Source organism: Nomia melanderi, chromosome 14 (genome assembly GCF_051020985.1).
Source record: "Nomia melanderi isolate GNS246 chromosome 14, iyNomMela1, whole genome shotgun sequence".
In the NCBI taxonomy this organism is placed as follows: Eukaryota; Metazoa; Arthropoda; class Insecta; order Hymenoptera; family Halictidae; genus Nomia; species Nomia melanderi.
In genome coordinates this window covers 13351572-13491647 of record NC_135012.1, presented here as the reverse complement: position 1 = coordinate 13491647, position 140076 = coordinate 13351572, and the positions used below count along the sequence as shown (strand labels likewise).

Here is a 140076-nt window from a genome sequence, read left to right as displayed (position 1 = left end):
AAGTTGATCGTGTAACGAAACGATGGACGAGAGAGGAAAGAATTGATACGGGGAGGGGAACACGGCGAATCGGTGGTCGTAATTGCGCAGAATCTGCGGTCAGTTGCATAATCGGCGACGCCGCGACGCCGCGACGCTGCGACGGCCGAAAAACGGCGAACGGAACGGGACACTGGTCGCAGCCTTCGAAAATCTAGCCTCGCGACGCTCGGCAAAAGTTCCCGCTAATTTGTCCCGGTAATTAGAAAACGATCTTGCAAGGCTGCCGATCGATCCTCGAGCCGATTTCGATTTAACCGCGATCTTCGCTCGAGATTCGAGTGCTCTCGCCAGCGGAGCAGTTGAACGAGCGTTCAACGAACATTAAACGAGCTGGGATTGTTAATAAAAGGACAAATCTAATAGCTACTTATGTGAACGGCGTTTAATGTCGGGGAAAGCCACTTCCGCGGTATTAATCGAGCTCGGAAAGATTTTCGCCCTCGCTTCTCACGGGAGCGCGCGCGGCGAACGGGTTTCGACATTCAGTGAAATAATTAACGATCACCGATGCACACACGCGGAGCGGGACCGCGTGGTAATTGCGAGAAACGTGTCTGCAACGTTATCAATCTTCCAGGAATATTTAATTAGCCCGTTCGCCGGGCGTTAAACGCTTTCATTTTGCATACGCAGTCGCGCAAACGATTCGTTGACTAATTGTCCGGCGCAATTAAACACGGCAACAACGGCGGTGCGTGAACCTGGACAGTGACAAATGATGATCCGCGGACGCGCGTAAGCAACAAATAAAAATGCTAAATTCGCCGGCCGACTTCCTCCCATTTGCGTCCGCAATTACGTCTACTGTCTACCGATCCCGCCACGATTCGAACTCCTTATCGCGCCGCGCCGCTATCTTTTCTTTCTATCGACCGGTGGATTCTTCGATTAACTACCCGCCAAAGGAAAGAATGCTAATTCTCGCGCGGGATTCGCGCGTTTCAAACTTCGCTGCGAACGGAAGGATACCGAAATTTACCAGCCAATAAGAAGGAGATGGCCGTGTCCGTTTCCAAGAGAGCCGCTCGTTCGGGTCTCCGAATTTTCCGACGCGCAACAGAGACAACGGGGAGCAAGTTTCACGATTGCACGCTGCTCGATTTTGTCGCGAAGAGAAGCAAACCTTCCAATCATCACCGATTAGTTACGATCAACTACTTTCGAATTCTTTCGTTTGCCAACGAATTCCGAACTAGACTGGGATGAAAGGTCCAGTGTATCGTTTCTTTCACCGTCGAAGACCACCCTTTCGACGTCTTACGCGAGAAAGCGAGAGTGGGAGTACTCAGGTAACCCCCCCAACTTTTTTGTCCCGGGCGAAAAAAATGGATGGCGCGGGCGTGCAAAGTCGAAAAGCAGGAGCACGAGTTTTCCAGAGCGACGGCGTGCCCCCCAAAAAATCCATTTCATTATTTATGGCCGTCATTAATGGTAATGTTCCGGTGTTGCAGGGTCAGGTAAGGTTATATATCAGTGGTCCGTTTAAAAGTCTCGAGGGTATTCTGTCGGTCGATTTTCCGAGACTTTCCCGCCACCGGGTCTAGCTGTAAAATCTCGACTCCGAATGGTCCTGGAATTTGCCAGAACCGACCAAAGAAAGTTCTCTACGCGTTCTCCAGATGCCAACTACTGTTCTCCGCCGTCGCGACAAGAAAAAGCTAGCCTGGTCCCTCTGAAGACGTTACGATTTACAGGGCTTCGACGATTCGCAATCGAACAAACTGAAACGTTATCTCTCGACTCGTCAGAGCTGACGGAAAGTGGCGATGAAAAACAATGCTGAAATACCTGACTGGGAGTGAGAATGTCTGTCCTCTTACCTTGGAAGGGGTATCCAGTGAAGCAGGGTCGCATCATCGAAAAGTTAGTGGTAACCGTCATTTCAGCGCGTCCGCGCTACCAGTGTTCCTCACAAAACGCCAAAGCGTAACAAAAAGCTGTCACCAACCACTGTGCTCCCCGGAGAAGCGTTCACCGATTAATAAATCACCAGCCCGATACACTCTCCTGGTACTCCGAGGAGTCGTTCGATGACTGAATCCGAATAACCGGCTCGAATGATGGGAGAACGGAGGACGGCAACGGATGATCCTCGATATTCGACAGAGAAATTCTCCGATTATCGAAACACAGCCAGGATATGTCGCACTGATCGGTATTCCTCGAGGATACGGCGAACTGTCACTGCTGGATCGGCGCACAGCGGTGTGTTCTGGCGAGGTGAGCTGCCTGCAGCCATGCGCGGTCCAGCCCCGTCGAGACTCGTCTCCTCTCCGTTCGGCGTGTCCTGAGACGGTGTGCGGTGGTCCCGGCGGCGAATACACCTGTGTCCTCGGGAACCGAGCCAGTCTCGTAACGACAACACTCTCGAGCTGGACCTCGACCGATCGGCTTCCTGATCCTGACTAGCCTCCTCGAGCAGTCGCCACCGGGGTAACTAACTCGCTTGGCCACTCCCATCCGAGCTGGCTTCTTCAGGGGATCTCAAATGGTGGGGAAACACGATGTTAGGTCTCGGTTAGGTGGCGAGGACAACGTGCTCGGCCCGCTTTCCGTACCTGTTTCCGCAGCTTCGCCGACCAATCCATGATTCGGAATGATCCCCTCGTCGCGCCCCCGAAGTCACGCCCAGCGGCGCATGACTGGAAGCTTGCGGGGGAGGCCAGCGGAGACCATGCTTGCCGGTGCTCCTTTTTCTGCACACTCTGGTGGGAGCAATTCGACAAAACACCGCTTTTTTCTACGGCATTTTGCGAGGCGCTCTTCTGTTTTCGAATCTCTCGAGATGGCTTTTTTAGCGATGCGAACAGTCCTCTCGGATTCGCCAGGTTTTTCCAGTCCGACGTTAATTTAACGAGCCTCTAGGTTCAATGACAGCAAAGAGACTTCTTGCGACGGTGTGCCATTTATCGGACAGCCGGTTACAACATTGTCTTTCACCTTTTCTTTCGGTCCATTTTGTTTCGTTTCCCTTCCAACGATTGTGTTTTCGCGCGCCGCGGTACCCCGGTTTTTGCGCGCTTTTCAAAATCGTGTTATTAATAAGGCTTTGCCGGATGAACGAGTCTCGGCCGTTCGTTTTTGGAGCGTTGTTGATAAACGCGAGAAACCTCTGGTAAAATCTGGCGAGTAAACAAGAAGTTACCGCGGAAAGGAGATTAATATTCCACGAGACCGCAGTGGAAAAAGTTCGAGAACGAAATTCCGTGAAAAATTCTGACGGCCCAAGAAAATTTAATTGGACACAGTTTTTCGGCCGATCGGAATTGTCGGAGCTCCGAATTATTGTTACTGGGAAAACGCGTGGCCCTCCGTTCTTCGATTATCGCGACAGAGGAGGAAGACCTCGGCGGATGAGTCGTCGATTAGAAATTTATGGCTGACGGATCCTCGCGGAAGTAAATCGTCGGACGACCGCCGCGAGAGCCGAACGACGCGCGACGGACCGGCAAACGGTTTGAGCAAGAGGCGGGCTCGAATAACGGCGACTCGCTTGAAATCGTTCTCCCGACAATTAACGCATGATCACTCCCAACTTTCGCTTTTTAGGATCGCCATTCTTTTCCCACCGAGGAAATGACGACGAAAAGACTCGAGCCGGACGTGACAGCCGACATCCGCGTAAAAAGGCTAATTGAATCAGAGGACTGGCATTTCCTTTTTTCTTTGGCGAGGCGCAACCATTTGAAAATTAGAGAACACCTCCCACCTTCGCTGTTCTCTTCCGGCCGCGAATCTAAGCAACAGATTAATTTGTCTTGAACCCCAACAGAACTAAAGGATAAGCTTAAACCCTCGCGAAACGACAACAAGCGACAACAAGCGACAACAAGAAAAGTCAATTAAACGTGAAAAGCTGCAGCGAAGAAAAGGAATCCTCCCCGGAGCTATCCTCTCCGGCAGGACCATAGCTATGCTCGGAATCGATTCGAGCCGCAGCCACGAAACTCACCCCCTAGATCACGGCGGTGGCACCGTACGATTTTCCGGGAGCGTAACTCGTCGAGTGAGCCGCGTCGATTCGTTCCGTCGCGAAAGCTCCGACGCGGGGAAAGCCCGGTAGGAGAGGGGAAAAAATCTGTAGGTGCCCGTGTCCTTAGAGAGGGCATTGTTCCAGCGTGGCGGGATGCAGCGCGGACCGCTGATGCCCCATCAATGTTTATTATCGTCCCTGTTTGTGCTGTGCCGTGAGTTCCGGAGCGCGAGAATGGCCAAACAGAAGGCCGGCCGTGGAGGGGGCGAGCATTCAGTCGCGGGAGCCGGCGGAAAAGCGGAAGGAAACCGGCGGAGGACCACCCGCCGCGTCGTCCTGGAGTAATACGGCGTTACTTTTAAACGGGGCTTGCCCCGGCCGACGGTGTCCCGCGGCGAGGACAAAACAAACTCCCTAATGTCTTCATGCTGCTCATCGGGGACCATCTTCGGAGCCGGGGGTGAGAGACGCTGCGAACAGACCGAGAGAGAGAGAGGCGACAGCTGAGAGACAGCTCAGCAGCCCCTTTGGCCGCCTCCTAGCCAGTTGGTAGCTCCTTCGAGGATCACCGCACGCCGGTACCAAGAGCCTCTTCCGTCAAGGTCGCGGCGAGATCGTCACGGTGTCGTCACAATATATCGCTGATTGTCGAGCGTGAAGCGGAGAATTTCGGATCACGGGCACGGGATGAAGACGTAATTGATTTACGGGAATTCTGCCCAGCCATTCCCAACCATTCCCAACCATTCCCAGCCATTGCCAGCCGGGAACCTCTGACCCCCACCCCATTTGCGTGTTTGTTTTCGGTGTGTCGTCGGTGGACGGAGAGGTGTCTACCCCGTGACGGCTTCGTTTACCGTCTGATCTCGGTAGAAGGCTGCGGAGAGGGAAGTATCGCGGAGGATCGTGGCGGTCGAGGCGTTGACGTTAATGGTGTAGGATCTTCCGTTAAGTACTCCATTCGTAGATAATCACGCGTAAAGGATGAGATTTCGAAAAGACAGACAGCTTTCCTACAGTTTCTGATCCGTATCGGTATCTTAATGTCATCGATCGAAAATTTCACCAATCTTATCTACGATCGATCTTCTAATTGCGAATCAATGAAAAACCAATTTCTCATCGAGTCGAAGAGAACACCGGCGCGAGTTAAAGCACAAGGGAAGCTTCGCACCCCATCGATCCCTATCACTGTCCTTTTAACGTAGCGAAAAAGGCGTCGGGAATCCCGTGACTCGGTAACCGATCCCGATATAATATCTCGCCGCAAAAACCAACAGGTCCGCGGCGTCGTCGGCGGCGCGAGTGTGAAACAGCATGTGGGCGATGCGTATCTCGCGTCTTGTGGGGAGCCATGAAAAGGGGGCGTTCTCGGGAACCCGCAAATAAATGCAAATTGCCGGCGGACCTGCGATCCGCCTACCTGACACAGCGGAGGAAGACAACACAGCCCCGGAACACCGTTACACCGTAAATAATCCACCCCCTTCGAGCATCCGACACCCCTTCCCTTCGATCTTCTCCCTCTCCCGGTGTTCCCGAACTTTTTCCCATTGAAAACGAGCCCACGGCGTCGATGTGTAAATAAGGGATCGTAAATATCCAGGCGGGCCGTATAATGGATCCACATGAAGATGCGGTTCGATGCTCGGACCGTAAATCATCTGTTGCCGTGGTCCCGTCGAATCGGCAGGGCCCGGCGACGATCGGAGAAATTGCGGTTTCTGGACGCTCAGTGGTTGCGGTCGGGTCGCTCATTGTTCACCGGCTTCGATTCCGTCGTCTCCGCTGGCTGTTGTTCCAGTACAATCGAGCGCTGCGATACTCGCGCTAATGGCGGACACGACGAAAGCGGAGAAGTCGGCAGAGTCGGAAATATTATGAGGCGGCTTTCGAGGAAAGTCAAGTCGACGTCTCTTTGTTCTTCACGAGAGGCAGAGACGAAACTGTCGGAAATATTATCAGGTAGTTTCGGGGGAAAACGAAGTTGATACTTTCGCGTCTTCTTCCGGAAGAAATTTAGCTGATAAGATGGATTCCATGGTAACTTCGATTATGGTTCGTAATCGAGGAAGAAAAACGTTCGGCTGTTCGCCGCCGAAATGTTGTCACGGGGGCGCAATGGGATCTATCTCGACACGGGGAGCCATACAGCGTTTCCGAAACAGTTCATTTTTTGCCAGCAAACAACTCAGCGGACGGGGGTTCTTTGCCGGTCTACAGGAAGCGACTTCGATACGACTTTGACGAGGATGTTGACAGACCCGCAGCGGCAAGACCGCGGGGGTTTCTCTCGTCCACGGAGTTTGGCTGTGTCTTTTGCGAGGAGATTAATGCTTTAAAAATAGAACCTGATAGTATCGTTGATTCAGCATCGTTTCCATAGATCGGTTATCTATTTCGAAGTTACGTATCGAGGAAAAACTAACGCATTGTTCGAAAACTCAGGATTACGAATATGTTTCTCTTCTCGCGACAGGCTAGAGACAGGAGTCGTGTCAACATCACAGCAGCAGCCCTTCACTTGTTGCCGTCCTCAACCCCCGCCAGCGCAGTCTGAAAGCAACCCCGTCAAGGATGTTGACGGGTGATCAGCGGGATGTCCTGTAAACCAGAAAACTTCCACCGTCCGGAACTGCGAAAAGCTCCTGGAAGTTGCGCGTCCGAGCCAGAAGGTAGTCCCGACCGCGTTAAAGCCTAACTTTTGGCCACTTCTCGTCACGGACCGCTGTAGTTATCGCACGGGGAATTATTCAGGCCTTCTTTTCATCTCGCAATGGCGTAACAAAATGGCTACGGGAGCTCGCCCCAATGGTGGAAGATAAATTTCGCAACCGTTTCAAAGGAACTGGACAATCCAACTTGTATTCCCGAAGAATCCTTTGATCTCTTACAATTCTCGCGCACCCTTTATCGTCTCGTCTTGCTCGTAAACAACCGTGGTCCCTCGACAAATGCGTCTCGAAACGAGACGTTCGAGTCGGTACAATGATAATTCACGTTAAGCAATAAAATATTAAATTGCTTGAATGGTTTCCAATGAAATGCGCGGATCGCGATTCTACTCGCAACTCGAAGCTGTTGTTTCCCAAGTATTTTGCACGTCTCCTCGTTTCATCGTTTCAGCGTGTAGCATCGGATTGGCACCGTCTAAGTTTACAAGATCTTTACGCCAGTGGGCTCCACATGGATTCCTCCCATGAACCAAGTAAGCAAAGGAAGAAAATGGAGACGGAAGGAAGGAAGTGCCGGAGAGTTCGTAAATGCTGCTCCGCAGGTCGGTTCCAGGTCCGATCGTAAATCTAACGCAGCTCGAATCGGGCATTGTTGCGACAATATTCCGCGCGAAAAAGGACGAAGGAAGGCATGATGGCTATACGAGGATGGCCGTAAACTCATCATTCCTGATATACGACTCCGGGATCCGGCCGATCATGCCAGTTCGAGATCCACGCCAGCTTTTAACGCGCTATTACGAGAAGAACGGCTCTCGCCTGTCCTCACCATGGTCTGGCTAACAATCGAGAACACCGGCGATTTATGAAATTCCTCGGGCTCCGACTTTGCGAAACTGGAAGAGTTACGACGCGCACAGCTTCGAAAGACTGCCCCCACGGCGTTTTTGATCGTTGATTTTAGACGTTAGACTCAACGGTTTGCTCGATTCAATTAATCCCCGAGAAATTTCTTTTCTTTGGACGTTAAGTGGAGCCGTTAGCCCCGTCGCGGAAATATTCGAAATGCAGTCGATTTTTTGGATTCGATTCGCATGGTCGATTCGGTGAAATCTTCCCACCGGAGTTGCTAGTTGGCCCGAAAAATAGCCGACTCCTTCCGGTTTCTGGTAGACCCGTGGTCGTCGAGCTCGTTAATCGCGATTTACACGATGACGTTCCTGTTCGGTTGTTTTCGGGGTTACCGGCTTCTTTTCGCAATCGCCGCGAACCCATTTATCGATCGATTCAACGGTAACGGATACCTCTTTCATCCATTCGTTTTACAAACACGAAACTATAGTATCGATTGAAAGCAAAATTGATAAAATAATGGAAATTTTTCTATCGATTATGATGTAATGAAATAAAGAAAATATTCTTAATGATCATGGTATTCCATTTAAGGTAACTTTTCGTTCCCGCAAACTTTCGTTCAAGAAAAACGTGGAGACGGTATGCAGTCCGGATGCACGTGACCACGTGACGGACGTCCCGTCAGGACACCGTCCTCCCTTAAAACGGGATAAGGTCCTTCGCGTGTAGACGGTAAAATGTCGGAGTCGTAAAGTCATCAGATCGTAAACTCATAAATATTCGTCATCATCGCTCATAATCCGCATTGTTGCCGATGAACTAGGCCCAGTTCAGGGATGAACAAAAAAAGGGCAGCCCTTTTCCGGTTGCTAGGCAGAAAAGTCTGTCAGACGGCCCCGAAACGCGTGGAAAAAAATTCCATGGTACCTGATCTGCTAACTACCTCCCTCTCTCTCTCTCTCTCTCTCTCTCTCTCTCTCTCTCTCTTTCTCTTCTGAGATCCCTTTTTGAAAATTTACGATTCTAATTTTTTGCTCGCGTGCTTGACTCCTGCGAGAAACGCTTCGTGTTCTCGCGATCATTTTTCCACGTCTTTGTACTTTTCAACCCTTTTAAGGCTCGCTCGACAGGAAGAGACCTCTCGAACACTGAATCGCTTAAAAGTTCCCTGCGACCTGCGAAACAACGAGCAAGTACGTTCACGGTCCATGAAAATGACGATTAGAAAAGCGAAGACACGAAAATTTCCGCTTGCAAGCTATTATTAGAAATCTCGTAAGACCCGAGAAACAATGACGAGTAATTCTAGATACGTTTATAGCCCAGAAAAAAGGAAAAGCGGAGGAATAAGTTAGTAGTTAACGGTACGATGATACGTTTGATTGGTTCGAGGAAGGTCCCGAGTCACGGTTTTATTTAATTCCTATCCGCGCGGACCTGTTGCTTCGTTATCACCTCTCGTTAATCAGCAATTACTCCGTGGCCTGTTGTCGCTGGCGGTGGTACGTGCGCGCGGGCGCGCGCGGATAATCGGCCGCAATCGACTATTCTTGATCACCGTGAAGGTAAAGAAGGAATTTTCCGTGGAAGGGCTCGGAACGATGGGCCATGGAAATCCGCTCGCGATCACGGCTAGAGGTTTTTGTGCCGTTTAATATCGCGCGGTTGTCCGCCGGATCGTTAAACGGAGCGTCAAGGCTGCACGAATCGGCTCGTTCGCCGCGAGATTGATCGTAGGCGTTGTACCGCGTCGATCCGTCGATCGCCGGTTTCCATGAAATCCACCGCACCGTCTCAAGGATTATCGTCGCGCGGCGGCGATCGTCTCTGGTCAATTGCCCGGCAAAACATCGTGAGAACGATTATCGCGATAACGAACGCGTTGCGACCGACGAATGCTCGCGACAAAGCTTTCCATTAAGGATTTCCATATTTTTCGATGTTTTCCGAGACCAGTGGGCAATCGAACGATCTCGGAACGCGGAACTACACGATCGGGAGACGAATTAATCGCGATCGATGCGAGGAGGTGGAAATTAATCCGAAGTGCTGGGCTGCGATGATAGGGATGACGGATCTTCGCTTCGCGCCAGGTTTAGATTGTTACGCATCGAAATGGATTTGCTGGTCGTTTCGTTGTCGATAGATTGGTACCGCGGAACACGATCGTTGGTAGGTGTACAATAATAAAATACAGAGATACCACGAATACCCGACGAGCCGTTAATTAATCGATAAGTGAATTTTTTCAGCAACCCGACCGATGTTAATCGACGTGGGCATTAATCGAGAATTAATATCCCCGACGGAAAGTGAATTCCACCGTGAGACTGAACGCCGACCACCGTCACCCTCGAGACGATTAAACATTATTTAAGCGGTTAACGTAGCAATTACTGTTTTTGCGCGGCTCACGGCGAGTTTTCGAGACACGTAGAGTCTTCAGCGCGTACTCGTGCGGTAATAATAACTTGCGGCCGCTCGAACTTTTTATTCAAATACGCGACACGAGTTCCAAGCGTCTTTCATGCGAAGCTGTCATTTAAATCCAATAACGTTATTTATTAGCGTAGGTTTAATCGAGGAAAAAGAGAGGATCCATCGATTCTCACGAGCCGCGGTTCCCTTCGGATTCTAATCGTGACCCGATTCGGTCACGCCTCTCTTTTTTCCTCCCACGCCGAGATGGTCGCGGTGCCGACGGTGTTGACGCTGTCAACGCGAGCCGCCCGACCATTTTTTATTCCCGGCGAAACGAAAATCCCGGAGCAGCGATGCCTGGAAACGGCCGGAGGAAGTTCACGGGTCATTCGGAGCGCGGCGTTGTGACTTTGATCCACATTCCGGCTTGGAAACTCTCGTCGGCCGCGACGTTGAGTAATCGCGTTGCGTCAGCCGAGGCGCGCGCGTCGCGAAATCGCGGACACGATCGATCTCGCTAATAATCGCTGGCAGCGCGGCGCTGCGCGGCGCTGCGCGGCGGTGCGCGGCGCGCGCCGAGCCGCGATCCTCGGGATATAAAGTCATTAGTCGGGAGCGCCTGATGAAATCGCGAGTCCTTTCCGCGTGACGTAAGATCCGAAGCTGTTATTATTCTATCCGCGATCGAAGGAAACCGCCGTTGACGATTGATCGAGCTTCTTCCCGACGACAGTCTCTCCCGCGACTTTATTCTCCAAGGTGTACCACTGAATCACTCCCCATGCATAGTCAATCCGCGGCCGTTACATGAATTTCAGCTGTACTTACACGATATTAATAAGCCTGGCCGACGCGACGCGACGCGACGCGTCAACCGCATATGCATCGAACGATTTTTCTTTTCGATGCTGGAAATATTCATCTTTGGGGGGCCGTTCGTTTGAATAATTTATTTCGGATATGGAACTCGCGGGGTGGTTGCGAGTCGAAACTTGTCGCCGTTCAGCTTACCAAACGGTTTCGTTCGATGTCGATCTTGCTACCGAAACTGCTGCCGAATAAATAATTTCGAAGCAGCAATGTCTGGCTACCACGCCGACCGACGCGTTACGCTTCGAGCAGGACCTGCTTAAACCGAAATTTGTTTAAAAAGATGACGTCGTTTCAGTTTAGGCGCACAGGTGTTGCGCGTTTGATAAGTATAGTTGCTGAATTAACACCCCGAAGAAAAAGAAGAGGAGGAAAAGGAGGAAGAGGAAGACGGAGAAGCGAGTAGATTCCCAATCCCGATATAACTCGGTAGCTCGAGGTGGCACTGCAACGCGTTGTAGCGTTGTAGCGTTGTAGCGTTGTAGCGTTGTAGCGTTGTAGCGGTGGCTGATGACTCGAATTACGCGTCCCCGCGGTACCAGCTGCCGGTGCTGTTGGTGCTGTCGGTGCCGCGTATCGTCCCATTTTTACGTAATTTCCCCGGCAATCTCGCGAGGCGAAACGCGTCGTCGGAAATTTCGTTTCTGCCACTCTCTTTCGCCGGGAAGAAAATTCCGGCTAATACGTAGGTACTCGCCGCGTCGCTCGGGAAGGCCGTGCCGACCAGACCGGACGATTCATCGGCTATTTCTGAACGCTTACGGCCGCGAGGAACGGTGCCTGGCTTGCCGGGAAAAAAGTGGTTTGCATATTTTTTCACTTAGGCGACTTCATCAACGACGGTCGTTAAGCTGTGCAATTTTACCGGGCGCCATGTGACCCGACACTCGAGACGACACGCGACGACACGCGACACGGGAAACCGCTGCTTCGCATCGACAGGCCGCGCTCCGTTTTTCCGATCCCGGAAAATCGATAAGCGAGACTAACCCGAAGGAATTCTTCTTACGAGCTCCCTTTTGTTTCGCGATATCGAGGAGCGTGGAATGAATCCTCCCGAGGACTTGAAATTATTACGATCTAGGGCGCTAATGTACGACATCCGGATCACAATCACGCCTTCCATCGCGAGTTTCTTCTTCGCGTCGGCTCTCACCGCGAGCAGTTCTTTTCAAATGGATCTATCAGACCTTAATAGGATCGAGAAAACTTCAAGAGAGAGATGCGACTACGGTCGAGATGTAATTTCGTGCGCGTATTGTAGCCTACGATGATAAAAGCTGATGAGTCCTTCCTCGAAAGGGGAACCGTAACATATTGGATTTTCTGTTTACTGGAATCACGCTGATCGATTCAGGAGAATTCATTCATTATTCAATCCGACGAATCCGAAGATACGCGAAGGCACTCCTAATAAGCGAGACAAGATGAAAAGCTCTTCCCTCGGCAGGTGGACCGAAAATGAAAGAACAAGTTCGGCGTCGATTTCCTATCGGATTCCTTTCGGAGGCAATGATCGAGCACGGTTGCGTCCGGGCGGAAAGCGGCGTCGGCAGAGGCGTAAGACGGTAGCGCCTCGGCGCGGTTCACCGTGACGGCCGCCATTGTCCGGTCGCACACGTGAAACCGGCTCGTGTTTTCCAGCGGGTGTTGCGCGCACTCGCGCACTCGCGCACTCACGCATTCACGCACGACACACCCGCGACCGGCAACCGGCAACCGGCCAGGTGAACGGGAGCGGCGTTCTTCGTCTCTGGATTGGAAGAGGAGACGGCGCGTGTGCGCGAGAGCGCGCGTTCGTTGCATGCGTGCGTGCATCGGGCCAGGCGGCCGCATGATAAATGCATCCGTGGCGGTCGACGTGCAGCAAATGAGGGGCAATACTCACATACGTACGCGTTCGTGAGCGCGTTAAAAGATCCGCCGACGGCCGCGCGGAATTATAATGCCGCCGCCGTGCCTCTCGGCCAGAAATCGATCTTTCTTCCATCGAGTGTCATCGGCTGCCCCGCCCGGAATCATTGTGACCCGACGCGACGCCCCCCGGCTATTTCCGATCGTTACCAACGCACGGGTTGCATGTTCGGTTTAGCTAAATTACCGCGCGACGAAACCTTAAACACCTTCTTTTTCCGATCGACTCCTCCTCCGCGCGTGTTTGAAATTCGGAAAGCTAATGTGCTTGCCGATAATGCACAGAACCGAGCGAATGTCGTCGGATTTACGAAACGCGAGAAGATTTTCTGTTTCACCGGGAAAATTACTCGGATCGCGTGATTAATTCGACGAGCGCCGATTTGGCAGTCGACGTGTTAATGTCGCGTTTGAATTACGAGGCGGTAATAAATAATACGAATTCCTTTGGAATCTCTGTATCCTCTAGAAGCCAAGTAAACACATTAACAATGGCCATTATTTATTCCCATTACACCCCATTAAACGCATTCCGCGTGGAATCGCGTAACGCGTTAACGATACTCGTTATTCGTTTCTAAGTCCGCAAAGTGTATCTTAGACGCGGAGAAAACTCAGGATTCGCAACTTCATTCTCGGAAACAAAGACGAACGCGTTCCGCGATTATAATATAATTGATAGGTGTACCGAATTTGAATAACGCGGCGCATGTCGCCGCTTACTCCGGGAATCGACTCGCACTCCGGCGACGCGTCGAAATCACGTGCGACCCGTACCAATTTATATGAAAGACCGAAGAGCAGTCCGTCGGTTTATTTTAGGGTAGCGATCCGTTCGTGGAACGTCGCGCGGAGGCTTCGATGAGGATCGATCGATCGTACGATCGAGATTACCGCGAAGGGGAAGACGATCGGATCGCGAGCAAGTCGGAGGAGGGAGAGACACAGAGAGGGGTTGATTTTTCTCATTGGCCGGGGGCGTGGGACGCCGAGGAACCGTGTACGAGCCAAGAACAAGCCGGCTTCTTCAAGTTTTTACCGGGGACCGCAGTGACTCAGCGGCTATTTCTCATTACCAGAGCGATATTTTTGTAAAATTGGATTTTCGTGTGAGAAAGCCTGCGACCCTGGCTACTCCTCCTCCGCCGCCACCGCCGCCACCGCCGCCGACACCATCTTTGAACACGCGGCATCTTTCAAACAGCTTTTGAAACAACTGTGAACGGGAGTTCGAGCGAACAGTTTCTCCGAGGACTGTTGTTCGTTTTCTGGTTTCGATCGAAATTCCCTGATACCCGACACTCGAATAAGGAAACGTAACAAGAAAAAGGTAACTGTTAAACGAGAGGTCCGGAATATTAATTCGTTGCTCCTCACGGTTCAGAAACTGTCCAATCTACCTTAACGAAGCAGCAGAGTTCTTTTCACAAAGTTTCACCACGAACTCTTCGAATCGAATTTTTCGACTGCGAACAGGAAGTCGGGGGGATTTCTTCGCCTCGGCTCGGTCGAAACTGCGATTGACATTTGAATAAAGGAAGAATAACAAGAAAGAGGGGATCGATAAACAAACTGCACAGACGTTTGCTCGTCGATTCTTTTCCCACGATTTAGAAACTGCCCGATCTACCTTAACGGGCAACGCCGAGAGTTCTTTCCGCGAAGTTTCGTGGCGAAACTTTGTCGTTTTTAGCGTGAAAGAGAAAACGTGGGGTACGGGGGTGGGAAAAAAGCGGTTCGCTGCGGCGAGACGAACGAGTCGAAATGGCGAGCCCGATCCCCCCTCCCTTTCGAATACGATTGAGAGAAACGAACTCGAAGAAACGGCTAGACAAGTAAGTATCGCGTCCAACTTTACGCAATTCGCTCGCCCGGTAGCCGTCGTTCCCTTTTTCTTCTTCGATTCCCGTTTTTCACTCCTCGATGATCGGCCCCGTCGCGAGGAATCGTTTGCGTGCCGCGAAATTTCCCGATGCAAATGGCTTGTAACTGACCCACCGCAGTGTCGGACCAATTTAAGGGATCATTTCCCGGCCCGGCCATACTTCACATCAGAGCGTTGCGACGAGGAGCGAGGCCTCGTGATGAATTGGGGGACCACACACGCTACACACGGTGCGCGTGCATCCTCCGGCTGCAATTTCAGATCGGCCGCTCTATTCGCTTTCGTGCGCCGCGTCGATTCGTCGCGATACTTTCCTGTATGGAACGGACATTCAAATTGTTTGCCTGGAAATCAACTTTTTGAAACTGAGCAATCTCGACTCGTTACACGATTCGCTCGGAAATTCAATCGACCTCGAGAAGAAGAATACAAGACTGAGCGATTTTCGAACTGAAACGAAATTCTGATCGATCCAAGAGCTACGCGCTTAATTGGGATTGTCAATTTTTCAGTTAACGAGGCGATGCGCGCAAAAACTGGCGTTTAAGACATTAGAAATAGACATTGGTCCAAATGGAAAAAACAACTGTCGGCGGTCGAAAGAAAATCGGCTAGGCCAGACGTGAATCGTGCGCGGCGATTAACTCGAAGGATGATTATAGAATTGGAGAATTTTTGTGGCGAGGTCGCTTCTTCGACACCCTCACGGGGGCCGGGCTCTCCACGGTCGATTTATGGGATTAGCCGCGGTTCGTACAGCCGGGCGTATCCCGCAATTGAAAATTCTACTTTGTCACGAGTATGACGAGGCCACGTGGGCGCCTGATTCCGGCTGATCAGCCTTAATTCGGGGAAACTTGATCATCTCGGATGCCGGCTGGCTGTCCGCTGCATCCACTGCATCCACTCTATCGAATGCACAGCAGCTCGTGCGAGCCGAGAGTTTCACTTTGACCGGTGCAAAACAAACGAAACGCCGCTTTCTCGCGGAATTAATCGCACAATGTAAACTGAAACGTGTTTGTCGCGGCCGGTAAAAAACGGCGCTGCCTTATTTGTTCGACATTCTCACGACGCGAGGGCCGTCGAAATGAAATCGTTGCTCGGCTGAAATGGCGGCGTTGCTCGGTACGCGGCTACCGTGACGAAAAACCGGCGAGAAATTCCGACGATCTAGCCCATCATCGTCCGACCGATCGTCTCCCGCGCCGGGCCGACGATTCGACCGAGCAGAAACTGTAAATCGACGGGCACGTACTTACCCCGTTTCATTCGGATCAACACTGTCCTCCAGCAGTTCACGGCGAGACAACTTTTTGCCGGGCTGCAGATCGCGTGGGAATCGTGCCGATATCCGTTACCAGCTCCGCTTTGTCTACTTTGCGCCAGGAACTCGGTGTTCCGGGGACGACGAACATCGGCGCTTCCTCCTTCGCCATTTCGATGAACCCTCTGCGCTTCGGAGGCGACTCGACGATCGGTAGGAAATAGCGAAATAAAATGGTCGAAAAGTAGACGACCCTCGGAGTCCTGGACTCGAGAATATCGTTGGTTGCTCGGACGAATCTCGAAAATCTGATGCGCGTTCGATCTTCGATACCGACGCGACACGCCCGCGGAGACATTTCGATCGAACGGGGTACGGAATCAAGATGCAATGTAATATTACTGGAAAGTGTACAACTGCGAAAACGCTGTCGCGAGTGTGCGTTCGCGAGGTTATCGCCGGTTTCCCTGGCGATTTCGCCACGCGAATGCGTTCGATCTTCCAGCGAGGAATGCAGATGGCACGCGCGAACATTCCAACGCACGGTAGCCTCATCTCGCCGCTTGATGCACTCCGACACGGCCCATTGAGCTCGCAGCGAGCGCAGGTGCACGCGCACACGGTGCGCGCGCTCGAATCGAAGTTAGAATCCACGAAAAAGGAAGAGAGCGTACGTTCCATCGCCTCGCGCGGCTAGAGGCTTCCGCGTTTTTCGTGCGCCAGCGTTAATCGCATTATTAGTTTAGTTTTCTTCAACAGCGGTGCCCGACGATCGTTTCAACCGTGCCTCTTACTTGGCGAGCGCGCGCGCGCGCGCGCGTTTTCCACCTTGATTACTCGGTGCCTCTGCCTCTTGTTCAACGCGCAAGAACGGCTGGGAGTGACTCCAGCTGCGCGCAAACGAGTCCGGTTGATTAACTTCGCCGGAGACTATTATCCGAGAATAGTCTTGGCGAGCGACGTCGCCGTAGGAGCGATCAGGATCGGCCAGGATCGTGATCCGAGGTTTCGGATTTCAGCGAGCCTCGATTGCTTCGATTAACGCGATACGAGTATAACTTGCGCTCTCGAATTCCCATTGAGAAATGAAACTTCTACTACACCAGTTTTTAATGTTCCAATTGGGAAAGTGGGTTACTTCGAATGGAAGTTGCAGGGTTCTCTAGAGACAACTTTGGAAAACGCGATTCTCGACTGTTCGAGTAACGCAAGCTCGCCACGTTGGCTGGACGTGTAAACACGAAACACTATTACCTTGCGATCTCGATTTCATACCGGATGGTTTTCGGGTTGCCAGCGACTACCGCGGGGGTGGAAGAAACGAGGGAGCCGAACCGGCTTTCGCAGCTCTCGCGTTACAAACGAAGCCGACACCCACCTGTGCCCGACACTCTCTCCCTCTTCCCTTCCTTCTTCCCTCGCTACCTGCCACCCTCTTCTTTGTACCGGCATCCGAATTCCTCGCGCTTTTATTTCTTTCGTTCCTTTTCGCGCGGAAACAACGTGTTAGGTTCGAACGTCGATTAGGTCGGATATATCTGTTGATTTCGATTCTGCGAACCTTGAAATAGATGATAAAAACCACCAAGTATAGAAATGTGAAGTGTATATTATAAATTTGTATTGGGCGTTGCAATGGTGCGAATGGCCAGGTCAGGGGAAGAGAACGAATAAGATTCGCGGTGCGAATTCGATCTGGCGAGCCGTCTTGATTTCAGGGGATTAAGGGAATCGGGGAAAGGAAACGAGTCGGCGCGGAGATTCGGTGGACCGTCCCGCGGAGAAGTCGCGGGTAATGTTGCACGGTTATTCGCGGGACGCGATGGCGTTGCATAGGGAGCATTAAAGCGAGCGCGTAGGGTTAGGCCGGGCGTCCGAACGCGAAATTACTGATTTTGTACGCCCCGGGGCATTCATTCCTCTCTAATGTCTCGCTTCCTCGTCTGTTTACACTAGGCTCCTGTTGCTCCGTCGCGGATGAAAGTGGACTAACGGACCGAAAAAAGGGAACGCGTATTACACACGTGTCCGCTCGCGCGTCCATCGCGGAATACCGTCTTATTTGATTTCCTCGGCCCGCTTATTTTCCCGGGAATGCGAAAACGACCAGTTACCTTGTGTCGTTTACGGCCTCGCCTCGCCTCGCCTCGCCTCGCCTCGCCTCGCCTCGCCTCGCCTCGCCTCGCCTCGCCACGTCTCATCTCGTCTTTTCGAGCGTGAGTCGAACATTCGAGTGAAAACATTTCGACGAAAGAGTCGATTCTACTTTTTCTTTTACGCGTCTATGTTAATCGGCCACGATTACCAAGTTACGAGTCGCAAAGTTGCGGAGAATATAATTGTCGTCCTTGTTCGAGTTGCTGCAACCGTAGAGAAATTGAGAAAAGGTATCGCCTCCAGAGGGAACGACGAAATTAATCGACAGGATTCGTTTCTCGCGTGCGCCGGTCCACGGTATTGCGCGTGTCGATCACGTCTCGCTCTCCTCCGGCATTATATGCACGAAAATGAGAGCGGTGCGTTGGCGCGCCGCGGGCGCGAAGCCTTGTTGTACGGTAAAACTAATCAAGCTTCTGGAATTAGCCTGTCGGCTCGACAGCGGAGGAGACGGGCGAGATCAGAGACGAAGAATGAGGAGGAAAAAAAGGAGGAAGGTCGGGAAGGATATGAAATTTTCCCTGGGGGCGCAGCGGGTCGCCGAAAAAACCGGGGGCCCACAATGCGCCCCAATTTTTATTCGAACCTCTCGTTGCTCGTCTCGCCGGCCCCACGACTTTGTTCCTTTTTGCCCGGGACGCGAGCACTCGGAATTCTTCGGGGCATGAATGAACCAGGACTCTGGCATCATTAATTAAACTTTCCTGCTACCGGGCTAGCGGTACTCAACTAGTTTTTTCTGCCCGATTCCTCCTCGCTCTTGACGCCTACTCTCGATCCAATTCGTATTACAGCTTTCTGAACAAACTCGGGGATTTATCTGCTGCATCTCTGGCCTTTGGAGTTCGTTCCGTCGACGGAATGCGGTAAATGCAACTCGGCAGCGAGTGGCGATCTTTGGAATTCTGGAAACTTTGGATCTCTGGCGTCCGACAAGAATACTCGCAGGATAATTACGCAACAATGTTCGATACGGAAGCGAAAGAGAAACAACGAGGCCGCGGGCTTCCGCAGACTCTTGTCGAAAGTTAGCAAAACCAATACCCATTCGCATCTATTTTAGTGTTCGACGAAAATACTAAGCTCGAAGGAACACGAGTCCGCCGAAAGATCTTCGGCCCACCGAACAAGAAACATTCGACTGACTCGAATCGAGTGGCAGGGAAAGTTGATCACCGTCGTTCGCGCAGACACCTGTAAGTCGACTGGCAGATGCGTACCGTGCTTCCCAGTGTCACTGACTTCTTACCGAAGAAACTTTCACGTACACCGAGGAACCGTCTTCCTCGATCTCTCGAAAATCGTCATTCGGCCGAAAATTGTCCAGCAGCGATCGATAGAGTTCGCTACCGTTAGGAAGGACAACTCGAGTGTATCCCCCGAGGAAAAAGGAGAGGCACGAGTAGCCGGGGAGAACGAAGAAGCAGAAGAAGAAGAAGAAGAAGAAGAAGAAGAAGACGAAGAAGAAGCAGAAGAAGAAGAAGAAGAAGCAGAAGAAGAAGAAGAAGAAGAGGAGGAGGAGGAGGAGGAGAAGTATCCGCGTCGGCTCGATCAAGCGTCGATGACTGGACAAGTTTCCGCGGATGGGTATCTGGTAGGGCCGAGAAATGGCGGCTGAGGCGACAGCTTCTCCCGCCCATCCTGTTCCCATCGCGGTGCGCCGCGCCGCTAGAAACCACCGTCGTCGGGGCAAATTAGGTAAAAACAAAAACACCTCACCCTCCTCTGGGGCCAGCATCGAAGGCGGCTGCGGATCGAAGAACGAGGCGAGAAGAGGTGTTGCGGGGCCCTCCGGCTTTATTGTGCGCAATAATGGGCCCCCAAGTAATTAACCGCGCTCTCCTCGGTCTAAGCAGTTCGAAGCATTCCCGGGTTGCACAACCGCGAAAAATCCGTTTGTACGACGCCACGCCGCCCGGACATCCACCGGCGACCGACATTTCCGCTGCCGTAGAGTCATCGGGCCGCGCGAGGCTCAATTTCGCACGCCTGCTTCCCCTGGGATTCCTATTTCCCTTGAATCTTCTTGGTTCTGGACGGTTCTTCTCTCTCCGAGTCCGGTAATTGCCACGAAGTTTGTAGTCATTTGTTTTTAGCGATCTGTCTCTTGTAGAAAAGCTCGCTTTGGATTTTTCACGGAGAAACGATGACTCTATTCGCAGCGGAAGGTAAAGTTGCCGATGATAGTGTAGCGGTTTTTCGTCGATCGGAGTCTTCGAGGGTGTAGAAAAAAACCAGCTCCCTGTTTCGATTTGTTTTTGCGATTGGACGATTCGGCTGTTCGAAAGAACGGCTCAACCGATCCCGAATTCGTCCTGTCTTTCAGCTCGCTCGTTCCTCTTTCCCGGCTGTTCTCCGTCTCCGTTCCTCTGGTGGCTGGCTCCGAGATTTCTTCGTATGTTAAATCCGGTAGCTGATTGCGATCCGACACGGCACGATCGTAACGGGCAGATAACTCTCCGTGCACGATCGCTAAACAAATGATCCCGATCTCTCCGAGCGATCGTTTTAATTAACCACCGGCCGGATGACGTGGGCCCATTACCGCTCACCTCGGAGACGTCATCGCGTTCGCTGTTAAATCGTCGCCTTTTTTTTCCGTCGACGAGCAGAGCAATCCATTCGCACGCCGATTTCACGTTTTCTTTTCACGATTAAACCCGGCACAGTGTACAGTGCGAACGAGTCTCTTTGTAGATTCTGTTGGCATCTCGTTTTGCTTTCTCGATTGTCGAGAGGTTCTCCTCTTCTCTTTTCTTCTCTTCTCGAATTCGAGCGAGGATGATACCGCGTCGACATCCGAACGTACGTTTTGATATTCAAAGTTGAATTTCGGAGGATTATCGAATTATACGGATCGAGGGAAGAGGCGTTTCGGCAGATAGGTGTTGCGCGAACGGATCAATCGTTATTCTAAGCAAAGAACACCGAAGACAACTATAAAGAAGGGAGAACAGTCGACAAACAAGGAACAATACGTCGCCGCAATGGCTCGAATTAAGATGAGGCGGGAGATAGCTACCTGAACTGTCACGCGCACAGTTACACCCCTCGCGTTGATGGACCGTCGAGAAAACAATGAACACCGGACCGGCTCGTTCTCGAGTGGCTTGATTAGTCATTATCTGGATAGGTGGTGCATCATCACGACCGGCCGTCCGGTCGGGCCGCGTTACAAGCGACGCGGTGAGATCGCGCCGGCCGGCCATTGTTGTGCCAGGAAAAACTCGAATCCACCTTGGCAGGAATGAAGGAAAAAAAGAGGAGAAAGACGGAGAGAAAAAGAGGTGGGAAGGAGAGAAGAGAAAAAGGAGAGGAGAAGGCCGGAGGAGCACTCGTTTGAGGTAGCCGCCGGCTCATTCACGTTTCGAAATGAGATCGTCGTCTATCCCTCTCCTTTGATCCACGCCTCCCTTCTCGCTCTCTCTCTCTCTCTCTCTCCCTCCTCGTTCTCTCTCCTCGGTCGCTCGATACCTCTTCTTCTTCTCTCTCTCTATCAGCCAGGTTTGATCGTAAACCCGAGCTCCTCCCTGGTATCGGTATCTCGAGGTTCTCTTTGCATATTAGAACGCACTTCGAACCCGCGTCTGTGCTCTGAAAAGCCGATGATTCTCGAAACGTTAGGTCACGATGTTATTAAGAAGCGACTAGGGAACAGATTGGAGTCTCGGTGGATGATTCCGGTTATTGAATTCCTACGGCGATCCATTGAGCGGATCCGATTTAGATTCTATACCGTTCGACGAGTGTAGCCGTAGCCCGAGGAATCTCGACTCGTTAGGTTTCGTTCTCACAGTGATTTTGGTGGAAATCGCGTTACTCGTTATTCATTATTCCAAGCAAAATTGGAGAGCGGAGAGGCTGGCTGGAAGAAAAAAGAATTCTATCACGTGTTCCTATAAGAAGATCGCTAATGCCACGGGAACAAAGAGCGCGGAACCCCCGTCGGCTCACCCGGTAGCATGTAATGGCGTCATTTCCTTGTCAGGCGTTTCCGGTGTAAATTAATTTATCAACGGCGAGAGCCACTCCTGCGAGACCGGGACCATTTCGTCCTCGCGGCCGCGTCGTTAGTGCCCCTGGACCAGCCACGAAATTACGCCGCTTTTTTGTTCGACGCCGCGTCCTTAAATTAGGAGCCAATTGGTCCGCGGCGGCGCGATCGGTGCCCCGCTGATCCCTCGCTATTCCCCGCCGAAGAAAATTGGATTTCGTGGCTGGATATGTCCGGCTCCGGGGACGAAATCGCGGCAAGATTGATCACCGTCGCCATAGGAACCCCTTCGGGAATTTTTTCGAACCGTTTCGCGGGACGACGCTTTCTTGCGGGTTCGCGGCCGAGTTTCGCCGTCTTTTCGCGCCGCACCACTCGCCTCTCATCTTCTTCTTGCCACCCGTCTTCTCTCGGCTTCCTTTTCTTCGATGACTCTCGGAAATTTCACAGGATACGCGGCGACATTCCAGGTTCGATCACTTATCGGCGCGAACGTGTCAACTACTGGTATTTGTCTTGACGAACGCCGCGATCTTTCAACAAATTTTCGCAATTCAAACTTTACATCTTTCCCCATTTCTCTATTCCAATATTTTCGCGTAAGCATTATTCGCAAAGCGCGAATCGACGGGCATTCCGAGGAAGGAAATATAAAACTGGCCGTCCATCTGTTCGATCGCTGTGGAACTTCAAAATCTTCTAGAAGGTTCAACTGGAATTCCAAAGTCCAAATAGAAGTAAACGCGAGCGTGTCGCGTTGCAACGTAACGCGGCGCTTAAGGCTTCTTTCGGTCAAAGTATGCGAACGGAGAAAGTAATAACGCGCGGCGAAACGAGGGAAGGAGAAGCTGCTATGCATCAGTCAAGCCTAGATCCAGCAGAAATGTCTCAATCCGCGGGTTTTCGGGCCTCGGCGGATGTTCCGCCGCTTTCACGGATGCCACCAGGTGTAAAGGCCGATCCGCGCGACTATAAATAAGCAAAACCACGCGTCGTCGCTGACGCGAGGCACACCTATTATTAGCGGCAATTAATGAGATACGGTTTCCGCGGGGAATGTATCCGTGGTAACGCGCGTTCGACTCGCCTATCCCGCCGTGGAAACTTCCTACCGGCGTAATTGCGACCGCTTATGCCCGTCAAAGTATTCTCGACTTCGCGCGGCCGTCTGACGCCTCTCCTCCTTCATCCCCTTTCGCGTCGCGAGATTAGGTGTCAAAGCGAATTTGTATTCCTCTGTCCGGCTTTCTCCGGAGTTCCCTCGGATTATGACCCACCGAGAGTGTTTGAAATACTAGACGCCGCTTCGCCAACCGCAACCTTCCATTCCGAACAATCGAATGCAACAACGATTATTCACTTTCTATTCGACGAAATCAAATGTTATTGACATTCGGAACGATTATTTCTCACTTGCTCGGAACAGGACTCGCCTCTTAAGCCACCCGAATGAAGCTGATCGATTAAAGGCACCAGTCGCCTGACAAAAGGTACCCCCACCTTCGACGAGTCAAGATTTCGCGGGTCGCCACCCTAATCCTGTTGTTACCAAAACATTTGCCCAATATGGGTGTAGGCGTCATTGAAGCCGACGACAGCATTAACCAGATTATCTTTAAAGTTTAGCCAATTCGCAGTGCGAACCGAGTGGCAACAGTCCGCCTAATCCAGCGCTAATATGCCTACCGTTGAATACACCCCGGGGTGTCCGGTTTTCGTCGTTAATCCCATAATCCCCATTGTCCGTCATATGACCGCTTGCGGTGGACGACTATTAACCGGTCCCACGGGGCCAATAGCGGGTTGAATGGCCGGGACGGGGAGAGTGGGCGGCGGCCAACAGGAAGTCCTCGTTGTTTAAACCTTCGTTTCTTCGGAGTATTGTAAAACACCGGAGCCGGACGTACACGCAACGATGCGGCTAATTTACAGCTAACAACGATCGTTGTAAATTCGTCAAAACCACCTCTGGAAGGACCACCACGCCCATCGAATGTCGCTAATCCTTTCCACCGGTTTTCTTCGCCGTGGATAATCGGATAATTGCTCCGTTCCTGTCTTCGATGATTTTTCGCATTGATTTCTTCTCGCTTTGCACGACGATCGGCGATTGCTACCTTTTCCCTGGTAATTCGTAGCAGCGACTACTTCCTTTAATATCTTTACCAATGAGAACAATCCGAATGAATGAAATTCCTTTCCATAGAAAACTGAATGATCGAAGTCCCTCGTCCCAGGACTCGTCACTCGAGTAATTGCATTTTCGTCAACTTTCAATTATGAATACCAAGAGCCGAGGTCACCGACGTCTCGATACATTGGTGCTCAAAGGAAAATGCTCCAATAATTCTCTCGTAGAATCCTCTTTGTCCCGAGGAAGGGAGCAACCTTCGAAAAGGGTTGGCGAGTCCAGGAAGAATAGTTTCCGTTTCCTTTAAGAAACACTCGGAATGCACCAGCCGTGACGGGGCATTAAACGAGGAACCGATACACACTGTCTCCGACAATTAGTCGTAATTTACGGTAAAATCGAGTCCCCGGCACACTAATAATCAGCTCCAGTTTCTGGTTGTTGCCCGGCGGACCGGTCGTATAACCATTACTTCGTCAACGGTTTTACGGTGTTTCCGAGGCGTTTAACTTTCCGGCGCGAAAGATTACGCGCGGGCCACCCTCTACCGAAGGCCGCCACGCGGACGAGCTATCGTAAATTTCCGGCCACTCGATTTCCGTCGGCCTTCGGGAAACGGGCCCGTCGCCGCTCACGCGTTTACAACGACGCCCGGTTTTATGCATTTATTGGGAGTCATCCTATTGCTCCTGCGACTGACGAATTTACGATTATCCCGTTAGCTTGCGCGCAAAACTTTCCCCCCTTTTTTATAGCGGCACGCGTGCTACCCGTACTCTCGTATAATAGGGGCTCGTGCTCCGAACAGGGGTTGTAATCCAATGGCGCCGTCATATTCCGGATACCTTGGCAGGGATAATTGAGGATGAAAAGGTTTTTCACGAAGGGAAGTCCAAGTCAATAATACGCGAGCCAAAAGTGAAATTAACGCTTCCGCTTACTTCATTAGCATTTGGTATTATCGTATATCGCATATTGCTAGTATTGTGCAAATAATATTTCAATCTTCCAGTTTACAATCGGCACAGTCGGAAGCACGTTTCTCATTTCCCAGCCGACCGAATGAAAAACGAGAAAATGCGAAATCGATGCTCCAATATAACAAACTTCACTCCCCTATCGTTCCATCGATAACTCGACGTCATGGATTCCTAAAAAGCAGTAACAAGCGCACCGACAAGCAAAACCAGCTACAAATATAGAGCACCATAGTCGTATAGTTAGCGCGAGAGAAAACTCGCGGGGCGTTCACGGCTCGCTTGTGCCAACCGTGAAAACTTGAACTTGATTTCGCGTATCGAACCGATCCTCGAGACTCCGCGATCGACGGAGACACCGACGAACCGCGGCCCTGCTGATTCGTTCGAGAATATCTGCTCCGGGACGTAGGGACGATACATGGATTTTCGTCGATGATCGATATCCCGCGGTTTATCGGCGATGATGTGTAAACCGCAGGACGAGAGGATTCGTCCGCGAGGGATTCGAGTCACTGACAATTATCCCCCACTTGTTCACTCCGGACGGGAACCCCCACCGTCGAGCGTCTCGTCCCGATCGCAATGAAGCGTGGGCGTTACGGAGGCCGGCCCAGCGATCCCACCACCCGACCAGCCCTCGACGTGGGTGTTTCGGTTCCCTGGAAATACACCTTTTGTCCCGACACTCGCAGCTCCCTGCCAACCGATCCCTCCCGTCTTTGTGAAGCCGCCGCAGGCATCTCTCGAACGCCGTTCTCTTTGGAATGATTAAAATTCTATTTCTATCGAATGCAATTGGTCGACGAACAAGACCTCCGATATTTCAAATATTTTAGGGGTAGCTCTGAGAATGACAGCGAACGTACAATCGAAGTTAACGATAAGTTCCTTTGTACAAAATTCTCCTATTGTACAAAGGAAGCACTCTATTGTACATACCTGGAAGCGACAAGTTCGGAGCAGTATATTAGCTCGCGGCTTGATTTATAGATTCGATAAACGTGTCGCGCGCCATAAGAACGGAAAATCTGGAGATTTATCGACTCGCGCCAACTCGCAACGCGGCCCTTTTTTTCTTCTTGTCCCGTGGCGTATGCGCCGTTTGGAAAGGGCGCGCGCTCGCGCTTTGTAAAACCAGACCGAGAACAGCGAGACGGGGAAACGAGGAAGTCGTATTTCGTCCCTTTGAGGGTGCCGCGATCGTACGTCGCGTTTGATCTCGGCTCCAATGACGTCCGCGTCACACGGTGGCGCACCTACTTACATAGCCAACTCTCACACCCTCGCCGCACCGTGGAAAACGAGCACCGAGGGAAACTCCGACGGTTTTCTTGAGAATTTTCTGCGCCACTAAAATTGGAACGCGATCGCGGAGATGTAACGAGCCGTGGCGAAGAACACGCGTTCGATTTTTCGGGTAACTCTAGAAACGTTTCAGAAATGACTCGCTTCGTTTCTTCCCCTAGATTTTCTTCGAGTAGTTTACGAATCTTTTAGTATACTTAATATTGAATCATGCCACCTCTGACGCATCTGTTCAAGACGAAGCAAGAAGCTTTGTTCGCGCGTTTTGCAATTCGTTTAAGATTCAGCTTGAAATCTTCGAATGCGGAGAGAAAATGGAAGCGAAAGGGCAGACGGAGAATTCTGTTAAGGGGAAAAGGAAGAGAAGCGTGCGCACTGCCAGGCCAAGAAAAATCACGTCCCTGGTGCCCTCGACCTTTCGTCGAATCCCAGCTCTTCGCGTGCACATTATTATGCATTATGATTTACGAGGTCGTCCGGTACGAGAATGCGAGCGAAAATCAAGTTTTACGATTTAATGAGTTTATGGGGGTACCCGATGGTACCCGATGGTGGCCGGCGTGTGGCCGTCGTTCGACCAGAGGAAATCGTCCGTGGATTCCACGATTTCGCTAGCTCCTCTCGTCAAAGGGCTCCATCTTCCTCCGCCGAGGCCACGACCTTTACGCTTTTTGATTTATTGTCGAGGCTCGAGACTTCTTTATTCACAGATTGCTTTTTCAATAATTCGACCTTTCAAATCAAATTGGTCAAACGACGTCGCGGAGATCGGAAGATTGAAAAGTTGGAAAAAATGAAATTTATAAACGAATTAGAAATTACGTTTACTTTAAAAGATGTTGGCGACTGAAATATGTTGAATGGAAAAGTTGACGCATGAACGTTATTTTGTAAGTTGATGTTGCAAAAAGTAACAACTCGAGTGAAAATTGCAAAAGAATTTAAAAGGAAATTTAGACAGTGAAAGAACAAGGGAACAGGCTCCGGCTGTGTCCCGAAGGACGCGCAATGGGACTTTACGATCGTATTTATGGCCAATTTTATAGCTAAGTCCCGTGAAATGTCCTTTTTGCATCTTCGTCTTTTCGCTTTCGAGGACAACGGTCCCGAAATGAACGCGAGCTTTCGAAAATTCTTCCCGGAGGCTTCGTTGTACCTCATTGGAGAAACTTTGTTGCAATTCGTACAAAGAATAGCTTTGTTCCCCTATCGATTTGCTATTACAAAGTGAAATGTTCTACAAATGATTTTTCAATTAATCGAACAAATATATTGTCGTGAAACGTTATGTTATTTCTTTCTAATCTCTACGTGGACCGACAAAGGATAGATTACTCGAAGACACATCGTTCCGTTCGAAGCCAGAAAATAAACGATCCGAGAGTTTGTTTCGATTTGGAAACCTGTTATCCCTCTGTCAGAAGACATTGTTAATCATGGCGTGTAGAAACGCAGATCACATCTCGAGACGTTGTATTAGCAATATTCCAATCATCTCGTCGATGCCAATTTAAGAAAAAAAGCTTAATAGTCGCTACCGGTGTTTCGGCATCCTCTAATCTCCCCTTCGCCCTTTCCCGGAACGTGACGTTGCAGGTTTCTCTTAACTATACGGGCACCTAATCATCTACTCTATATCACACAGTTGTTCCTCTTAATATCGAGAACATGGTACTCCAAAATTTCTTACCAATTACAATTCCGCAGAATTATTTAATTTCGTGTCTCGTCAAATTTATAACTATATTCTACGACTGTAACCGTTCAATGATCCACCAGACCGTTCTCCAAATTTTCCACCCTCTGTTAGAGCAACTGCTACCCAGCAGACTCAGCTTTCTCCTTTTTTTTCATTTTTTCCATCGATCCACCTATATAAATGGTAACAGTACCCACTGCCGGTGTTCCCGAAAGATGTCTCGTACACCTACTCCCAGACACTCGAGGCTTGATTTACACAGGGCCAATGAAAGAGGCCGAATCTCGATTTTCCGTTCACCTCAGGCTGTAATAAAACGTGGAAATCCGTGTTCCAGGCTGGCCACGAGATCCGGCTACCGTGTGGCCGTTTTCACGAAAAACCATCGGCTACCGCGCGCTAATAAAATTTACGAGACCTTGCGGTGCCCCTCTGCTCGCTTTCCGGTCGCTTCGGAAGCCTCTGCTGACCTACTGCCACCCTCATTGTCCTGCTGGAGCCTTGACTCGCAGGGTCGACTTTTACCCCACCTTCACGGGACCTTGGAAATTTCTCCAGGGTAATGTGGGTTACCGGGACATCATAATCTCGATACCTAGCCCTTCTCGAGTCCTTCCGGTTCCGTTCGGCTGGGAAAGAATGGAAATTGGAAAATCTGCGAGTTATTTTAGCCCTTGAACGATGGGAATCGCAAACGGGAAAGTTAAATGTGACGTTCGAATGAAATAAAAGCGTTTGTTACTGTTCCATTAACATTGTATATCCGACGGAGTTACGAATGTTCCCAAGGGTAGCTAGCATTTGGTCGAAGGAAGGTATGGACTCACCGGAAACAAATAATCGAGAAGACGATCGTGTCGGCGAAGAGGAAACAGAATGCACCGCTCACCGACTTTGGTACAGAATTGTTAGGGGGCTCGTATTAAAATTTGTCGCGGCGTTCACGGTTATCTTTCTCCCGTACAGCTGTTTAACCAGCTGTAACGCGTCACACCTCCCCTCGTGACGGTGTTCCGTGGTCCCGTGGCACCGTTGCCCACCGTCTACACGCCGGAATTTTTTCACAAAAGGCACGTGTGCATCGATAATGCGCTGGGTGTTGCGTGACCGCCGCTTCCGTCCGCCTAATCGACTGGATTTTTGCCTCTGCGCGCCGGAGAAAGTTCGCGGTTACTCGAAATTTGTGATGCTTGATCGGGAGATGAACACCGATGACAGCTTTCACGCTTTGTGGCTGCGCAGGGGTATCGGTGAACTCGCCGATTAACATTCAACTCGATTTCTCGGATTTTTCTTCCGTTTCTCTACATTCTTATTAACTACATTCCTACGCGTTGTACTTTGCTGCTCAATTGGGCGAGACGATTCGGTTATAATTTTACGTGTATCTAACAGACGCTCTGAAACAAGGAGAATAGATATATATATATATGTACGGATGTAAAAAGAAACTCGGAGTTCCGGCTGAAAAAAATGACGAATCACCCGAAGAAAATGGAGTTCCCGGCTGAATGCGACGACCTTGGGGAACACGGTCCACCGTCGAAGCAGAACGTCGTCCCTGAGATATTCGGGTCAGGAGTCCGTCGACGGGACGTTGAGCGAATATCGTCCGAGAATTTATGCGTTTATAACCCGTACGAACACCAGTAGCGATCAGCAAGGCTGGCTGAATGATTTCAGGCAGCTCGTGGCGGGGGACCATCTATTGTGCACGGCAGCCAGCCGTAAAACTGGAAAGTCTGGAAGAAAGGCTCTCGTGGCTGGCACAGTTTTCGAAAATTTAGGGCCAGTGGGTCTTTGGGCCAGATCGAGATTGCAGTTCTCGCTCTCGGCAACGCGAGAAAAAAGGAAGGACGGTCATCCCCGTCTCTCTTCTTCTAGGCGAACGAAATAAGTCCAGAGACGAGCGAGAGGAGGAAGAAGAGGATTCGAAAGGAATTTTCACCGAGATGCACGCTTTTCCCCGGGACGAGTAGAGAGAACACGTTCACCCCCATTGTGGCGGCTGATTTACGACCAGCTATCCGAGAAAACAGGCGACCGACTTCTGTTTGGCCACGCGACCCTCTGTCCACGGTGGAAAGGGAAATCTTCGTTCGCCACCCCCCGCAACACGCTTGACAAATAGCTTCTCGAGAGAGCGAGAACGACAGAGAGAGAGAGAGAGAGAGAAAGAGGGTGAGGACGGCTCGCCCTCCCGTGGTCCACTCGCGACGCGATTGAGATGTTTTCAAAATGTTTGGCACTGTTTGACACGGGGCGCGTGCCGAGCACCCTCTTTCGAAAGTTTCGAGTCTCATGGGTGCATCTCCCAGGTGAAATCTCCAAGATATTCTTCTCTCGTGCCGTGGCGTCTTCGTCACTTTCCTTTTCGATTTTGGGAACAGAAGGTGTACCGTTTGTAAGCAGAGACGAGAAGCTGCCGGTTAGGGAGCGGTGAAAAGTAAAACAAGGTGTCGAGAGCCACACGCCCGGTGTGTGCTCGTAAATTAGAAAGTCATTAGCGGGCCATCGGAACTCGATTAATCCACCCTGGCGAATAATACGCGGTACACCGGCGCGGCGCATCCATGGGAATATCTATACGGGTGTCAGTTGCTCCGTGAAATTCTCCATCAATCTACGAAACTATCCGACATATGGCTGCTGGAGAAACTCGTATGGTTTTTTTGTGGCGCGGCGCTGGATGCTTCCGGCCATTTGAATATTCGAACGCGTCTTTGTTCGTTTATTGGACGAGTTTGAAGCGTTAGAAAAATTAATGCGTGAAACAAGAGTTGTTTGTGTTTCATTCGCGAACATTTACGTATATATATATATATATATATATATATATATATATATATATATATATATACGTGTATACATATATAATAAAATCCACGCAACCCCTGAATTAGGCCATCGACCAAAGAAGAGAAATCAAGTTACTCGAAATACCAAATGAAAGAGAGCGAAGGAGCAGGCACTGAATTTAATTACTGGCCAGCCACCTTATCCAGTTAATAATATTCATCGAGCGTCCTCTGGCAGCAAGGACCGAAAATGGCCCGTCACAAGCGTATGGCGACCTGTAAGTTAGCGTGACCACCAGCGAACAGGGTCAGGGTCATTTGAGGAGCATTTAAAAGCGCGCAATTACAAATCGAATACGATCACGAATCCGCGTGTGTGGCGCTGGTTCAAAGTTCGTGGCACACGTACGAATTATAAATTCGGCGCAGCCGGATAGAACGCGGGGCCGGTGCATCATTATCCAGGGCAGCTTCTGTTACGATTCCATCTGGCGGTTGATCTCGCGGCGAAAGCCGTTCTGCCGTTGACGGGGAAAACGCACGGGCAACGCGGGCCGCGTCTCTGCCGGGCTAATTGAGAGGACGGATCGTTACGATCCACCCGGGGGGGTCTGTTTCTCGCTGGATATTCATCGGACGCTTCCATCGCGAGGATTTCTGCCGGTCCCCGTTTGATAGAGCAATTTTTCAACGGGAAAAAAGGCTCGGCATGTACCTATCTCTTGATGATACGGTTCTTGCGATACTGCGGCGAGTCACCGTCGGTTAAGAAGATTACACTGGTTTTTCCTTTCGCGAAGAGACAAATAAATTTCGAAAAAATGCCCTGCCATTTTTCCTCGCTCTTTTTTTTCTGGGTTCCGATGGTTCGAAGTCTCGCTGGAAAATCCGACGCGTTACGAAATGCCGAAAATGTGGGGAAAGGTGAAGAGAATTCTTTTAGGTTTCTTGAGTTCCTTTTCAGTGGGCTTTTCCTTTTTAGGGGACCGGGGAGAATGTTTTCGATGAGAAAACTCGGACCAGGCTTAATAGAGAGAGATTGCAAACTATACGAGGTAAAATTTCTGATTTACGAACGTTTCGATGATGATACATCGATTTCTGTGAATGCAAGGACTCTTGGTATGGATGAAGCGAGTCAAAAAGCGGGAGGATGCTGTGGGATTCGAGCAAGATGAGCAATATGACAAGAGGAAGGTTAGATTCCGATTTATCCTATAAATGATTAGAGATTTGATTACACGCTAATTTGTAAGTAGTCCGAAGTCGATGAAGAAGCGGGCAAGGGAAGAAAATCGAAAGAGTTGGAAGTCTCGACAAAGTCTGATACACGTGCAGGTAACATAAATGAATTATTTAATTAGTAATAAATCAATGAATATTCTTCCTTCGATGTAGGTTGCAGAGTTACAAAATTATCGAAGTTAAAAGCAATTCGTCAGAAAAATGTAGCAGAGGGAAGAGAAGCAATTTCACAGCAACGTAGAAAGGAGAAATATTTTGCTTCTCTGTTAAAACTGAGGGTAAAATATATTTTTACTGAATTAATGAACTGGGATAATTAATTTAAAAATGTTACAGACAAGCTTGTTGCATCAACAATGGAGACTCACGTGTCACTGGGAAGAAAGAGCGATTATGCGCAAGAATGCTCGTTTAAAGAATGTTATGAGGTACTTGAAAGATATTTCATGATAATGTTTTCATCTCATTACTAAAAATGAATTACTACGACCTGATTGTTTGCAGGATAATGTCGGAATTCGAAATTCCAGAAATTCTACCACTAGATTCCATGGTGTTCGATAAAGTCAGTTTCTCCGCGTACTAAAAATGCTTGATTCTCAGAGAAATAAAGTTAGTCTCATTTCTATTCAAATTGGGGTAATAGATTTTGAAATACAAACACGAGAAGAGGAAACAGATAAAACTTCGTAAGGAGAGAATGATTAAGATCATCGAGAAGATTAGTCGAGAAATGGAACCGAGGAAGGTGAAATGTTTGAAGAAAGTTTCAAAGGACAGCATCGGCGAGGAAAGTACTGTAAAGTTTCCTACAGAAGAAACATTAGCCGGTGAACGGAATTCGGAAAATCTTGAAACAGAACTTGAAGTGAAGGTAATGTTAACGTAACGTAATTAAAGGAAATAACAGAAATCATTTTTAGGAAGCCAAAGAAATATTAAAAGCTAAAGAAGGCACCGTGGAATTTACTGAAATAGAAAAGTTAAAAGATCTAAAAAAGATCGAGGATACTAATAGAGGGGAAAGAATGTCCTCGGATGATAATAACTTTGAGAAAGCCATATCGATCAAGAAAATCGAGTCTTCTATAATGGAATATTTCCCAAAAGACAACTGTTTTTTCTCCAATCCAAATCTGATCACATTCGACGTAATGAAAATTAATTTTCTCGTATTAAAAAGGAACATGGAAAAAATAATGAATATTATATGTTATTAGGACTTCAAAGTCGGCACGAAATATTCCAGAAAGGTTCTGATCGCTAACAAAACTTTCAAATGGGCGTACCTACGATTCAACAGAGTGTACACCGAAGTCTGGGAACCAGGGATCATCGAAGTATCTTAATTACGGATTTCAAAAGCGTCCTCGCGTTAAACAAATATTGTGGGAAACTTCTTAAATCAGATCGACATTATGGACGCCGCGAGAATCAAACCCGGAATGCACGCGACGATCAACGTGAAATTTTCTCCGGTCTACGACGAGAAAGTGACTGCGGAGATTTCTTTTCTCACATTGAATCCCGATAATACGAAAACTTTCCATGAATTCCGTATCCCGGTCGTTTGCAAACCTGAAACAGCTGAACCTGTTCTGGATCCTACGGAAATCAAGTGATAGAAACAAACATTTCGAAGCTTCTCGGCCACTTGGCTTGAAAATTGGATGGCAAAGGGTTTGAAATAGACACAGGAGAACAAGTGAAGAGGAGTAATTATACTTGCAGGTTCCCGGCAGCTCCAGCCTGGAGATTCAACGACCCGAAATTCGGCGAGAAGACGCTCAGCATCTCGAACGAAGGCCGAAAATCCTTTTCCGTGCTGATCGGGGAAAGAGACGACCGTAAAGATTGCTTTCTTTGGCAGTGCGACCAAACAGAAGTGCCGAGTGCGTCTCCTTCTGTTCTTCGCGTCGGTTCAAGTACCTGAAATCGTTCCGCCGAGTCAATAGCTGTGATAAACGGCTGTAGGATTCATTACGATTCGATACACCTTTTAGGCGACAACGAAAATAACGAGGATGCCGAGAATTCTGTAGATACGCCTCGTAAAACCTTCCAAATTGAACTACCGCCGAAATTCAAATGTCCTTTGAAGATTATCTTTCGGCCACGACACATTGGATTGCATCACGAAGTCGTGAAGATTCAGTTTTTTAACGACGACCGAATATTTGGCGCACAGGTTTCTCGTGAACTGATATTTTCAGTATTGGAAAAGACGTTTCATTTTATGCAATCGTTCATTTCATTAGGCGGTTCCAATTTGGGCGGAAGTGATTGGTTCGCAGATCCATCTGGATCCGCCCTGTATCGATCTTGGTATTGCCATGATCGATGCCGACGTTTGCCAACAGAATTTTAATGTTGTTAATAATGGTAATACTTGAGATGTTCTTTCAAAGTAATAGAAATAGATTAACGAGAATCGTAGGGCGCTCCAGTGTTCAGATTTCCATGAAAACTCCAAAAAGCCTGGGGGATCAGGTAACGGTTCAACCTAGATCGACGATCCTGCAACCCGAAGGATTTTCTACGATCAGCGTCAGGTTGATACCTGAATCCTCCATCCTGCACCTGTCTGGCCGGTAACAACGACTTTTTTACCATGCGAGAAACAATAAAGGCTTGCTACGAATAAAAATTCTTTCGCGATTAGCTACTTTGTTGCTATGAAACATTTTTCTGCAGTTACATAAGCGGAAATAATTTGTACTTGAAACGATTAGATCAAAGTTACCGAATAAGGTAGATGATTAGTAAAAAAGTAAAGAAATGGATTTCTTTCGGAAGTTTCTTACACACTTATTTATCGCGGCTGTAGAATATGAGAAAGGTGATGACGGGTTGAAATAAAATTTTCAGCTATTACGATCCTGTATCCAGCATGCTGGAATTTTCGTTGCAAGTGCAAGCCGTAACTCGAGAAGAGGAGAAACCGCCGCCATTGTGTTTGAAAGTCCTCGCCAGTTTGACCACTTGTCGTGGTTTGATTCTAGGTAGATTCTGACTGAATAAGAAACTAATCAGAAACTAAGCACACAGATACTGTTCCTTTAGAACCAGCAAGCATCGATCTTGGTATCGTTCACACGCACGAGTCGGTCCGCTCCGAATTAACGCTGACCAATGACTCCCTGTTAATTCAAGAGTACGCTTTTCTCTTCTCACCGGCGTTCATGGAGATCCAGCCGAACGACGGTTTCGGGGCAATATTACCTGGCGAAACTATCGAGCTCCACCTGATTTACTCAGCACGTTCATCCGACATCCCTGGGAATGAGATTGGAGCGAATGGGCTGGCCGGCGAGCGAAGGTTATTAAATTTTAATTAACTATACGGATTCGTATTGAACAGCCCCTTTCGCTGTTGACCGAAGGAAAAGTTCCCTACCCAGGTTTCAGGTGCGAGTCGTCACACTGGCAGAGCTTGCCTCGCATAAGAAATCAATGACAATTAGCGAACTAAGGGATCTTTACGATCTAGAGGAGCCAAGCTCGCGAAACAGAGGTCTTCCTCCGCCCGTTGATCTGAAATCAGTTGAAACGATGCCGAAGACGGACGATGAAGATGACAAGGATTCCAGTCATTTTGCTGATTCAGCGATCAGTGATCTTTCTGTGGTTGCGAAAGGTTTGGGTATACAATCTTCATAATCTCGAAGCGTATGGAAGATAGAAAACACAATATTCTATCATTCTAGACTAATTAAAAATAATATTATTTTTCAAAGACCGTTGCTCCACGGGCTGCTGTGTACATTATTTTAGATGTTGAAGAGACCGAGGAGCCAAGGAAATTACTCCAAAATGATAGGAGGATAGAGAAGAACGTGATCAACGTGCACGTTCGCATCGTGGACACGTTCTGCGAGATGAGCGAACAGATCCTCGAGTTTCCTGCAACACCTTGCGGCTCTTTTTCCATGGTAGGGGATCAAGTCGCATGTTCCAATGAGACAGACGCTTTGACAGTTTGAAAGACGTCGCGCCTAATGAATAATAAATTGACTCAGGTCTCCGTGCATCTTCGAGGCTACAACATGGCCTCGTACCCGCGCTGTACTTGTGGGATCCTGAAGAACCAGGAGAAGGAGTTCTCAGCTCGCTTCGAGTTCAAGAGTTCCTCCGATCGCGTGAGAATGACGCCGCAGCGTGGAGTTTTGCTCGGTAAACAGTCCGTCAAAGTTTACTTCGTGTTCGAGCCGAAGTTGTCGAGCAGCGATCCGAGGATCGAACAACCGGAGAAACCAGACGAATCAAAGGGAAAAGATCAATTGAAACGGAAGGAGGGAAAAAGTAAATACAAAGGGTTGAAGTTTTCTATTTTCAGGGCTGGATTTAAACATGACCTCCGCCCACAGGGAAAAAGAGGAAAGAGAAGAGAGAGAAGACCGATAAAAATGAGATCTCCGAGATCGATCATTTGCCAGACAAAGCAGCTTTATTCGAAATCTTCGAGCCCGGAATCTCCACGATTTTTGTGACATGTGAAATCGATGTGGAGATGAAAGATGGCACGAAGAGAAATGAATTATTGTTTCTGAAGCTAGTGTGCCCTGTCACGAGACCGGAAATCGTGATTTTGAACAGGGAACACGATATTTCATTCGGACCGACGGCGATTGGCACATCTTCGAGGAGAATTTTGATGGTTAAAAATATTTCGAATAAGTACGTACAAGTAATCGTGAATTAAAGACGAATGCACGAAACAACTTATATTTTATTCAGGAGTATCAAAGTAGATGTGAGCCTGCTAGATCCGCATGGATCTTTTTTCGCGCCTCCAGGGAAGACGATCGAAACTGGCTCGATTCTGAAAATTCCGGTTACCTACCGACCTCTCCGCGATCAGGAAGAACAAGTTAGTTTTCCTGAATATCATTTCCATTGTCGACAGTCTGAAAAGAGTCAGATAATTTCCAGGACTGATCTGAATATGATTATGTAGATACGTTAGATTAAAAACTCCTATAAGATCGCGTGATAAGAAAATTCGTTCTCGGCGCCTTGCTCTTGAACACCCAAGTCCAACCGTGTCCTCGTATCTTCTCTGTCTCTTTAATCCTGTATCTTCCTGGTCCAGGCTGAATTTCAAATGGAGGACCTGGCCTGACGAAGTCGACGTTGCTGTTAAATGGATAATTCTTCGCGTTCTTGGGTTTCCCAGGGGATTTTGGGTTGTAGTGGCCAGGTCCTGGGTGACTAGGGTCCTTATAGGACAACGCAAGATCTTGTAGCATCAACCTCAACCCTGATTTTTTAGGAAATCTATTGGGAAAAACGACTGAGTATGGAATAAAGTTGACGAGTCTGTTGCAATTACCTTGGACAAGTAGTCCAGCGTCCTTTAAAGTAGTTGGACTTTTGCAACAGTTTATCCAGCTCGCTTGGCAACGATTTAGGCCATTCGCCGCGATCTTCCAACTTTATAGACTTCTGATAGCCTATCAGCGTTCTCTCGTCCCTTGGACCTGGAACGAACGCGATTTATAGACGACTGCACCGCTTAATCTGCATTCTTAATCTCCGACACCTGTGAACAAATCGTAGGGTCCCCTCTTCCCGGTAACTTTCTTCAAGAATGCCTCAAGAGTTTCCGGATACTTCGCATTGTACCTAATTAGACGATATATTAAGTCTATCTACTTCCGAGCAACTACTGTCTTCTGAGAAATGACTTGGAAGATAGCGACTGCATACAAATTGCAGGGTAAACTCCAGGGCTTCAAAATGGTGGAGAATCTAGGTCGCAAGCCGTCGTACTCGAAAGAGGGTACACAGGAAAGTCCTCTTCGTTTATTTTCATCGAGATAGTGATAGGGATTTTTCTTCGTGTAGCCTACATCGATAAATCAACGTGTCAAAATATCCGTCGCGAGAGTGGTTATTTAAAATTGAAGAGAAAATGTAAATTTTCCAAGTTTTTAATTAGGTATAGCCTTCGTTACGATGTACACCTGGTCCAGGGGTAGCAGACTTTATATCAGGCTTGAACCGATGAACAGTTCCAAAATCCGCGTCCCTCCGAATAGTTTTACAAGATTTTTCCAGGATGTTCTCAGGCCATTGAGAGATCTCGTGGATCCCGGGCCCCAATCCAGTTTTCATTCGTTCTCTGTCGACCGTGTATTTTTCTACAAGTCGTCCTCCCATTGTAGCTGAAAATTCTGCAGTCTCTAACTCTTTCTTCCAGCTAATTATTACAAACGAATGTTTCAAATGAGGTAAACCTTTCGGCCCTTTGATACTCATTTTAGGGACAGTCGTAGAGAGAACGTACTTCCGGGCAGTAGATTTTGTACTCAACGCTGGGAGATCGTATGATCCTACACCAGGTGCATCAGATGCAGCCTGATAAAATTTTGGATGCATTCCAATGTTCGCGTCTCGTTTTAATCCGCTGTTGAATGGCGGCAAAGGCTTGCCTTGCCGAGGGACTAGACACTTGCATCGCCATTTCATACAGCAACGACAAATTTTGAAGGACTTTGTGGAGGAATTCCAGGGCATCGCAGTATCCTTCGATGACTTCTAACTCGGAGTGTTTAACTAATTCACGTTTCGAAGTCCGACAGAAAGATTATTCGAGCTTGAGGGCAATTTGAAAATTTCCGATACGATTCGATTTGACATCTATCGATGAGTGCATACAAATTCGGTTCGTGTCACTGAATCTTTTATTCCCACGACTAATTAAAGTTTTAATCGGTAAAGAAAATCGTGAAATTATTATGTAGAAAGAACGATTCGTGTAAAGTTAACAGCCCAATGCTTCAGTTGAAGATAAAATACGATCGAACAAATATCAGCGAACTTCTCTACAGTTTCACTTGGTTAATTGACAAAAAGTTTGATTAATTTGCCGGTTTCAATTTGATTCAGGAGTTTTTCGAGGTGTCCAGTTCGAGCACGAGGACAAGGTGGCGTGTGAAAGTCAGTGGCCGAGGAGTGGTGCCATCTTATGTTCTCCAGCCTCGTTTCAGAGTCGCTCGGATCGAAGTTACCGACGATAAGCCGGTGGAACTTGAGATATCTGTAAGTTCCCGTCACTCGATCAGTTATATATCGCATACATTGAAAAGCGAAAGCGTTCAGCTTTTTTAAAACAATCATTTCATCGAGAACACACACGTTGCTAATCGTGAACGAACATATCGGTAGTTGGTAGCGACTGCTTCGTTAGTAAGGGAGAACTCTTCAGGTACCTCTCGAGGATAAAACGATATTGATTGTATAAAATTCTAAATATAACTTTATAATCTATAAGTAGATTATAAATTTATTATCTTTAGAATATGAGCTTAATGGAATCGAAATCTGTTCGAATATTTCAATTTCGTATGGGTCATAAATACGAGAAGATCCGTTATATGTCAATTAATTTCGAAATTTAACGATAATTTTATTTAATTTCGACACACCAATAAATTACCGCGAATGAATGAACAGTGGCGGGAAAATTATCGACGAAAACGAGTTACAGGCAACTACATAATTACTGCAGAGCGTATTTAATCCCGAACATAGAAACGATAACACGCGCAAGTTAATCCGAAATTTGTAATCTCGATTGTGTAAGCTCGTGCAACGATCACCAAAAGATTAATACGCGAGGATAACCAGCTTGGCGCCGATTATTCATGATTATGTCATTCGACCATGAATTCATTAATTACCGCCCACGCTGTAATATCGTTTCTTCTCTAGAATTATAATTACGCCTGTCGGCTGCAAACCGAAGAGATTCAGACCACCCGATAATGTCATCTGATCCGATCGATCTTAATTAATTAAATCACTCGCTATTCTTCGCATTTGTCTCAATATATGTCCTTTGTCCCCTTACCATTTTACCGATAGACTTTCCCCACTTTAAGTAGTGAGACTTTAAGTAGATTCTAGATCATCTCCTAGATCATCTTCCATTAAATAACACTGGCCACCCCCTAGATTGATATACCAGTTTTCCACATACCTCGTTCGAAAGATAAAACACAAATACTGTATCGATGAATTGTAGAAAATGTTTGGTGATCTAGAATGCTACAATTGATAATACTGTCTGCCGAAAAAGCTAGCAAGATACGATGATCGTAGCGTCGGTCGCGTAGAAAAATATCGTTGGAAATCCGACAGATATTCGCCGGGGGCGAAAATCGAAAGTCGAAGAGAAAATGGGGCGTGAATGGCCGTCAGATACAACTTTATCTGGTTTCCCAGCGGCGGCGTAGATATCCCTATGCAAAACACCATGCTTCCGCTTCGGGAATCTCACAAAAGGATCTTGGGTTCCGATACGGCGCAAGTAAACGAGAGACGAAACAGAGTTTCATCTTCGTCAACGGCGACGCGAGATTACTTGGCAAACTATTTCCAGCATCTGTGAGCACGGCCACGGGACCGTGAAACTTTCAGGATCGGTTTCATCCGGGCTTCCCGAATTTTCTCTGGCGAGCGTCAGCTGCTCCCGAGAGACACCTTGTTCCTCCTGTCCCCATTTCCCGAGTTTTCATTATTTAGAATTTTATAACACTTAAGATTCCTTTCCATTGGTGTTTCCAAAACAGTTTCGAATTTATTTAACGATAGATGCTGTACCCAATCCGCGTGAAAAGAAAGGAAGATCGAGGTCCGGTAAGGGCGGCAATAGGCTTGCATTACAAATAAATTCCGCCGATTAGATCGGAATCCCCAAATCCGATCGTTCGGAGATCAAAGGGCAAACGTATGAGCTCGATCCATAGAACTTAGCCAACCTCTAACCACGATTAATTAATAAGGTTCGCCGGCTCGTATCGTTTCATTACACCCTATTTACCTTGCCGTATCCTCCAGGTAATTGAGTGAGGTCGGGCTTAATCGTTTTGCAACGGCGTTCTAGTCAGGACTCAGAGATCAACAAAGTTCAACTAAAATTTCTAAATGAAACTCGGCATTTTTGAATATCACAGGCTTGCTTCGAGCATAGCCTTTCACGTGGCATTACACGCTTTTCCTTTGACTCGGTCCTTTCTCTGTCGCGCTTCCTTTGTTTCGCGTCTACCGTTACGCTAGATACTTTTCCGGCGCTTACAATGTTACACAGCTTTTTGAATCCTGTGTCAGTCCACGGGAATTCTAATGTCAATAGCGGGATCTAGCGTAGAGTTCTCTGTGCTGCGTCCGCCAGGCGAAGTTTGCAAGAATTTCTGACAGCATTGAAATATTCACCGAAAATAGCAGTACTAGGGACACTTTCGCGGAAACTGTGACAGAATTTAGTTTACGTTAGTAACGTGGATCTGACGAGGAACGAATTTAAAGAGATGGACGTTCTAACGCGTAGCAACTTTGTAATAATACAATCGCTTTCGATTGTGAATAATAACGGAAATTTCTGTAATGATCCGTATTAACGATATATTCCCCATAATCGTCTCAAGTTTCCGCGTGCTCGCGCACCAGCGCGGGACGCTGAATAAACCAGAAACTTCGTCTCTCGATTCCGCTTGGGTTTCTAAATCATTCACCGGCGACGGGTAATAAAGTTTCCATCGAATTAAAGCTGAATCGTCGACGACGAGCTTCGGTATCGGCGCACCGGCGATCGTTGCCCACCTACCTGTTTTCTCATGGTTTTTCCCGCGGGGAAACCCGTTCCAGATCCAGAACATGGGACTCTGTCCGCTGACTTTTCGGATTCGAGCGAGGGTCACGCTCGAAGGTAATATTCCAGCGACGAGGAACGAGTCACCGGAGAAAAAGAAAGGGAAAGGAAAAATCGACTGGAAAAGCGAGGAAAAATCACCGAGGAAGCTGGAATTCGACGACGATTTCCGACCAGAGGAAGAATCAGCGATATTCGCCGGAGGATTAGAGGAATCTATGAACCCCGGCTGTTTTTCGTTTCGTAATCTCGACGAGAATATGCAGTTGCTGGTGCCAGAGGGGAAAAAGGTATGTTTTGCAGTATCTGCGGAAGCAAGAGAAGATTTTCCGATAGATAAAACTGCCGCTCATAATTGGAAATTCGGGCGCAACTGAAATGAGTTCAAAAATACATGCGACCTCGAGATTTGGAAAAACTAAAGTCTTCGCTGGTTCGACGCCAAGACAAAATCCCGAATGAAGATTACTAAAGAACTTAGTTTATTCTTGTCATACGAAAACCAATAGCAGAGAAATTTCGACCCTGTTCAATTCTGAATCTCGTTGAATAACACGCGAATGAATACACAGTTCGCTAATTATCGCGCCGCGATGAACCGAAATTCTCGAATTCCCTCGTTTTCCTGAAAAGCTCGAGTTTTCAATTGCACGTACGAACCGCTGACTTTCGTTCCGCGATTCATTGCGAAACATCGAGTGCAGTTTTTCAACAAATCCAATTACCTTAATTTGTTGTCGATGGTGCATAGATGGAATTCGGCGTTCGTTTTCAACGGCCGAGGGACGCTGGGGTAGCGGAGAAGGAAAAACCGACGAGGAAAAAGAACAAGAACAAGAACAAGAACAAGAACAAGAACATGATCAAGAAGGGAATCGAAGAATCGTTGAAAAAAGAGGACGACGATAAATTAAATTATTGTTACGTGGCTTTGATGGAATTAACGCTTGGAAGCTCGGTACACGTGCAAGACCTAGCGATAATATGCTCGTTGAAATAGAGATTTGCGGCGCGGCCCCGGAGTTCGGTTTTCATGAAACTCGCGGGGTAATTCCAAGTCTCCCCCGGGCTCGGCTCGGCGGAATTAATCCGTTGCTTCTTTGTTCGCGATGCATACACCGCGGACGTTCGAACGTTTATTCGACAAGTTGATTCGGGGCGTCGAATCCGAATCGCTTTTCAGGGGTCCGCCGGTACGTTACGATCGAGGAGTATGAGAAAGATATTTCGTTTCCGACGATTCATTTTTCTATTTACATGCGGACACGTTCCACCGAAAAAAAATCGATGCGTTCCGTCAGTCGCGCGCGAACAGTCATCGGTGCGAAAATAAATACCGACGCGGAATGGTACATTGTTTGCCGAGCGGATCGCTTCGACGAGCACGGTGGAAACGAGGAGTTACGGCGCGCGGCAGACGAATTGCATCGTCCGCGACATTCTACCGGGTCTGTACGTCGAATTCGACAACTTTTACGAAGATGCATCTTTCCGATTGCGCCGCGTACACACGCACACGCATACACACACGTACACTCAGACTCTTAGTTTATAAATTACAGGGTGGAATTCAACGGATTTACGATTAACACGCGAAACGAGAGCTCGTCGAACGGACGGCGAGTCGTCGAGCGCGAGAGTTCCTTTGGTTAATCCTTCGGGGATTTCGGCGCAACGCACAGACTTTCATTGTTAATCGTTTCCAGTGGTTTTATTTCGTTCGTCGTTTTTCGTTTTTCGTTATTCGGTCGTCGCGCGTCTTTACTAGTTTCTACGATCAAAGGTGGCTATAAAAATGTAAAAAGATGTAAATTATCGGTAGGTTATGGCAACTTCTGTAACGCAGAGAGAAGGAGTCGAGAGAAACCAGGAATTGGGCGTGTCCCGAAGGGTTAATTCGAGGAGAAACGATTGACCGACCGAATGTATGCGAGAGAAGTTTCGAGAAAATCCTATCCTAGGGTACGCGAGCGAATCGTCTTCTTCCAAATATCGCTGACGAGGAGAAAAATCGATCGCGCCGCGGTTACTCTCGCGATTAGCACACAGAAGCACGAGGAGAATTGGAAAAATACACTTAGCAGAGGCCGTCCGTGAATTCTAGGCCCTGTCGAGAAAGCTACCGTACACGAGACTTAACGCGATCTAGACTAATTGGATCGATTGAAGCCGATCGAGTCCTACGGACATAATTATACGCGTCCGTATGCTCAGTGTTGTTCAGTCGATTAGCGCTTTTGTTTCCCCACTGTCGAAAATCTCGCGGCGAATTTCGCGCGAGATTCGGTTCGCTACCAGCTAAATCGAGATACAGGATTACCGGTCTCTAATTAACAAGACCGTTCGAATGATACGACGAGAAGAAACGCGATCAGCGATTTTATTTTACAACGCGACCCGTCCGATTCGCTCTGCACGCGTCGCTCTCCCTCGAACGCGCGACGCTCTTCGGATTTCGTAGCTATTATAGAAGCTTACACACGCACGAATAAATAAAGGAGCCCGCTTGATCGGCGACTTACAGTTAGTTAATGTCCCGAGGTTCGCTGGGGAGGTCGTTCCTCGCCCCTTTCATCGAAGCGGTTCACCTCGGAAGCTGCGCGGCCGCGGTTTCCATAGGAAGCAATGAATTAAAGAGGAACTTCGATTCAGGAATCGCACGTTTCGAACCCATCAATGGCCGTCGTACCATTCGCACGACGCTGTGGATCAACAGCCAATAATACATTTCCGTATTCGAATTTCAATGATCGCCGTTTCGGAAAACTCTGTCCGGGAAAATATCGACGCTCCGCGTTCCGCTCGAAATTTCCGGACAAAAATGCCCTGCGCAGCTGCCTCTTCGCGGAAAGTTTAATTAAATGCAAATTGCTTTCTTCTTCTGCCGGACAACTCGTTGTTCTGTCAGCTTTCGGAACGGAGGATCGACGGGAGCTCGGAGGCGAGGAGATCGTTTCGATGTTTCCGATTTTCTTGTCGACAAAGGGAGATCGTCCGTCCGGGTCCGAGTGAAACGAAAGTTCCACGGGTCGATCCCTCGTCGCAACTTGCGAATTAAGGAGGACAGTCCTGGAGGCGGTCCCGGTTCGTTCCAGCTGGAAACTCTTTTTCGTTTTCTCCGGTGCGGCGTTCTCGCGTCTCCCCGACCCAGTCACCGGTTTCTTTACCTGTGAAATAGCTGCCTCGACGTGGGCCGGGTGCGACCAAAGAATCAAGTCCATCTGAAAGCAGACGCGGTGGAAAACAGGCCGACTATAAGAACGGAAGGGACTCGCTGCTCGCCGAATTTCGGATTCGAGACCGACCGCGTCGAATATGGAAAACTCGCGGCCACCATATTGTCCCGCGCGGTACGTCCTCGACGAACAATCGAACGGTGTACCGCTGTACACATAGATTCCCCCGTCCGAGGAAATATCGCCCGACCGTTTCATTTCGCGAAGAGACACGCCGGGAGACATTCGATAGCTCGAGTCCCATTTCGATTCTCCGCCACTTTTTTCACTTTTGTCTCCTTTCGCTCTACTTTTTGGCCGGGTTTTCTATCTTTCCTCGGGGATGCGTTTTCGTTCGAGAATAATACCGACGAGAATTGGTTTTCGAGGTGGACGCTGTCGGAAAATCGAAGATGGACGAAATCGGCGGCTTTGCCTCCTGATTCTCTTGTGCTTTTTCTGTTGTTTTTTAATCGACATAACGCGGCTAACCGGGCCGCGTCGGGTTTCCCGTTTCGAGATATCGTACCGGGTTACGTCCGATCGCGTGCTTACAGGGGTGCACTGTTAATTGAGCGAGCAAATACACACGGGGAACGAAAATTATGGGATCCGATCGCCGCGGCGTGCACCTGAAAACAAATTATAAGCTGCAACAAAAATTTCAAAGACAGATTAGAAAGAGGGGGTGCTAGACAGATGGATAGTGAGTGTGAGACAAAGAGAGAGAGGAGAAAGAGAGAGAGAGAGAGAGCGAGAGTGTGACAGAGTGGTGTGTTAAGCTGCGCTGTTGAACGGTGCCTGTCACTTGCACGGCATGCTTGTTAAATCGTTAGAATGCCCGTTGTAATTTATTCAACGGGTACGTCGATACATGTTACCGTAATCGTTCAACTAATTGGGCGCGAGCTTCGGTAACCCGCGAGTTCTCGTTACCTTTCATGGAATTATTATGAATAGAAAATAATAATTATCCCTCGCAAGAGTTTTGTTACCCCTTTAATACCGAGCTTTCATACACGTCGATAATTTAATTATCTCCCAGAGCCCTCGGGAGCGATTGCCACACTTGAAACTCGACTGAAACTCGGCTGAAACTTTGACATTGCATATCGACGTCAGCCATTTTCACGCAAACTTATCAGCGTCCGTTGTCATCGAGCATAGTTAAAATTTCAGACGCGTCCTGCATTAATCAGTGGTTTCATCGTAAGTACTTTCGACAACACTTAGCAGCCAGATACCGACTACCCCCGTAGCGCAACCGTTTAAAATGCTGGGTAAACACGGACCGAAACGAGTCGACGGATAAAAATCCTGCGGGTTTCCGAGCATTTCCAAGGAAAATAAGAATCCCCATGTTACCGAAGCTCGGTTAATCCCGCGGTGGCTTTTACGAGGAGGTTGTAACCCCGTTCGTTCGTCGTTCGTCGTTCGTCGTTCGTCGTTCGTCGCGCGCTGCTAAATCGCGCGAACGAAAAACGTGGATTCATGGGAACGACGTCGTTACCGGGAGCTGCGTCCTTATTCGGTTTACCTAGGAGAAACCGTGATGCGCACCCTATCCCGTAGTTTCATGGTATTTAGACGGGGTTTCGGGTGCTCGTGGAGGTACACGGTGTTCGCCAAGATGTACGTTGCGCTAATGCGACGCCTGTCGGGGCGTCGATACTCGACCGTTAGTTGTTTTTTCGTGTGTCCGCCTGTATCACGCACGCAACGGATCGGCGTTCGGCTTTTCGGACGTGAGACGTGCGACTATCAACGATCACGTGTAAGTGCAACGAAAACCGTGGCTTTCTTTCGGTCTGGAAAAAGAAAACACCCGTCAACCTTCGCCGCCACTACCACCGCGACTAGTTTTAACACTTCGAGTGCCAAGCGTACGATTTCGGAAACGGACACGCGTGTCCGCTTGCCCAACTGCTACACAAGGCAAACACATCGTAGGAGAAGATGATAGCTTGTGCGAGGCGAAAGTGGAAGCTTCGTGATAAGCCCAGGCAGACTGTTGTACGGTTTTTTATTACAAGATTACAATGTTCTAATTACAACGTAGCGATTTCTCAATCTTCCGGAGAACACGATTATGTTCCGAAAATAAGCTTTCATGGTTGCACCGACCGTACGCGTAAGAAAAAATAGGAAAATGGTATTCGAGCGAACGAGGCCCATTTCTAGGATACACAGCACTCAAAGTGTTAAGGCCACCGATCAAACGAGGGCGCCGCTGGAACTGATTCAGCATACTTTCTGCGGTGCCGCGCTAAGCTGGACTTCCGTGCGAGCGACCACCTCGTTTCCGAAACGAAACCATCCGCCAGAAGCATCCTGTCCGCGCGCAACCCACGCGTAATCCTCCGGAATTCAGCTGCCGCTTTTGCGCTTCAATCTCTGGCCCGCGTAAACATCCGCGCGAGTCGGGGGAGAAAAGCACGACCCCAGAGGAGTTTGCTAGTCAGTTGCCGGCAACTATTTCACTGACCGATAGACGCAGCCACTTTCCGATTGGAAAACTTCGGTGGTCGCTCGAACGATCGGTTTCCCGCGTGGCCGGGCTTGTTACAGCGCGCGAACGCGAGCTAGCGGTTCTAACGGTCCCCGTAAGCGGCGAACAAACATTCGCGCGATAAAGATGATTCGCGTATCGAGCCCTGCCCGGGGTTACTCGGAATCGATCGTTGCGAAATCGCCGATTCCTCGAATTCGTTGGCCCGCGCTCGTAAAACGGGGGCGACGTGTAAACTCTTTTTACGGTGTGCGCGCGGACCACGGCGGATTTTACGGCCGCGCGATCCTGACCGCTCCCGCTCCGAAAACCGTAACGTAAATCCCGAATATGTCTCGCTCGTAACTTTCCCGACACGACCCAGCGCGGCGGGGTCGCGGAAGGCGGTCGAACGCCACACCGGATTGACCGACCCAGGCGAATATCGTTGATCGCCGAACGACCCGTGACATTCGAGCCGCTTCAACCTGTTGACCGGAGGATTTTTCAGCCGCGCGATAAAACGCGGATAAGTCGGATTCGCGTCGATCCAGGCCGCTGTGAAACGCGACGCGGTTAGCGACGCGGTTAGCGACGCGGTTAGCGACGGTGTAAACGGGACGCGTCGAATTCTCGTGTTTCTCGTTTTGCAAACCGACGCGCGGCGAGTCGGTACCCGTAGCCCGATCGAGTGGAACGTCTTTCGAGTTCGCTAATTGTGAGCGACGGGAGCGGAAACGCGCGCCACGGCCGGCGGATGCGATTCACGATTCGCTGCGTGCAGAGTGTACCGCCTCACCGTACCGTACATACGTATCCAAATCAATCTGAAATTCAAAACAGTGATTCTTCGGCTACAGCTGCTGCTTCTGATATTTATGTTAAACAGAGAGGGAGGGAGAGAGCCGGGGGGCGACAGAGAAAGAGTGTAAGCGAGAAGAAAATCGAGGCGAGAGAAGGGAAGAAGACCGAATAAATTCAAGTAAAATAAATAAAATAACAACTAAGAACACATACAGAGATGCGCCGCGCGCATGCACGCGTGTTTCGGTCAACACATTGTGTACCTGACGCTGGTGGTTCTGGTCTGACTGAGGCTGGGGTGCCTCTTCACCGGCGCTCGGTAGCCTCTTTTCGGGCAGCAGATCCACCAACCGCCGCAGGCTGCCGCCAAGAAGCTTTCTCGGAAGTGCTTCGACATAAACCCGTAAACGATCGGGTTTATGCAGCTGCGGGACAGAACAGAGATTCGGAAGTCAGCTGGAATGTCAGGGCGCGATTAATCTGGCCGAGTGAGCGTTTCACTTTCCGCGAACCGTTCCTCTCTTCGACCGTCTTCGGTCGAAACGGCGATTCTCGCGAACCGATAAACGATTCTCTTTTATTGTCTCTATTGCTTCTCATTTTATTCACAGCGAATCGACGGATCATCGAACAGGAAATGAATAACGATGGCTCGCCCGACGAATTGTCAACGAGTAATCGTTAATAACGAAATCACCCATTTATCCAAGGAACGTACGTTTAATCGACAAATGGTGATATTATTGGCGCGTCCGTGTACCGTCGACGCTTAAGTAAATATTCGATAGGATGGCAATTTATTAGAGTAAATATAGCCGAGTTAAATCGGCTGCACCATAATCGCCGTACAACCGAGCGTATTCAGTGGCGATCATTATCGTGAGTGGGACACTACGAGCGTTAACATCGCCGGGCTACATCTCAGATGGAAATAGGCGGGACGGGAATCGATATTGAGCGTCTCGGGAGATCGCAAAGCGATGCGAAGGAAATTAATTAAAGGCGTTCGCCGCTGCGCCACCGTCTCCCTGGCAGCTCTAACTTTTCCAGAAGGAAACCGTCTCTGTCCAATCATGCATACCTATTCGCGTTCGTTACACTAGATTCTAATAGTCCAAGTAACGGCGCTCGACAAAGAATCGATCGGAAAGGAACAGAGTCGAAAGCAACAACGATGTGGCACACGACGCGCGAAAATGGGAAACTATGGGACGCGCGAGAAATCGAGGAAAAAAGACTAGAAAATGCGAATCGTATGCATTACGAAGTAAGCGAACACGCGGTGCCACGAGCAGCACAGCCTGTCAATTCCTATGCGCCGTCCGGTCCATTTTCGAATTCGATTATGTCGGGAAAAAAGCATCGAACACATTTCCTTTCCCATTTTCAATTGGATTTCGAATGCAGAACAGTTTCCAGTCCCGCGGCAGATTGTTCCAGCCGATCTAGCTCTGTCTCGCGCGCGCGAGACGCGGAAAGAAAACAGTTTTATTACGCATAAACCGCGAACACTTGCGGAATGAAAAAGAGGGATAAAGAGTCTAATAAAGGACGCAACAAGGGCTCTCTCGGTTTAACGCGCGCCGCTAAAACCATCGAGCGATTCTCGGGGGCGAAGTCGGCGGGTCGGCGTGTACCTGTTAAAATAAGCCATCAGCTGGAAGGCGGTGTTAAGATGTTTGTACGTCCCGGTTTTATTGCGCGGCACGTAGCCGGAAGCGGTGAGTATGTTGTCTACGAGGATCGGCCCCCAGCAAATGGCGAACAGCACCACCACGGCCACCAGCATCTTCACCACCTGCCGAACGCAAATCATTGCCACGTGAGATGCTACCGAAATCTTCGAGCTCCTCTAATTGCGAGGAACTCCGAGTCCGATAGAGTCTTCCTTTGATCCCGTCGTCCAAGGAAACTCGAGCCATCCGGATACCTTAATTACTTCCGAGTACGTCAAACCTGGAAACTTCAGGAGCGTTCTAGGTATCGTTATAGACGCGGGTATGGGGCGAACCTGTCTGGGAGTAATTCGAACATTCGCTCTCAGATTTGGCCGATGTCTCTTCGCCAAAAATTGTTTCAGTAGCAGATCGATTGTTTGAATTGGCGATCCAAGAATTTCATTCAATTTCTCGTTGAAAATATTCTCAAGAATCAAAGGGAGGAGGTGGGTAACAAACACCGTTTAGAACCTCGCGAAAAAATGCTGCTCTTGCGTATTCCAAAGTGGCGCACAAAGTGCACGATAATTACCATCCAAATGAAGGAGGCGGCGATTTGTTTAGGCAAATTGCGGGACGGTATCGGAGACTCTTACCAATTCCAACGAAGCTGGCGAACTTTTCGCACCGGCGGAGCGTTTCCACGCTGTTTCCCGGCTTCCACGTTCTAATAGTTTCTATTCGACCGTGTCAATAATACGACTATTAACGTTCTCCGCTCGCAGAGATGCAATATTGTCTTTCGTTCGAGAGTTGTTTCTATTTGAGATCGTTCCGCCGTATTTCGATTGCAACAGTTTATACTGGACGCTCGATTCTAAATTCGATAAACTTCATACGATAACCGTTATTGTTCCATAGAGTCAAACCGCTGGAATATCTCAACTTTTTATCATCGCCATAGAGATCGATCTGGCTTCTATAATTCGAAACTAACCAGAGAAAAACAGTTTCCACGTATCGCAGCGAAATTGAGTTTCGCTGGAACTCCCGGCGAATATAGGACGTACCTGTTTCATGGTTCGAGATTCCTCCTCCGTTTGTCCGTCTTCTCGATAGGAACGGCGACCGTTCCGCATGCTCTGCCTTTGTGTCATGGGTATCGACTCGGCGTTCAGGTTGTTCGGGTTTAATCTGCAACACGCACGACCCACGGGAATTAGATCTGCGGAATGTCTTTCACAAACCAGTGAGATGACAAAAAATCTCGCGGGAATGAAATGCAAATGAATCGGTGCTGTAAAAAGTATCTCGCGCGAGAATTAGATCCGGTAAAAGTGGCTCGGTCACGAATCGACGAGCAATCTCGTTGCGCTGCGCCGTTTCTCGGTTCCGAAGCGTTATCCGCATCGATTATGTACACGGCGTTCTTTCGCGCTGCCTCGTAACAGCCGCGATGCAGATGTCGCTTGTTCGAGACCGTTTACCGGATCACGCCCGCTTTATCGCGGATCCCGCGAGCCGATAAACCGTCGGAAATAAACGAAGCTCCATTGTAAGCGGAAAGACGCTGCCGCCTAAGCTCACGATAGTATTCACGGGACAGATTTTCCTTGACGCTGCAACTTCCCCGGAAAATTGGATCGTCGCGAGGAGATTCCGTCGTTACGGTCAACCGCTGATCGGCTCCGTTCAACTTTCTAACGAGCTTAACAACGAACGATGGATCCGCGCGGCGAACTACGATCTATAACGAGATGCCGAGCACAAGATCGAAAGTTTTGTTGTTCCGCCTGCTTTGCCGGATTTTCGCGCGCCTTCTTTTACGCCTAATCTTGTTGGCAACGCGACGAGTCTGTCGGGAACATCGCGATACTACTGAAACGAGCGAACGCCACTGGAACACTACCGGAATGTGATTGGTTTCATTTCGCGCGGAATTGGAACATACGAATTTTCTTATTCCAAGAAAGTTGTCCGTTTCGAAGGAAATTTTGCCTTTGAGTGACAATATATCCATCGGTTGGCAGCAGCAAAGTTTCCAGGTGGTAAGGAACTTTGAAAACAGTGTTTCCGATCAATTTCGATCAAAGCAGGATCTATCCCTCTAAAAATAGGTCCGCGAGTTTCGAATGTTTCCACGTCGCGTAATCTTCTTAACCGATTTCGGGCAGAGCTCGCGAAGCTTCCGGAAACTTTGGTTTCAATTGGCCCTCGAGATCCCGGGAGACGGCAGTTTAGCCACTTGCAGCTTTTTACGAGTCCGTCCCGAAAACGGCAACGATCTCGTGTTCGTTGCACGGCAAGAATCCTCGACGGACTGTCGAATTTAAGGTGGCCACGAGTTTCGTTCCCGGCGCACTTCGGGAAGACGCAACGAACGGAACGGAGGAAGGAAGAGCGAGCTTTTCCGCAGCGGAATTTTTGCGAGTTCAAATAAATTTTAATATTCACCGTGCGAAGCGTTGCCAGCAGGCCGCGTGATTCGCGTTAACAACGTTAGATGCGGGACCCGGTTTTTTCCGCGGCGCTCAGAAGCAACCGCTCCTAATGGTCGCGTTAATTAAAATGCAAATACCCTGGCCGGGACACCGTTCCGCGGTCTCCATTCTTCTAATACTTTTTCTTTATCACCCCGAACGCGAAACGCTGCGCGACCCGGCTCAAACAATTACTTTGAACAGTTCCGATGCGGTAACGAGGAAGGAACAACGAGACTTTCGTATTTGGTAAGTCGAGAATAACTCGACCGAATTTCATCGAGTTTAATTTAAAATAATCATCCGCTTGGAATATTCCATATCGCTGAATACAAATTACAAGTTCGTAGAAAAGATTCTAAAGATAATCTGTTGAAAATTGCAAATGATTCGATGACATTTTCGATAAGATCGATAAGCCGATATTTGAAAAAGTGTGTCAATTAGAACACTTCTAATTATAAACGTTATTTTTACATCGAAGGTAAAGAATTCGATTCGAGAGAAAAAGACTGGTCAGAGATTCGGAAAGCTGAAAAGGATCGTCCTCGAAACGATTTCTAGAGCAAACTCGAGGGTAGCTTTTCGATCACGGCGAAGGGATGAAACGTCTGGGTTTCATAGAAAAGAGAAATATAATCCGCGGAAAGCAAGAGGTCCGTTTGTTAGCATCGCCGAATATTTCTTCGAGATTTCAACCGGGGGATCTTCGACCTGCCCTCCGACGCCCTCGCGTTACTCCGACGTATTTACCCGGCAACCGATCCTCGAGAAAAACTTTGACAACCGTAACCGATGTACCCGGCTTTTCGAGTTCAGCACGTCCAGCCACTGGAGCAACCCTCTTGAGGTGCGAGTTCGCGAGGCTCGTCGAGATCGATAGGCGGCGCACTCGATAAAAGTTCCAGCGGATAGATGTGTGGGGAGAATCAAGAGGTTCACAGTGAATAATGGAACGGGAGCACGATTGCTCCTCGACCCGATCTAAATGTTTTTCCGAAGCAGCTCTTAGGGGCGCTAACGATAGACCGTTAACTCTGTCTCTCGGTTTATCGCGACTTCTTTGCGGGACATCGTACTAAACGTTAACCAACTAACTGTTTCTCGCACAATTTTCTCCACATTGATTAGTAATAAAACGATGTAAAAAGTATAGCCCGAGAGAAATGTTTTTATATGGTTTCGAGCCGTTTACGTTCTGTCTTCGTTCGAGGGAACCAAGGCGACGTTAATCCCACGCTGGAAACGTAATTTTGCGCGGGCGAGGACGCGAATTACGCGAGCTCGTTTTTCTGTAAGCTAGCTTAACGACTTACGCGTGGCGCGACGTCATGTGGTAGCGACGTTTCATCACTCGCCAGATTTCCCAGCAGATCGCCGTGTAACAGAACGCCATGATGATCAGAGGCAGAATGAGGACGACGATCAGCATGTAGACCTCGTGCGCGAGCCAAAGAAGACCGGCGTCGGAGTCCCGGACGCACCAATAGGCGATCAACCTCCTCCCGACCACCTTGTGCGTCTGAAAACAGCGAGAGATCATCCGGTGAACCTGTTCGAAACAGCGTCACCTCGCTATCGCCGACTGTCCACGGGAAGACTGGGATCGTCAACCAAGTCGTCGAAGAAACTTCCATTGGAGGACGCGAGTAATTAATGTGACCAATTAAAAACGTAACTCGAGTCGTACACTCGGCTCCGAGGTACTTCACATCGTTTCCCAGTTTTTATCGTCCTCCACGGGAAATTAACTTCGGGGTCCAGTAACGTGCGACGAGATCCCCGGAAAAATACACTTCGGATCAACGATGAGCAATCTTCTCCTAAGCTGGGGCGAAATTAAATATCAACTGTAATCGCGGCGCGTCAATAAACCTAATTCCTTTCGTTTAAAAGTAGAAACTGTTGTTTCTACGCTACAGAATTGAAACGCTGTCTTCGACTAAGCAGAGGAAGTTCAAAGAAATGAAAATTCATAGAATAATTCGCGAAAGACAGTCGAGCGGAAAGTCTGTTGTTGATGAAATAAATAGAACCCAAGACGGTAAGTAAACGAAATAGCTCGCCACAGAATCCGGAATCGCGATGGAAGGTAAATCATAAGGAATCAAACCGCCGCGGCGCGTCAGCCGGAGGATCTACAGACTCGGCGGTAAAGGATTTACGATTCGACGAGGAGTGGTTTATTAAAAGCCTCGAAATCCGCGTACTCACGGGCACGCGATTCACTACGGTCGTATAAGAGCGTTTTACCGCCGCGTACGCAGCATTTACTTTACGCGGGACGGAGTAAAACCGAGGTTCCCGCTTGTTTCATTAATTCTTTACCGTCCGCCGTGCAGCTATCTCTTTTCCACGGGAATGAAACTTATTATTCGCGTTGCTGCCGAGCCAGCCAGCCAGCCCGATTTGAAATTACGTTTCCGTTTCCGGGGATCTCGGTGGGTCCTGCGTCGAATTCCGGACGCCGCGGCGCGTCCTGTCGCCCCGGACAGCGCGCACGAAAACAATCCAACGAGAACGACGGGGCGACCTGCCGCGTCCAGAAACTAGATGCAACTCGGCCGAACGGCCAAGCTTAATTATCCGATGCGAACGTAAAACTTCTTGCGCACGAGGAGAATGTGTAACGCGCGTGAAATGAAATGAAATGAAATGAAATGAAATGAAATGCGCGAGAATCGTGCTCGGAATCTTATCTAGGAGTATACATTCGAAATAAAATGATTGCAGCGGTGCTGCATAATGGAAAAAGTTTCTCTGTCCGCGTTGAGCACGAATGCCAGGAGTGTAACAATGGCCGACGGCGGGGAACATGCCGAGAGGCCGCAGAAATGATCGCGATTCGATGGAATGGTCGCTCACCTGTGTGAAAATCATCGGAATACCGAGCAGAAACGACACCACCCATGTTATAATCACGATCTTACGGGCCTGGCTTATCGTGCACGTGTACTGCGCTCTCATTGGATGCACTATTGCATAATATCTGAAACACGAACGGAATTTCCAATTAGTTCTCGACTTTCCAATAAGCCGCGAGCTACGAAGTGTCAGTCGCTCGAAACTTCTAACGTTATCCATGCGTAAGAGACCGTTCATCTTTGTTACCTGTTACGCAACTTCCGCGTTTAATCGAAATCTCTTTTTCTTTTTTTTCTTTTTTTTCTTTTTTTTCTTTTTTCTCCGTTTCTTTCGGAACTGAGGGAAGGGGCACCGGCACGTGAAAATTGCGCGACGATTGCCGGCGAGCGGATTAAAAGTTCGCGCGAGGCAAATCCCTCGAGCCCGGGGCACTCGGTTCGAGCGGAGCGATCCCGAATCCCTAAGATTATAAAACGGCCGCGCCAAGAGACGAGAAATAGAAAAAAACGGGGGAATATATTGAGAGGAGACGATGAAACGGTGTAATGGCGCGAAAATTCTCGCGAACGGTTCGCTTTACGGCCGCGGTCATTTCCGGGGCCGTTCCGTTCTCTCTCGCCTCTCGCCGGTTCTCCAAGCCTTCGCAATTAAGCGGAGAAGCGGGAAAAAAACCGTGGCGCCAATTATCCGGATCGCTTTCGGTTCGAAGCGGCTGCGAATGCAAAGTTTTCTCTGATTTTCCATCGATCAGATTATCCGTTGATCTCGCAACGAAAAGTAATCAAAGAATTCTGTTGAAACTCTCATTTGATTTTATTTTCGAACCGATTCCGTTAAACGCGGCGTACGTTGCAATATGATTTTACGAGTTGACCGGCTCTCGAAAGAGATCTGGATTGCCGCGGCGAAATAAGAACTTTGATAGGCTCTCTTTATTGGATCGGACAATGGAACAATAGCTCGCTCAACTTTCGCAACAATCGTTCGAGGCAAGGGTTGGATCGTTAAGGAATTGAATCTAAAGTTAGCTTATACCTGTAATTCGTTTATCTGGGATGAAAGAAGTTCGGAAAGTAAATAATTCCGGATCTCGTTCGTGTCTCTGCTGAAAACAGCGCGTGGAGTCTGCCGGCGAATGCAGTTTTGATGAACGCGCTACGTCAAACGGTACGTCTTGGCATCGAAACTATGCCAGATTTTCTGCTCCGCTGCTTTTTATCGAAGCCCGCGGTACCTTGGAAACATTTCCATGCTTTCAAAGAGGATTGTACGTCCGAAGAGCTTCTAGAAATTGATCGCAGTGATTCGTGCAGCCGTATCGCGCGGCGCCTGATCGGCAAACATGACGAACCGAGCGTGTCGGTCCTCGGGATCCGAGTTCTTTTGAATTTCCGACGAACGAAATTGTTCAATGACGAAAGGATCGCGAAAACCAAGCGAGTGGCTGGCGAGATTTACGCGTTTCGTTTCGCGTGCCCGCTGCCGACTGATATACAATAGGAAACGGCGAAGGGGATGTGCAATCGATTCAACCAGCCGGAAAAGGTAGCCCGATGATAAGGCGCGGTTCAATTTCCTCCGAAATCAAATAAATTTTAAGCATGGTCGCACGCCGGGGAAAAGTCTCAGGCGTGCGTCCAGGGGGCCTATTTTATCGGTTCTCTATTAAAGCGAAACGTGAGCGGCAAGAACAACGGCGGAATCTCACGAGAGAAATCGTAAATCGGTCGCTGCTGATGGGTAACCGCTTCTTGGAAAGGTTTTAGAATGATTTAAATATTCTGCTACTAGAATATGAAAATATTCGAGACGCGAAAAGTTTCAATGTTGAACCGTTCAAGGTTTGAAACCTTCGAGTATTCGAATATTCAAATTCGAGTTTCAGTTTTGAAAGGCGCGTTAATGCGAACGACCTAACGGCACGATAGCAAAACGCGAGCGCGGACACGAGGAATGGCAAGAGGATTCTACGGAACGGCCGGTTATGTAAAAATCCTGTCGGCTGACCCTTGAAGGGTTGATCGAGGGGCTGCTAGAAGAATCCGGTTGCTCCCGCAATCCTATCCGAAATGGAGGAAACGATTCGCAGCCCTTCGCGTGCCATCAGTCTTCGAAGGGTGCCGAAAAACACAGGCGAACGTTATTTGCTGGAATTGCGCCAGGAGACGTAAGCTTCGAGATGAATTCGCGCGAGCCCTTTTTCGAGGGCCCGGACGCTCTCTTCTAGGGAAATTGAACCGGGGCTACTTCGAGAGCTTCGAGAGAATCGTGCAATGATCTTTATGCTGATTACGTTTCACTAACGTCGCCGAATTCGAGGGTCAGCGACGGGGAAAGCTAATTTCGAGTCGCGCTGGATTACTTTCATCGATTTCGTCGGAAGGAAACACGTTTTAAACTGAATTAGGAGGCTGCCTGCCGGGTACAGGAGAAAAAGCCAGAAACTTCGAAGAAACATATTTCGATCCACCGAAAAGGGAGCACCTTGAATTCGCAGGATCCGAGCAGCCTTTCGTTCCAACTCCCGAATAACGAAGTCAGCGGTGCAAATCCGACAGAAGTACATTCTCACAGCGGTACGTGAAGTTTGGAAGTCTTCTATCCTCTACAGATGTCGAAGGAAAGAGAAACCGTGGAAAACACTGAAAAATAGGTTTCCGATCGTTCGAACGATTCATACCGACGGTGTTAATTCGGATCAATTTTACGCTAACCATTTTAGAATATATTTCACGTTGGACCAATGCATCCCGACAGGACCGAAGGGGTTGATCCATAATGTCTCCGGCGCGAAAGCAACTGTTCCTCGTTTATCAAACGACACCGCCGGGACCGAGCGACATTTTGAAGACAGCTGCTCGATCATCGTCAAATCGGAATTCCTTCCGTCGCGCTGCGATAGGCAGACCACGCGCGCGGCACCGGGTTATCGGGGAAAAAAGGGACGCGCGTTGCCTGCGAGATTTATAATCCCCGGTGGCCCATTAATCCCGAACGAAAACGGAGAACAGCCGGAATATTACCGAGCGGATACGGGCCGCGCCGGGATAAAATTGCATCGCGATCTAAGAACTAATGGGGGCGACGCTTGACGAAGCGAGCCCTTCCGCGGCGGGCGTGACCGCGAACAGCTTTCAGCGGGCCGGTGCGCGGTGCTATAAATAACTTGAATTCCGGGCAACTCGTTCGGCCGCGCCAATTAAGCGAAATTACGCGCGGCCGCGGAGCTGCCGTTCCGCAGTTCCTTAGCGCGCCCGTTCCTCCGGGAACGTGATCGAGATCGTGCCCGTCTTCCCCGGTGCGGACTAAATTGAAACATTAAAACGTCGAAGCCATTTGCATCGGGGAAATACGACCGTGAACCTCGCCGGGCTCCGTGTTTCCAAACATCTGCTGTTTCCACGTCGAACTTCGACGCGTTCGAAGTCGCTGCCACTGCGAATCGGGGTAATTCGAGACAACTGCGCCGAGGGCTTTCATCGGTGCACCGGATTATCGGACTGTCTGATTTAATCGGCCGAGCGACGGTTCGGGCCAATGGAACAGACATTATTCGGGGGATGTTCGAGGTGTGCCGTTCCGGAAATCGGAATTACCGTGTTCGAGGATACCGAGGATCTTTCTCGAGATTCGAAATTGTGCGTTACACGTTTAAATCCTACGAAGAAAGCACCGAACCAGTCTTTCGTTGTTTAATTAATGAAGTTACTTGTACAAAGTTTTGGATTTGAATTGGCTCTTGGAAGAGTTAACGGAGGTGCTGCAGTAAGTTTAATCGGATTTAACTGCAAGTTAAAGAAGTAACTCGATGATTAGTACGCCGGGTTTACCTTTCCACGGACATCGCGGTCAGCGTGATGACAGAGCAAATAGCGGACACGCTCTGCATATAATGCACCGACTTGCAGAGAAACAGCCCCATGGTCCATGTGTAGGAGAACAGCTTGGCGACCTGTAACATATCGAAACGATCGAAATTCAGTTAGCTCGATCCGATCGATCCCCCGGGAGAAGAAAGAACTTTCTCCGGTAAAAGTGAAAATTCGATTAGCGTCCCCACTCGGACGCTTCATCCGAGATTAATTCATTTCCTCCGAGGTGGCATTCGAGGCAGGTCCCCAAACAATGCCGCTGGAGAGAACAAAAATCAGAATGGCGCGGTGAAGACCGCGTGAAAATGGATGAAAGGAGAAAAATGAATCGCCCGGACGAAGGAGATAGAGGAGAACGTTCGGGCTGGGAACTGGACGTGTTTCATCGAGTCCTTTTCCGAGGGAAATGAAGAGAAAAGGCTCGTTATTGAAATATGCTCTTTGAATTCGTTAACGAGGCAGAAACGCCGAGGAATCGCCGCGCTTCGAACCGCGGAGAGTCTGCCGCGCCGTTGTTCACGTCGCGGATAAATTAAAGCGTTTAAATTACGCCGGGCACTCCAAGAAACGAACGTTTAATGAAAATTTCCATGTCATTTGCCGCGCGGACGGTTCCCCGGGTTTATGAGTCCGCAGATTGTCTACGATCGATCGAGTATAAATTAACCACGACGATTCCAACTTAGGTTCGCAATAACGTTGGGGGAAACCTACGTACTATTTGCCAAAGGACGCTACGCCTTGTAATTCCCGTTTGAGAGAAAAGCATCACCGAAGGAATACAAATTCCACATTGAGATAAGATTGAAACCTCGTTAATTATTCCTATAGCAAACGCGACGTAAAATTAATGAAAGAAACGTTGGATAATCATGATACTGTAGTTGAAATGCGAAGGTTTGATCGAGAAACTGATTATTTCTTTGACAGCAATAAAATCGCAGTAACGTGGGAGGATAAATGAAATTTCGAAGGAAAACGTCAGAGTGATTATAATTTAAGGGTCGAACGGAAGAGATCAAAGGGCTCGAAGCTGCCGAGCTTCGAGAAAAATGTCTGTCAAGAGCCCCGCAGCTTTCCCGAAGAAAGCTGAAAGAAACGAAGACGAGCGTTGGCTGGGAAAGTTGTTTTTCTGTCGGAGCGCGGCAGAGCCGGGGAATTAAGCGAGCGATCCTGTCTTCTAATTCGGTCCGACGCGGGTCCGCGGGAAGCCGTCGCGGCAGCCGTCGCGGCAGCCGTCGCGCGGATAAGGAATCCCGATTGCTCGAGTTACGTTCGTTTACCGAAATGGCCGGAATTAACGAGTTTAACGACCGCGAAATTCGAAATTCGAAATCCGGCTATTCGAAGCGTACCAGCTGCGCGGAACCGCTGGGAAATCTCACGGAGGGAGTCGAACGGGACCCGACGAGAGAAACTACGAGGGAGCACCGGTTGAATGCCGCGGAACGAGCGAACGTCTCGAGTGATCCCCGCGAGCAGAGGCAAACGAAACCGGATGAGCGTGAATTCAGTCGAAGCAATCAGCTCGTGTAAATAGCGAAGGTGCTTTCGATTCGAATGAGCCGACGACAACGGCGGAGGAGACGAATCAGGATAGACCGAAGGAATTTTTCAATGGAGTCATCCGGCTACTGATAGAAAACCTTCCGGTGGATGTGCTCGGGGTTCTAGAGCGAGGAGATTCGAATTTCCGCTGAAAGAAATGGTAATCAACTGCCGGTGATGGTACAAGGGACAGAAAGGAGCTTGATTTCTACGATATAACCGATCACAACGATTTACAGCGATTGCCGTGTGTCGCTTTTTACTCTGTTCAGGACTCTCAGTAGCACTGGTCAACGATAAGTCCGACAACTCGGGGAATACCGTTCCTTTCGCTCGGACGGAATGGTACTTGGAAGCGTAGTAATTATAATATAATGAACGATATTGCCGGCACAAAGAGAACGTTGCGTTACCGAGCAGGAACGAGAAGACACCGACCGTTGAGTTGTTGAATGTACACATTAGCGGAGAAGAGAGCAATTTCGGTGGACACGGGACAAGAGTTTAATTACTCGAAAGGGTAGAAAGGAAAAGCAGTTTCTGCACCCACGGTGCTCGACACTTTTAATTAACTGAAAGTGAACATTTCCGCGCGGATTTAATTACGCCGCGAACCCCCGGGGCCGAACATTTTGATCGGGGCGCTAGAGTGTTCGAGCGCCTTGTAAATCGACCGAAACGCGCGCGAATAATTTTGTTAGCCGACATGAGACGGCTGCGGGTATGCCTTCGCAAGCTTTCGCAAGCTTTCGCCGGCTTTCACGGCAACTTACGAGGTATGCCTCGGCAGTTACGGAAGTTCAATGAATTATTATCGCACACGCAGCCGACTTAACGAGACCCGATACAATTCGGCAAATACGATTGGGAATCCTTGGAAAATCGAATACTGCCTCGATTTAGCGTAGGTTTTGACGATAATTAACGATACTTGGCAATTTGAACGCGATCGAAAGAATAATTTCACCGCCAATTAAGAGCTCGACTGGAACGGTTAAAAATATTTGGCAATTTGAATTCCGCGAGGGAAATAATGATAAAAAATTTGAAATACTCTCGAGATAAATATCCAACAGGAGTTAATACTGTAGTATCGAGAATATTTATTGTAGGATGAATGGTTTGTTGTGCGTGCGTAAGGGCGACCAGGTCATATTGCGACGGACCGGCGCCGGGATGTTTGGGAAATAGTGTGACTGCGTTTAGACAATTTCGAGTGGCTGAAAGAATGCGAGGAAGAGTATCTGGAACTGAGCGACTGAACCGTGAGAAAAGTGTGTACGTGACTGCGTGAGTTTTGACTATGGATGGAAGATGCGAGTGAGAAGGGTGCAAGGGTGAGAAAGACAGAGCGAATGGGGGTGTGTGATAAAAGCGAGTGGAAATGCGTGCAGAAACACATTTTGGTGAGCGACAGCGGAGTAGGACATTTTGGTGAGCGACAGCGGAGTAGAACATTTTTGGTGCGAGAGTCGTGTGTTGTATTTTACGTGTTGTTGTCCGTATTGTTTCCTTTATCTTATTAAATATATTATTGTTTTCCTAATTCTCTTTTTACTAAAGATCCACATTTTCAAATATCATCTAATAGTAAACCACCACCGATATATACTATAATACCTTTGTGGAATTCTTTCGGGGCGCATTATTGCTGGTTTTAAGTGTAACACGCTGGAGTGAGAGGCGAAGAATCGGGTCAGGATTATCGGATTAATAGCGTCGGAAGCGTGTCCTGTTCGTGTAAGGACACTGATTGAAATTACTGCCATTAGCGTAAAGTTTAATCGATTAAGGTAATTGAATGCAGCCCAGGCGCAATGTAATACGATTACCCGGACGGCTAGAAGACTCCTAGGCGATCATCGCGGCCGAGATTCGTTTCGGAGCTTCGATCCGGGGGAAGAAAACAACTTTAATGAACCTGATTCGATCGAATCCCTAAAATCGCTGAATAATCGAGAGCCGGCTTCGCCGAATAAAATCTCGTCGACTCGTCACGTTCGACGTACGACGAAGGGTATAATTATACGATTCTAGGATCGTGTTTTCCATTTTTTACAATATCCGCGAGCCGAGTTCGCTGTCGATTGCACGCGTCCAGCTAAACGGGGCAATTTTTCACAATGAAATCCCAGCGTGCAACGAGTAATACACCGACTGACGTTTAATTTCAGTCACGAACTTGTCCCTGATAATCGAACGGTTAAGAAGAAATGCCCGGTTGAAACGATCCCGGCACGCCGCCCCGTACCATAAACCGTAATTGCCGGGCAGCTCTATGCTTGACCGACTAGCGCTCGGGTAATTAGTTCATTATCCGTGTTAGCGATCGGGCTAATACTCGAGGGATACGTGATGTAACATTCTGATTACTCTGATTTGTGATTGGACCGCGAAGACCGATCTCGCGAGTGTTTTCGAGTATTTAATTAGCGGCTCTTCTAAACTGGACTACCGTTGAATAATCGTTTCTTCAATTTAGCGAACAGATTCGTTACTGTGCGTTTATCATAGAAATAACTGTCGATATTCTTGTGGAAAAAACGTGTAGCCCTAGTAATTGCCGTTGCGTGTATCAAATGCGAGAAGTCTGTCGAGCGATCGCTATGAAAAAGCTCCACCATTCAATTTCCGACTTGTCATTAGTCTCGCGCGGAAATAATCTTGATGCCGACAATGACAGAAACACGCAAGAAAGATGAAAAACGAAGGAGATCCGTTGGGATCGTTCCAGAGCGCGGAAGATCCAGAGGTAAAGGGAGAAAGGGTGTCGAAGGGCGTAGGAGCGTGGGACAAGCGTAATCTCTTTAACCCGGGGCTCGCCGTAATGAAGTTAAACCGTCATTTATTATCGTGCGTTGTTATCCCGTCCCGCGTTGTTGCTGTCCCGTCATCATCGCATTACGCGACAGCGGCAGGCCTTCCTCGATACACCGCAAAGATCGATATTTCCCGTGACGATACTGTGTTTTCGGCATTGCGACGCGATGGCCGATCATTATTACGCAACGTGTCGACCGGCGCAAGACGCGTCACCCGAGATCCCTCGCGGCGAAACGAGAATCGCCCTCAGGCGCATTAGAAAGACCGCTGAACTTGGCGAGGGGACAGAGATTAGCCGAGCGAAACTGGAGAGTTTTCCGGGAACGAGCAGCCTCGCCGGGAGAGCGCGATATTGCAATGGGATAATTAGCATACAACGCGGTTCGTTCGGCCGCTATTGCGTCGCGTTACGGTTTAATTAAGCGACACCTCGGCTATCAAGGGGCCGGCGAGTAATTTTAACGGTCAATCACCTGTACGACTCTCGACGGATAATTATAGATCTCATCGGTTACTAATCGGTCGTCCTTGGACCAACGATTCGCTACAAAGCGAACAAAAATACAATAAAATTTCGAGCTTGGAGCATAAGGAGTAAGTTAGAAAAACGTCAGGGAAATAATTGTCTCGGGGAATTGCTCATGTACGATGCAGATTCCAGGTAAGGTCTACTTTCAAGCAGGCTCTGAGTCATTTTGGGCCCACAAAAGTTTCCTAGTTATTTGTTCGGTGCGGCGGCGGCGATCGACGGGAACTATAGCGAGGAATCAATTTACGTTGCCGACAACCATCCCAAGCACCGGACGAAGTTACAACAAGGTTTAGCCGATAGTCCAGCCACCGCGAATCCACAAGTACCCCTTTCCAATCTGGCCAACACGCTAATTATTAACTAAATCACTCGGCCATGAAATGCAGCTAATTGAAAGTCTCAACTTCAATGTGCCGCCGCGATCTCGCCGGCGGACGTTTAACGCGACTATCGTTGCACGTCCGACACCCAAAATTCCGATAGCACACCGAAGTTGTATTCCGTTATCGATTTCGAACCACGGTGGACAGTGAGCGGAACGTTTTCCTCGAATAGCGTCTCTCGCTTTCCGCTTGATCGTCCGGGTACAGCGTTGGGAATTCTCATCGGGAATTTCTGTTTTCTTCAGGACCTTTCCGTTCTCCCCGAGTGAATGATAAATACCGACAACTTCTGTCCCTTCAAGAATACCGGAAATATTCGAAATTTATCGTCTCGAGAATAAAGCGTTCATCGGAGAAATTCGTGCGCAAGATTAATCTAGTCGAGCCACAAGCTTTTAGACACCCTCTGCAAACCACAAATGTAATGTACGGGCGGAAATGCAGTTGCGGGACAATCAGCGCATACGGAGACGAGCATGTATCCAACATGTTGCGACGCAACTGTGAACGGACCAACCGAATAGCGCAAGAAATTCATAGCTTCGTTAAAAGTGGGTTACACCAGTCCCGAAAAACTGGGGTTACCCGAGTTTCTGCGATTATCCGGGCAGATCGATCGACCCGCAGCGACGAGCGGTCCTGGGATTAAAAGGGCCGCGGATAAATTCAATTCGCTTGCTGCCGAATCTCCCGGTTTTTAGCGACGCCCACACGCGGCACCCCGGAGAAAAGTTTCCTGTTGACGCGACGCGACGCGACGCGACGCGTCGTCTAGTTTGTGTCGCGGAACAGCTGCTCGAGGTACGCGACGACCCCGTTCTTCTTACTCCGTTTAATGCACTTAGCGGGCACAATTATCCCATGCACAAAAAGACGCGCCGGTCGACCGAGGAATAATTTATTTTCTATTAACGGAATAACCCGTCGAACGTGGTTTGTAAACCAATTACCAGGAGACAAAGTGCAATGAAGTTTCCATTTTACGATGAAGCGAATGCGACCGGCGGCCGGGGAGGGCGGTTTAATGGACTATTATCACTGCGGCCAGTGTTGCGCGCGTTCTTTAATTGTCTCATTAATTACTCGGCCCCTCGATCGATTTCGCTGCTATGGAAAACAATATTGTAATCGATCTACGCCCCCGGCCGGCGGCTTCCATTTTCTTGTTACTCGATTCGGCGGACCGAGTATTAGTGCCGCAACACTTTTGGAACTTTATCATTTTCGAAGCAGGAGTCGACGTACGAGTGTTGGAGAAACGTAAATCCAATAGAATTTCCAAAAATTCTCATGTTCATGAATTGTACGAGAGAACATAGAGAAACAAGCGAGTTACTAAAGCAAAGTTTAAAACTGGCACCGAAGAGAGAAATGTAGATCTGCACGTCGAAAATAGATATATGAAAAATAAGCGAACGCGCGTGTCGGGTAAAAATGCGCTCGCATAAATCGTTTACGTTCACATTTGATACAGTCTGTCGGCGCGTGCTCGAACAGTCGTCGTTTAAATTTCCCCAGACACGCGCGGACGGTGACATCCTCCACGAAGCGATAAAATTCGCGAGCCGGGGACTCCGGTGGCTCCATTTGGAGCGGTTTCGGTGAATGCGCAACTATGCCGGGATTTGGTGACGGTGAACCCTGCGCTGCCGCGGGAAACTGCGGTGAATGCCGCTTTTAAAGCGCGTGCATCCCTCGTTAGGCGATGCTTCTCGCACCGATAACGAGACCGAAGAATAACTCGTTGTCGTCGGTGAAATTTCTTTCCGGTCGTAGCGAATGTAAATCATCGGCCCGGTGTCTCGGCGGAGTGGAAGATCCCGGGAAAATCCTTCGAGCGACTTACGACGTCGAGCGAAACAGTAATTTCCGGTTCCAAAAAGCTCCGCTGAACCCGCCGATTTCCACGGAGCAATATCGTCTTCCACCGAGGCAGAGAATAATTGATATCGCGGTTGAAATTGCTTGCATCCCCGACGCGTCCCGTTCGGGTCAATGGTTAATAATTTAATTAAAGAAACCGATCGACAAATGTTTGTTTCCGCCGCGGACGGTTGTGTAAGAGAGGCGTAAGCGTTGCCCCGGCCGGGCGCGGTCGTTCAATCGACGAGAGCACTCCGATCGAAAGGGTTTTCGGGCTGGGTCTCGTTCGCGGTATCGTTTCGCTTGATAAATCACGAATGATAAGGGATCGGCCGGCTACCGAGCAAGCCACGCCATCGACACCGAACATAAATTACCCTCGTGGCCGCTGTTTTTCAGCTGACATTTACACCGGACAAGATAACGGGCCACGCGATGACCGCGCGTCGATCAACCCGGTGAAAAATTACACGGCGAAACGATACTCCCACGCAGACCGCCGTCACAAGCATCACCCACTCGACAAATTCGACGGCGGATTCAATGGAATTTTCAACGACCGCCGGGCTGACTCATTAAACACCGCCGACTATTCGGATCGCAGGCTCTGCGACGTATCGACACGTGAAAAAGTATGAAATCCTCAACGTACCGTCCTCAAATATTTAACATTGAAACGCTGAATATCGAAAGCTCGACGCCGGAATTTCCGACCGATTTAACATTCGCGAGATCTCCGGACATCTCCCGATAGAGAGAGACCAGTCGTGCATGGAACTTAATGAACATCGTTGCCAATCGGGAAGTAATATTCCGTTAATTAAACATTTTTCCGTCTACTAATTCCGCGCGACGCGTTTCGCATCGTTTCGCGAAAAAGTACGAGATCCTCGCTCCGCTCTGCAAATATTTAACCATGAAAGGTTAAACGTGAAAAGCGCACCATGGGAAATCGTTATTCGAAGCATTTTAAATTCGCGGAATCGGTCCGCTCGAAGATTCCCGATACGTCGGTGCATCGAAAGTTGCTCGCGCTGACGGACCGAGTGTATTAAATTTATGAAAATATACGAGAAAGTGCACGGCGAAGCAACGAGAAAACTCGAACGGTACGTTTACCTCGGCGCGCTTTATTCAAGGAATTTTTCGCGCGAGCGATGCAAGACATTCTCCCCGCGAAGTGGGCCAATCGCCGCGTGTGCGAGGGACAGAGATTTATCCAGAGGTTGGCGGCTTTAAAGCTCAGCCACGCCTGCGTGCCGCAGAAGAATGCTTCGAGAGCGGATCCCAACAAAACGCGTCACGTTGCTGCTGATGCTCTTAGAGTGCGTTTACATCGCAGCCTCGACATTAACGGAAAGAGCGTACATCAAAGCGTCGACGAAAGCTACTCCAAGTAGCTTTTCTTGACGCGTTCACAGTGAAACTGCTATAATCGCATCTTCGCACACGCTTTGCACGCGTTCGTTAGACATTCGAACGGTTGTCTGCCAGTTTCCCGGGGAGAACATTCGGCGAGGCGATGAAACTTGCCGCGGAAAGTCCAAGAACACTCGGAGAAGCTTGCCGAACAGCTTCCGGGAACAACCTCTTCGATCCCTCGCGATTTATCTCGGAAACCTGTTGTTTCTCGCTCGCCAGCGAGCAGCAAGCCAATTATCCCTGATAGAGGGCGAAGGGGCAATCGGCGGAGGAAATCGTCTAATTTCGCTGAAACTCGCGGGGAAAACGCGGAACAAAATCTCGGGGGACCGCCGATGGAAAGGCGGGCACACGTGTTTCCGTGTTCGGTGTTCTTTGGAGCGGAATACGGGACGCGAGCGAGAATTTAATATTTTCAAATGGGCCATCGAGGAAAGGCAAAGCAGGCGAACGAAATTTATCGGGGAACAAGACAATTCGCGTGGTATCCGCGGATATTGCTCCACAACGAGACACGGGAATGCGGCCGACGGTTCGCTCATTTTGAATAATGGAACGCGCGATGGAGATATGAAATTTCCCAGACGCAGCCGAAACCTAAACAGTGCCTTGGTCTAAGTGACATCGCGAGGGAGTTGCGCGTGTTCATAGCGATTTCGAATCTTCCATAAACGTCGGCGACGATTGAAATTCGCGGAACGGATTACGGTCAAGAGTGAAAAAGTCAAAGGCAAAGCAACCGTTCTCGGTTGCCGCGGAAACTGAAATTCCGCGGGAGACCGCAAACAACCGGAGCGAAGGGAAACATCGCAAGAAGCAGTATGAATTTCGCGTTAGTCGCCGGTTGAAAAATGGAGTACGAGGGCTGCGCGCGACGCGTTATTAAATGCTAAAACGGAAAGCATTGCGCGGCAACCGGTGGTTTTACAAGCCGTCGACGGCGCGGCGTTGTTCGTCACGCGGTTGCGGTTCGTAGATTTTTATCACGACTCGCCCTCCGCCGTGCTACGGTTAAGGTATTCGTCAGCCCCGGCGAGGTGTCTTTTTAAGCACGATTTAAATGATTACGCTGCCGTGGTGTTCGGTCGCCGCGAAAAGAGACGGTCGTCCGTTCCGGTTGCCGATGGCAAGCAACGCTATCTACGAGAATGAAATGGTGGGCGGGATAATATCGGGCGAAGCTCGAGCGCCGTTTCCTGCGAGGCTCCTGCAGCGACTAACCTCGGCGTACAACTAAATCACCGCGTTTCTCCTCAAAGAACCACTCGACGTCGGTTCAGCCCGGAAGTGGGAATTGCCGTCGTAAAGGACGGTGCTCCGTTGAGCTGCATGCGATTTAATGAAAAATTCCGCGCAACTGCACGCCCCTTGTGTCCCGCGGCTCTCGCCCCTGTGCTGGAGGGTAGAAAACCGATTCGGTTTTCGTTCGAGGCGAACCTTCCTCGGCCGCGGCGCGGATCGAATGAAAGGGGCCTGGGATTAGGCGGCTATCGGCGAGAACGGAAGAATCCTGAAAGCTTTTATGAAAGGTTGTTGCGCCAACAAAATACACAAGTCACCATTGCTCCACTTTCTGCAACCGATTAGCTGCAGACCCAGTACAAACGAGCTTCGCGACGCCATGCCGCGGGTAAACTCGATCGCTGCGACCCAATTTTCACCGCAACAAGCCCCTCGCTGTCGATAATCTTAATCAACTTCGATCGTCGCCTGGGAAAGTATCAGCTGGCGCAACCGAAATTGAAACATTGTTCGATTCCGAAATCCGCAGAAATGAACAACAACACGGGATATTGCCCGCGATAAAACTGAAACTCACCTCGACTACGATCGATAATATTTAACCCCGGTATGAATAAAACAACCAGTGGAATAAATCTATGTATATCGAGCTCGTGAGCGTACTGATCGAACAATTTGCAATTTTTCGCTGTTTCCCGACTGTGTGTTTATATACATTTTTCAGAAATAATTTTCGATTTAAGCAGCCGAACATATCGACTGACAGTGTCGCTTTGCGAAGCGACGGTCGTCAGCTTAAGGAGAAACAACCCCAATACCGGTGGTTCTCGTACAATTCCAACATCTTCCCCAGCGGCCCGTTTTTCCCACGAACCGTTGGCCTATCGGTGGCTTCCTTTCGGTAGAATACGAATGTACACTCATCAAAGCATCTGCCGCCTATATTTCTTGCCAAAACTGCCGTGGGTTCCACCCTCGTCGAGAGATTTCAAACGGAATCACGACTCGGTTTCGGCAACTCTGGCCACTGCCGGAGAAGGAGAAACGAGTTCGAACGGAGCGCGCCGCGGCTGCAACGTTTCCCATGGTCTAGAGAAAATTGAATTTTTGGAAGAACCAGTGTCTCTGATACTCCGACAACATCGGTGCAACCAGGAGAAATTAAAGAAATTCAAGAAAGCAAATGAATCGTCATAGATCATCGGTGGGAAAGAAAACTCCACTGCGGACACGCGGCTCCAGTTTTCGAAGGTTCGGATCCTTTTTGCTCGAAGAATGTAGAAATTAAAGAGAAAAAGAGCACGTTCATTTGTAGACATTCGTAGAGTTTGAAAGAAAACAAGTCCAAGCACACCGGGCTCGAAAGAGGCAGCAAAAAGTTCCAGTCGCGTTCTTCGACGCAGCGGAAAATTGAATTCAATTTAGGTGAACTCCCGCGTCCGGCCATTCCGTCAACAACTTCCGTCGCGCCTACTCTTCCGTATAATATTCGACGATATTATCATCTTTATTTGCGACATCGTTGCTCGCGGGACAAGCCCGACTCCTCGGGGAGTCCGCCGTGGGCCCGGTCATTTCTTTCGCAATCAAAGTTTATGGGGTCGTTGCGGATTCCGAAACTGAGGACGAAACTGAGGACGAAACTGAGGACGAAACGGCACGGTTCGGGCCGGCCGAAGAATTCGAGGACTCCTCGGCATAAAACAGGAATCCCTTCAGAATGCATGAGCCCCGCGTGATCTTGCTGTTTTCCTCGGCCATCGGATGCCGACGTACCACGGCTTGACGGAACGTCGATGCCACGCTTCCACGGAACCAAATACTAATAGCGCTGGCCGAATATAGACCACGCGGATCGAAAAACGTCACGGGACTATGAATATTTCACTTCTCAACCAAGCTTTTTATTCCTTTAAATCTCCTTCCACCATTGTCAGCTCCGTCCTATTATCGTTCAGCGTTTTCCTATTCAGTCGCGTGTTCGTCTCTCGAAAAATACTTCTGAATCTAAAAAGGAACGGGGGTAAGCTTCTTCGATGAAACCTTCAATATTAAACACGCGGCTGGGCGACACAAGCTGCTCGGGCCATGGTTAGATCCGATTACACGTAAATACCGTGATTATAAGGAACACAATTTTGTTTCTTTGCGGACTAAGAGACGAACACAAGGGACGCTTTTTTCTTGAGAAAATGAAAACAGAGAATGAAAGAGACACCGTGGAAACTCTTTCCTTTGGCGGTATCAAAACGTCGGGCTTTCTTAGAATTTCAGGAAAAATATGTATCTCGTCGGCAAAGATCCTTCCGATATAAAAAAGAATGTAATATTCCGTCATCTTTCTTTCTTGAAGAAAGCGCCCCTCCTTCGTAACCGAGCTACCCTTCACGAGCGAGTATTCCTCTCTCGAAAGACCGTCGCGTCCGTTGCCTCTCTCCCCTTCTGTTTTATCCAGCCCCGTTCGAAACTGAAAATTACGATTCCTTTTTCTCGCTGCGGCAAACGAATGTCTGATAAAAAGACGGCTAAAAAGTGGATGTCACGCGGGGACCGTCGACCGTCCCGTCGCGAAATTGCGAATTTCCCGAATGGGTCATTAGATGCCCCTGCCTCGCGCAAGCATAATCTCCCAGGCGATTCCGCTCTACAGGATCTGGGCCAAACAGCAGACGATGGAATCCACCAGATCATTTGCCGGCTCGTTTTTCGCTCGGGATACCGTGTTCGAGTCTTCGAATTTTCTGAAGAGCTTCGGAAGATGCAAGAAATAGAACTGACCTTTGCATTTATCGGGTTGCCCTACAAATTTCGTTCGTTCGGTTGTTAGACAGCGGATCCATTGTCTTCGACTTCTACCAATTTACACATCGAGGGCGGAAAGAAGAAACTTACGAGACAAACTAACATTTCGTTATTTTCATATATCGAACGTCGTTCGTGCAATATTCGAGCAATGCCGGGAACGCAGAATTCCCTTTAGAGATCGGAACCTCTGTACCTTCGCGAGCGAATTCCCCTGGAAATGATGCAACGGTTGAATTAAACGAGGAGATGTTCAATATCTGCCGACTGTCGAAAACGCAATAATCGTTCGCGGAACCGATCGGGAACGTTTACGTACGGTCCGGCGCTATTCTTATTGTGTTCACGGCTGGACGAGAGGCGGTCAAGAAAACTTCTGCTTCCTCGATAAAAACAAATGATACCGGGCTGCTGCAGTTGTTATATTCGACAGTACGTCCGAAGTTTCGTGAAACTTTCCGGGAAGCTAATAAAAGAACTGCTCAAGTTCAATAGAAAACAACGAACATTTGTTTTCATTTGCCGGCTGTATGGTTTTCAAGGATAACCTTCGAGCTTCGCGAATGCCAACGTTAGATCGAAGATCCGATTAGAGCGATCTGCTCCAATGTCTCGAGATTTATCGAAAGTCCACATGCGCGTTTCACGAGCGTTTGCTCAGGATCGGGGACAGTAAATTCAGGTGCTCTACGGCAGAGCACGAGGTTGCGAATAGGGTGCAACCAACGGCCCTGGAATTTATGATCGGCGTTGTTGTTCGATAAGGACGGCACTGGTTCACCATCCGCATCGAATTAACTTATCGCCAGCACGGATAAAGCGACCCGTCGACAGGGTTTTTGACCGTGAATCATGCTATCTGTTGGCTCCTAAACCGAATTAACGGAGCCGCGGCTTGTCGATGAAACAAACACCAACCTCGACTCTCGAAAGCTCTTTTAAAGCGCATTTTATCCCGTGGATTCTTTCATAGATTTTCCTTTCAAAATTAGTATTTTTCAATGTAAAGTCTTTGAAATATTTTTTAGACCAAACGTAAAACCAGCGGTCGAAACCGAGGGAAAAAATCAACAAAGGGAATATAGTTCGCTCGTTGCTGTGATTCGGCACGCGCGAGCCGCGTCCGTGTGCCATATACGTTGCATCATGCATCGCGTCAAATTACAGGAGAATTGTACGGTAATAAAGCCGCGATGTATTCCTCTCGACACGTCCGAGAGACGCACGAGTGTTGTTAGCAGGACACTGTTTAACCGCGATGGTCGATTCGCCGTCAACAGTAAACCGCTCGTAAACAGAGACTGGGGCCGATAATTGACACTTCGTGTAATGACTACGATCACACGTCCGAGACTATAACTATGAAATTTACCGCAACTATGCAGTTCGAAGTTCCTTCGAACGCTTCGTTCGATAATTTCCCGCGAAACTTTACTTCGAATTTTATTTCGAAATCCTAACAAGCTCGACGCTCGGGAAATACTTCTTTAAGATTGTGTCACGTGTCGATATGTTCGAAATGATTCCCGGCCTCTCGGTGATTGAAATCGTATTCGGTATAGAACTTCGTGAGCGGATTCTGGAGCATTGTTCACGACTTCCCATCAGGTGGAACGAGGTCGTCGTCTTTAACTGTCAAGGAACTATGGGAAAAACTTTAACGAGCGACATTTCGCCGTATCCCGGCTACCATTCGCGCGAGGATTCGTTGTAGGTTACTTCAAACATAAATTATGGAGGACGTCCCGGCGATTTTTCACGCAAAAAGATATTTAGTCGAATCGAAATCAACAACGCAGCTACCCGAATAATTTAGTAACACTCAACGAAGCTAAGTGTTAATAAACAACACTCGAATAACCAACGAACTTAATTCGAGGCCCTCGGAAATCGTATGCATAGAGTCAAGTTGGCGAATAGCCAAAACAGTCTCGTAGCGCGACACCGAAAGTATTGAACGCACGATCGAGAATTCACGGCAGGTTCGCAAATACGCGGCGCGTTAATATGCAAATTCATGCACTCGGGGTATGCGCGAGGGGGCAAGTAATAGTCGCAGAAGCCGTGCACGGGAGCCGCCGCTCGATAAATCTTCCGAGCAACTTGACGGAAACAATCTCGCCCCGCATAAAGGGTCTCCTCTCAAAATACTTGCGAAATATGTGCTCCCCGCAACGCGCGAGTAGCGCGAGTAGCGCGAGCCTGTACTACTCGGCCAAAAGTATTCCTGAAACGGGGCTAAGCGTCAAGTAACTAATTGCCTCTCGCAACATCTAAGGACTAGCTTATAAACAACCTCTGAAGCCTTCCTCGAATTTCTCCTGCGTAATTACACAATCCCTCAACCCCTTAACAGCGATGTCGCTGCGCGGTGCGTTCGAAGCATGTCTATCCGAGCATTTTTTCATTATTCCCATTTTTCATTTTCCTTGGGAAACTGATGATCTTGTAAAAAATAATGATACACTCCAGGGAAAAAGAGTCGGACTAAAGTGCGTCAAATTGCAAAAAATCTCGGAGAAAAACTCCGCAGTTAAGAAGTTGAGCTCGAGTGTTGAATATTTCACTGTTTTGTACCTTTGGGTAGACTATTATTGAAACATTTTCCATCGTTTTCTCGCACTTTTACAGAGTAAAAAAATAATACTGAACTGTTAAGTCTGCAGCAACATTTGAGAAAGACACTTATTAAAGACGACGCGACAGTATTTACGGATGCTGTACCGACGAATGTCTACAGTAAGCCCACGAAAAGGTTTGTAGAAGATCCTATTCCCCGAAAGACAAAAGTACGAAAATACGATCTACCTTTCACAATGAAAGATAACTCTTTCCAGTCACTTCACGCGATACAATTCCATTTGACGGACAGGCCGAGTGTCGCGTGACGGGTTTCGGTTTTCGAGGAAGATCAGCCGCAAACATTGCTCTGTTTTTCCAACAGACGAATGTATGACAATCGGATTAAACGAAAACAGCAGCCTGGTGAAAGGGGATTGAACACCGCGTTTTTATGGCCGACTGTCGTTCCGCGTCGAGAGAAAATGCAGTTCCCATGGAAACCGAGGGGACTGGCCGACTCGGTTTCAGTTTCAGGAACAATTACGCCGAGTTTATATAGGTCTACAATCTACCTGAGTGTAAAGGTTAATTACTCGAACGATGACACCGTGTACCGGAATGATAATATCGTTTCGATCATTTCGTTCGAGTCCAGCGCTGAGTCGGATCACCGGATAGGAGCGTTGCTGGACTAATGTAAATCCAGCGTTACGCTGTCCGTTCCTTTCTGATTTATTCGAGGGCGGTCCAGGACGTGCGTCGTCTTACGAATCGTCGCAACATTCGAGCGAAAAGTGGGACGAGCAACGTTGGCAAGCCCGGTGGCGAACGTGTTTGCTTCGAGCATCGGTTTACCGGGGAACGATCCGGTTCCCCTGTGTTTGCGCGACAGAAGCTGGAGAAAGAGGCGGGAGAAAAAAGGCAAAGCCTCGTCTTGACGAGTGGCCAAATGGGGCCATGTATTCGAGATAAAGTCCAGAGCTTCCCGCGAGAAAATCTCCGCCCACGAACTGTGCATTTCGTGAAAGGATCGGCCAGAGATGGAATTAAATTTCGAGAAGCTCTGTTGTGCGCGTTATCGACATCAGTGAAAGCAATGCATCTTTGGACGTAGGATTCAATCTTCTTCTGCATCGACTAGAGTACTACTCCTTTGGTCGTTATCCCTTTGCTGCTAACCTGAAGCGTCAAATACTCCATGGATCTACTTTGATAAGGAATAATATAATTACGTTCGAGAAGATCATCAAAATGTTACCATCTAAGGGAAAAAGATTTTTGTGTATTTAATTCTAAGGAAGAAAGCGCGCCTCTCCGTAGAGATTTTCAATTTTCGAGCACCGAAGAGCACCCATCTGTTGCAACTTCGAGGAGAAGCTCGTATTGGTATCGCGAAACACGTTCCAAGTACTCGATCGGCCAACTGTTCCCGGCTCAAAGTACACGTAAGGATTTTCGAAGCCAAGATGACGATAACTCTTGGACGATAACAAGCGAGAAAGTTCAGAGGCGCGAGCACATCATATTATCCGACCACGTTTTCCGTCTGACTACTTTCACCTGTTACTACGTCGCTGCCGCTGACGTGAATTGCCGTATAATATTTATGTCTCGTTCTAAACACTCTCGGTGTATGAGCCACAAAGCCCAAGTATCTTTTGATACGGTCTCGGCTCACGTGTCAACGCTGGAAAGGACGACGAGTGAAATTGTCGGTTATATACGACTAAACAGAAAAGGACTAAGCAAACGCGAGGATGACTCGAGGACTATGATAGCAAATCCTGAATGATTATTTGCAATGTATCAAAGGGAGAACAACGAGGAAACAATAAATTTCATGATAAATTGGAGCACAGCCGACTGGTTCCGAAAACTTGTACCCTGATACTATTCCCGTGGCAGGAGTTCGAGGAAAATGCGATCGTAAATAGTTTCCGGATGAATTATAGAGTGACGGACTCGCCTGGAGACCGGCCGGGGAAGATATACGACAGGTATATCCCTAACATATGGAATTACGATGAATGCTCGAGCCGTCCGGGGGTGTCAAAGCAAACGAATGAGAGAATTTCCGGCTATATTCTTCGCTTCCGGCAGGATCGATCGGCCCGCCGCGCCGGTTTATTGGCTTTTTACATAGGCCAGATATTGCGATTGCCCCGTTTCCACGTCACCTTTAACAAGAACATCGCTTTGCCGCGTCAACGTTTGATATCGCTTTCGATTCCTTCGCTGAAATATTCAACGACCGTTCGTTCGTTCGTTCGTTCGCTCGGTAACCGCGCGTCGCGGCTCGATCCTTCGAAATAACGATTTTATTTTTGATGAAACGCGCCCTGCTCGATCAAAAGTGTCTCACGGCGACGAAAACTTTCGCGATTTCCGAATGTTTGTCACGGTGCCAAGCTCCGTTGCCAGGAGGACACGCCGAGAACTTTGTTTCGCCGAACAACGTTTGGCTTTTCGATCGTTAAAACGCCAAAGAGACGGAAGTGTCTCGGCAGCTTCCACGAGGAATCGCCGCGTTAAACCTTTCTAACGGTCACCGCTCGGATCGCTAACGGAGCGGAACGGTGTCAAGGTAGCGCTGCCAAAGTTCCCGCGTCAACGGCCAGACCCTGTCTCCTACATTCACGGGGTGAAGATCAAGCTTCTTTAAGACGGGCCGGATATTTGATTCTGAACCCAGGGCTGAATTTCCGGCTAGATTTCACAGAATTTCTCGGACACCGACAGGTCTATGGAGTTAATCTGGAGAGTGTACCTCAGAGATAAGACGCGAAAGGAATTTGAGGGAACACCGGAAAGGATTTTCGTAAATCACGATTCGATTCTCTTCATTTCCGCTGCTATTTCACGGCGGATTCGACGAAAAGAGGCTTTCCTGCATCGGAACGAATTTTTAATGCTCCGGAAAAACAAGCCCGTCAAAGGAAGCCTTGGCAAGTTTGCCTAACGGGAAAGGGGAAACCGGAAGCAAAGGGAAATTTGTCAAATTAGAAGTATAAATATTCCCCGCGAACGTGCAAATATCCTCGTTGCGATCATTCGACTCCTGTGTTAGCAATGAAAATATTTGTGTTCCTGCAACTCTTGATGTTACAATATTTTTGCGCGCAACTGTTTATTTTCTTTGGAACGAGTCGAAGTGAAATTGCGCGAAAAGTGGTGATACGAAGTAATATTAATAAATGTTCGCGAGCAGATAGATATTGCGTACCCGTAGGGGATGAAAAGTTCGAAACGATTAAGCGGCTAAAATTTGCATAGGATTTCATTAGAAGATCCATCACGGGAGACGCTAATGCGATTTACACGCGAATTCTGGATAAAATTGGAAAGCAATTCCATGCATGCGACGCGACGCAACGCGACGCAACGCGACGCGAGCTAGTAGTAGAGGATCGTGTATGATCAGCCGCTCATTCACGGAACTCGCGGTCGCGACGTCGTTCTTAATTAATCGAACGACAATTCGGCATGCCGCCTATTCGACTGGCGCAATCAAGTATCATTCGGGCTACTTCGATATCCTAAGACATTTTGCGAATTGCAATCCAGTATAATTGTCCCGCTGGAATCTATTCGAACGCTGCAGACGAAATATGCACTTTGATCTATGCACTCGAGTTACGATCAATCTCATTTCCCGTTTGTAATTTTATTCTATGAACTTATAAAACGAGAGGAGCACCAACGTCAAAGATATACAGATCAAGTGGAAATCCAGGTTTCCTCGGTCTATAAAAAGGATTCTTTTCGTTGCAAAGAGTTTATATTACGTTAGAGATGAAATAAGAACTGCATTATACTCCAACGAAGTTTTTGTATTACCGCGTCCCATGTATTCTCCGAATGATCTGAGTTTTTAAAATACGCAGGACACGGAAAGCGACGGTAAATCGAAAGTTTCTCCGGCACGGAAGCGGGATTTGCAAATCCTCTGAAAAGATGATGACGGGGATACTTTCGACACGAACATGCAATTAGAATGCCGGTGCATTATACAAAGGTCCGTTATTACGGTTCCTCGCAAACACGGTTCTTCCATCAGAAATTTACATTTTAATTCGTTCCTCTCAAACATCGGTCAACAGCCGTAGCATCCATCTGGTGCTCGCTCGTCGATTCCATTTGTTGAAATCACGACAAGTGTCGGAGAAAGTATGCAAACTATCCTCGAAGGTGAAGGGCGTCGTAACGTGTTTATGCCGAAAAATCACACTGCGCTTCGTTTATTTATCACGACACCGTGCGCATCGGGAACCGAACAACCGTATATTTTCCTAATGAATCAACGGTCCGCGAAGTATCGAGCAAATTGCTGCGCGGCAGAGGCACACGGTACCTGTTGCACGTCACGAAATTGGGTCATTGTTAAAACTAGACGAACTGTCGATAAAACATCCGGCGGAAGGAGAAAAAGCAATCGAAAACAGCGGAGCCGTCCCGACAACTGTTCAACGAAAGGAATGTCGCGCGCGCCGTTCGTCGGATGCTCCTCGATTCGGTTGATTGAAATCGCCGTCGATTCGGTAATCACCGATAGCAACTTGTCCGGCATAGCGGTTAAAGCTGGTTCCGCGCGCACCAGCTGAAATTACTTTCCAAATGAACCTGCACGCGCGTGACTCGCATCCGACGCCGGCAAGACCTATGACGAACTCGAAGATCGAAGGGGACGAGATTCCGGGCACAGCAACTCCGGGAATTAGTTTAGTTTCCAAGTGAATCCGCAGTCATCTTTTCAGACGTTCGGGACTGTTAACGCCGGTGCCGCAGAATCAATCAAGTCGGGTGACATTATTTCGGGAGAACTCTTTGGAAAAACTTGGCAACTTCGAAACTGCCACGTGTTTCCAAGTTCCGAGTTTCTCTGTAGCGTGTAACTCGTCTTTTCGTCTAATCTACTGTTTCAATAATAATCTATTCGATATTCAACGGTCCGTCGAACAGTTCCGAAGACGTTTAAGTAAAGAGAAGAACACGAAAATTTCTAAATTCAAGGTATCACGCGCAAAGCTGATAGATAGAGAGAGAGAGAGAGAGCTGAGAGAAATAAACCGATGAGTAAAACAGGCTATCGAATAAAGTCTATTGAAACGTATTTTGTGCAACGGAATTTCAACATATCGTCCGCTGCACGCACTATGCTCTAATAGAATTTTCCCCGGCGTGTTTTCCACTCTCATCCGAGCTCTTCGCGACCGTATTGTATTTCCAACGCGAGGGAAACGGGACCGCGAAGAAAGGAGATTTTATTTCCGAGGTGTAACGAATAAATCTGTCGCGCTACTTCCATTTCCCGGTCTTTCTTCAACGAGTAACTCGATACAGGGTGAAGTCGGGTTACGAACGCGGCCACGGGTACAACCGGGAACGGCGATGGATAATAATGGACGGACCGGCCGGATTTCCGCGGGCGGTTTTTAACGCGTAACCGCCGGCGCACCTTCGGGAAATAAGTTAACAACTTCCACGGACGACTCATCTCGGACCGCAAATTTTAACGACATTCATCACTGAAAACCGCTCGCCGGATCTCGTCGATGTTCAAACGACCACGGTCGCGCTTTGTCTCTTAACGGTGGAACTCGTACCGAGCAATTAACTGAATTGCTCTGTTTTCAATTACGAAGCAATCAAACCGACTGTTCTTTGTACGTCTGTATCAAGAGATCCTGATTCACTTGTTAGTTTAGATGACTTGTTAATATCTCGTTAATGTACAGGCGAATCGAACGAAAGTAGGAATTTCGAATAGGTCATTCTATCTAGTACTTCCAGTGCTAGACGAACGTGCTAGAAGTTTCTCTTTATTTTCTCTCCATTGTCCAAAGTTCTCCGATCTGCGACAAGCGTCCGTCAAACTTCTGAAGAACAACCGAATAAGACAGACAACTGTGCCACCTTTCTCGGTGCATCCGGCATGCATGGAAGCTCAAGAATACGTAGGTACACGTTTTGCGTGCAATAAAACTGGAATGCTCGTGGCAACGCAAAGGTGAGACCGGGAAATAACTGTCAAACGACAGACACGCGTCTAGCAATCCCGCTCGGCGTCGTTTACCTCGCATTTTACATTACTTTCTTCGGAGCATGGGGAAAAGGGGGACAAACGGGACCGACGTGTGTCTCAAAGGATAAACCGACGATTAAAGGGAACAGGATCTCCTGCAAAATTGAAGCTGCGCCCCAAGGGACTCGAACGGTACTCGGCTACTTTTCCACGGATGAATTCGAGGGATGAAACCTTATGTAAATAAGTTAACATTTCTTTCGCTCCGAACTCATAAATCAGACGACCGAACGAACCCCGACGCGACGCGACGCGACGCGACGCGACGCGACGCGACCCCACCGGCGCAGTCGGTTTTTGTTTCCGACGTTCAAGCCGGAAAACAAACGAGTTTTCCTCCCTCCCACTATTTGTATTCTTTTTCCGCCTTTTGTTTTTTATCGTTCGCCGCGAACTTGGTAGTTTTGAACAACACTCTATCACTTTCAGTATCAGCCATCCGCTACGCCGCATTAATATTCCGTTTGCCGTGCACGCGTGCAACTGTGCCCGGTGTGGAATTTCATTTCTACGGAGAATGGACCGTCAAAAGTAACGAAAATTTACATCCGCCCGCGTTCTCTCGCCGATACACATGACCACGATGATTCTACTCCGGTGGGAACGCGCCGGTACACATCGGAGAGGTGTTTCGGATATTTTTATTTTGCACAGAGAAAGAATGGAGTGGTCTATTGTTTTACGAGCGTCGTTTTGTTATCTTCGTCGGACGCGCGGGTGTACACAGAAAATACATTAAGAATTTATCGTTCGACGAAGCGTCTGCTTTCGAAAGATATTTTCTATCCAAACAGCTCGAAATTCGAAGAAGCAGCTACGGGCTGAGGTTTTCGAAGCCGTAGGCTACGGGCGAAGTTTCACTTGGTCGCGACGAAAAAATCGTCGAAGAAACCAACGGAGGCGGCGGCCAGATGTCCTCCGTTGCCCGAGGAAATGCGCGAATCGCAGAGATCGCAAGGGAAGGAAACGTGGAAGGTTTCAACGATGTCGTTCGACGACGTCATTGCCTCTGAAAGGAATGTATTCAGTCGACGATAAATTAGATCAAGCCGGACAGACTGAATGGCGAGCGGGACCAAGATGAGCGAGACGGTACGTCAACCGAGTCCATGCCATGGATTTTTATCACGCATCATTCCTTCTTTATGAATACTTGTTTAAATCTGTACAGAAATAATTGAAGAGGATCCAACGAAATGTCTGTAGTTGCAAAGTAGTTGAAAAGAAAAGTTAAGAATTCGTTACGCAAAGGATTAAACCATCGCCATGTGTAAAGCAATAGAGACCACAAGGAAGGAAGGTCCCTCGGCTTTCGGCGTGAACCCTAGCACACGACCCACCCCTGACCCTATTCCCTTGGGGCTAACGGGAAACCTCCTCAAGGATCTCTTTATCTCGTGAACGAACACGCCCGGCGAGGAATTAACAGGCTGCACGAAAATCGGTTAACCGAATCGCAAGGAAAATCTTTCCCCCGCGAAGGCACCTCTTCTATCCTAAGAAACCAAGTTTTAAGTACTGTCTGGGACGGTAATACGCTTTTACAGAACATCGACCAACTTTCTGAAACGATATTCGGAAGCTGGGAGGCAGAGAGTGGAAACGATTTAAACAATGAATGGTCTCTTTCGTTTTCGAAGGCTCGCTTCATTATGATAATGCAACCGAGTATCGTTCAACGAAGCGATTCTACTTCCGCGAACCATCATGGGCTCATACGATGTATTCTTGAGAAATTTTGAATTTACAAAACCGCAAATTTCTCTGTAAAGTCGAGCTGCCTGATTCATCGCGACTCGAATTCGTCCCAGCGAACAATTTCAATTCAAATGTTCGCTCTGTGTACAAGCTGCTGTGTAAGGCTGTCTCGTTAACGGAATTGAAACGGTGATCTCGCGTGTCGCGTGGAACGGGGTGTTCAGAGGGAAACGTACAAAGAAGAGAAATCCGGTGAAATAATTCCACGTCGCGGCGCAAGCAGCTAAGTCCGAAGCGCGTAAAATTCACGCGAGACGGGTTTAATCTCGCATGCCGGAAGGAAACTGACGCGAACGTGACGAATAACGTGCAATTGACCCGAAGAGCCCGTAAAACCGAGGCGAGGTTCACGCGCAAGTTGCTTCTCGGATACGTAAATTTAGAACTTGGCACAATTCGATTTTATTTTCATTCCGGCCAGAACGTCGCGCCCCGCCGCCTTGACACCGACGCGTCGCGTCGCGTCGCGTCGCGGCGTCTCCGTGTTCCTCGTCCCGAGACGAAACGTCTCGATTCCCTTTTGGCCGAGCACGACCGTTGCACCCGACCGATTCACCGAATTGTTGCACGGACACCTTGCCCTCGACTGCACCCGACTCTCTCTAATAATACACACTCAATGAATACGAATAATCAGGAGCTCGGCGAACAATTGGGATTCCGTGAGAGTTACGCTGTTAATGGAATTTGTAACGGACAAATGTACTAATCAAATGCAAGTTTTTGATCAACAGTCGAGACGCGAGAGAATCATACTATGAATTAATTGAATAGCAATCAATTGAACCAAGAGGATAATATCTCCCGATGTTACGGGCTATTGTTTGTACTTGAACGTAGCTGCTATTAATAATAATCCATTGTCCGCTGTAAGAAGCGGAAATCCTGATAATTCCTCCCGTGACAAATGCTCGACGCAACGACAACTCTCGTTCAAAGTTAAGAAACTTATTTTCTTTATCTCCGAGGGATCCCCGAGGAACAATATTGTCCCGCGATTCATTAATTTCCTCCTGAAATTCGTCGGCTCGTTCCCGAGCGAGGCGAGGCGAGGCGAGGCGAGGCGAGCCGGTACAAGGGGCGGACAGCTTAATTGCAGTCCCGGTTTTTGGCTTCGAAAGCCGGGAATTTGATAAAGCCCCCGGTAGGCTCGCGTTCACAGGGGAGGCCCGTGTTGTTTCGATAAACGAGACCGCACACTTCGGTCGTGAGGCGATCGATCACGGGAACGGTCGTGTGACAACAGCTCGGTCATAGAAAAAAAGGAACGACCGGTGACCCTACCACTATGCCGCTATCAAGATGAACGAGCGTCGAGAGGAAAACTCGGTCGAGCCGCGCGATAAATTCGGAACGCAACGAGAAACGGCAAACCGCGCCGGCATCGCTGATAAACTGGTGATTATTGTTTCAGGGGATTTTCGGGCGACCAAGCTAATTGCCATTTATCCGTTCGCCAGTTCCGCGTTTCGCGAAAGAATTCTAACCGGCTGACTACGAGCGGAATAACAAGCTCGCCGAAGCATACGGATCGCTTTAATTAACCGTGCCGTTTCTCGCTGGAATACAAAGCGCGCGTCGCGAGAATTCCTTTTGGGGAATTATAAATAATGCAAGGAAAGAAAACAGTCGGAGCCCACCGCTGATCTCGCGGACTCGTTCCTCGGGATCCATTCTAGCCAATTAAATTGCCCGGACCAACCGAGACTCTTTGTCAGGCAGGTCTTCATATCGAAAATGGCTTTTAGCCGCACCGTAATAAATTCAAGGGAACACCAACTTGCCATATTACCAAAGTTTCTGGCAAATTCTCCCTTGTTCTTCTCCCAGCTAATCTATTACCTAGTTAGCCATTTTATCCTTGCACGGAGAAGTGCACGCGATAATTTATGTATCCTTTTCCTCTCGCCGACCTGAATTCCTCTCGTCTAAATTCGCTGCTCGACATTCGCGGTCGAGTGGTAATTCTGTTCATTGTTATTCTCTCGGTTTATTCTAAATACTATCTACGCTTCGTTGTGATCCAGATTATCGTCGTACCGAGTCATTCACATTGCCGATTTCGTGGCGTTACCGAGTTCGAAGAGTCGGGCGCGAAGCCAAGTCGTTTTCCAAGTATTCGCGTTGTTTCCAATGGCCGTTGGTTTCTCGCGCGAGAGTACCGATCCACTCTTGTTCCTTTTATTTTTATCGATATGTGCTTTTTTCATTTTTAACAACTCGCAGCTGCGCCACAGACGGAAACCGATCATTTTCCATTCTCAGCCGGTCGGTTCGGGAGGAAAGTATTAAAAAATAAAATTGCAATGTTTCCGCGACAGAAACAGATGTCTCCTCTCCTCTTCTCTTCTCTTCTCTTCTCTTCTCTTCTCTTCTATTCTCTTCTCTTCTCTTCGAGTCACGAACCGCAAAACGCAGTACAGGAGTTCGATTAAAGCATCGCTAATATCGAGAGCCGCGAAGCCTTTGAAGATTCTCATTACACTGTAGATTGTACCGTGGGAGGATCAAGAACGTTGATTATAGGTACACCGCGAGTATCGTGTGCACTTATCTGCGCATACGTTTCGTTTAAACCTGAACTCTCTGCACTCGTTGATTTAACGTTGCGTTTGTACTCGGAACGCAACGATTACCTAGGTTTATACTTCATTTAGAAAATAACAGAGCCTGCAGAACGAAACAAAGGAAATGCTGTTCGAGCTGGCGTTCGAAGAATTTAAAGAACGAGGTTAATCGCGGTATAGTTGTCTAACGAGCAACGGCGAATTTGCTGGAAACCGAGACTTACCTTAACGGGAATGCAGAAGAGTATGAGAAGGAGATCGGCCGTTGCCAAACCGCCGAGAAAGACATTGGTCGGGGTCGCGGGCAGGGGTCGCAACCTCGGGCAGAGCGTGGAAGCGATGATGACGACGTTCCCTGAAATAAAACTGCGTTAGCGGCGTTGTTTCTGCAGTTTCTCATTAAAAGTTGATAATTAACACGCCCCTCTGGATGCCCTCGGTATCGAGACGCGGCGAGTTGATTACAATTTCGCGTTACAATCGCGTTTAACGGATCGACGCCGGTCGAATGGATCTCTTTTCGAATAATTCAACAGTTGTTTCCACCGCGAGCGTATTTAAGACTACCCTCTTCTGTCGGCTAACATTTTTCTCCCGTCAAGACCCGACGCAAACGAATAATCTCTCGCCGGTGTTTCCCGTTGGTTTTCTTTCATATTGGTTCGCGCAATTCGATCGGCGTGAAACGGCAATGGCACGATAGAATAACAGATAGTTGCGACGCCGATAAGAACTTGTTCGTCGCACCTAAATGGTTTCGCGAACCAGGACGGGAAGGAAAACACGGCGCGAGAATCGATAAGCAACGGCCCTGTTCCGTCTATCAAAGTTTCCGCCCCGACCGGATACACGTGTAACTCCGAATTAAGGGAATCTCGTTCAAGTAAATCCTAGATCGCCCGTGCACGCTTGCGCCGCTGCTTAGTAATAATATTAACGGCAAACTTTACGCTTATGGCGCACTTAAAGTTAGATTGCATCGCGGTTTCCCCACGCTCCGCTCCCGTGGAATCTCTATTCTGCGCGACAATTTGCATCGGTTGCCGCGTCCATTCTCCTCTGTGCCGCCGCGAACGGGATTGATACGGCGCCTTTGTCCATAGTCCTTTCAAATTACGACAATCGTGCTCGTAATTAATTTCCATCATAATCTTCAACTTTCCGTTCATTCCGCGCGTTGTACTCGCGCGTCGAGTTTGACCGGTACTGCACGGAAGCGAATGACAAGACCGAGGAAATCGTTGATAAAGTTAATCATTTTTTCTAGCGAGGCGCGATACAATTTGCCGCGCGGTTAAAAACGATAACGGGGAATCGATCGCGACGAACGACTGCGAATATTCGAACAACACCCGATGTTTATTCGGATTACCTTGCGAATCCGCTTGGGATCGCCATTCCGACCTCCATAATTTTCAAACTGAAAATTGAAATTCCGCTTAATTACCCGCTCGTAAATCCGTGATCCCGTTGGAACTATTGGATTACGAGAAAAGAAGCGAGTGCGATTTTAGCATGAATTTCACGCGCCGTTCCCTTATCGATCTCTGTGCAATCGATCATAGAAATTGCATGTTTCCCTAGATTATTTTGCTCGACTTTCAAATTCGTCTCTCGCTTAAGAGAACGCGGGCTTCGAATCAAATAGCGAAACTAAATTACGAAACAGCTGCCGCCTACAAATTTCCCAACATACTTGTCTGCTGTCGCGAAGGAGGAGGAACGTTCTCGCCGGGCGATCGGCAGTGGTAGAAAAAGAGAAAGAGAAGTTGTCTCGTCGGACGAGACGAAGCGGTACTCACCGACTAATCCAAGGATGAACGTGAGGGAATAGACGACGACGACGGGGCCAAGTTCCGCCCAGTCGAAGTGGCTGAACGACTCGTTGATGTCGTAGTCGAGAAAATCGTCGGTCGTGTTAGACCCGTTCGACATGACTGCGATTAGCTTCTTAGCGATGACACTTCAGAGGCTGGTACACCAGTTGACGAGCGCTCGCGAGGACGTTTTCCATGATGCGCCTTTGCTCGCGCCGCGTAAGTGCACCGTAATTTGCGAGCCTGATCTCGCGAGTACCCCGAGATGCTTGCAGCCTCGCCGAGAAACCTTTTGTCTCTTGATCCGCCGTCCGACCGCTCGCATCCTTTTCACGGCCGTTTCACGTTTTCTTTATCCTTTCGGGGGGGGGGGGGCGGAAAAAGTGTCAGTACTCTGCATACGTTTTCCCTTTGCTCTTTCTCTTTTTATCGCTACACCGAGACTTTATCGTGGATTCAAAGGAGAATCCTACAAGTCGCTGCAAGAAGCGAAACGAAATGTACAGTTCAAGAAGGAGGGAACACGCAAGTTTACGTTTTTCCGCGTTGAAATAAAAATAGCGGCAATCGGATCGAGTGAAACCTGTACGATAACGCACGCGAAAAACGTTAATTGCATCGCGTTCCCGAGCACACGAGCTGAGCGGGTGTTTTCTATCGATCCCTGGTAAGCGGAGAAAACACACGGGGAGAAGAAATAAAGTTTGATACTCGGTATACCGCGTCTTACGATCCGATTACGCCAGCCAAGAATCGGGATACGATCTCCCTTTCCTCGGCAAAACGGTGCGCGTAGAACTCCGAGTTAGCAGTCATTAACTTTCCATGTTAATAATGTTCGACAGCTTTCGCAGCGAATACTAGGACCGATAGGAAAAGCGAAGGTCCACACGGAGAATGAGTTGTTTAGCGTCGCGACTCCATTTGCGGGGGAGAACGCGGTTTAATTCTATGCATCCGGACCAGGTGATTCCGTCCTAGCGATCCGTATTAATTCACGAAGCTCGGCAAAGTGCGCGGAGCTTTTAATCAACACCGGGAGCTTTCCGTCCTCGGCTACAATACGTGAAATTGAATTTATGCCCTCGCTTCCGATACCGAAGCCATGTGTCGCAAGCAGAATCTGCAATTTGCCTAGCATCGGGACACACCGTTGCGAGCCGGTCGCTCGACAAATTCATTAAGAACCGCGGATTATAGCGGTCCTGTAATTCCCTGAAATAATGGAATCCGGAACACGAGGGAGTTTCGATCGAACCGGCGAATCCGATCCGTTCCAGGCGAACCGGCGCTCGCGAGCCGCCCCAAAAGAACCGTAGAAGAATCTCTTTCGTGACCACCGATCCTTAAATATTCAATTTCAGATACCACCGCCGCTTCCCGGTGAAATTATATCGCTCGGCCGGTGTACCGTTTTCGTTTACTCTCGGAAATTCGTTCCTCGCCCCGTTAAACGCGATTATTCAGCGGTCCTCCGGAAATTGAAAGGAATCGAGAAGGCAGCGCGCGCATTAATCTACGATTTTAATCAGTCTCGAACAACCGTTCGGTAAATTGAATCGTGTAAATAATAATCAATTCTTGTAAAGTACACGCTGCTATTTAGATTGTTCGCGGCACGGAACGAACAATCCAACGGATAACGGGAGAGCGGTCTTTTGCAACCGACCGTGATTAAACTTTACAACGAACGGATCGAACGAGGGAAATTGCATCCCCGCGGAAGAGATAAAAAAGACTGTTTTGGCAATCGGAGTTAATAAAGTTGGAAAGAGGTCACGGCTACGGATTCCTCAAATCCGAGAAAATCCTTGATAATAGTATCATCTCGCAGCCACCGTCCCCTTTATCCTGCTCCTCTTTCCTATCCGCCAGTTGTCTGAAACGGCGCCGACCAAAGAGGAAAGCGTCGGTGTAACATCGGGACAGCTAAATTCCCTAATTTCTGCAATCTTTCACGAAATTGCGAGCGAGATCGGTTGATCCCGATCCGCGGGGAACGAGCATTAAAATTCAATCGGGAATATCCGGCATTTACCGAGCCACGATTTTGCGGGTGAACCGGATATTACTATCGAGTGGACTCATAATGCGCGAAATTCTTTTTGATACATCGTCCCCGGAAAAGATGCAATTACGGAGAATGCGGGAGCCGGCCCGCGGCGTCCAATAATTCCGCGCGATCTCCCGGCGAAGAGGGTCCGAATCGAATCGGTCATATATTACCGAACTCGCGGAGCGGATTTCAATAAATCTCCCGTCGTATTTCCGCCCGCTTTTCGCCGCGACGTCGCCGAGGAGGAACCTTGACACGAAACGTTCTTTCGCTGGGGGTCGCGTCGCGTATCAATTTCGTCGTCCGCTCGAGCCAAAGCTGATTGCGCGTTTCGCAATCCTTTGACCGCGAAATCGCAGGAACGGCTCCACCGCTAAGAATGCGGACCGCTTTCACCGCGCATTACGCTCGATCCCCGAGCACGCTGAGGCATAAGCTTTTCCAGATACGTCACAATGGAAAGAAATCGATAGCTCGGAACGTATCGGTGATAAACCGTCACGAAAATGACGGCGTAACATTTTTCTCTCGCGGTCGAGCCACGCGGATATCTGTCGAGCGCATCAGCCGCGATATCTTCAATTTTAAAATCGAAACCAGTTTCCCATCGTAACGGAAGGGCCGCGATCAAACGGTTAATATCGTTTTCCGGCGGATATCGGAGGAAAGCCGCAAAAAGTGACGGCTACGGGCATCGGCCGCGATTAATCCGCGTCCCGTCCCGTCCCGTCCCGTCCCGTCCCGTTTTCGACAGACTCGATTTGTCAGTTTCCGACGCATCGAGACGGCTGCGTGCGCGACCAATACATTACGTGAGACCGCAGCAGGATCGTAGTTAATATGCATCGGTGCGTCGCGTTTCGCGACAATGCGAGCGTTTCACTCCGGAGATCCGAACGACGTGCACGTGCACACGTGTCCGTGATTATTGTGTATGGATGGCTATCGATTATTGATCCGACCGCCGAACATCACTACCCGAATGAGACAGGAAGCAGGACGTGTGTACCGTCCGAGCAAACTCGTTAAGATTATCGATACGCTGGACACATTAAAGCCGAGGTTTCATTAATGAAAAAGCTTCGGCGAGTCCCTGTGACCACGTGACTGGAAGGGAACACGGTCCACACGGCGCCGGATTATTTCAATTCCCCGGCCGTCCGGACTCCCGCGTCCGCTAAAACTCTCTAATTAATCCGTTAATAAACCGACTCCTCGACCATCGACACCCCCGGTAAGCGCGATTAAACATGAATGGATTAAAATTCGGAGCAATTTACATTACGAATGCCCGGGGAACGTGCTCGATAATGGAACGATGGAATCCGGCTCATCGTGTATTCCAGTGTCGCGCGACGATAACGCTTTCGCGTTCAACGAGGGCAAGCAAAAAGAAGACAAAAGCCAAACGATCCGTCGCGGGCTTTCAATTAACGGCCGAGCAAAATTTATGGATCGCCTTGGCCGAACCTCCCTCGATCGGCGGGTGATCCGATTCGCGGAGCGATCATTTTCGAGCCTAATCGGCTCGCGTAAATCTCGTTTAAATAGTTACGCAACACGTCGCATCGGTGGCGATCACTATGCGGAACGTTGCAGCGCGTGTCCCGAAGCTACAGGTAGCGCGAACCGTTTTCGACCTAATGTATTTTTCTTGTTACGCGTCGCTCGAGCGGACTAGATCCTGCGACGGATAGGGGCTTCGAGATCGCACGCGTGTGTTCTATGATAATGCGCTCCCGTTCACCGTGAACCAATTTCCAAATTAGTTTAAACGCTCGGTCACGCGTCGCCCGTATTTATCGTATTTCGACGCTTTTTCAAAGCGGAACGACGGGGCCCCCGGACACTCGATCATTGCGTAGGAATCACCGCGAACGACCTACGTTTCTTCATTTCACGAGAGAAAAAGGTTGCAAACAATTTACGACCCCTCCTAAAGATCTTTGATAAGGATGCTGGGGACCTCCGTGAGAATCGAGGAACGTAAATCTCGGCTGAATGTGTCCGAATTAACATTTTCCAAATGAAAGGCGTGTACCATTGCCATTCGATGATTTCTTCGCTGGAATTTCAGTAAACGAGCGCGAATAAGCAATTCAAATGAAGTTCTTCTAAACGCGTGCTTTTCTCTTCTTGTTCTCCGTTTCCGGGCAACGTGGACATTTCGCCGCGGCAATAATAAATCAACACCGTTGATTCGGCGAGCGATAAATATTTGGAAATTATTAAAAGATCGTTAAGACCAATACTTTCTCCTTCTTCACCGAAGATTCTAATCATAGCGTCGTGACTGTCATCGGGTTCCGAATCATTTCCGGGAAGAACACGTGCGACACACTTTTCGGGCCGCGATATCGCATGCAAAGAGGAAAGAGGAAAAGGATGGCCGATGGTCCAACGAGATACGGTCACCGTTTGATCTTATCGATAGCGTAATTATCGCGCGAAGATTAATTTAACCCCGACCTCAGAGCACGCGCCGTTCGTACGTTCGCTGTATCTTCTGTCGATGCGCCTTATCGCGGCGAGCACTATCATTATTGTCATTAACTCCTGTAATTCCCCTCGTCCGCGCGATACCGACGCGAACCGTTCAACAATTTCCAACTGCGAAACTCGAGAATGCGTAGAAAATGAAGGACTATTTGTAGATAAAACTTCGCGTGTCGCTAAAGACCTCTAATAGCCGAAGAAAATCATTTACTTTCTCGATCCACCGTCGTTTCTGTTCACCACTTTCCTTTGCGTACCAATTAACGAATATCCAATAAAAACCTATCACTTTTTTATTGTTGCCGCGGTCGTTACCGTATAAGCGACTTCCAATCCAATTTTCGCCGAGGCGAGCCGCTCGTATATTTATCTTCCGCGCGCACGACTATAATCTGCCGGGCCATAAATTCGGTAATTAGGAAGCGCAATCATAAATCAGAAAGTCTAGAAACATCAAGAGAGAGAAGCTGACGAAAGATACCGGACCTACATAGTACGAGAGCGCGATAAGAGGGATTCGATAAGAAATAGAATCGTGTCGGAATAGAATCACTTCGACATCCGCGACGTACAAGTTGCTTGATTGACAGGTGCGGCGGGAGCTTGCGTCGTCTTGCCCCGTCCGGCTCGTACGCGCGCGCGTCTGAAAGGCCGTTTATTCGCAAAAGACGAATCTCGTTAGTAGCCACGTCCATTTAGTTCCCGGCTAAATTTAGATCGTGTCGTCGTGTACACGCTCGCCGGAGAAAAAGCGTTAACCGTCCGCGGCGAATTAAGCTCGCGTTACTCGCTTTCGGTCGCGACGCGTTACCGTCAACCGATTCCGCGCTGGAACTTCTAGAGCTACTTCAACTAATTTCTTAAAGTTCCAACGTCAAAATATAATTGCGGAATTCTGGGAGACCCTGCGAGAAGCGGCAATTATTTTTAAAGCAAGCCAAATGAAAATTGGGTCCCTCCATGCGTCAAAGGTTCCTGATATTTTGCTGATTGAGCCAATCAAGTATGCAGGGCAGCTACCGTTTCGATGCACCTGAATTATGCATGCCGGCTATTTCGAGTGGCAGGAAGAAACGGAAATCAAGAAGTTTATTATGGATGAAGGCATCACACACGATTCCACGTTGCGGGGCATTACATTCACCTGCCCTAATATCTTAGGATCCAGGTTTTATTATATCACAGAAGTTTATACGACTATCGATCTCGACTCTCTGCCCCACTGTCGCGAGTACGGAAATTAGAAACGAACGAGACCTTTGCGCGACCGGTATGCGCAAACAATTTCGGGCGAAAAGAGAATATCAAATTACAGGAACTGTGGAACGTCACGGAATTACCGGTGACGTTGTAACGAACAATTTCGGCGACTCAAGTCTGGCAATGTGAAAATCCTACAGTGCCAGAGCACGGTCGAACGAGGAACTATCGAGGCACGATCGATAATCGAGCCGGTTCGGAATAACCGGGACCGAAAATAAGCGCGAACACCAATAATTAGAGGCTATGGCTGATCGGAGTAGGAACTTTGAGCCGGCCCCGAGATGAAAATTACCGAAAATTGTGCGGTGGTCCGACCCGCAAACTTTTGCGCTACCTCGACAATTTTGTGCAAACTACTAGAATTTCGCGTGCACGCCGGAATTTCGCAAGTTGCGCGAGTTCCATCGGAAACTCTAATTTTTAATCGTTGGAAACAACCGTTAACAACTATACGAGAACGAGAATCGGTTGAGCGCGCATTTCTGTTAACGGGAGTAACAGAGTTTCGTAGATTACGGCGCGCCCTAACGTTCCAGCGAATCCTTTATTTTCATTGAAACGTTGTTTATCTTCGGCTGTCACGATAGGTGACAAACAGCAGCGCGCGTTGGCAGGCGCTAAATTTAAATTTATTCCAAGTCCGAGCGTAGTTAATGGGCTTTCGGTTCGCTCCTTGTTTCTTGTAACCATTGTTCCACGACGCCCGTATTTTTTTAACAGTCCACGGTCCTCCGTGAAAAACTAACCGCGATAATAAAATCGGCTACAAGCAACGCGACGAGAGGATTTCACCCGGGATATTATTTTTTCTGTCGCGGTAAATCTTTCTGAAAATACGCTCTGTCGATCGCGAAGCCGAATCCCGCGCGGGCTCACTGCCAACGACCTCGGAGCTTCTGCTCGAGAAGTGAATTCCCGATGACAAGAGTCGAACCGCGTAACAACGCCTCTTCGCTCGTCGATACGACGTATCTCGGATCCGTTCCGGCACGTCCGACCATCTCGCCTCGCCTCGCCTCGCCTCGCCTCGCTCGCCTCGCTCTGCCTCGCGACGACCAAGTAGAATAGGACACACGGCTCCTTCTACGACGTTATCTCGACCCAATACCCTAATTATTCTGGAAAATTTCGTTCGAACGATCATTTGTTCCCGTCTAACCGATAAGGGGGCCTTCGTTACGCAATGCAACATGTGTCGGAACCCATCATTTTTCCATCTATCGTGTTTCCAGACCTCTCGTTACACAGTCAACCAACATTGGCAATAATAATCAATCGAACAGCATCGAAAGGAAAATAGAACGCGTTCCAAAGTCAACACGATTCTCGAGAACGAAGCTGTACGAGAAACCCTCGGGTAATCCAAGAACGTAACCGCTGTAAGCGCTGAAATCTTTTCGAAAGCAAGTCGGCTGGTTTCTCCCGAAACTCTTCGAAAGCATTTCGTCCGACAAGTTCGCAAACGTTCGGCGAAAAGTGGGATTCCGGGGAACACCGAGTCGATGGAGCGCCGTCTTGAGTATCCTCCCAACGATTAAGGAAGCAGGAGGGACGAGGTGCGCGGGGAACATCAAAGGGGTAGTTGACGCGAATTCTCAAGCGCGAGGAGTACTCTCCGATGAACTACATTCGCCGTCTGCCCGCTGGCTGATCCGGACGCGAGGCAGGTTCGATAACACGGTTCAATTTATGCAGCTAAACAGCCCGCCACGTGTTCGCAATAAACTAGTATTTATAGGAGAGAGCTCGCGCGAATCGAGTCACCGCGCGCTATTCGGTCCGCACGCGGCAAATTTTTCACCGGTCCCGGCGTTCCTGGTGTCCGTCGAGCAGCCGGTCCCCCGATGATGGGCCAGGACTGGATATCAAAAGCGAGTCGTCGCGTGGACCGACCGACCCAGATACGTACACCCGTCGAACGGGCCAAGATCTAGCTGGACGATACTGCGCGATCCCAACGAGACGCGGCAGCGATTCGAGGGAAATGGAATTTGAGCAGAATCGAGGCACGTCATGGTAAATTCTTCGACCAGCCGAGAGGAAAAAGATCCGACGTCCCGGAGTTCCGATGAAAATAAACGAAGCCGAAGGGAAAAGCAGGGGGCTGGCGAAGATACGAGCGGAACGTATTCGTTCGGAACAGCAGTGTTCCCTCTGTTTCGGACTGGTTCCGATATTTCCCTAACCGAGGACCGTACGGTGTCAGCCAGCGGACGTTTCTATGATTTACGCGTTCCCCGGGCCACGTTTTCGGCGCAAACCCGCCGTGCGTTTCTATTTATGAGGCAGTCGACGCCAGCGAGATCGCCTTTACCTGTCCTCTGTCACGAACCTGGTGAACGAACCGTCCCAGAGATCAACAACCGGCAAGAAAAGCAGCTCTGCATCTTTCATGAGAGGAATTCGTCGGTCTTTCACGATTATTCGCGTCTACCGTGTCGCGACGAAACGGTTTATCTCTCTCGGAACATTGCGCTCGAATTGCAATTCGAGACAGCGGATCTCTGTAATTTTACTTTGTTGCGCGTTGCTAGAACGCAGTCGGATATTGTTGGTAAATTGGTTTAATATGAACATTGTCGTTGCGTCCATCGTTCGGTTGTTCGCCGACAACGAGATCCCGTTTCGTTTACGAAATACGGCCAGTAAATTAACTATTCCGTAAGCAAGGATCAAATTGGTACACACTGACCGCGATTGTGTTGGCACTTTGTAGTTTGAAGAAATATGATACTGTTTACGCGATCGCGTATCATCTCGGTGCATCGAGAGGCTGTTTCAAGAGTTCTTTATCGGTGTGTGTTTACAGCGGAAGAGAGACTGCGGAACTCGTAGTACGCGAAAGGGAGCGATTCCATGAATAAAAGAATACTATTCCGAGATTCCGTGCAATTCTTGTTAATGTACCAGACTAAATCGATTTTCCTATTTCCCGTGCGGCTAATTTCATAACAAAGCTTGTAAAAAGTAAACTGGGTCGCCCTCCTGTGTTTATTTCTAAACGAAAGCGAGGGACGTTTGTCGGGAACAAAAGATGGCGTTTATTGCACGCGTTCGATCGGGAGGTATACAATCCAGTCGATCCGCGATATCGAGGCTCGGATTGGAATGATACTGAAACGATATTCTAGCGCATTCCGAACACGATTTTACACGCGATTCGTTCTGTATCGAAGATAGAGTCAATAGCTCCTCGCCTGCCGATGCATATTATTTCCCAATCAATCGGCTGTTCACGTGGTCGGAAGCGTTTCAGAGTGTTTTTTGTTCGAACGAACAAAACTGCTCGACAATTCTCCGCAGCCAGCACGCGAGCGGGATCGAACGCGAGGGAAGGAAACGCGAGCGTCTGTTATCAGGAATACGCGTTCTGCTGGAAAATCATTTTGCAGAATAGCCCAATGATTTATCTCGAATGGCCGCCTGTGGCCTAACCGGCGTGAATTATTGGACAGTACGTACATATATATATATGTATATACATACACGTATAGAAAGAGAGAGAGAGAGAGAGAGAGGATCGTTTAGACTTCCCCCGGTTGGAGTATAACTAGGTCTGATGATCGTGTGGGCCGCTGCATCTTATTCTATAATTCGACGATCATAAAGTTTCAACTGCGACGATCGCTGTACGGATGTTTAGGCGATCAGAGATTTCTAAGGGCGAATTAAAGGCGACCACTGTTGTCTCGACGATGTACATTGAATCAAGAGAGACGTCAATTGAACTCCGATCGATCCTGTATTCAAAGCTGATGCTAAATGCCCTGGACAAACGAACCGATTGTACAACGCTCTAGCAATTAATTAGGTACAATTTTCAAATACGAGCTGACCGAACGACAAACAATTATCCACGGAATGTTGTTCAACGCCGGCATTAAAGAGCAGAACGGATAGGAACAAGTCGCGCTTCCCTCGAAAAGGAAATAAACGCGCGGACCGATTAAACGAAGCAAACAACGAAGCCACGGATTTTTAGCGAGAAGCTGAAGTTCGCGTAGCGTTTCAGCGAGTCGGAACTCGCTCTCACGAAACTAATTTGATTGCAGCGGAGCTTTGCACGGGTTCGAGAAGTCGCGAAACTTTCTTGCCCTTGGGCACTCGAATTAGAAATGCCGGTAAACAGCAGAACTTTTCGATAAACCTGGACAACATCATTAATTTTCGTCGCGAGAAATCCAAGGATCGGCTCTCTGGATTTCGTCGTCGAATAAATTACGAATAAATTATGAATAATTAATGTTCGACGTCGGCGCTGAATGGAGCAGATAGAAACTACCGATAACGGTTTCCCAGTGGAAGCGTATAAAAGACCTAACGATCGTGCACGGACAATCATCGTGACGCGAAACGATATCGTGTCTCGAGTTTCACACACTAACATCTTCCGTTTCCATCGACCTTCGTGTAACGTTAGTGGATCCGTCAGAAAGCTTTTCGCCGATAAACGTCAACCTGACAGGCCATTATTGTGTATAGGGGTAACGCGTGCTAAAGGTCAGCCCGGTTATGATTCTATGAAAATTAATGGAACGTCTTAAGTGGGGCGCGAATGGACGGGAATGTCCATTAAGAAAGCTTTGGGTAACGCGTCGCTATACCGTGGATTTTGCATACTTGTAATACAAATAAGAATTTGGAATGCTATAATGTTAACGTTATTATGATAATTCGCGCGATACAAGAAGCAAGTATAAATAATGATGCGAGAGATAATTGTGTGGCGTTCTCAAGGAAATAGGTTAGTCAAAATGAAAATGTTCAAAGTGGTCACTCACGTATCAGAAAGGAGATGCTGAAGAAACCGGAGGCGGACCACTGTGCACCATGGTGGACACTGCATTTGATGAACAACGTTGCGTTTGGTTCACTCACTGGTCACTTTTCGGTTGACAGTCGCGGAAAATGAATAAAGAAACACGTTAAAAATGATATCGCGATGTTGTTCAGCGCAGCGATATCTATACACTGAACGTCCGAAGCCACGCGACTTACAGAACTACCCGCCAACCCGAATCGCCCCGACTCACCCCGACTCCGGACGAAGTTCCTCGAACGATGAACGAAGATGACCGAAGATCGTCGCAGCGAACGCGCACTTCTTGGTCGAACCTAAAATTTTTAAACAAATTAGAAACAAAGATGATATGCAAATGTTTAGGGCATTGGCATACTCCTGGTAATTATGGTTAGGTGGCATTGAGCTTTCTCTATGGCGTTCGAACCCTTAACAGGCAGATGATTAGTTTGATCGACCGAACAGGCTTTTCTAGAGGCAGATGCTTTGTCACAGATAAAATATACAGCAAGGATAAGAAGATAGATTTTACTAAACTAGAAGCTAAGAATCTAGATTCTATTTAACGTTGAACCACGACTGCTTTGATTCTCTATCGAAATATATCCTTTGAAAGTGAATAGACACGCGTTTCGGAACTTTCGGACGTTCGTCGAACGTTTCTAATGCAACGGCGGGCTTCTAATTTTATCGATACTCTAAGAAAAAAAGAATTGGCTGTTTAACGATGGAGAAATGACTCACCCCATTTGTTAGCAGAACGAAGAATGTCGGAGAAACGATGTAATCGGTGTACGATTCGAAAGGATCGAGTTATCACTGGTAATTAGCCGACGAGCGCAAGATCCAAACACTACGAGCCGCAACGCACACCGGGAATGGCGAAAATGGTGGGAATTTCGCGAGACATTTGAAATTAGAACAGATGGCGACAGGGAGCCCGCGGTTCTGAGTCCGTAGTGAAAAATGGCCGGCGCCAACGATTGTTTCAGCATTGGGAGTACGGTGGCCTGTAAAACTTGTTACAAGGAGGAGATCGAAGGCGAGGTGTTGGCATTCGATCCACAAACTAAAATGTTGATACTGAGTATCCTTTTCATATAAATTCCCCGGAAATTCTTACCGTAACCGACGTGTACATGCATCCAGCGTTCATCCGTCGCTCGTTTAACATTGCCACAGTGTAAATAATTTTCCCTGTAGCCCGCGACAGATTTCGTGATCTTTAATTGACGACAATTACGTTCCGTTTCGCGATTTTTCACGGACAACCTGCGGTACCGCTTGTCAATTATTTGCTTATTTCCTAACCAGCTACGCGAAGTCAGGTTAGTTTCGTCATTCAATCAACCATGCTGGAATTTCCATTGGTTTTGTTTCTCGGTTGTATACGTTCTCGAATGCATTTCCACATTCCCGATAGTTACTTTCACCTTTCTCATCCGTGAAAATCGCGAACGAAGCGTTTCCGGCCCGAAAAGACGAGATTTGTTAGCTCGATTATAACCTCAGAGTCAACTGTGATAGGAGACTCATTCTGACAGAAATAATTTCTGTCTAATGAAAATATGCCGATCTTTCCGCGTTGAACGTATTCTATGATTCCTTAACCAACAATAATCAGAATGTCCTTCTTCGAGTGGAGCACCTACTTTAAATGACGTACACATAGTAAATTTATCCTTGGTATCTGAGGTCCAAGTAAAACGGGAAGTTAGCCCCACAACTAGTGAACCACCACAAAGCCTTAATTTGCAAAAGTTAAACAGAAGAGTGCGTAATCAAATTGAAGAGAAAAAGAAACTGGTAATGGCTCTGCAGGCCGGAGTATCTCCAGAAGGACAAAAACTCTTCAATACTATATCAAAGACAATTCCCGAAATTACATGGAACGGAACGAATATTGTTGTATTCGACAATGTCACAATTAAACCCCCGTACAAAGTTGACAATGTGCATGGTAATACAGAATCTGGAGCATACAAACATGTAAAAAAAGTGGTAAGTGTGAAGGACAGAGAAGCAGGAAGGGAGAGTAATATATCTATGTTATTGTAATGCCTGTAACTATGTTAGGTTGAAAAACATATTAAAGATACAGAAGCATCGGCACAAGCACAACAGAGGGAACAGCAACAACAGCAAAAGCAAAAAGGAGGTGCTATGCAATAAAGGTTCGGAAAAGGCACTATACTACAAATAAAGCTACCAATGCTTTCACAGAAGTTCCAGTGTTGGAGAAAAGTAGGAAAGAATGAAACCAGATAAAAAAGAAGAAACCATTGCAGAACTACTAGATAAGCCTATCATGAAAACCAGCATTATAGAGAAAATTCAATTTGTTTTATTAACCAAGTATTTTGGGACGACCAAAGTGCAAATCGAGTATTCAAATTCCAAATACGTTTCAAATACATTAATTGTATTGTATGTGCAGCATTTTGTAAAGCAATGGATCTACATCATACTCAAATTTTAGTATAGAGCTCGCTCTTCGATGAAGAGTGTTGTTTATTTTATCTAACGAGCTGCCATACATCTTACGTACTGCTGGAACTATTGTTCATACATGTGCTCTGATGCAGGTGTGTTTTAGTTTAGTTTTACATTGTTACAAAATACGTTTAGTAGTTGTTTACAGATCATTGACATACATGGTGGTAGCAAGACACATTTGCCATACAAGTACCAATTTTTTAATATCGGAAATCGATCCACGTGATATGATTTAAATCCGTATGAAACGGTTCAACAATTTTTAAACCAACCTCGTAATACGACATGTAAAACGATCAACAAAAATCTTCACATACGACTCATTCGATTTTGTAACTGACTGGCATCTTAGTTCATTCATTAATTGAAATTCATTTGTCTCAAGTCGCTCACTGTGGTACTATCGATCTCTCAAAATTTGTAAACAAAGAACAAAAACGGAATCGTTACACTTGATCACGCCTGCGTCGGCACGAGACGTCTTCGGTCGCGACGCATCATTGTAAAATGAAGAATATTCCCTTGCATAGAACGAGCTAAAGAATTGTTATTTAAGGAAACAACAACTTGATCTGTGCAAGGGCAACTGCCGTCTAGCTTGCACTTAGGAGTAACTTCATTTGCAATAACTACGGAATTCGTCTCGTGCCCTTTACTTTTTGAACGCGGAGAAATTGTAAAACAGAAAGAAAAGAAAGATTATAAAATTAATTACATGAAAAGACACAAATAAATGTAATATAAATTCTAAGCTTTTGTTTCCTAAGTATTTATTGCTTCTCCACTATACCATCGAATCTTTACTAGAAAAACGGTGCAACTCTCATTCGGTATTCTCGTCTAATTCCTCAATTGTCTCGGTAATGTTTGCACCTCGCACAATTGAACTTAAATCGTGAGTTACCCGTGCAATTCGAGCAGCAGCTTTGAATTTAATTGCTGCTCGTTGTTTCTCCGTTTTCTTTTTCCACTAAAAAGGATAGTTCATTTATTATTCAATGTGTCTCCTATGAAAAATAAAACGGAGTGAACGTGTTGGATTGCTTCTTATCTTAAACGACAGATGGAAAACCAGATAGTTTACTGACCTAAGGAGAAATTTCTGCATTGAACCCAATGTTAATTGTTAAAAATTTGAACGTGAAATACAACTAGAAATAACCTATTGGAACTGGATATATATAGTGAAAGAATGGAAGAAAATTCCGTATAATTTCAAGTTGGTAATAGTGTTACCCGAAATCCCTAAGTTTGATGCTTCACACTCTATCAGAGTGAGAGAGTAAGAGTGAAAGAAAATCGTGGTTGAGTGTTTTGGAAGAACGTTTTATGTTTGTTACTTCGTCTCCGAATTATATGAATAGTTTTATATTTTTAGTAAACAAACGAAGCAAGGTAATTGTCGTAATTTTTGTGGAAAATTTAGTACACTTTAAAAGCTGTTCTACCATCAAATATTTTCTATAGGAAAAATTGCGTTCTATTTCGTGTTTGAGCGGGATGTTGTGATCACTAAAATTTTCACAAAAACAATTGGAAACAAGTGTTGTACAGTGTTTTTAGTACCTTGAAATCGAATATTTTAAATCAGTTTCCGTTCCAAGGTTTGATAATCATTTAAAATTGTTTTAACCCAACAATGCGGCAAGTGTTTATCCTAACCTATTTTGCTAGTTGACAAATCTAAGAACAGATCAGATACACCAGAAATTCAATTTTAATTGCGATATTATTCTCAAAGATTGACTACAAAGTTCGTCCGAAGTAAAATAAATAAAAAAGGAAGGTCAAAACTGGTTTTCTATGTATAGGTGTTGGAATGTTTTGAAAAATGTATATTGTGTAACGTTAGTAGTTAATTACTTACATCTTCATCACGAGATGGTAAGTTTGATACATATTCTTTCATTTCTTCCTTTTTGGGATCCATTATAGCTAGCACTGATACACATCCATCAACTGTACCTAAGACTATACTCTTACCATCATAAGTACTGTCGATTGCACTTAACTCTGCTTGAACTCTATAATTTGCTATCATCTCACAATCCGATGATCTAAAAGTCATATATATGAATAGAATTTAATCATTTTGTGAAAAATAATATGATATTTGTTTACCTAAATACACGGATAGTTTTTCTTCCGCTATGATAATATAAAACATATTCATCTGTGCGGTTGAACATGGATATTACAGTGAACACTCCCTCTGCTACTTTGGGAATATAAGTTTTAACACTAGTACCTTTCTTTAACTCAAGAAGTTCCAATCCGCCTCTAACAAACAAAAATATTCCAGTTTCATTTTATAACGTATTTCAAGAAATTTATATTACCTGCTAGGTGCATATAAAGTATATTTTCCATCCTTGCTAATATTTCCACTCCATTTTGGAATAGTACGAATAAATTTCTTCTTATTTATATCCAGAATGGTGCCTTTATCTGTTCCAATTATGCCTACCCATTGTGGTTTATTAGGCATGGGAGTTATGCCCACAATATCCTATTAAAATATGTACACTTTAATAATATATCTACATAGTGCACAATAATTTTCTTACTTTAAATCCAGGTAATTTAATAGGGATTTTATTTATCAGTACACCCGTTTTTGCATTGTAAATCATAATACAATCTCTGCTGCCTTTATCAGCTGCTGGTGCAATCAGAAATGCATTATCAGATGTTATCACAACATTTCTGAAAGGTGTACCTGTTTGACTTCTAACTGTATATTGAAATGAAAATGTTGTTTTCCCATCTGTTCAATGGTATGAAAAATTATTATTTGTATGAATAACTATTTAATGGCTTTCAGTTCTCATAAATTATCAATATACCAGGGATTGTTCTCATAAATAGTGTTGCAATAGCCTTCATACTTTCTACTCCAGCTGGGTTCTTAGGCCTGGAGATTGCTATAAACTTGGTGGAATTTTCAATTAATGTTAGTTGTTTCACATGTTGCTGCTCTTCTTTGAACAACACTTGCTCGGTAATTCTATTCCAAATTAATACATTGCCCGACTCTGTTGAAACAACATATCTAGAATGGAAGACATACGTTAGATGTACATTACTGTGCAATCGTAATACATTTAATTACTCAAATATTACTGACTTGCCATCGTGTGTCATACAAGCATGTGTAACAATAGCCCCTAAAGGGCTGTCGGCTAACTTTGAAATCAACTTTCCAGTTTGCAAGTCCCAGATTCCCACACAGTCTCTAGTAACTATTGCAGCCAAGTTACACTCTTCTGCTAAACTGTGTGATCAAAGAAACGTTTCCATAAGAATGGAGTAGTTATGGAAAATTAAGATTTCAGCTAAGCACCTTATCATATCAACTTGTAGCTCGTGTCTATCTATCACATGAACTTGTTCGAAAATGTTGTTTATATTCCATACTTTAACACTTCTGTCTATGCTCGACGTGACCACACAATTCCAATTGCCAACTGTTAGCGCTTCCAGTTGAATAATCCTGGCAAAGTGGGCATCCAGTATCTTCACTAACTCCGACGTCTCCAAGCTCCAAACGTACAAGTTTTTCCTACAATCGAAATGTACTGTAGTCAATTCCATTCTTTCCAAGATAATCATATCAGTTCATCCTAAAACGTACCTGACACCGGCAACAGCATAATTCTTGGTACTACTGACCATTATCGAATTGGAGCACATCATTCGCGTGCTGATGTTCCGCACTCCGTTTGGTAACATCAAAACGTACGCGTCGCTCTTATTCTCCAAGAACCAAACGACGAAACCATTGGCACTGGTAGCCAAAAGAATTTCCTCCTCTCTGTCTAATTTCAATTGCAACAAGTACTCGACGTCGTCGTTGTAAGCTCTAGGCATGTCGAAGACCTTTTCCCATTGCGAGGACGTTTCGTCGCAAGTATACTTGGTCACTCGGTTATCAGTGTTAACCGTGCAAGCATAGAGAACCTTTTTATCATTAGTCATCGCCAGGACACTGCAAGGACACGCGTCGATGAAAGTCTAATTACATCAGCGAAATCAATATTAAAAGGACAATATTCGCATTCTACCTATGCAAACTCAAAGGTTCCAAAGATCCTTTTTTTCTATAAGTGTGCAACATCATGGAGGTATCTTCGATATTCCCAGACCAGAATACAATTCTGTATTCGTCTAAAGTCGAATGATCCACATCTGCGGCAAAAATATGCATTTCCGACGTCTACGTTAGATATTACGCTAATAGAAAACCCCGTCCCACTCACGCAAGATTGGCCATTTATTGGAATCCTCGGGGTTCGTGTGGGTCTCTAGTAAATTCCCTCTAAGATCGAATCTGCACCAGCCCAGCTTCCCGTAGACGAAAAAGTACTGATTCATCAAATGAACCCCGCACACTGGATCCTCGTTTGGCAGAGGATTATCGATAGTAACGAATTCGCTGGTTAAAGTGTTCAACACGACACTCTTAAACGTTTCAAAACAGACACGTTACTTTGTTTAACTACAGTATTAATACCGGAAATGAGAAGATTCTTATAAACCTGATTGTTAGTTGTAAACGCAGCCGCGTATCTGTTGTCGGGACTCAGAACCAGATTCTGCATGATTCCTTCGACACCGGGATTAACGTCTCTGGTCATGTCGCTGGTGCTCAGGTCCCAGGTGATAAACCTGTTGGATATCGAGACCACGTGTCGGTAGTCGGAAGTCAGACAAAAGCCGAACACGGCGAACTGATGACCCTCCAGCGAGTACTGAAATCATTCAAAAATTAGCGTCGTTTCGTCGGAGGGACCTTTTGTCCGAGTTACTTTCAAAGGTCCCCCAGGTGTGTGCAGACAATGATAGACAGGTAGCAGGGCGCAGTTCTTCGCGCCGTCGTTATCGCAAGCTCTGAGCAGCATCTTCACGTTGACGTTGCCCCCTATTTCTGGCAACAATCGACCGATTAATTGAGGCGCGAGCATGTCCGGGTGAGAGCCCAGAATCGCACCCCCTAATCTGAGCGCGTCGGCGACCAGCATCAGCTCTCTGGGAACAAGTTTGACGAGCCATCGAAAGTGAAAGACCTTCTCAGAAGTGTGGGAATTACCTGACGATGTTCTGATTCTCGATAAAGGTGCACGCGTCCTCGAAGTCCGATAGTACGGCTTGCAACGGGCAAGAACTAAGCTTCGCGTGCAGCCATTCGTAATTGAATAAGACGTTCTCGAAGAGATCGTTGAATCGCCGCGATCTGACCAGGTGAAACGGCAGCTCGCCGAACTGAAAACGGGAAGCCGACGAATGAGTCGAGTATAGTACGCGAACATTCTCGTTTACCTTTCTGAGGTTGTATCTGGTGATCGTTCCTTCCTTCGAGTAGAATGCCAGCGGTTGTTCCGGCACTTTTCTGTCCGCGATGCCTTCTTTGTCCGCTAGGTTGAATCTAGGCGAGATTTCATTTCTAGTAATCTGCGGAGACGTATAGGGAAAAACGTATCGCTCACCGGTGTCTTTGGATCTCGGTGTATTTGAACGGCTTCGGACGTCCTCCTCCCCAGATGCCAAGGTAGTAATCGGCGATCATCGAATGGAAGTACATCGCCATGTTCATGTTCTTGAAGTACCTTTCCTTCGCAGCGTCTCTGAACTGTCTGTGGTACCAGTTCAGGACACTTACGCCGTCGGCTTCCCTTTCGCTCAAGTAGTTAGGCAAATCGTTCCTTATCCTGGTCCAGAGCAGGGGCGGGATTCGCCGGACAGGGGGTAGATGGTACTGATAGACATCGTCTAGCACTTTGTCGTCTAACGAGATCAGGTCTTCCAATTCCGACTCCGATAAACCCGATTTCGCCGCGGTGATGTAGGCCAACGCGTGGAACACCAGAATCTTTCCATGCTGCTTCTCTATTCTTTCGAACAGCATCATGATGCTGTCCATCACGGTGCTGGTCAAGTGAGTATCGGCTGGTTTCGTGTAGCTCCTCCATCGGCAAATCTCCGCGAAGACCAGTTTCACAAAAATGGGCAGGGAACATTTGGATATCGCGTTCGCCACCAGACGCCACTGGTAATTGTTTAGATCCCTGTGCGCCGTTTTCATCCACATCCTACGAATATACTCTTCCGTAGAAGCATCACCGGGTAATTTGCATTCGTTCGTCTACCTTATCACATCCATCGCTAAATCCTCCCCTAAGGCCACCACTTCGATGAAGTTCTCCTCCGTGTCTATCATTCTGCGTAGCAGCTGATAATCCCGAGAGATCACTGGGTTCGATTCTTCAGCGGCGCAAGACAGCATCATCTGAAAGACCATCGAATGCTGCATCGTAGATTTGAAACCGTGAATCGAGTACCTTGCAGTTGCTCGGAAGTCTGGTCGGTAGCCAGGATAATTTATTCCCTTGCACTCCAGTCAGCTGGTCGACGCTGTCCAGAAACAAGAGAATCGGTTGCTCTTTCGTGGCCAGAGTTAGTAAATATTTAAAGTAGGCGGTCAGCGGCACCAGGTCGTCCGGGATTTCATCAAAGGGTAGCATGAAGTTGTAGGAGATCTGTGCCAGACAACACAGAGACGTTACGTCGCGGCGAAGCAATTTACTTCGTTTCATTAACTTGCCTGTTGACAAATAGAGATCAATGTAGGCGTCAGGGCACTGCTATCCGGGGTAGTGCCAAGAAATCGGATTATGTTGATTGGCTTTTTCCCGGTGAGCCACGCGCTGCTCGTCAACCCGGCGCTCTTTGCTAACAGAGACGTCTTGCCGCATCCGCCTTCGCCGTATAAAACCAGGGGCTTGTCGCTGTCCCCTAACATGTACTCTTTGATCCTTTCCAAAGTGTCTTCCCGTCCGTAGAAGACCTGGATATTTCACGTCGCATTGCAATCGTATCGATTGTGACCTGCGGTTGCAAACGAGCGAAACATACCTTCACGGAATTGTTGCAAGCGTGCAAATGCTGCAGAATTTCCGTTATGATCTGTCCCTGCGCGGAACTGTCCTCTTTCCTCATTGCACGGTCCACGAGTTTCACTATGTTTCGGTAAAAGTGAGTTATGAAGTGCTGGAGATACTCGCTGTGGGTTTCCGGGTCTAAACCTTCTCGTCCGATCCATTCCACGGTGTAGCTGGACGAACGTAATTCGCGAAAAGTTATCCAGAACTTGAAATTGAACTTTCTCCTGTTTGCAGTGTAGACGTACCTTTGGTGATTCGTTGTCTCGATTTTCTCCGGAAGTCTTTCGTCCCTCAGGTTCGCCAGCAACTTGGCGGCTTCGTTGTCTAAACTTCTGTTCGCTATGTCCAGGAAGAGACTGGCTTTTCTTAAGTTCTGTAGATTGATATTGTTTATGTACCTGACATAGGCGAGGCAATGGTTTTTCGTGTTCTTAACGTTCAGGATACCATTGATCACTTCTCGTTCGGTCACTGCGTGGACATGATAATTCGTTGAATTATCCGTGAGGTTTTCTGAATTACTCGAATTGCCTTACCAGACATGAAATAATTGTGCATCGTGTCTTTGTCGAATTTCCCCGAATTGAAAAGAGATTGCGCGCCTTTCCTGAACAGTTTCTGCATTTTCACCATGGTGTCCCACCAGATTGCCTGGTCCTCTTGCTGCAGCTTGGGTATCCTCTAAATTATAGAAAACTTTAGTGGCCGAGTAGTTCATGGTATCGAAGCAAAGAGACGAAAGACCGGTACTTTATTGTTGAAGTTCTTCAAGATGGACGATATCGGTTGCAGGATGCTTGTCGGTGGCACCGCGTTACTGTCTTTTTTGTACCATCTGTCCAGGAGACTAACGTCCATTCCCTGACTCTCCAATTCCGTTCGCAACATTTCCAATTCAGAACTGAGCACGTATGTCGGAATGGGGCGGTAACCATACTTTTGCCCGAGGAAAACCTTCGAAAAGAGGCAAGATGGAATATAATTTGCATGAATCGGTGTTCAAGATTTTCTAATCGCATGCCGAGTTAATCGTGTCGTTCGTTACCACGAAATTCGGACCCATGGAAAGTCTCTGGCAATTTTCTATTTCCCTCATGCAAAGTTCCGTCGTCATATGATCGTCGGTTGCTTCATCCCTCACGCCCCATCTCATATCTACCACCTGCAGTTACGGATACTATCGTTAATTGTTTCCATTCCGCGCGAAATCAGTAATTTAATTTGAAAGCGACACGTGACGTGTCAGGCTTGAACTTTAGTATTCAAAGTTCGGGGAACTTCTCCTGTACAGGACCTGGTACCTGGCACGATGGAAATCAATTCTTCAAGGTCGCCCGAACGTGCTCGCACGATACAGATTTTGGCAATCTTTACGCGCAATATCTTTCAAACGTATAGAACAAATCGATACATCGAGATGACTGTAAGTCTATTGTTATGCTCGTCAGTTGACTGTCGTATTCGATTTTATTTGACACTGTGGTTTAGTTACTGTCTAATATTACCTGAAACTCTAATCCATGTTTCTCCCTACAGTAGTCCTTAAGTTTAGGGTAGCATTGGGCCATCAGCGTGTTACGTTCCATCGCGGTATCTAAATAAAAATACTCGTTACTTCGTATTGGCGGTATAATTTCTACGAGTAATTAATAAATGTACCGGTGAAGGTGGAGCTAGTAAATATCCTGACGATTTTTGAGCTGACGGCGGGAAGGGACTTCAAAGACCCCGCGAAGATCGAGTCAACGGTTGCTTCATCCATTTTTCACCGTCTAATTGTTGTTACTCGTTCACAAATTATTCTCTGTCGCATCAGGTTACCAGCAACATTGCAAGGGTACTGAGATCGTGCCCAGAATTTCGCGAGCCTTTATACCGTGTGGATATATATTCACACTTCGCTACCATCTCCACTTTAGGGACAGGACGCCGTCAGCGAGCTATAACGTATCTTCGTCGTTTAGGGATCGCTATAGAGAATACTTATTATCGTTGCCTGAAATCCAATAAAATTGCAATAAAAAGTACAAAGAATCTTGGAACTCGGGTAAATGCTCGGAGATACGATAAAGGGTGGTTGCTAGGGGTTGTTTACATAATCTAAAGCGTATCTCATTGATTTCGCGGGAGCTATGTATCTTGCATCGGGTCCGTGGAACAGTGATGACGACGTATGTTTGATTGCTTGCAGTTTTTCTAATGGACCAGACCAGTAGCGTAAAGAAAAAGCTTTGATTGAACAATCAAAATGGCACCACCGGATCCCGTGACGCAAATGAACACGTACCGGTCGTACGTGACCATGTTGGCCGATCCGGTTTCAAAGGACGAGTTGAAACTGAAGGCCGCCCAAGAATTGTCGGAGAATTTCGAGGTATCCTCTAATAGTCGACGAACGTAATGCATTCTCGACGGAGCGATAGACTGAACCGCGATTGCTTCGTTCTGCAGGTGATCATGTGCTCCTCGCAATATCCAGCATTTCTCGATCACATGATGAAGATATTTTTGAAGATCTTACAAGAGGGCGAACCGCACTTCATATCGGAATACAACATACAGCAAGTGAGGAAATTAATTCTGGAGATGATACACAGACTGCCCAGCAACGACTATCTTCGGCCGCACGTGAAACAGATATTAAGCTTGATGTCGAAGCTGCTCGAAACTGACAACGAGGAGAACGTGCTGGTCTGTTTGAGGATCATCATCGAGCTGCACAAACAGTACAAACCGTCTTTCAACGCGGAGGTGAGAATTACGTGACCATGGATCGCTTCCTCTTGAATCCTAATGGTATTTCATCTACTTTTCTGTGTCTCTTGCAGATACAATATTTCCTGCAATTTGTAAAATCAGTGTACAGTGAGTTACCACAGAATCTACCAAAAATATTCGAGCCTCGTCCACCGTTGAGGGTGAAGGATTTGTCGGAGATAAACATAGACGCGTTACTGAAAGAAACGTTCACTATCACAGCTATACAGAGCGAGAAGAAAGCAGCAGATGGCACAGTAGTTACAGTAAGTAATTCTCGCGTAGCATTCGAGATACGATACGGTTGGTTAAAGAGCACATTTTCATTGAGAAAGAAAACCATTTTTTTTTTCCAGTACAATCTCATTCCTAAGGCAGTATTATCCCTGAAAGTGCTCCAGGAGCTACCGATCATCGTCGTGCTAATGAACCAATTGTACAAGCAGAACGTGCACGAGGACGTCTCAGACTTCATCCCTCTGGTGATAACGACGATCACTCTGCAGCCGAGTCCTCAACACAGAGCGTCGCCTGGCTTCAACAAAGAAGTGTTCGTCGACTTCATGGGAGCTCAGATCAAGACCCTGTCCTTTTTAGCGTACGTGATTCGGATCTATCAAGAGGTGGTGTCCCAGCATAGTTCCATATTGGTGAAGGGTATCCTGGGATTGTTCACTCTGTGCCCCATGGAAGTGGCGCACCTGCGAAAGGAATTAGTGATAGCGTCGAGACACATATTGGCTACTGATCTGCGGAACAAATTCATACCGCACATGGAGTGCTTCTTCGACGAGGACATATTCATAGGTAGGGGTTGGACGACTCACGAATCGCTGAGACCGTTAGCGTACTCGACTCTCGCGGACTTGGTCCATCACGTCAGATTAATGTTACCATTGAGCGACGTGTCTAGAGCCGTGCACCTGTACAGCAAGAATTTGCTCGATCAGAGTCTTCCGACGGCGGTGCAGATGGTTTCTTGTAAACTTCTGATGAACCTGGTGGACACAGTGCGACAGAGGTCCGACGCGGAGAACAGCACTCAGGGCAGAGAGCTGCTGATGAGGATTCTCTTGGTATTTGTCTTGAAATTCAAGACGATCGCGAAGATATACATACCGATTCTGCGCAATAAGGCGAAGCAATTGACTCCGCCTGGCGTGGACGTTAAAACGGAGGATGTCAAGCCGGTCATTCCTGATCTGAACGAGGAGAAGGAGACCGGGAAGTCAAAGTTCGGTTTCCCTTCCTCCCAGGCGATGAGCTTCAACGTGGCGGATTACAGGAACCTGGTGAAGAGTTTAGTGCACGGCGCTAAAGCTATCACTTCGAATTGCATCAATTCCAAGACCGGAGAAGTGACACAGTCTAATCAGTTTCAATCGAAGGAGACGCTGGTTTACATCAAGCTAGTGAAATGGGCGCTGCCGGCGTTGGATATCTACACGATCGGTCCCCCCACCATTGGAGCCATCGCTCAGCCAGGAAGACCAGCCCAGTCTCAAACGATTCGTACCAGGGAGGAGAAGGAGGTCCTTGAACTATTCGGGAACGTGTTCACTCAGATGAACCCTCAGACATTCCAAGAAATTTTCTCGACGTCCATCGACTACATGGTCGAGAGGATTTTTAAGAATTGCGCGCTGCAGATCATCGGCAGCGCGTTCCTGTCTAGTCCGACTATATCGTCGACGTTTGCAACGATACTGGTTGAATACCTGCTGGAGCGAATGGGTGATATGGGATCGAACGTAGAAAGAAGCAATTTGTATTTGAGGCTGTTTAAATTGGTATTCGGCAGTGTGTCCCTATTTCCCGCGGAGAACGAGCACATGTTGAGGCCACACTTGAATCAAATAGTGAATCGAGCGATAGAATTAGCCATGTCCGCGAAAGAACCGTACAACTATTTCCTCCTGCTACGCGCTTTGTTCAGATCCATCGGAGGCGGTTCTCATGACCTTTTGTATCAAGAATTCCTACCTCTGCTTCCGAACATGTTGGAGGGCCTGAATAGACTGCAGTCCGGTCTGCACAGGCAGCATATGAAGGACCTGTTCGTCGAATTGTGCCTTACTGTCCCAGTGAGGCTTAGCTCTCTTCTGCCTTATTTGCCGATGCTGATGGACCCTCTCGTGTCAGCCTTGAACGGCAGCTACTGTTTGGTCAGCCAAGGACTGAGAACCCTCGAACTCTGCGTGGACAACCTTCAACCCGATTTCCTTTACGAACACATACAACCGGTACGAGCCGATCTGATGCAGGCATTGTGGAGGACTTTGCATAATCCGACAGACCAGGCTCACGTGGCTTTTCGGGTTCTGGGTAAATTCGGCGGTGGCAACAGAAAGATGATGATCGAGCCCCAGAAGCTGGAGTACAACGATCGCGAGACCAATTCACCTGCCATCGTCGTCTACTTCCAGGAGCCCACTAAACCCATCGATTTCACGGTAGAGAAGGTCATCGAGACCGCATTCAACGCGTTGAAATCGAACAACACCGATTCGTTTTATCGTAGACAATGCTGGGAAGTGATCAGTTGCTACCTGGCAGCTTCTTTGCGACTGGACGACAACAATGCTATACTTTACAAACTCTTCATGCATCCTGGTTTCAAGGAAGCTAAAATCCCTCATCAGCAGGGTCCTCATTACAAGTGTCCAGACGCCGTCGCGAGGAACGTTCAGCAGACGGCGTTGACGGGTCTGTTCGTCGCCGCTGAGATCAAAGAATTGAGGCACTCGGTATTAGGAACCGTTGTGTCAATCGTGAGGCACTACACGATGGTCGCGATTGCCCAGCAAGCTGGACCCTTCTGTTTGACCGGAAGACAAGTTCGTATGCAAGGCCAGGATCCCTTAGTCCTGATCGACGCTCTGGCGGTCATCATGGGCCACGAGGAAAAGGAGTTGTACAAGTCTGGTCATTTAGCTCTGGTCTTGATCCTCGAAACCGCGACGAATATTCTGGGCTCGAAGGAGCGAGCCTGCCAACTGCCATTAATGGAATACTTGGCGGAGAAGATGTGCTCTCTTTGTTACGAGCGAGCTTGGTACGCAAAGTTGGGCGGCTGCATAGCCATCAAGTTTCTGTTCGAGAGGATGGCGACCAAATGGGTACTGAATCATCTGTTCGTGTTCCTAAAGGCTCTAATGTTCGTGATGATGGACTTGACGGAGGAAGTATCGAACGGAGCCATAGATATGGCCAAAGCGAATTTAGAAAAGATGCTGCGAGTCTGCGTGAATCCCGGAATACAAGACGGGAACACCGAGCTGATAGAGGCGCAGAACAAAAGCTTGTACGAAGTCACTCACGAGCTGGTCAGGCAAGTCACGTCTCCTCATAGTTTGGTGCGGGAACAGGCTATGGCTTCCTTGAGACTGCTCGCAGAGATACAGAATAAAACTGTTACCGAGGTAATGGAGCCTCACAAGGAAGTTCTGGCGGACATGATCCCGCCTAAGAAGCATTTGCTCAGACATCAACCCGCCAATGCTCAGATCGGTCTCATGGATGGCAACACTTTCTGCACTACGCTGAATCCCAGACTCTTCACCATCGATCTGACGGTGATGGAGCACAAGGTGTTCTTTCAAGAATTGCTGGCTCTCAGCGAGGCAGAGGACGCGAGCTTGAACAAGCTGCCTTGTTACAAGTCCGTTTCGAATCTTATTCCGCTGAGAAAGTCAGCGTTGAGGGCTCTGGCTGCTTGTCATTACATAGTGTCGTGCAGGGAAAAGATCTTCGGTGTGTTGTACAAAGCTCTGGAGAAACCGAACGCTGAACTGCAGGAAGCAGCCTTCGAATGCATGCAGAAATTCATCGCTGGCTTTCAAATCGACATGGAGGCTGTCCACGCCATTATGCGACCGATGCTGTTGACTCTAGGCGACCACAGAAACCTGAGTCTGAACTGCGTGAAAAGACTCTCGTACCTGACTCAACTGTTTCCCAGCACTTTCAGTATTACACTCTGCGAGCAGTTGCTGCAGCACTTGAAGAAGCTTTTGGAGAATTTGATACAGGCTCACAAAGGCATATCGAAGTCCGGAGAGAACGAACAGAAGATTGCGACTATTATAGGGATCTTCCACGAGATCCCTGCAGCTACTCCGAAGTTCATCGATGTGCTTTGCAGGCTTGTTTTGCAAACGGAAAAGTCGCTGATGGTCGAAGTGTCCAGCCCATTCCGAATTCCTCTGATGAAGTTCTTGCTGCGCTACCCGACGGAGACTCTGAATTTATTCCTACACGACAATAACATCAAGGACCGACAATGGAGCAAGTACCTAGAGTTCCTGATCAAGCAGAAAGACGGGAAGCCATTCCGCGACGTGTTGCACAACAGCACAGCGAGGTTGATCACGATGCTGCTCGCGCACTCTCAGACCAACTCGAACCTGACCCACGTCGAGAAGAGCGAGCTTCAACATCAGGCGATCAAGATCATCGCCGTGCTGATTAAATTCGACGAACAGTGGCTGTCGACGCAGACTCAGCTGGTAGGCGCGTTGAAGCAGATCTGGTGCAACGACGAGTACCAAGCGTTGCACAAGAAAGTCGAGAGCGTGGACTATTGTCATTGGAAGGAGCCGAAGCTCATAGTCAAGATTCTGTTGCACTACTTCCGTCACCATTCGAACGACATCGATCTACTTTTCCAGCTGTTGAGGGCGACCTGCGACAGGTTCATCCCGGATTTCCAATTCCTGAGGGACTTTTTGGAGCACACTGTAGCTCAGGAGTTCACGGTGGAGTGGAAACGCAGCGCGTTCTTTAGATTTGTCGACCACTTCCCCACGAACAACCTGTCTCAAGAATTGAAGGCGAATGTTCTGCAATTGATCATCATTCCCTGTTTCGCGGTGAGCTTCGAGAGAGGAGAGGGCACCAAACTGGTCGGAGGTGCGCCGATGCCTTATCAAGATAACCCAGAGAACGTCGTGTCCGTTTTCATCAGTAAGATCATCGATCCCGACAATCCGTTCGGATCGGCCGACTGCGTTCGCATCTCTCTACTCCAGTTCTCGTGCCTCCTGGTGGAGCAGGCCTCGCAGCACATTCACGACGTGACCAACAAGAGGCAAGGCAACAAGCTGCGAAGATTGATGACGTTCGCCTGGCCATGTCTGCTCGGCAAGAACTGCGTCGACCCGACGACGAGATATCACGGCCATTTGCTTCTGAGTCACATCATCGCGAAGTTCGCCATCCACAAGAGGATCGTTCTGCAAGTTTTCCACAGTTTGCTGAAGGCGCACGCTCTGGACGCTAGGAACGTGGTGAGGCAGGCATTGGAGATCCTGACTCCGGCCATGCCGGTCAGAATGGAGGACGGCAACACGATGCTCACTCACTGGACCAAGAAGATCATCGTCGAGGAAGGACATTCGATGCAGCAGCTGTTCCATATTCTCCAACTGGTGGTCAGACACTACAAAGTCTATTACCCCGTGAGGCATCATTTGGTGCAGCATATCGTGAATTCTATTCAGAGGCTGGGATTCAGTCCTACCGCTACGATCGAGCACAGGAGGTTGGCGGTCGAGTTGGCGGAGGTGATCATAAAGTGGGAGCTTCACAGGATCAAGGACGAAGCGGAGAGCGCCGAATCCGGTGGCACCAGAGGAGCTCAGGGATCAGTGAAGAGACCTATAAACGATGATCCTGCGGGGACCAAGCGAATGACTGCTCAAGGCGCCACGGGCAACGCCACGGTGCCTGTGATTCTACCTAGGATCGAACCAGGATCCACGAAACCGATCGAGAGGGCTCACGCTGACGCGATCCTCAACTTCTTGCTTCGTTTGGCTTGCCAAGTGAACGACGTGACTACAATCCACGGGAATCCGGGCGAACAGCTCTCCAGACGTTGCGTGGCTTTGCTGAAAATGGCTCTGAAACCCGACGTCTGGCCTCAGAGCTGCGACCTGAAGCTGGCTTGGCTGGACAAAGTTCTGGCCAGCGTGGACAGTGCTCAGCCAATCTATGGGAACATCTGCACAGCCCTGGAGGTCTTGACGTTCTTGCTGGGCGTGATGAAGAGGGAGCAGATACTCGCGAGCTTCAAGTCCCTGCAACGAGGCATCGGCGCCTGCATCGCGAGCAGCAATACCAAAGTCATCAGACTGGTGCATGGGTTACTGTCAAGATTGATGACTATTTTCCCCGCAGAACCGACTTCCTCCACCGTCGCGTCAAAGTACGAAGAGCTGGACACTCTGTACACAACCGTTGGTAAATTTATAGTGGATGGTTTGGCGACGTACGAAAAGAACACCGCGGCTACCCCCAGCACGCTGTTCGGCACCCTGATGATGCTGAAGGCGGCCTGCACGAATAATCAGAGCTACATCGATCGACTGATCACCCCGTTCATGAGGGTTCTTCATCGAATGGCCAAGGATCATCTGCATTCGACTCAGGCAGAGGCGAATCCTGTCGGCAGCGAGTTACTGATCCTCAGCCTCGACCTCGTGAAGAATCGAGTGATGGTGATGGGCGTGGAAATGAGGAAATCGTTCATCGGTTCGATCCTGGTCGGTTTGATCGAGAAAACGCAAGACATCAAGGTGATGAAAGCGATCACGAAGATGCTGGAGGAGTGGATGAAGAACAAGAATCCGATTGCGATGAACCAAGCGCCCAGTCTTCGCGAGAAGTCGATTCTACTGGTGAAAATGATGCAGTACGTGGAGAAGCGATTCCCGGACGACCTGGAGCTGAACAGGCAATTCCTGGAGCTCGTCAATTTCATCTACCGAGACGAGACTTTGAAATCCTCGGAATTAACGTCGAAATTGGAGCCGGCGTTCCTGTCCGGTCTGCGTTGCATCCAGCCGCAGATAAGGGCAAAGTTCTTCGAGGTGTTCGATGGGTCCATGAGAAGGCGGCTGCACGACAGGCTTCTCTACATCATATGCAGCCAGAGCTGGGACGCGATCGGCCCTCATTATTGGATCAAGCAGTGCATCGAACTGCTGCTCGTCACCGCGAACTCGAGCACTCAGATTCAAATGTCGAACCAAGACACGTTGCTACCGAGCGTGACGTCCGTAATAAACATGGCGGACAGCGAGGAGCACAAGAATTTCATGATATACAGCTCGATCAAGGAGGAGCCGCAAGACATTTCGGACACGGTCGACGTGAAAGACGAGATACTGGACATGGACCTGTCGAACGCAGACTCGTCGACTATTCCGGAGGAAATCGCCACCGCGGGGAAGACCACCCTGACGCAGTTGATAGTGAAACAGGGAGAATTCATCGAACACGCGAAAAAGATCCGAACGGAACAGCTGCTGCTGGCTGCGGCGCAACTCTGTCACATGGACACGAACCTGGCGGAGCGAGTCTGGCTGGACACTTTCCCCAGGATCTGGAGTATACTGGACGAACACCAGCACAACACCTTGATAGCGGAAGTGGTGCCTTTCATTTGCAGCGGCACGCACGTGATTCAAAAGGACTGTCATCCCAGCGCGATCGCCACGTTCGTCGAGGCGATATCCCACTGCAATCCAGCGGTGCCTATGAGGCCAGCCTTGATGAAGTACCTGGGCAGATCGCACAACCTCTGGCACAGGATGACGCTCAGCTTGGAACAGATGGCTTTCGACAACGGGAACAACCAGTTCAAGATCAAGAGGGAGTCGGACTGCTACGACTTCGAGCCGGACAACAGTCCTCACGCGGAGATCCTGGACTCGTTGTCGGACATGTACTCGTTGCTCTGCGAGGAGGACATGTGGTCCGGCCTCTGGCAGAAGCATGCTCATTACAAGGAGACCCTTCAGGCCACTGCGTTGGAGCAACAGGGTTTCTTCGAGCAGGCTCAGGGAGCGTACGACGTGGCCATGTCCAAGTTCAAACAGGACTACGTCTCGACTCCCGCTCCTTTCAAGATCCAGCGGGAGGCGATGCTTTGGGAGCAACACTGGATAAGATGCGCGAAGGAGTTGAACCAATGGGATCTGCTGCTGGATTACGGTAGCAAGAAGGCGGAGAAGAATCCGTTCTTGATTCTGGAGAGCTCTTGGCGTATCCCGAATTGGACGATGATGAAGGAGGCTCTTGCGCAGGTGGAACACAACTGTCCGAAGGAGATGGCTTGGAAGGTAATATTTATTTACATTTGTGTTTATATTTATTGGAACATAGATCATAGCTTCTTCTTTCCAGGTGAACTTGTACCGCGGTTTCCTCGCGATATGCAACAGCGAGGACCAGCACCTGAACGCTGTGGAACGATACGTGGAGCTGGCTTCCGGTCTCTGCATGCGCGAGTGGCGCAGATTGCCTCACATCGTCAGCCACGTGCACCTGCCGCTGCTGCAGGCTGCTCAGCAAATCATGGAGCTACAGGAGGCCATGCAGATCCATCAGGGACTGTTGCACGGCAGGAGCACGTCGTTGCACGATATGAAAGCTATCGTGAAGACCTGGAGGAATCGGTTACCGGTGATAGCGGACGACCTGAGCCACTGGTCGGACATCTTCACCTGGCGACAGCACCATTACACGTTCATCTCGAGCCACTACGACTCTCAACAGGACCAAACGACCAACCACGCGATGCTCGGCGTGCACGCGTCGGTCCAGGCGATCATTCACTTCGGGAAGATCGCTAGGAAGCACAACCTCTGCGGAGTGTGCTTGGACTCGTTGTCCAGGATCTACACGATCCCCAGCGTTCCCATCGTCGACTGCTTCCAGAAGATCAGACAGCAGGTCAAGTGTTACCTGCAGATGGCCTCCGTCAGCGGGAAGAACGAGCTGCAGGAAGGTCTCGAGGTGATCGAGTCGACCAACCTCAGGTACTTCACCAAGGAGATGACCGCGGAGTTCTACGCGCTGAAGGGGATGCTTCTGTCGCAAATCGGCCGGTCGGACGACGCGAACAAGGCGTTCTCCGCCGCTGTGCAACTCCACGACACCTTGGTGAAAGCTTGGGCCCTTTGGGGCGACTATCTGGAACACATATTCACCAGAGACGCTCGTCAGATATCCATCGGGATCTCGGCGATCACTTGCTTCCTTCACGCCTGCAGACACCAGAACGAGTCGAAGTCTAGGAAGTATCTGGCGAAAGTCTTGTGGCTTCTGACCTACGACGACGACAAGTTCTCTCTTATGGAAGCCGTGGACAAATACGCGGTGGGGGTGCCTCCTATTCAGTGGTTGCCCTGGATACCTCAGCTTCTGATGTGCCTGGTGCGACACGAGGGCAACGTTATCTTGAATCTGCTCAGCCAAGTCGGCCGGGTGTTCCCGCAAGCGGTGTACTTCTCGATCCGGACTCTGTACTTAACGCTGAAGATCGAACAACGCGAGAGATACAAGAGCGCGGAACTGGCTGCTGGAAAGAATCAGGAAGGCGTCGAGGGTCGCGGAGCTGGGGGGAATGTTCAGCAACAAGGAGTACCTGAAACAGGACCGATCAGAGCCACGCCGCCCATGTGGAGGTGTTCGAAGATCATGCACATGCAGAGGGACATTCATCCGACTATTTTGTCCAGCTTGGAAGGAATCGTAGATCAGGTTGGTTTTCATTGTGTGAAAACCTCTCATTCAATTCGACGATTCGAATCGAGTCACGTGCGTTTTCCAGATGGTGTGGTTCAGGGAGACGTGGTACGAAGAGGTTCTCAGGCAACTGAGGCAAGGCTTGGCGAAGTGTTACGCGATAGCATTCGAGAACCGTGGAGCTGTCAGCGAGGCCACCATCACGCCTCACACCTTGAACTTTGTAAAGAAGCTGGTCTCGACGTTCGGCATCGGCATAGGTAAGAAGTTCGTTGTTCCCGAGTTTCCCTTCGATCTGCCAGAAAGAAATCCTCACAGACGATTTCTGTAAATCGCAGAGAACATATCTCCGTCTCAAAACGTGAACAACACATTTGGCTCGGCGGCTTCAGAATCATTGGCGCGCAGGGCACAAGCTACCGTCCAGGATCCCGTTTTCCAGAAAATGAAAGGTCAATTCACTAGCGACTTCGACTTTACCGTGCCCGAGGCGAGGCTGCTCCACAATTTGATCAGCAAGCTGAAGAAATGGATCAAGATTCTCGAAGGAAAGACGAAGCAATTACCAAAGTGAGTGTTTATTTCGAAACTGGTGTAATTTACATTCTGCTTAGGTGTCAAACACGTTGTAACATTGAACGATTTTCGGCAGGTCTTTCCTGATCGAAGAAAAGTGTCGGTTCCTCAGCAACTTCAGCCTGAAGACCGCGGAGGTGGAACTTCCCGGTGAATTCCTGTTGCCCAAACACTCTCACTACTACGTGAGGATAGCCAGGTTCATGCCTAGGGTGGAAGTGGTCCAACGACACAACACAGCGGCCAGGAGGTTACGCATTCGTGGCCACAATGGTCGTCTGTACCCGTACTTGGTAGTGAACGACGCCGGTTTAGGCGATGCGAGACGCGAGGAACGCGTCCTGCAACTGCTGAGAATGCTGAACCACTACTTGGCTAAGCAGAAGGAGACTTCCAGGAGGTTCTTGCACTTCACGGTGCCGCGAGTCGTCGCGGTTTCGCCGCAGATGCGACTCGTCGAGGACAACCCCGCCTCGGTCTCCCTGCTGGACATTTACAAACAAGGCTGTGCGAAACTAGGAATAGAACACGATGCACCTATAGCTAGGTATTACGAGAGGTTGGCGACGGTGCAGGCAAGAGGCGCGCAAGCGAGTCATCAGGTTCTCAGGGATATACTGAAGGAAGTGCAAACCACTATGGTCGCCAGGACAATGTTGAAAGACTGGGCGGTGAAGACGTTCCCGGGTGCCACCGATTACTGGACGTTCAGGAAAATGGTATACGCATAAGAATAAAATGACACTTTAATTCTAATACTGACCAAGTCGAATAGAGCTTGCCTAACATCACTTCTATCTTACAGTTCACATTACAATTATCCCTGGCCTGTTTCGCCGAGTATGTGCTCCACTTGACGAGACTGAATCCGGACATGATGTACGTGCATCAGGACTCGGGTCTGATCAACATCGCTTACTTCAAGTTCGATGTTGACGACACGTCCGGCGAGCTAGATGCCAATAGGCCAGTCCCGTTCCGTCTGACACCGAATATCCTCGAATTTCTGACGAGTACAGGTACGTAAAAGCATATCGCGATATTTCTTTCACCGATGGTACAAGAGTAAATCGAATCTCGCACGCTGGAAGTAAATGAATTGTGCGCAGGTGTCTCGGGGCCGCTGACCGCAAGCGCCATCGCCACAGCGCGATGCCTAGTGCAACCATCCTTCAAGGTACACACGATTCTACGTGCAATCTTGCGCGACGAAGTGATCGCGGATCACAATAAGAAACAGGAAGATGCAGAGAACGCGTCGCAAGCGCCGACAGACATGAAGGGCGAGCTTCTGATAACAATGGTCACTCGTGCGGTCACCGCGATCGTCTCCAGGCTGAACTCCTTGGCGAATTTCGACGGGACCGATAGCAAAGTCAGCACGCTGGTTGCTGCAGCGAACAGCCACGACAATCTGTGCAGAATGGACCCGTCGTGGCATCCGTGGCTGTAAAACGCGCCCTCCGAACTGGCCTACACGTGCTTCCATTGTTGAACAGGCGCTGGGAACGTCGATCGTCCTGGACGGTTCTCATTCGATGAATTTGTATCATTATTCGCATTACTTTCAATTCCACGCGGGAACCGTCCAAGGCGATCGACGCTTCTCGGCTTCCGGATCTCTCGATTCGTTTACCATTACCTTCTCTTTCGTTTGTTTTGTAGTCGCTGCGTTCGTGTAAATATTTCTGTAGGGATGTAAGGTGACACAAGGTGCGTTTTCTTTTGTAACTCTACAAACGGAGTGGTTATGATCGCGCGCGCGTTTCTTGCGTCAGTGAATTTCGTTTACCACGTGTTTATATGTCGTGTAAAATTTCTCGCCTCGAGAATACTACGTGTATCATTTACTGTACATAATTTTAAATATAAGCGTTATTTATAGATCTGTTTATAAATCTAAAAAAAAAGCGGAGAAACATGAAGGGGAAAGAATAAAGTGTCTGAAACAATTATTCTCAGTTCCGTGATTTCTCACATCCTTGTGGCCGCGGGAGGGATATGCTCGGGCATCAGTCTAGTCGAGTCGTATTAAATCCGTATATTTTAAAATAATAATATAACCGACATCTCACTATCGTTCATACTTATCGCCCGGTTTCCGCTAAATCGGCGCACTCGTCCCAGAGTGTCGTTAATTAGTAAAAAAAAAAGGTTCTCGCTGCTACTTCGTCGGCTTTAGAGTAATATTTCTGAGCATGCAGAGATCTCTCGCAGTTGCCTTGCGTCCGGCCGCAGTCTGAATATCGTAGAATCGTAACAGTATATCAGTCGTGAATAATTCCGGCAGTGCTTTCAGAAGACAGGGGACCTGAGGAAGAAAAAGAACATTTTAGATTCGGTTCCGCGACGAATCTCGAAACGAGAAAGGTTGCAGGTCTCTCTCACCAACGTCTGCGGCATCCCTTGCAAAACGATGCGAGTTCTATCCTTGCCGCACTGCACCATGAGACGAAGGAACTGGAGTATGAAATGGGTTTGTTGGGACACCTCGCCGTCTCTGCCGGCTAGGAAGGAAAATATCGTGAACAACCCGTTCAACGCGGTCAGCAGAGGATCCCTCAATACAATCGACTTTTGCCCATTCGTCGGACCTTGAGCCTGCGGGCTCTGCGAGCCGAAAATCGGATTGGAATCTCCCGCCTCGTTTAGTCTTAAAATTTTGTTCGCCGGAACGCCGAGAGCGTCCAACTCTTCAGCGTCTAGGTCTCGTCGTACGCGTTTCCTGCTGCTCCCGCGATATGGATTCGAATTGTTAAACTCTAAGGTAGAAAATATACAGTACACGCACAGCTTCGCTAAAACCGAGGACTGTGGCTCTACGAGTTCTTCGCTTCTGGAAGAAACGAGGCATGATTACGAGAGGATTCAATTTCTCGCGGTGGTAAATTCGTTAATCAGTCGAAGAACTCACTGTAATGAATTATATAAATACTGTGGAATGATATGGTTTATGAGATCTAATGTACAGTTTTCGATGTCGAGGTGAAAAATGGCGAACGCTAGGTCCACGGCGTGGTCCAGTTCCTCTTGGTAACGAAACTTCAGCACTTCCTTCACTATATTCGAGACGAACCACAACGAACCGCCGGTATTCAATAAGGACTCCAAGGATTGCGTCGCTTGGAAGTTTATCCAGCCTCGTTGATTGACGTTCCTCCAGACGGTTTCTAATTGCTCGAGTATCGGTTGTCTCGATATGATGCTGGTAAAAGAAAAATCGATCAGACCGAGTCTTTGGAAGACGGTAACAGTCAACAAACACACCTATGAGACATCGAGAGGACCTTCGTCTTCGATTGGGTAGGAGGGTGAACGTCGTACTGCATCTTCCGAATGATCTGAGACATCAGGCTGGACCGCTCCTTCAGGTTGTCCTGCAGCTCGTCCCCCGGGAGCGGTGTCAGAAAGTGTTGCACCATGTTCATCGGCTTCAAAAGCGCATCTTGATGAGTGATGCTCATGTATGCGCAAAGCCATGCTGCTGCGCAAACCGGTAGACAGCAGGCTGTCGCTCTCAACCCGTCCAAAGCCCTTTTCACATCGCCGGCGCCCAGCACGTCGCTCTCCCAAGCGCAGAGAAGCTCTTTGACAGCACCCATGGCCGACTGGCACGCGATGTGCCATTTTATGTTGCTGGACTTGAAATCGGAGTCAGGGGAATTAATCTGCGCCAGCAACGCGTCCACCCTGGCGGAATCGATGTTTTGCAGCATCTTCTGGGGCGACTTTGGTTGGTTCCGTTCGGGCATACACTCGCGTACCCATTGCTCGAAGAAGGAGTCCCCTCCGCCTTCTTCGAGGACAGCATCCGATCCATAGGTCTGCACTATGGAGCACAGCATCAGGAACGAGACGTCGAACAGCATAGCTCTGGTTGCTGCGGTCTTTGGCGGCACAGGTTCGTTGATCTGCTTGCTGCACTCGTTGAACTTGATCAGTTTGGTGACGAAAGTCTTCAGCTTGCCTTCGACGGTGGCCACGGCTAACATCAGCTCGAAACTTTTCCCGGTTAGGACCTGATACAGCATGCTCAGCAACGCTTCGTGGATCTTCGTGTAATCCGCGTTCAGGGTCTTCAGTATTCCGGACAACGTTGGCTCTGCTCTGACGATCACTTTCGAGATCGACGGCGTGGACGTCGAGGATTCTAGCTTTGGCAAAGTGGCTGTGATACCCTCCCTTCTGCTGCACAGTTGTTTCGCCTGTTTCTCGGTGACCAAGCTGACTTTTTGCAACGCGTTCAACAGACACTCGACGCTGTTGCAGGAGCACGCGGTGTCCATTATGTCGAGGAGCGGGGTGAATTGGAGCAACAGCTCGAACGCGTCGAGGATGTCTTGGGAATACTCCGGTTTGTCGTCGCCGTTCGAATTCGCGACGTGCAGCTCCTTCAGAATAAGAGGAACCTTCAGAAACGTGAACGCACCCCATTGCGATTCCTTGAACGTGCCGGTCACGTTGTGCAGCGACATCAAGCAAGCACGAATTATCTCGCAGTACAACCTAGCGTTCGTGTAATTCTTCAGTCTCTGAATCATCAACAGCTGATTGACGAATACGGCTGTCTCCGTGCTAGGATTCAACAACACTTGGACCGCGAAAAACGGCTGCAGACAGTGCGTGATGGATTCCATTTGCGTCATTTCCGAGGACAGGGACAGACATTCCACTTCCAAATTGCACAATTTCTTTAGCGAATCCTCGATCGGCACGGAAGACTTTAAACTGCTGGTCTTCAACAGAGCCTCGATTTCCTGACACTTTTTCACAACGTCTATGTACAAATCTGAAAATGGAAATTCCGTGGTAATGCTCTTCCTTCGTTCTGCCTTCTCGTTTATTAATTACCTTTGTCATCGTATTTGGCTAAGTACATCATCGCGCAAAGAAAATCCGAGCTAAGCATTTGCTTCAATATACTGGCAGGCTTGTCCATTAATTCGGTGGGTTGTGGGGTCAATGGACTGTTCTGAGGCATTTTCGTCAACGTGTGCAAGTAGCATTGCAACAGCCAATGCACAATGGATAAAACAGCGGCTGCTAGCAGATCTTCTTCAGGTTTACCACGGCAAGTAATACCTATTTGGATTGATTCTAGAAATTCTAGTAAACTTAGGATACAGTGAGGCTTGTGAAAGGCATCGTATTTGCTTATCCGTTGCAACACAGCAGCATAGGAGACCAACTGGAAATATATTTATAATTCTAAATGTGTTTGATAAGAGTGTATCGATACTCATTATTAAACGGATTGTACCTGAGAACTTAAAGAGTGTTTTAGGTAAGAGAGGACTAATTGATTTGGACCGAGTCCTACCAACGCCTGTTGCAATATACAGTCTGCTAAATTATATACATCTCCGCTAACTCCTCTTGGTAATATCTGAAAGGAGGTGCAGAGTAGTCGGGAATAATGTTGTTAATTATTTCATTATTTACTTACCGTTTTAATATTAATACCCCATTGTAAATCACTCCAGCGTTCTCTCCATGCCCGTAGCAAAAGAGCCTTTAAGCTGCTGGTTTTACTAGTTACTTTAGTCTCCATAGCTGACACTAGAAGGTTACACATAATTCCTTCTTCTCGAATTACGTCTGCAATGTTATTAAATACCATAAAGGGTTGCAATAAGTAACTCCAAATAATGTATAATAGAACACTCCGTAACTCTTTGTACGGATACACAGAATGCCATTTATTCGAACAGGGGAAATTGCGTAAATTAGAAAAAATACGATTCGGTAAATAAATGATCTACGTGTAAGATAATATGTTTATAATAATAATATGTAACCTTACAGAAGTAGAAATTGCACAACACTCTGTGACTACGGTACAAATAAAACTCCGAAATGAACTTATAAATAGAGTATTTTATGTGAATATTCAGCCTACCTCATTTCATAAAATTTCTATAATTAATAAATTACTATAACTGGCATATTTTCAATCGGTTTTCGGATCGTAACCTAACCACAGCCGCCATGATCTCCGCCATGGTGTAGGTAACCGTAGGGGTATTCAAGCTGCAACGCGATTCGGCAGACATCAAACGAATGATCGATACGAAATGCCTACAGTGCCGTTCAATTTTCAAAACGTCAAATCATCAAATGTTCGTTTAAAACCGACGGAAATCCGTTTCACCAAAATTTCTCGTCTCTTTCCCAGCAAGAACATTCACGCGTGATGTTCATTCGACGGTGCATCGGATAATTGAAACGCAACCCCTTTAAAACCACTCAAGATTCAATCAACTGAATACAAACTGTGAATTACCATGGACTGTCACATTCTGTAATACCCTAAATCACTCAAAGGTGTATTAATAGCTTCCCGCATTCGATTCCCACCAGCGTGATATTAAAAATTGCCTTGAAACTACTTTGCCGTTGATCCAGGATTCAATTTCTATTCGAGGACCAGCGTCTGTTTGTACGAAAGATGGGTGTATGCACAAGAAGAGTGCCGCCATCCTCATCATTGAACATCTTCGCCCTGTTAGCCTGGCGGGGATGGAGTTTCTTGGTGTTCATAGGTTTACTTATAGCCATCGGATTGTTCTACCGCGAGTACATAAACGTACGTTTCCAATTCTCCTCGTTTGCATTGCCGTTCGTTCCTCGAGAGGCAATTCCCCCGTAAACGGTGGGATTGGCATTCGAATTGACATTTCAATTGAAACCGTAGATTCGAGTATCTCGCAGGGGTGAAAGTTCACGGACGAAAGATTCAGGTATAATCAGCTCGAGCAATTTGTTACAGAAATCTTGAGCTCGATAACGACTCGATCCCGGTGTATCCGTGACCCTACTCGACGCCGCCAGGAGAAAGGGAAGAAAGGGCTGGAGCCGATGCATTTTACGAGGGGATCCGTGGGGGAACGGATTCCGCCTTGGATTCCTTCGATAATCCCCTCGGCGGATACTTTCGAGCGATGACTAGTGCAGCGTGAAAGCATTCGCCGCAGCGATCGATCTACGGAATCCGTCTGCAGGATTCGACGCGCGGAGATGCGAAAATCTGTGAAATAAAGTAACCGAAACGGCTGGTAAACTCGCTCGGAGGTATCGTTGAATAAAGGAGAGATAATCGAAGGAAGTCTGCGTCAACGGCTCCGACAATTGCCTACAGATTTGGAGCCGAGTCGCGTGACTCACCGGTGTGTACCGAATGCGTCGTGCGGCTTCGAGCGACCAACCGGAATCGATGGATCTGATGCAACGCCGGGAGTGCAAACGCGCCTGCATTTTCGAGTCGATCGCTTCGCGATTCCGTTGAGTCGGTTTCAAAGGAGAAACCACCGCGGCACGCGAGGCTATCGTGTGCGTTTCGTTCGATAATCTCCCTACGCGATTACGCAGCTAACGAGGGCAACTTCTTTCCCCGATAATCTTCGGCGTCGAGCAGTGAACGGCTCTCCTTATCGGCTATTCATCTATCTCCTCGAGAAGGAACCGTTCGCCGGGGCGGGAGGGCGGGCTGCCGAATAACAGGAATCCCCGCAGCCAACAATCCGGCATTGTTTCGTCAGTTTGAAAAGGCGGCCGACGGGCGACGCCGCGCATTTCGATTCATCGAGGTATCGTTGCGGGATTCCCTCTCGGCCAATCGGTTCTCGGGTAACTGGTGCGCCTGTGTGACGCACTAACTGCCACGCTGGCAGTTCAATTGACAATCGGATAGTGGCGAGCGAGGTCGGCACGCAGTATTCTCGTCGGTTTAAAAAACAAACAGAGTCGCGTCCGCGGTGTTCGGCGACGATCGAGAGGAAGGCTCCCGAACGCGGGCCGTCGCGGCCGTTCGAATTCCAGGAGGAATAAAAGTCGGGTCGTCGTCCAGCGATGCCGGTCCGAGCGGCTGCTCGAAAAATGCTTGCGCCAGCGGCCGAGGAGAGCTGAGAGAAAACCGGTCCCTCTCTCTTCGCGTGTGCAGTGCGCGGCTCCGCGCGAGTTCTCTTCAGGGTGGGGCGAGAACAGAGGCGAAAACCGACGTCGCCGTCCCTCTGTCCGTCCGTGACGGGTTTCTTTCGCTCCGTTACTTAGTCGGGACTGGCGTGCTGTAACGCGTCGAGGTGCATCGTCGTCGTCTCGATCGACTCGATCGTCGTCTTCGTCGTGCGACGGTGCGGTGTGTGCTCGGTGTGCTGCCTGGTATTCCCTTCGTTTTTCATGGGAGCGTAAAGTGCGCGACTTCGTCGACGGTGCGCGCATACAGTGTTGAACGTCGATAATCGCGGAGAAGCGTGGCCGGGATGTCGTCGACGGACATAAACCTGATGGACTTCCTGTTCCCGCGGGAGGACTCGTTCCTGAAAGGCGACGTTAAGGACGAGCCTTTCATAGACCAGAGCTACGGCGACGACGCCATCGCGGTGAGTACCCGCGGCGCACACGCCTGTCCGCTGCCCACACGGCTACCAGCGGGATCATTCCCGTTTCCCTTTTTATTAAATTTAGAACGCAAGCACGCCCCTCGGGAACGACTCTATAACAGGGTGAGATATCGCCGGACGAATTCGTGCGGCTGGCCTCGCGATATACGTGAACTGTGAACCCTGCCAGTTTTTCTACGCGAGCTCGATTGCTCGGTTAATCGGTTTATCGAGGAAAGAAACGGGGAATCGCGCGTCTCGTTGGGCAACACGATTATTAATACCGTTCCCCGGACTTCCCGGAACCACGGGCTGAAACGGTTTTCCTCGAACGACGGCCGTGCCTCTAGAGAGTGGTCCGGCGTGTCGTAGGCTCCTCCGGGAAACGGCCGCCTAGGCGACGGACCGCGCGTCGGCTGGTAAGAAAAGCTAGGGCCACCTTTGTCGAGCTTGCTATCTGGAATGCTAATACGGGAATAATGGCCAAGGCTGGCGAAACCTTTTTAAACACCGACTCACGCTTTACGCAATCGCTTCTCGACGCGCGATATTGTGAGAAAGCACGTCCAACTCCGTTCTCAAACCCGCACGGCGTGGCCTGATTAATTTTCTTCGACGCGAACTCGAAGCTCTCGCGTGCATCGGGCCGAACAAGGGACGAGAGAGGCGCCGAGTTTCGCTCGGCGACGGGAGAATGTCCGATCCGCGAAAAAGTAATGGTACATTTCACCAGTGCAGCTTGTGCTACTTTCATCCGTGGATCTCCGATCGCCGACCGTTTCCGTCGACCAGACGAGAGAGTCTCTTCCTTTTCATCGCCGGCAATTGCATTTAATTACTCCGAACGAATACGGCTGCGGTCACAGTCGTCGACCGCACGAGACGCGAGCCGTATCACGCTCAGACGCCTATGGAAATGGATGTTTACGTCGGCAGTTACAAACACTAGACACGATCCGTCGAAAGTTCCCGTTAGATTACGGCGGTTCGCGTTTATTCGCGTTTATTCGCGTTTATTCGCGTTAACATATGGTATGCGCGGCCCACGTGGGTCGCGCGTGCACTTTGACGGCCGGACCATTGTGTCGCGCGTTGTCGCCTTTTCAGGCGCAACGTCGCGAACAGGGTGCGACAGTTTCATTCAGAAAACTCCCTGTAATTACCTTCGAAAGCGTAGCGTTAACTTACCCGGAGTACCGTAACCGAGCGACGAACGTTTCGCCGATTAGACGAGCGCCGCTCGAACGTACGAATATCCCTGCACTCGTACGCTTTTGGAGTTCGTTGACGTTTACAATTGTCTTCCGGTGTTCAATGCACGTAACACGTCTTTGGAAAACTGCTATTATTACGTAATCCCTGCAGAGTTTTTGTAACATATGGAATGGTCCGATGCACGTGCCGGTGCGCCGAGCGCCGCCATATTGGATTCCCTGTTACCTCTTCGCTGGACACCTACAGCTTATAAACGAATGCATCGGCACGGAATGGGCACAGTCATTGCCACCGCAGTCTTTCTTAGGTCAAGGCTGCGGCCAGGTAAATAGTTTATATTGTTCTCCAGGTCAATCGATTCTGTTACCTGCGGGCGAAGGTGTACGGCTTCGGATTTCGAATCAGACCGAGAACGCCAACTTACTCGTCGCGGCGAGCGACCTTCGAACGTGGAATACCGTTAACTTACGGGACCCACTGTGAATAGTCTAAAAAATTCCGACTCCTTTCCACGCCAGGAACAATCGAATCTTTCGCTAGCTCGCCGCGCAGCTTCGCATCTCCGTGTCTGTCGCTCGGAGCAACTTCGGAGGATGCTGTTCCGAAACTTTGGACAGCCAAAGAGATATTTCGATAAAGATATTTCGGTAGCGCGTGTTTACGCTTGTCACTGTAATAAAGTCTACGAGCGAACCGGACGGTTCGCTGGAGCGTGTGAGCCACGAAACGCAGCCACGGCGTGGTCGGGAAAATAGAAGATCTCGAGTTAGCTCAGACTTATTTATAGTCCTTTTAAAGCGTATGGAGAAAACGCGGTTTACGTCAACCTTTAATATGCCGTTGAATCGCGGACACTTCTCGAGAAACGACGCGGTTTCATCGAGATCGTAATCGGCGATCCAATCGGGACGGGTGATCAACCGTTGAGCGACGCGGACAGCTTCGAGTCCTCGTCGATCCGCGAAATCTTCCGCGCTCGGTCTACGAGCGAGAAACGCGGAATTCTCGAATTGCCGCGTGTCCGTCTCGCACAACACTTGACTATATTTACCATAGCTCGCGAACTGGGTTAACCGACATTGGGCAAACGGCTGGTTCGCTCGTGTCGAGCGACAAGCACCATGCGAACGAACGGCCATTTCTCAAGCTTCGCTAAGTCGATTAGCCCGACTTTCAGCCAGACGCGTAAGTGGAGCACGCGATCATCAACAGAAATTGTTGGTACCGCGCGGCGATCGCGAGATTAGAGCCGCGTTTCAACCGGTGTCGAGCGCGAGAACAAACAAGGCTGATACGTCGGGTGAATAATCCGAGCTAGATGAGAAACCGTGCGCGAAACGAACGCCGGGCGAATCTCTTTAATCGCCGGCGAGATCTTCGCGGCGAAGAAAAGAGGTTCCCCTTTAAAATTGCGGCTCTCCGCGGATACTCTCGACCCAGACCGAAACCTGGCGTTGACCAACAAAAGGCAAGCTCGTCTTAACCCAAATGTCGGTAACCGAGCCATCCGAGTGCACGTTCTCGCAGAGGCAACCGTGATTCGGTGGACGAGCGTCCGTTTGAATAACGATACTTGGCAGACGGTGAAAGGATCCGAGCACTCTTGCTCGGTCTGTCCTCGTACGTCTCGGTTATCGAACGCGGGGCTTAGGGAAAACGGTTTCGGGCAGCCGAAAATAATTGCGCGCGATCCGCGTTTGATGTTCAAGGCGGAGGAATGGCCCACAAACCCCGACGACTTTCTCGACTCCATCTTCAAGCTTGGGGACAATCAGTTCGACCTGATCGAGAATGATCTGGACACGATCCCGTCCTCGTCCTCGGACAGCGGACTGTCCAGTGCCCTGAGTCTCTCCTGCGAGCAGCAGCTGAGCCCGTTGCTGCCCATCGAAGAGGATCAGGTGGAGATCAGCAACTCGGGGATGAACAGCCCGCAGAACTTCGTGGACTTCGACTCGCTGGACAGTCCGAACCAATCGATGGGCAGCGTGGACAGTCCGGTGAGATCGGTGGTCAGCTCGAACATCGGTTCACCGGCTACGGACGTCGCCGAGGAGATGGACGTCGAGCACACGCTGGTGGCCGTGGTGAATCCTAACAATACCTTCACCGACGTGAACATGACCAACATCGCGGAGTCACCGGTTATCGATCTAGGTAAGGATGTCTTTCGACTCGCTCAGACAATGCTGGAGGACGCGTTACGTCCGCCAGAAATAACCAGTCGATACAACGCTCCTCGAAGGCTACGCCGCTCGTTGGATGCGTCGCGACTAATTGCGAGCGCGAGCTAATGAATATTCATCGCGGTTCTGGAACGGCGCAGTTATTATTAAGGGAATTCGTGTCGCCGGAAAACAGCTCGCGGATGTTGCTCGGTCTGGGCTCGGTTCGATTGTCGGCTAGACGGAGATAATGCCCGGTAATTCGCCAGACGAACGCTGTTTGAACAGATGCCGCGCGTTTGGGCAACCATTGAAACCTGCGAGTGGATCGTAGATATTAGAATCCGCCAAGGTTGAGGAGATAATAGCCTGCCGAGGAACGGATCGATAGTCGAGAGCGCGGGAAAATACGAATCGCCGAATCGACGGAAGACACGTTTGCTTTCAGACAAAGCGCCGAGACAGCAGATCCAGGTCGCGCCGCAGGAGAACAATTCGCTGAACGTGCGCAACATCGCGTGCAACGGGAAGCGAAACATCAGGCAATTGATACGCGTGACGCCGATGGGCTCCGGGAACCCGAGGTCTATCCTCCTCCCAGTGAGTCTGAAGGACATGAAAGAGGTGCGGACCATAAAGATCATCAACGCGTCGCAGGCGAGGAATCTGAAAGGGTTCAAGATCAATCAGGCCAACATCATCAACAAACCGGTGCAGGTAGGGGAATCGCTCCGGTCCTTGGCTAGAGATAAGAGGGAGAGACGAGACGATTAAAGAAAATCGAAGGGACGTCTCTTCGATGTCTTTAATTCACCGGTCGTCTATAGGGTAATTCGAGCTTCGGTCAATGTCCCTTCATCTTTTCTATCCTCTTTCTGTTCAGATGACCATCAAACAGGAGGATTCCAGCAGCGAGAAGGGGTGCAATTCCAGCGACGAGGTGTCCGAGTCCGAGTCCCCGTACCCGAGGCTCAAGCTGAACGCGGAAGAGAAGCGGCTGCTCCAAAAGGAGGGGATCACGTTGCCTTCCCATTACCCGCTGACGAAGCACGAGGAGCGAGAGCTCAAGAGGATCAGGCGCAAGATTCGTAACAAAATATCCGCCCAGGACTCCCGGAAGAGGAAAAAGGAGTACGTGGACGGGCTGGAGGATCGCGTGAAGCAGTGCACGGAAGAGAACATGACGCTGCTGAAGCGGATCAAAGCGCTCCAGTCGCAGAATCAGAGCCTGGCTGGCCAGCTCAAGAGGCTGCAGGCGCTGCTGCAGAAGGGCAACAAAAGCGCCCAACCGGCCACGTGTCTGATGGTCTTGCTGCTCTCATTGGCCCTGGTCGCTGTACCGAATCTGCGACCGCACTCCAATTCCAGCAACGAGCTCGCGCAGGAACAGGAGCAGCCTGAGAAAATGCCACCGTTGGCAGGTCAGTCTAACGTTTCCTCGGTATTTTCTTAACATCGACAATTTCATCCCCTTCTCTGTTGTTTGCCTCCCAAAGAATACGATCCTCTATCAAAGACGAATATTCCAACGGAAATCATTTGTCGTCCGGTTGCATTCGAAATGTTCTACGGACTGAACAAGTTACACAATCGTTACGGCTATCGTTGCATAGTATCGTTGCCACGCGGATTCTGCTGAAGAAGATTTCTCGTCCGCGAATGATTTATGATCGCACAGGATCGCGCGTTTATTGCATCGAGGAATAACTTTCGTGTCGAGCGAGATCGCCGAGAGCCGAAAGAAACTCGAACCTGTCTCGACCGAAAGCTTGTCGACTGTCACGATCTCGCCGAACCTTTTCGAACCGTTATATTAGCGGTTACGCGAGCTGAATGAGTTTGATAGCTCGCTGGGCCGGCCTGGAACATTGAACCCCATGGGACTGTGAAAGCTTCTTCTTTTTTCCCCGTTTCTTTTTCGCCTCGCTTTCGCGTCCTGCGGTTTGCTGCTTCTCGGCCTCGTTCGTTGCTCGCGCGAACGAGCTGCTTGTTATCTACGTGAAAAATGAAACGTCGCCGACACAGTTTTCTTCTGTTTAACGCGAAACATCGTCGGAGATATTTTAAAGTAAAATTCCGACGTATCGCGACAGAAACGAACAGATACAAAGTAGCTTGTAAATTGTCAGGTGCTTCGGAACGTGTTTCCGATATATTAGTGTTTCCACGTTATCGGTGCTCGATTCGCCACGCGAAATAAGGCTTCTATAATTGTGTCGGACAAAGGAGATAACGCGTTCGTCCTCGACACGCCGATATCGGGCACCGTTCGCCGACGGACGTGCAATTCACACCCTTCGAGGTATCGTTAGGCGAGGACAATGCGCGAAAGACGCTCGGACTCGTCACCTAAGGGAAAACGATTCTCAGACTTTGACGCGTATTTATTATCTCGAGTCACGATTAGGTAACCCCAGATAATTGAGCGACGTTAGGTGAATACTTTACGTAACCGTCGACTTTTAATCTCGATAACTCAACGAATACAAGACGCGTTCGGTTTCTCTTTCGTGAACCACGGCGTGGGTCATTCCCGCGCTTCCGACTCGATTCGCGCCTCTATTGTTCGTGGAAATGATTCAGCCTTCGTCAACTCCGATCAACGTTCCGCGAATTTCCGAAATCAGTGTCGCCGAACGTTCGCGCGGCGAATTCTGCGAACTCGGCGAGACGGCGACGCGATATCAGCAGAATTTCTGATTGCGAAACAGATTTTCGCTCCGCGACTCTATGACTCGGCAAATCGAAGGATCGAAGTTTCGTGTTTTACGAACGATCGAATTCGATCCCGGCCACTCGAATCGGTCTTGAACCTCCTACTATTCAACTATTTGCCGAAGATTTTATCGGGCGTGCGCTCGAGGCGCTGATAACGGAACAAACAGAATATTTCGAAAGCGAGAACAACTATGGGGCTGATATTAAACACCGGTATGTCGAAATCGGAGCAGGCTGCGAGATCGGGCAGAACTTGCCCAGCTACTTTCTAAACGAGGACAAGAAAGCTTCGATCCCTTTCTCGCGCGAGCGATCCGTCTCTCGGCGATCTTTTGCTCGACCACTTTCTCGATAAGGCGCAAAGTTCCTCGATTCCCAGGAGGAAACAATAAAGTATGAATTTATAAGTAGAAAATTTTTAAAAAGAATTTCCCGTCACGTAATCCATTCACCTTCGATTACATTCTTACCTGGTCGAGCAACCTTCGAGGCTCTCGGAGGACAGAGGACCTTTCGAGGTGTCGTTGAACCCGATTGAAATTCAAACGCTAGAAGTTTAGGACCGGTGACGCGTACGTGGCGGGTTTCGTAAACGGTCTCTCGCCTCGATTACGAAATAAGCCGCATCAAGCTTAACCAAACACCGAGTGCACTGGGAAGCCATTAGCAACACTGTAACTACTATCTGCGATAATTATTTCGCACCAGCGATAACGGACGAGCGCGTAAACATGATAACTGCATCCTCGAGATAATTTCCTGCGAAATCGCAGACCTGGAATCTTCGACTTGTAGACATCCCAGACTTTACTGTCCGGAATTGTTGTTCGTCGTGCGACGGAAGAGGTGCCTAATGAAAATTCCATTCACTTTCCTAGTCGAACAGCAAGAGTGGTAGTGGCTCGCTCGAATCTACACATAAAACAGAAACGAACGAGCTTATCTAATTTCTAAATATCCCGATTCCCATCGTTGCACTCGACGAGGTTTCCTCGTTGAACGATCCCCATTGAAAGCAATTCCACGCTACGCTCTATCGGCATTCGATCGTTCGAATGTTCGAGACACTGATCGAGACCGTTGGATTTCAGGCCGTTCCCGAACACTTCTGAACACGAACCAGCTGATGGACGAGGAGCTGCAGCAATACGGCGAGGAATTGCTGCAGGAAGTCGAGGGGCTGCTGGACCACGATTACAGCCCGGTGATCCAGCCTCCCCTTTACAAACGTCCTCGCATGGACATGGAACCGTCGCCGAAATGCGTCCTGTCTTCCGACCACGTGGGCGGGACGCTTTGCGGGAGACAGGAGAGCGCGATCTTCAAGTCCGGCCGGAAGTACATCGAGCCGCCGTTGGACGACGTTTGGCCGCCGCCGAATCCCGGCGGGCAGAAGAACGGGAAAGTGGTGGACAAGCTCGAGGCGCTGACCAACGAGCTCAAGATCAACATCTCGGACTCCGAGGGCACCAGGACGGTCCTCCTGAAGGTCCCGCAGGAACAATAAGAAGAAACTCCGACGCGGTCGCGTGCTTTCTCTTCTCTTTCCTCTTAGCATCTTTCTCCTTCTCTCTTCGCGAGCGACGATTCCTATTTCCTTCTGGCTATGATTCGATATAGTCCTTCTCCACGGTGACTTTCCCAGGTTTTCTTCCTCGGGAAGGAAAGATCAACGGGGAAGGGTCACCGAGTAATCTTCGAACGTAGGTCGTTAATCGTTCCGATTTCCTGGATGAATGAGAGATTCGCGGAGGGTCGAACGTTTCCGCTTCTTTCCCGCGTGAGTGGTTTCGAGGAACTGTCGCGGAGTCTGTTGCGTTTCGACGAGACGCGGTTCGCGTGCCGATCGCGATAGGGTTTAATAGAATGAACGATCATGTTTCTCGTATCTTCGGGACACGCCAGCGCGCGCCTCGCTACGGTCCTCGTGTCTTCGAGCGGCGAACGAGGAACTCGCGTTCGCCTGTCGTGAATGAAACGCCGTTATTCGTCGATACTTTCCGCGAGATGGTCGATACCTTTGATTCACATCGGTTCCGCATTCGCTTGTTAGTCAAGGACCGTGTCGCATACACCTAGGATCGTTTTTAGGCGAATTTTTCCAAGAGTTTTTATCGATTTAACGATATTTAAGGATTTATCTATTTATAAGGAGAATTTATTACGAGAGTTTTACAATTATTATTGCTGTTGCCGATGGTAAGAGATATTTGTACATAGTTACTATAATAGAAACGTAAAACTGACACAGAGATACATATATATATATATATATATTAAATATATACCTATCATAGCTTTAACTTTAAATACACCTACACGCGTGATTCACCGCACGCGAAAGACAGTTTGTTCAGAAATGTGCGGTGGACCGCAATCGTCGATGATAATTCGTTTACTAAGGTACACATACGAAAATGTGTAGCATGCGTACGTTTCCATCCTTTGATGCGTGATAGATTTCTTTCGTTAGCCGGATGATGAGTTTCGTTTCATAGTTTTCTCTCGGGGCTGGGCCTATCGCGAAGCATAAATCTGTAGCTGTAACGCGGAATCACGCGAATCGCATAATTTTCTATGCAACACGATACGACCCGAATTATTCTCTCTGTCAAAAGATTTCTCATTGGGTCCAAACACACGCAATAAAACCTATTTTACTCGCTAAAACGCATTTTTAACTTGGAATTGTTCATCGAACGCGCGACCTGGCTCGAAAGGAAGAACGTTCCTTCGAAATTTGTGGCAAGCGTGCGACTTATCGTCCATTTAGCTTTACAGCCGCAGATATCGAGCGCAATCATATCACACGAGACGAGTTCGCGGCGGGTCGAGTCCGGCGAACACGTGCAACCGTACGAAACGTATTTAAACAAACGAAAATACTGCTGCGTGTTAACGACACCAGCCACGAAGACTGTATCATATACACTTGTAACGTTAGGCGCATCCTGACATTATCTTCGAACTCGACAAACACATTTCTCCTCGCCTCATCATCGATTCCTTTCGCGTTTTAGATAAGTTTAGGTGACGATCGTCCGATTAATTTTTACTTTATACACGATACAGCGGGACGCGCGTGTCACGCGCGTGTTACACACGCTCTAAATACATATATATATATATATATATATTATGTATATACATACATATATATATTATTCACCGAATTGTAAATAAAACCACACCGTGAAGAACACATGTCGTCGTTGTTTGAATTTTATAGTAGCTCGTACTTACGTTAATCAGTTAGTTCTCTTTCTCTTTCTGTTTTTGCTCTGTTTTCCGATGGGAACCGTTCTTCCCGCGAATTGTAATCGGGTACACGTATATCATGTGAATGTCGTCGACGTTAAACAAAATATTGACAAGCGTTTGCTACTTTTTCTTTTCTTTTTTTTTCTAATTTAGATAAGTTCAACGATACATTCCTACCAGTAATGTTTATTCAAAAATAGAACCGTTCTATTTTTGCACTATGTAAAGGGGTTGATGGTACTACACTCTAAATTTTTGATTCAGTATACGTGTAACGACATTAGGAAATAAAAGTTGCGGTCAAATGCATTGTCTTGAACCTTTATTGATCATCTTATCCCTTTATTCCTGACCTGTGTCTGTCGATCGATCAACTATGAGAGTTTAAAGGGTTGAACACATCATCGAAATGACTTTCTCAAAATATCAGTCTTCCTCGAGGCTGAATGTTTCATTATTTATTTCACTGCACGTGTTGGTAAACGAAAGATTTGAAATTGGTGCCAATTCCCTTTATTCTATGACCATTTCACCAGCGCCCCTTACATTGTGAATCAAGAAACTCACCGATTATTTGATGACGCACTTCTTCAAAATGCTTGATTTATGGTACTAGTATTTTCCCGCCACAATCCGACCTCAATGAGTGTTTCAAACGACTTTCGAATCGAAACAAAACCTATGACATACCGAAAAGTAGAACTTGAAGAGCATTGAGGGAATTGTCATCAGCATGGGGGATTCGTCGAACTTGGCTGATTTACTGCCTACTTACTATGCCAGATTATTCCCTTTCCACGATTATTACCGGTGGCTGAGCTATGGAAACGGTACGTCAATGTTGTTCGATCCTGAGACTAAATAGCTTAGTAAATGCACGAATTCTTGTTTCAGTGGGCATATTCACCCGTCGAGAATTCTCGTTCACTCTGCAGGATGAGATATATCTTAGATTTCAATCGTTCAAGAGTGTTAAAGAGTTGTCGAGTGAGATTAAAAGACTGATCCCATTTAAGATAGACATCGGTGCGGTATACAACTTCTGGTAAGTTTTTATCGATACTACGACGAACGAACGCATGCTGTAATTTCACTGTCATCTACAGTCCAAAGGATCAGAGACAAAGTGCGAATTTTCAACCCGTAGAGAGGGAGCTGGTATTTGATATAGACATGACAGACTACGACGATGTAAGGACTTGTTGCAGTGGTGCAGATATCTGTTGCAAATGCTGGAAGTACATGACAATTGCCTGTAAAATTTTGGATACCGCGTTGAGGGGTAAGTAGAAAGTTAATAATAGTACTTGTGCCACTCATAGGTCTTGAATTTTTTCAGCGGATTTTGGCTACAAGCACATTCTATGGGTATTCTCTGGGAGGAGAGGTATACATTGTTGGGTATGCGATCCTGGTGCACGTAATCTGAATTCCTTGGAGCGTGGTGCAGTGGCAGAGTATCTCCAGGTCTTAGACGGTGGAGAGTACATGAAGAAGAAAGTGAATCTACGTGGAGAAAGAATACATCACTCCATCAAGTGTGTAAATGTACATCAAACTTCTTACTGGTGAACAGTTTTCATTAAAAATTATAACTTGGCTTTCAGACGTGCCTTGGACATGATAGAACCTATGTTTGTTCCCTTCTGTGTAGAGGAGCAAAACATGTTGGGCACAGAAGATGGAATGAATAAGTTTCTGCAAATTATTTCGGATGACGACGACAAAGAGGTAGTGAAGACTTTATTTGGTCAATGCAATTCTAGTAAAGACCGGTGGAATGCCTTCTTGAAATTTATTAAAAGCAAGAAGGAAGCGGTATGTAATGATAATTACATGTATACGGTATCTGGATACATCTGCTGATCTTTAATAAAATATATGTCTGATCTCAGGGAGAAAAGAAATGGTACCATCGTCATCTGATCGAGGAAATAATGATACAGTACGCCTATCCGAGATTAGATATAAACGTCAGCAAAGGAATGAACCATCTTTTAAAGTCTCCGTTCTGCATTCACCCGAAAACTGGAAAAGTTTGCATACCATTCACCATGAACACGGTGGATAAATTTGAACCGGACAAAGTGCCAACACTCTCTACGCTCGTCGAAGAAATAAACGAGTTCGACTTGAAGGAGAAGGCTGAGCAGGAGACCTATGACTTGAACAAGAAGAGGATAAAGGATTACAAGAAAACTAGTCTGAATAAATCGTTCCGACTCTTCCAAGAATTCATCTGGAACCTCGAGAACGATAGAAAGGGTCAGAAGATCAAAGAAAGCGGTAGGTGTACCATTCTCAATTAAGCGTGTAATTGCATTTCTAATCAAATCCGTATATTTCAGACGAGAAAATGGAGTTCTAACTTGTATCCTAAGTATTCGAAATACGTGTAATAATAATGTAAATTTATGTTTTCAACGAGTTTATAAATAAAAGTTTAAGAAACTTAAATCGCTGATGAGTTATACGATTCAAATTAAATCTAAATTTCTAAAATGAATCATTCCTCGAGATCTTTACCCACCGTAGATAACATTGAAGAATTTTCGTCGATAAGCCAGGTCTCCGTATCTCCGTGCCCTGTAGATTCGACGCAGCTCCTTTGTACCTTCAGCTCCCAAATTAAAGTCCACGCAGCGCTGACTCGATGATCTCTGCAAGGAAAAATCTTTTAGTACAATACACTCCTAAATTAAAGTCCAAAAGGCGTCATCGACTCTTTGGAATCTACAAAGAGACAGCTCTTCGATGGTCTCGAGTTAAA

At 48.3% G+C, this 140076-nt stretch overlaps 10 protein-coding genes across 24 annotated transcripts in view; 5 read left to right on the top strand and 5 right to left on the bottom strand.

Moving 5' to 3' along the window:
* Positions 1-2468, bottom strand: part of LOC116428961 (segmentation protein paired) — a 10697-nt gene extending 8229 nt beyond the window's left edge. The window contains exon 1 of the mRNA XM_076374062.1: positions 1863-2468. Within this exon, the coding sequence (XP_076230177.1) occupies positions 1863-1923 (61 nt within the window). The 5' untranslated portion in view covers positions 1924-2468. The remainder of the gene's footprint in view (positions 1-1862) is intronic.
* A 34710-nt stretch (positions 2469-37178) lies between these two features.
* On the bottom strand, positions 37179-38730 carry LOC116428960 (ciliary microtubule-associated protein 2). The gene is made up of 6 exons (XM_031981231.1): positions 38501-38730; positions 38169-38413; positions 37921-38059; positions 37754-37836; positions 37544-37691; positions 37179-37488 (listed from the first exon to the last, which is right to left on the bottom strand). Exons 1-6 carry the CDS (start codon positions 38728-38730, stop codon positions 37179-37181), a joined length of 1155 nt encoding a protein of 384 aa, XP_031837091.1.
* A 3076-nt stretch (positions 38731-41806) lies between these two features.
* Positions 41807-42866, top strand: LOC143175295 (uncharacterized). The gene is made up of 2 exons (XM_076373910.1): positions 41807-42156; positions 42618-42866. Exons 1-2 carry the CDS (start codon positions 41872-41874, stop codon positions 42864-42866), a joined length of 534 nt encoding a protein of 177 aa, XP_076230025.1. The 5' UTR covers positions 41807-41871.
* LOC116429008 (QRFP-like peptide receptor) lies at positions 42332-97459 on the bottom strand. Of its 12 annotated transcripts, none has more exons than XR_013000104.1 (11): positions 97246-97457; positions 86635-87128; positions 85057-85187; positions 59207-59328; positions 55377-55500; positions 53828-54033; positions 51102-51225; positions 50011-50171; positions 48637-48798; positions 46619-46889; positions 42332-45087 (listed from the first exon to the last, which is right to left on the bottom strand). XR_013000104.1 is itself a non-coding variant. In XM_031981357.2 (10 exons), the coding sequence occupies exons 2-10, from the start codon at positions 86765-86767 to the stop codon at positions 45569-45571; spliced, it is 1308 nt and encodes a 435-aa protein (XP_031837217.1). In that variant the 5' UTR covers positions 86768-87128; positions 97246-97458; the 3' UTR covers positions 42332-45568. The 12 variants fall into 12 exon arrangements, 9 of the variants coding, with proteins under 9 accessions (XP_031837217.1, XP_031837223.1, XP_031837218.1 ...); XR_004235406.2 differs by lacking the exon at positions 42332-45087 and adding an exon at positions 45568-45731 and having other exon boundaries at positions 46447-46889; XR_013000103.1 differs by lacking the exon at positions 42332-45087 and adding an exon at positions 45568-45731.
* A 722-nt stretch (positions 97460-98181) lies between these two features.
* LOC116429009 (protein LSM12) lies at positions 98182-100512 on the top strand. Its single transcript, XM_031981369.2, has 3 exons — positions 98182-98352; positions 98890-99266; positions 99342-100512. Exons 1-3 carry the CDS (start codon positions 98232-98234, stop codon positions 99435-99437), a joined length of 594 nt encoding a protein of 197 aa, XP_031837229.1. The 5' UTR covers positions 98182-98231; the 3' UTR covers positions 99438-100512.
* Positions 100513-100553: 41 nt separating this feature from the next.
* LOC116428970 (NACHT and WD repeat domain-containing protein 2) lies at positions 100554-108513 on the bottom strand. 3 transcript variants are annotated; one of them, XM_031981249.2, is made up of 26 exons: positions 108362-108513; positions 108208-108296; positions 107748-107864; positions 107453-107656; positions 107239-107383; positions 106948-107173; positions 106674-106872; positions 106363-106605; positions 106100-106297; positions 105908-106047; positions 105248-105850; positions 105081-105186; positions 104851-105023; positions 104570-104789; positions 104300-104512; positions 104021-104222; positions 103826-103949; positions 103396-103749; positions 103105-103323; positions 102889-103035; positions 102608-102813; positions 102329-102528; positions 102101-102270; positions 101883-102041; positions 101629-101818; positions 100554-100731 (listed from the first exon to the last, which is right to left on the bottom strand). In XM_031981249.2, exons 1-26 carry the CDS (start codon positions 108462-108464, stop codon positions 100585-100587), a joined length of 5097 nt encoding a protein of 1698 aa, XP_031837109.1. In that variant the 5' UTR covers positions 108465-108513; the 3' UTR covers positions 100554-100584. The 3 variants fall into 3 exon arrangements, with proteins under 3 accessions (XP_031837109.1, XP_076230122.1, XP_076230123.1); XM_076374007.1 differs by having other exon boundaries at positions 104851-105186; XM_076374008.1 differs by lacking the exons at positions 107453-107656; positions 107748-107864; positions 108208-108296; positions 108362-108513 and having other exon boundaries at positions 104851-105186; positions 106948-107041; positions 107101-107173; positions 107239-107302.
* On the top strand, positions 100842-121524 carry Nipped-A (Transcription-associated protein Nipped-A). Its single transcript, XM_031981246.2, has 11 exons — positions 100842-101156; positions 108894-109076; positions 109154-109453; positions 109531-109725; positions 109816-117585; positions 117650-119008; positions 119079-119253; positions 119332-119563; positions 119646-120288; positions 120375-120588; positions 120679-121524. Exons 2-11 carry the CDS (start codon positions 108951-108953, stop codon positions 121020-121022), a joined length of 11358 nt encoding a protein of 3785 aa, XP_031837106.1. The 5' UTR covers positions 100842-101156; positions 108894-108950; the 3' UTR covers positions 121023-121524.
* Positions 121525-121595: 71 nt separating this feature from the next.
* MED24 (mediator complex subunit 24) lies at positions 121596-126035 on the bottom strand. 2 transcript variants are annotated; one of them, XM_031981251.2, is made up of 8 exons: positions 125469-126035; positions 125016-125167; positions 124830-124955; positions 124421-124757; positions 122837-124358; positions 122484-122774; positions 121958-122402; positions 121596-121880 (listed from the first exon to the last, which is right to left on the bottom strand). In XM_031981251.2, the coding sequence occupies exons 2-8, from the start codon at positions 125142-125144 to the stop codon at positions 121734-121736; spliced, it is 2997 nt and encodes a 998-aa protein (XP_031837111.1). In that variant the 5' UTR covers positions 125145-125167; positions 125469-126035; the 3' UTR covers positions 121596-121733. The 2 variants fall into 2 exon arrangements, with proteins under 2 accessions (XP_031837111.1, XP_031837110.1); XM_031981250.2 differs by having other exon boundaries at positions 121958-122405; positions 125469-126034.
* A 736-nt stretch (positions 126036-126771) lies between these two features.
* LOC116429016 (uncharacterized) lies at positions 126772-137615 on the top strand. The gene is made up of 5 exons (XM_031981377.2): positions 126772-127947; positions 130872-131319; positions 131776-132044; positions 132211-132748; positions 135137-137615. Exons 1-5 carry the CDS (start codon positions 127828-127830, stop codon positions 135550-135552), a joined length of 1791 nt encoding a protein of 596 aa, XP_031837237.1. The 5' UTR covers positions 126772-127827; the 3' UTR covers positions 135553-137615.
* Positions 137616-137902: 287 nt separating this feature from the next.
* Positions 137903-139734, top strand: DNApol-alpha50 (DNA primase small subunit). Its single transcript, XM_031981332.2, has 7 exons — positions 137903-138136; positions 138201-138351; positions 138413-138588; positions 138646-138844; positions 138914-139124; positions 139202-139592; positions 139655-139734. The coding sequence occupies exons 1-7, from the start codon at positions 138040-138042 to the stop codon at positions 139672-139674; spliced, it is 1245 nt and encodes a 414-aa protein (XP_031837192.1). The 5' UTR covers positions 137903-138039; the 3' UTR covers positions 139675-139734.
* Positions 139735-140076: the final 342 nt, after the last annotated feature.

What these genes read in the sequence shown, in the direction of transcription:
- LOC116428960 (XM_031981231.1), bottom strand. Translation starts at nt 38,730, where the DNA reads ATGCCCTGGAATTCCTCCACAAAGTCCTTCAAAATTTGTCGTTGCTGT. An exon ending in CCCTGGACCAGGTGTACATC is followed by an intron (nt 38,060 to 38,168) that starts GTAACGAAGGCT and finishes TTATCGATGTAG; the next exon opens with GCTACACGAAGAAAAATCCC. An exon ending in ACCCTACGATTTGTTCACAG is followed by an intron (nt 37,692 to 37,753) that starts GTGTCGGAGATT and finishes CGTTCGTTCCAG; the next exon opens with GTCCAAGGGACGAGAGAACG.
- LOC143175295 (XM_076373910.1), top strand. Translation starts at nt 41,872, where the DNA reads ATGGGACTCTGTCCGCTGACTTTTCGGATTCGAGCGAGGGTCACGCTC. An exon ending in TGGTGCCAGAGGGGAAAAAG is followed by an intron (nt 42,157 to 42,617) that starts GTATGTTTTGCA and finishes GATGGTGCATAG; the next exon opens with ATGGAATTCGGCGTTCGTTT.
- LOC116429008 (XM_031981357.2), bottom strand. Translation starts at nt 86,767, where the DNA reads ATGTCGAACGGGTCTAACACGACCGACGATTTTCTCGACTACGACATC. An exon ending in AATCTCGAACCATGAAACAG is followed by an intron (nt 50,172 to 51,101) that starts GTACGTCCTATA and finishes TGCGTTCGGCAG; the next exon opens with GTGGTGAAGATGCTGGTGGC. An exon ending in ACCAGAACCACCAGCGTCAG is followed by an intron (nt 45,714 to 48,636) that starts GTACACAATGTG and finishes ATTTGTTTTCAG; the next exon opens with GTGCACGCCGCGGCGATCGG.
- LOC116429009 (XM_031981369.2), top strand. Translation starts at nt 98,232, where the DNA reads ATGGCCGGCGCCAACGATTGTTTCAGCATTGGGAGTACGGTGGCCTGT. An exon ending in AACTAAAATGTTGATACTGA is followed by an intron (nt 98,353 to 98,889) that starts GTATCCTTTTCA and finishes AACAATAATCAG; the next exon opens with AATGTCCTTCTTCGAGTGGA. An exon ending in ACAAACATGTAAAAAAAGTG is followed by an intron (nt 99,267 to 99,341) that starts GTAAGTGTGAAG and finishes TAACTATGTTAG; the next exon opens with GTTGAAAAACATATTAAAGA.
- LOC116428970 (XM_076374007.1), bottom strand. Translation starts at nt 108,464, where the DNA reads ATGGATGAAGCAACCGTTGACTCGATCTTCGCGGGGTCTTTGAAGTCC. An exon ending in CTACAAGTTGATATGATAAG is followed by an intron (nt 103,036 to 103,104) that starts GTGCTTAGCTGA and finishes TTGATCACACAG; the next exon opens with TTTAGCAGAAGAGTGTAACT. An exon ending in AAAACTATCCGTGTATTTAG is followed by an intron (nt 101,819 to 101,882) that starts GTAAACAAATAT and finishes TATGACTTTTAG; the next exon opens with ATCATCGGATTGTGAGATGA.
- Nipped-A (XM_031981246.2), top strand. Translation starts at nt 108,951, where the DNA reads ATGGCACCACCGGATCCCGTGACGCAAATGAACACGTACCGGTCGTAC. An exon ending in CAGATGGCACAGTAGTTACA is followed by an intron (nt 109,726 to 109,815) that starts GTAAGTAATTCT and finishes TTTTTTTTCCAG; the next exon opens with TACAATCTCATTCCTAAGGC. An exon ending in ACTGGACGTTCAGGAAAATG is followed by an intron (nt 120,289 to 120,374) that starts GTATACGCATAA and finishes TCTATCTTACAG; the next exon opens with TTCACATTACAATTATCCCT.
- MED24 (XM_031981250.2), bottom strand. Translation starts at nt 125,144, where the DNA reads ATGTGTAACCTTCTAGTGTCAGCTATGGAGACTAAAGTAACTAGTAAA. An exon ending in AACACTCTTTAAGTTCTCAG is followed by an intron (nt 124,758 to 124,829) that starts GTACAATCCGTT and finishes ATATATTTCCAG; the next exon opens with TTGGTCTCCTATGCTGCTGT. An exon ending in AGCCAAATACGATGACAAAG is followed by an intron (nt 124,359 to 124,420) that starts GTAATTAATAAA and finishes TTCCATTTTCAG; the next exon opens with ATTTGTACATAGACGTTGTG.
- LOC116429016 (XM_031981377.2), top strand. Translation starts at nt 127,828, where the DNA reads ATGTCGTCGACGGACATAAACCTGATGGACTTCCTGTTCCCGCGGGAG. An exon ending in ACGGCGACGACGCCATCGCG is followed by an intron (nt 127,948 to 130,871) that starts GTGAGTACCCGC and finishes TTGATGTTCAAG; the next exon opens with GCGGAGGAATGGCCCACAAA. An exon ending in GTCACCGGTTATCGATCTAG is followed by an intron (nt 131,320 to 131,775) that starts GTAAGGATGTCT and finishes GTTTGCTTTCAG; the next exon opens with ACAAAGCGCCGAGACAGCAG.
- DNApol-alpha50 (XM_031981332.2), top strand. Translation starts at nt 138,040, where the DNA reads ATGGGGGATTCGTCGAACTTGGCTGATTTACTGCCTACTTACTATGCC. An exon ending in TTTGGATACCGCGTTGAGGG is followed by an intron (nt 138,589 to 138,645) that starts GTAAGTAGAAAG and finishes GAATTTTTTCAG; the next exon opens with CGGATTTTGGCTACAAGCAC. An exon ending in TCAGAAGATCAAAGAAAGCG is followed by an intron (nt 139,593 to 139,654) that starts GTAGGTGTACCA and finishes CGTATATTTCAG; the next exon opens with ACGAGAAAATGGAGTTCTAA.